Source organism: Rhinolophus sinicus, linkage group LG07 (assembly GCF_036562045.2).
Source record: "Rhinolophus sinicus isolate RSC01 linkage group LG07, ASM3656204v1, whole genome shotgun sequence".
NCBI lineage: Eukaryota > Metazoa > Chordata > Mammalia > Chiroptera > Rhinolophidae > Rhinolophus > Rhinolophus sinicus.
The window spans coordinates 90,739,977-90,850,243 of record NC_133757.1 but is presented as its reverse complement, the minus strand read 5'-3'; the positions used below and the strand labels follow the sequence as shown (position 1 = coordinate 90,850,243).

General features: G+C 37.4%; 1 protein-coding gene across 1 annotated transcript; it reads right to left on the bottom strand.

The window, feature by feature from the left end:
- Positions 1-13,886: 13,886 nt before the first annotated feature.
- Positions 13,887-107,286, bottom strand: CPE (carboxypeptidase E). Its single transcript, XM_019744660.2, has 9 exons — positions 106,145-107,286; positions 40,583-40,779; positions 38,698-38,865; positions 29,848-29,965; positions 27,893-28,075; positions 24,073-24,212; positions 19,024-19,123; positions 16,297-16,415; positions 13,887-14,696 (listed from the first exon to the last, which is right to left on the bottom strand). The coding sequence occupies exons 1-9, from the start codon at positions 106,449-106,451 to the stop codon at positions 14,598-14,600; spliced, it is 1,431 nt and encodes a 476-aa protein (XP_019600219.2). The 5' UTR covers positions 106,452-107,286; the 3' UTR covers positions 13,887-14,597.
- Between the last annotated feature and the right edge of the window lie 2,981 nt (positions 107,287-110,267).

Sequence of the window (110,267 nt, the reverse complement as noted above, 5' to 3'; positions counted from 1 at the left end):
CTGGACCGCCAAACATCCCTCCCTAAGATTTTTTTGTGGATCTCTACTGCTCTCAGTATAAAGTTCAAGTTCCTTAGCCTGGCCATGAAGAATCAGTCATATGATCCCAGGTACTTACCTGGAAGAAAATCCACCACCTCTGAGATGCTCCCTCCTTTTATCGTTTAGCCCACAGTGCCTGTTGCCTATTCTTCTCTCAGGTTTCATTTAACAATTAATGCTATAAAGTTTATAGTTGATGACCATTTTCTGTGTGTTGACAGGCACGGAGCTAGGCTCTCTACCCAAGGTGTTTTTCATTTTCTGTTTTTCTTTGCATCCACTCCGGTTATACTAATTAAGAGAGCGATTTGGTAGAAAGAGCATCGGCTTTGCCAGTAAAGAGCCCAGAATATGATTCTTGTCCCTGCCAGTTACTAGGTTTGTGATATCAGACAAGTTTCCTCATTGAATGACAGGTAGATTGATACTTATCTTACAGAGCAGGAACCTTTTAGTGAGCTAATCATGAAGCTTCCTTTTGGGGGCAAATTACATCCTTTGCTCCCTTATCAGTCTCAAACTGTCAGTACCACCAAGTGTGCTGACTATACAGTCACCAGTAATGCCAAGAATAAAAAGCAGGACCGATAATAAAAAATTTTAAAAAAGCAGTATCTGATAATAAAACATGAGGAAAATGCATCCATGCTAGATGTCATTTTGTTTAGGGATCCTACACATATGAATTATCATGTGGTTGATTCGGACAGGAATATATATACACACACACACACACACACACATACACACACACATATATATACATATATACATATATGTATATATATATATATATATATATACACATACATACATATATATGTGTGTGTGTGTTTATTTTTTATTTTTACTCATTTTAGGTGCACAAAGCAAAGTAATAGACGTTTATCATTTATATCCCTCACACTGTGTCAACCCCCCTTCCCCATCCACTATCCCTCTGACATAGCACACAACCAATACATTTCCACTGTCTCTATTCCTAATGCTGTACTCCGCTTCTTGTAAGTATATACATATATATACATATACATATACATATACATATACATATACATATACATATACATATATATATACACACACACACACACACACACACACATACAGAAACTTGTAGTTGACATTCATTATTGTTCAGCTTCAGTGTCAGCTGTACAATGCAGTGATCAGGCATCTACATCATCCCTGAAGTGGTCTCCCTAATGAGACAAGTGTCCATCGGATACCCTACAAAATCTTTACAACATTATTGATTACATTCCCCAAATTAACTTTCGTAACCCCGTGGCCATCTTGTGGTTACTGACTGCTTTCTAATCCCCTCACCTTCTCCCTCATCCCCACCCCCCTCCCATCTAGCAACCCTCAGTTTTTCCTCTATGTCTCTGAAACTGTTTCTGATTAGTTCATTCACTTATTCTTTTCTTTAGATTCCACATATAAGTGAGATCATACGGTATTTGTCTTTCTCTGTCTGACTTATTTCACTTAACATAATGTTCTCTAGGTCCATCCCTGTTGCAATTGTAAGATTTCTTTCTTCTTTATGGCTGTGTAATACTCCATTGTATAAATGTACCACAGTTTCTTAATCCAATCGTCTACCGATGGGTATTTCAATTGTTTCCATGTCTTGGCTATTGTGTATAGGACTGCAATAAAGATAGAGGTGCATAAATTTTTTTGAATTAGACGTTTAGATTTCTCCAGATAGATACCTAGGAGTGGAACTGCTGGATCATAAGGTAGTTCCATTTTCAGTTTTTTGAAATACCGCCATACTGTTTTCCATAGTGGTTCCACCAATCTGCAATCCCACCAACAGTGCACAAGGGTTCCCTTTTCTCCACATCCGCTCCAGCACTTGTTGTTTGTTGATTTATTGATGATAGCCATTTTGACTGGGGTGAGGTGGTATCTCATTGTGGTTTTTATTTGCATTTCTCTGATGGTTAGTGAGGTTGAGCATTTTTTCATATGTCTGTTTGCCATCTATATGTCCTTTTTAGAAAAATGTCTCTTCGTGTCCTCTGCCAATTTTTTAATAGGGTTGTTTGTTTTTTGGAGTTGAGTAAGTTTTTTATAAATTTGTGATATTAACCCCTTATCGGATATATTGTTGGCAAATATCTTTTCCCATTCAGTAGGATCCCTTTTTATTTTATTGATGGTTTCCTTTGCTGTGAAAAAACTTTTTAGTTTGATGTAATCCCACATGTTTATTTTTTCTCTTACTTCCCTCGCGCGAGGGGATACACCAGTAAAAATTTTACTCCGGGTAATGTCTGTACAGTTTCTTCCTATATTTTCTTCTAGGAATTTTATGGTTTCAGATCTTACATTTAAGTCTTTAAGCCATTTAGAATTTATTTTTGTATATGGTGTAAGGAGGTGGTCCGGCTTCATTTTTTTGCATGTGTCTGTTCAGGTTTCCCAGCACCATTTATTGAATAGACTGTCTTTACCCCACCGTAAATTCTTGCTTCCATTGTCATAAATGGCCATATAGACATGGATTTATTTCTGGGCTCTCTTTTCTGTTCCATTGATCTATGTGTCTGTTTTCATGCCAGTACCATGCTGTTTTGATTACTGTAGCCTTGTAGTATAATTTGATATCAGGTATCGTTATACCTCCCACTTTGTTCTTATTTCTCAAGATTACTGAGGCTATCCAGGGTCTTTTATGGTTCCATATAAATTTTAGGATTATATGTTCTATTTCTCTGAAAAACGTCATTGGTAGTTTGATAGGAATTGCGTTAAATATGTATATTGCCTTAGGCAGTATGGACTTTTTAACTATGTTAATTCTTCCTATCCATGAACATGGTATGTGTTTCCATCTATTTGTATCTTCTTTCATTTCTTTCTTCAGTGTCTTATAATTTTCTGAGTACAGATCTTTTACTTCTTTGGTTAAATTTATTCCCAGGTATTTTATAGTCTTTGAAGCAATTGTAAATGGGATTGTTTTTTAATTTCTCCTTCTGATGTTTTATTATTGGTATATACAAATGCAACTGATTTCTGAATATTAATTTTGTATCCTGCTACTTTACTAAATTCATCTATCAGCTCTAATAGTTTCTTGGTGGAGTCTTTAGGGTTCTCTATATATAGTATCATGTCATCTGCATATAATGACAATTTTACTTCCTCCTTACCAATTTGGATGCCTTTTATTTCTTTTTCTTGTCTGATTGCTGTGGCTAGAACTTCCAGCACTATGTTGAATAGAAGTGGAGAAAGTGGGCAACCTTGCCTTGTTCCTGATCTTAAGGGGAATGGTTTTAGCTTTTCCCCATTGAGTATGATGTTAGATGTGGATTTATCATATATGGCCTTTATTATGTTGAGATATGATCCCTCTATTCCCAATTTCTTAAGGGTTTTTGTCATAAATGGCTGCTGGATTTTTGTCAAATACTTCTATTGATATGATCATGTGATTTTTATTTTTCATTTTGTTAATGTGGTGTATCACATTAACTGATTTGCGGATGTTGAACCACCCTTGCATACCAGGGATGAATCCCACTTGATATGGTGTATGATCTTTTTAATGTATTGCTGAATTCTGTTCACTAATATTTTGTTGTGGATTTTTGCATCTATATTCATTAGAGATGATGGCCTGTAGTTTTCTTTTTTTGTGGTGTCTTTGTCTGATTTTGGGATCAGGGTGATAGTGGCCTTGTAAAAAGTGTTTCGGAGTTGGAGGAAAAATGGCGGTGTGAGGTGAGCCTCTGTAAAGCTCCCCTGGAATTTACAATGAATCGAACAACAAAAACTCCACAAAGGACTCCCTGCACAGCAGACAGGCAAGACGAAGAGGCCCACTACCAAAATCACCTACAGGTGGGAGATTTGCACGAGCATGGGAGGAGGAAAGGGAGAAGTGAGGAGATGGAGCCGCGCAGGCGCAGAACGCAACCTAGCTCAGTGCTCCGAGCTCCGAGCTTGCTGCTTCCCGAAACTACCGCAGCTGCGGGAGAGGGAAGAACTCGGACTGCTAGAGCTCCGCTTCCCACAGGGTTGAGGGGGCAGCATACAACACGGTTGAACCCAACGCTCACGGCAGACACCTCAGAGAAAAGACTGAGGGAAGAAGGCTGAAAATGGTGGTTTAAGCCCTCACTGCCGAGCAGAGAACGGAAGCCTTAGGCACTGAGACTAGCCGCCCCCTCCCTACCCTCCCAGAGCTCGCCCCGCCCCCACCTGCCCAGTGCTAGAAACGGAACAGTAGCAGTGTCAGATCAAAAGAACAGAATATTTGCTGTTCTGAGAACTGTGGACCACAGACACAAATTCGCAGCCCAACTAGTTCCGGCAAAGGGGAGGGAGCTGTGGAAGCAGGACCGGCTGTGGTGGTGGTCGCCGCCATTGCTCTGGGCCACCTCTCACAACTCACCCCGCCCCTGGCCCCACCTATCTGGGCGGATCCCTGCAGGAGTAAACAGAACTGCTGAAACATACGGGCTCTGAATCTGGAGCTGGAAGAGCTTTGGAACATCAAAAGCTCTCCGCATACCCACTGGGACACTGCGCCCTGTGACCTAGATGAACTATTAACAGAGGAGAAGCCCATCTCCCAGGGAATCCCCCCATTGTGTGAGAAGCTGGAATAGTGCAGAGAAAACATAGCACTACCGTGTGGGAGAAGAAAAATAAGCTGCAGTTGGAGAAAAAAATAAAACATTCTACCAACAAGTACTGGAAAACAAAAGACAGACTGCTTCCTATCAACCTGTTGCAGAAGCCACTCCTGTAGATGTCTAGGAAGAGAAATAGTAAACCAGTAATCGCCATGAATAACCAAGGCAACAAGATAGCTCAGAAAGAAAGTGAAAAATCTCCAGAGAAGGCACTTAAAGATACAGAAATATGTGACTTAAATGACAGAGAATTCAAGATTGCAGTTCTGAAAAAACTCAACGAGATGCAAGAAAACACAGATAGGCAGTTAAATGAACTCAGAAACACAATCAAAGAACAGCATGAGCATTTTACGAAAGACATTGAAATTTTAAAAAAGAACCAAATAGAATTTCTGGAGATTAAGAACTCAATAGAAGAAATTAAGAATGAAATAACCAGCTTAGGTAGTAGAGTTGACCAGATGGAGGAAAGAATCAGTGACATCAAAGATAGAAACCTGGAAATGACACAGATGGAAGAAGAAAGAGACTTGAGATTTAAAAGAAATGAAAGAATTCTACAAGAACTTTCTGACTCCATCAGAAAGAGCAATATAAGAATAATGGTCATACCAGAAGGAGAAGAAAGAGAGAAGGGAACAGAGAATATATTCAAACAAATTGTCGATGAGAACTTCCCAAATTTGTGGACAGAACTGGACCCTCAAATCCAAGAAGCAAATAGAACACCTAGTTACCTCAATCCCAACAGGCCTTCTCCAAGGCACATTGTATTGAAGCTGTCTAAAATCAACGACAAAGAAAGAATCCTCAAGGCAGCCAGGGAAAAGAAGACGGTAACTTACAAAGGAAAGCCCATTAGATTATCATCAGATTTTTCAGCAGAAACTCTACAAGCCAGGAGGGAGTGGAACCAAATATTCAAACTATTGAAAGAGAGAAATCATGAGCCAAGAATAATATATCCAGCAAAGATATCCTTTAGATATGAAGGAGGAATAAAGACCTTTCCAGACATACAGAAGCTGTGGGAATTTTCTAATACACGACCTGCACTACAAGAAATACTAAAGGAGGCTATTCGACCACCATCAACAGGGACAATTTGTGGCAACCAAAACTCAAAAAGGGGAGAGTAAAGGCCTGAACCGAATATGGGAATGGAGAAAGTAAGCGTGCTGAAGAAAATGGAATACTCTAAATATCAAACTTTCTTTTACATAAACTTAAGGGTAACCACTCAAAAAAATCCAGAACTGAAATATATACTGAAATAAAAGAAGAAACAGAGGGAAACATCATAGAATACCACCACACAGAAATAATAGACAACAACAAAAGGCAAAGAAACAATGGAGACACAGCCTTACCAGAAAACTAAAGATAGAATGACAGGAAATCCTCACATATCAATAATCACCCTAAATGTAAATGGACTGAACTCACCAATAAAAAGGCACAGAGTAGCAGATTGGATCAAAAAACTAAACCCAACCATATGCTGTCTCCAAGAGACACATCTCAGCTACAAGGACAAGCATAGACTCAAAGTGAAAGGGTGGAAATTGACACTCCAAGCAAATGGTACCCAGAGAAAATCAGGTGTAGCCATAATGATATCAGATGAAACAGACTTCAAGGTGAAAAAGATAACAAGAGACAAAGATGGACATTTCATAATGGTGAAGGGGACTGTACAACAAGAAGACATAACAATCATCAATATTTATGCCCCCAATCAGGGAGCACCGAAATATACCAAGCAACTACTAACAGAACTAAAGGGAGAAATTGACCAAAACACAATTATACTAGGGGACTTAAATACATCATTGACAGCTATGGATAGATCATCCAAACAGAAAATAAATAATGAAATAGCAGCCCTAAATGACACATTAGATGAAATGGACATAATTGACATTTATAGAGCCCTTCATCCTAAAACATCAGACTTCTCTAGTGTACATGGAACATTCTCAAGGATAGACCATATATTGGGACATAAAATCAGTCTCAGCAAATTTAAGAAGATTGAAATCATACCATGCATATTCTCTGATCACAAGGCTTTGAAATTGGATATCAACTGTAAAAAGAAAGCGGGAAAAAACACAAATACATGGAGATTAAACAACATACTTTTAAAGAAGGACTGGGTCAAAGAAGAAATTAGAGGAGAGATCAAAAGATACATAGAAACAAATGACAATGAAAATACATCCTACCAAAATTTTTGGGATGCAGCGAAAGCAGTTTTAAGAGGGAAATTTATCTCATTACAGGCCTATCTCAAGAAACAAGAAAACTCCCAAATAAATAACCTCATGTTACACCTTAAAGAACTAGAAAAAGAAGAACAAGTAAAACCCAAGGTCAGCAGAAGAAAGGAAATAACAAAAATTAGAGCAGAACTAAATGAAATAGAGAACAAAAAGACAATAGAAAAAATTAATGTGACAAAGAGCTGGTTCTTTGAAAAGATTAACAAAATTGACAAACCCTTGGCTAGACTTACTAAGATAAAAAGAGAGAAGACACTAATTAACAAAATCAGAAACGAAAAAGGAGAAGTTATCACGGACACCACAGAAATACAAAGGATCATCCAAGAATACTATGAAGGACTATATGCCACTAAATTCAACAACCTAGAAGAAATGGACAAGTTCTTAGAAACATATAGCCTTCCAAGGCTGAACCATGAAGAACTGGAAAATCTAAACAGACCGATCACCAGTAACGAAATTGAATCAGTCACCCAAAACCTTCCCAAAAGCAAAAGTCCGGGACCAGATGGCTTCACTAGTGAATTCTACCAAACCTTCAAAGAGGATCTAATACCAATCCTGCTCAAACTCTTCCAAAAAATTGAAGAAGAGACAGTACTCCCTAACTCATTTTATGAGGCCAACATTACCCTGATACCAAAACCTGGTAAGGACAGCACAAAAAAAGAAAACTACAGACCAATATCTCTAATGAATACCGATGCAAAAATCCTAAATAAAATTCTAGCAAATCGAATACAACAATGCATTAAAAAGATTATTCATCACGACCAAGTGGGGTTCATCCCCGGGGCACAAGGATGGTTCAACATATGCAAATCCATCAATGTGATACATCACATAAACAAAATAAAGGACAAAAATCATATGATTATATCAATTGATGCAGAAAAAGCATTTGACAAGATACAACATCCATTTATGATTAAAACACTTAATAAAATGGGTATAGAAGGAAAATACCTTAACATAATAAAGGCCATATATGACAAACCCTCTGCTAATCTCATAATTAATGGTGAAAAACTGAAGCCCTTTGCTCTACGTTCAGGAACACGACAGGGCTGTCCCCTATCACCTCTGCTTTTCAACATAGTGTTGGAAGTCCTTGCCAGAGCAATCAGGCAAGAGAAAGAAATAAAAGGCATCCAAATTGGGAATGAAGAAGTTAAATTATCACTCTTTGCAGATGACATGATGCTATATATAGAAAACCCTAAAGACTCCACCAAAAAGCTATTAGAAACAATCAACGAATACAGTAAAGTTGCTGGCTACAAAATCAATGTACAAAAGTCCATTGCCTTCCTATATACTAACAATGAAATCTCAGAAAAAGAAATACAAAAAACAATTCCTTTTGCAATTGCAGCAAAAAGAATAAAATACCTAGGAATAAACTTAACCAAGAATGTGAAAGACCTATATGCTGAAAACTATAAGACATTTTTGAAAGAAATTGAAATTACAAATAGAATTACCATATGACCCAGCAATCCCTCTCCTGGGTATCTACCCAAAAAATCTGAAAACATTTATCCATAAAGACACGTGTGCTCCAATGTTCATTGCAGCTTTGTTTATGGTGGCCAAGACATGGAAACAACCAAAATGTCCTTCGATAGATGAATGGATAAAGAAGTTGTGGTATATATACACAATGGAATACTATTCGGCGGTAAGAAAAGATGATATAGGAACATTTGTGATAACATGGATGGATCTTGAGAGTGTAATGCTGAGCAAAATAAGTCAGACAGAAAAAGCAGAGAACCATGTGATTTCACTGATATGTGGTATATAAACTAAAAACAACAAAAGAACAAGACAAACAAATGAGAAACAGAAACTCATAGACACAGACAATAGTTTAGTGGTTACCAGAGGTTAATGGGGCTGGGGGGTGGGAAATGAGGGTAAGGGGGATCAAATATATGGTGATGGAAGCAGAACTGACTCTAGGTGGTGAACTCACAATGGGATTTATAGATGATGTAATACAGAATTGTACACCTGAAATCTATGTAATTTTACTAACAATTGTCATCCCAATAAATTTAAAAAATAAATTTAAAAAAATTATCTTCAAAGGGCCTTCTTTCAGAATAGGTAATAAATACTGCCCAGAACCCAAAGTATAGCAATCAGCATATGTGAAGTAGTCAAAAATATATAAGACAAATATATGAATTGAAAGAATACAAGGCTTTCCAGAGCATGCTAAAGAAGTGAGGTAAAGTGGAAACAGGATGGACCTGAGGTCAGGAAGAGAGGAGTTTTCATCTTGGTCTGCCACTTACTAGCTGTGTGAAGCAAGGAATTGTAATTCTGAGTCTGTTTCTTCATCTGTCAAGTAAGAATGCTGCAACACTTCCTATCTTACCATGTTATAAGTGGATTTCAAATGACTCATTTCAGGTGCCTGGCATGGGGTGTACACAAGATATATGCTCAATAGTGGTGACGATGATGGTGCTAGTAGTGGTGGTGATTACAACAATGCTGGCCATGGCCAGAGACCACGGTGAGGGTAGAGACCACAGAGCGAGCAGTTAGTAATTGCTAAATGAATCTCCAAAAGAAGAGAATGAAGAAAAGGAAGGGGATGGAATACTACAAGAAGCTAAGATAGGTTAAAAACTAGATGCGGTAGAAGAAAGTACCACAACCTACAAAACCAGCCTGTGGCCTGTGGCATCATGGAACTTTCCAGTAAGTTCCATCAAGGTGATTTTCCGTTTTGGAGGCATTGCAGACCACATCCAGTATCAGCTTAGGTTGCGCTGATGACCCTTACTTAACCAAGCTAAACCAAATCTTTGCCCTGGTTTTTTTTAAAACACTGACTCTCGGTGAATTTTGCACTGATTTTTAATTAATCACATAGAACTCAACTATGTACTACACTAGAAACCCATGTTCTAATTGAGTTGACTCACAGGATGTCTAGTAGAGAAAAATAAAGAGTAAAAGAAACAGTATATTTGTAAGTACCTAAAATAATGTTTACTTAAGAAAGGCAAAACTAGGATGTAGTGTATTTACAAGGTTAGACCTAAAAGAACGGACATCTTGACATTTCCGAGGCAGAAACTCCAAATGCCAGCCAGTCCTAACCACAGAAGACAATCCTTATGAGAATTGTGAGACGAGAACTTGCGTCATATGTTGAAACAAATGATGGGTTTTAAGCCTCCCACAACGTAAAATGATGGAGAGATTGTATAAATAAAATATGAATATCAAGGTTTGTATTTCCCTTTATGGAAGTAATGTTTATCTTCGTTTATGTGAAGAATTGAAAATCAAAATGTGAGTTGAGAATAGCTATTCCTTCCATAGTAATATGTCTAATTTTCATTGACAATGGGTGAGGCAGGGAGCAAAGTGCAAAATAATGTGCATTATTTCATTAAAATCAACTGCCCACAAGCCCTTTCACCATCCCAGCACACAGCCTCAAGGCCTACCTCAGCGCCCACGGGAGATTTTGAAGCTGCTTCTGCCTGGGGCAAGGAAGGTTGGGGAAGAGGACGCTTACAGTCCTTTTATAGAGTTGCTCCGCCCAATTAGCTCACCTGTCATCACCTACAACTTAGCTTACCTGCCATCACCTGACTTCGCTGTAGGAAGGAGTCAGTCAGGGGTGGGACTAGAAGCCAAGAGTCTTATTCCAGTGGAAGTCCTTCGACCCAGATCCATTGACCAAATGAGAGGAGTTTCCTTCTCAATAGTACTCAATTCTACACCCTTCATTAAATAAAATCAGAGCATACTGAGAGCATGACCAGGATAGTGGGAACGTTTGAAACCTGCATCATAATCACAAATGGTCGCGAGGACAAGACTACATGGAACTAACACCCTCCTTCCAACCACTGACTGGGTACTTGACTTGGTCTTAGACATACATTCTACTTGCCCCTGCCTATATTTGCTGCACCCTGTTCAGTTAGGCGAGACCAGGTGATTAGTCCTAGCCACTGAATTATGAGCAGAGCTGATATGTCTCACCTGCAGGCTAAAGAAATGAAAAGTCTGTTCTTGGTTCTTCGGTCTCACTTTTCCTCTTCTGCAGTGACTGCAGAGGTTTCACGTTCCAGATGGGGCAGCTATGCCAGGTGGAGCCTCTGGTAACCTACGTCCCGAGTGAACGAGAGACAAGGAGTTCATAAGGGCAAGGCCATGACCATGGAGAATGATGAGAGAAGGAAGCGCTTTCCAGAGTATAGAATCAATTCTGAAACCAGGAACATTCTCCATCCCCAGTAGAGGAGGCCTATAAAGTATCTGCCTGGCAAGATTTCAGGATTGCTGCAGACCAGTGAGTGCTGTGCACCTCCCGTTCGTCACCGTTCCAAACGCAGTGTTTACTGCCATTGTCTTGACCTTATTCTACCATTATATGTTGGGTGTGCGGAATGCATACAACCTGCCTTTTTAGTTCATAGGTTTCTGGAGCAAGAGTGGCCATAGGCAGACCTGATATAGAGGCTACTGTGGGATCACGCAAAATCCCAAACTTCATTTGGTATCAAAGCCTTTAGTTGGGATGACTTTAAGTTGCTTCCCCTGTGCAGAAATTAAGTGAAACCTATGTTTGAAAAAAAGGGGGGAGCAAAGTTATGTTGGAGACCAAAAGGGAAGACTATGGTGGTGACAGTGTTGCTCACCAAAAATTGTGGTTAAACAAAGCTGTGTGCCTAGCTCTGGCCAATGAGCTGTGGACGGAAGTGACTTCAGGTAGTCTTCCTGCGACCAAGACAAGAGACGGAGGAAACCTTGTGTGGAGACAGCAAAGCCACAAGGCTGAAACATTCTGTGCTATTGAGTCACTACATGTTAAGACAAGTTTCCTGGAGAGTTACATGGACCAACAGACTTTTCATGAAACATAAATTACTGTTAAGTTAAACCACCAAGATTTAGGGTTGCTTCTTACAACCCTTATATAAGATAGGATAGTCTGGCTTATCCTACCTTATATAAACTTCAAGGAGCAAATTCTGAAGTTCCTTAGAGCTTACTCCTGATATTTTTCTTCTAACTCTGTGGGTTCCTCCTACGGGATTTTATATATTCCCACAACTTTAAATACCATCTACATGTAGGTAACCCTACTCCAAGCATGCCCCAGATAGTTCTGGATTATACCTAGTGTGCTGGCAAAATTAGTCGTTCCCCTTTCATTCTCCAAACTGTTACAGTTTGGATAATTAAATAATATAGTCTCCTTATTTATATGTCAATTATATGCGAATTTCTATTTCCAGCCCCAGGCTTCCTTTAGAGCGTCACACATAGCATAACCAACCATAACACTCAACACCTCCATTTGTATGTCTCACACGCATAGGCATCTCAAGCTTAACATCTCCTAGACTGAAAATGTTTGCTTCTCACCTTTTCCAATGTGCTGCTTCTCCAATATGCTACATGTATGTACCCATTTGCTTGAGTTAGAAACGATGTCATCTTTGACACCGGCCTCTCCCTCATCACCCACGTGTAATCTCTCACCAATTCCTGTCAAACCTACCTCTGAAATGTATCACAAACCTACCCACCTCTTCTCATTTCGCCTGCCAGCACCTGATCCAAGTCATTGCTCTTCTGGACCCCTGCTTCATAGTTTCTACTCCTGCTTCTACTCTTTACACAGCAGCCAGAAGGACCTTTAAAACATAAATTAGATCATGTCCTTTCCTAGTTTAAGAACATTCAGTGATTCTAAAAATAAAATCTTAAATTTTCTATTCTGGTCCATAATGTCCTACATGATGTTGTCCCTGTTTATTTTCCTGGCCTTTACTCCCCACCTCCCACATCTCTGTCTCAGTCATTCTGTTCTGCTTTTAGTCCTCCAGCAACAAGCCGTGTTTTCTCCTCCCCTGATGCCTTTGCACCTGCTGTCCTTTCTATCTGGCAGAGACTGTTAGATGCTCACCAAAGACCACATTCCCCTCACCCACCTAGGTGTACTGCTAGACTCCATTTCCCAGACTCCATTGCAGTTATTGTAGCCAGGGAGTACAATTCCAGGTAATGTGATGTGAGCAGAATATATTACACTTCCAGGCCTGGTCCCTAAGGACATCCCACACATACTCCTCTATGAACTTTCCTCTTTCCCATTGTCTGCAGTGGAGATGACCACCATACAACTTTGGTGGCCACATGTAGAAGATGGCACATCTTCTGTCAGAATGGGTCCCAGAATGACTGTGTGGGGAAAATCCATCTCCTCTTTTTGTCTTCTGTCCAGTACAGGTACCTGAGTAAGACATATACTTCTACTGTGCTTAAGCTATTATATATTTGGGAGTCTATTATTACAACAGTTAACACTATTTAAAAAAACAAACAAAGAACAAAACCCTGTACCTGGAACATTGATCAACATACCAACACACACACACACACACACACACACACACAGAACACCCCTACACTCAGTCACTCTGCATTGCTCACACCTATTCATATCTTAGGTCTGGGCTTATACCGTGTTTCCCCGAAAATAAGACCTAACCAGATCATCGGCTCTAATGCATCTTTTGGAGCAAAAATTAATATAAGACCCAGTCTTATTTTACTATAATATAAGACCAGGTCATAATATAATATAATATAGTATAATATAATATAATACCAGGTCTATAATATAATATAATATAATATAATATAATATAATATAATATAAGACTTTTGTCCACCACAATAATATACATAGAAATTCCACTGTGCTTGGCATACAGCAGTCAGTTAATTTAAAAATATAGAGGATGAACAAATAAGAGACCACTATCAAGGGAATACATTTTTATCATGAGACCACAATTCTAGACTAAAAATCAGAGAATTAAAATACATACCATGGGGATGTATATGTGTTTGTTTGTTTTTTACCTTTATTCATTTAGAATGCAATTCTGAGCAAATTTACAACCAAGAGAAAACCCTAAACTTTGAAGTAGTGCTAACAGGCTGAATGATATGGCAGTATAGCCCCTCTATGTACAAGCAAGAAGTCAATTTCCATTCCCTTCATAAAACTTCTTGCTAAACATTTACATTTTCTTCCCATCAAAAATGCATTAACAAAATCATGCTTATATAGCTAGTCAGCACAAGAGACAAATGACAGTTTATACTGAACTATTTAAGTCTTTCAGTATCGTGTTCACAACTCCAAGCTATAGCTGTTGATCTTTTCAATGGCATTCATTATGTCACATTGTCACCAATTACATTAAAAGGACTTCGTTAATTTTTAAAAGCTAGAATTACTCAGAAAGTTCTGTGTTGTAAATAATGTGAATATTGCATTTAAGTCTAAGATGGCAAGATCATTTAAATCTTTTCTACAATCCTTTGTGAAATATATGTAGGAAAATGAATGTTATATAAGAGAAGAAAGAGCCCAAGTGATTACATTTTTACCTAAGAGTCTAATTATTTAAGTAATTTCTATTAATATTTAAATGGTTAAAAATAAGTCAGTGTTAAATATTAACTGCACAAAATCTAAAAGAAAATGGCCACATTACATCATACTACATTATAGAGATAAAATAAAAGCAGCTAATTAGAAGCCTTTTTAAAAATTTAAAGTTTCTGACATCATTTTCCACCATTCCATCAATTCTTCCTTTTCCTCTTCTTTCCTTTCAGAAAATGATTCCAGTTCAAAATCAACCTAAAAGTGAAAATCAGGAATATATTGTTACCAAAGTGCATATGTACTTTTAAAAGCTGAAATTAAAAAAATAATAATAATAATAAAAGCAGTTTTAGAGCTTATAGGATAAGCTCAATCTAGCTACCCGAATTAAAGTATATCCTAAAATATCTCTCGTGATAAAAGATACTTTCAGTGGAAAAACAAAAAAATCAAAAGATATTATGTTTGAAATGTGCTTTGATCTAATAGGTTTATTTAAAGGTAGATTATTTAAAGACAGATTACTTAAAGGCAGTCTTTTTTCCCAGTAAAAAGATATAATTTATAATTAATGTTCTGCCTTTAAATATTCAGCGAGCTTCTCCTGTCAACCTTGAATTTTCTAACAGCTAAAGGAACGTGGAAGAATGCAGTTCGGTGTCCTGCCATCCCAAACCACAAGGTTCCACCCTCCAGAATTTCGAATCTGCTAAAGAAACTGATGGCAGCACACATCTCCAAACCACCACAGACGCAGAGGCTCAAGAACTCAACTCCCCTTGGGAACTGGGTGGCCTCATCAGATCCATGAAGAATCCATACACTTCTGCATAAAGGAAATTCAAAACATGCAGCCCCCATCCCCGATATTTCTCCAGCCCTCTGGATATCTATGCCCCCATTACAGACGGAACTAAGAGTCCCTTGATTTAGACACTTAAACTGCTCGTTGTTTAGGAACATGCTGACCTTCACCACCTCCTTGAAGTAACACATGCTAAAAAGGTTAAGGATAAAAAAAGGTTGAAACTTTCACAACCTGTTTCTGAGCTACTTTTTTCCAGGATTCATTTGCTCAGATTCACCATCCAATTTTAATACATTTACAGCCAAATGTGCACATATACACAATCAAAACCAAAGCACCAGTTAAAAACTCAAGATGTTTTATTTGCAAAACCCAAGCATTGATACTCCAAACTTTGGATGCATAAACAAAAGTACAATAAATTCTTTTTAAGTAAGCCGTTTGATTGTAAATCCTGTAAGTCATTACATGGTTCCAGTAATGTAATAAAAGATAGTAGTAAAATCCTGTTCTAAGAGAAGTTTTGGTCTCATGCCTATTACCTTCCTAGCAAAATAAATGGTATCTACTTAAATGTAATATGGTGTTAGTTAGTGCTCATAGTATGTGCTTAATAAATGTTTAGTTAATGCCTGAAACTATCTTTCAGGCATAATTTATTTTTCCAAATATTCATTGAGTATAAAGTATTGTACTAGGTGTTAGAGATAAAAAGATGAATGCCACAGAATCTCATATAGATTGAAATCAATGTCGCAAAATAAAAAAAAAAGTTTTATTTTTCAGGTTCTATTTAAACTTCTTGTGGATCTCTTTGAAAAATGAGAGAGAATAACAGAGTTTCACAATGAGTGGTATTAAATCAACCAATGAGCCCTTGATCAAATCACTTAACTTTCCTAAGATTCAGTTTTCTCCTATGTTAAATGGGGATAATCATGGTACCTACCTCATATGGTTATTATGAAGATTGAATATAAGTTACTTAATTATGCCCGGCACATGTTAAGTACTTAATAAATCGTAGCTGTTGTTATGATTACTTACTCCAACAGCAGGGCTATAAGGAACAGCCACTTTCTTTGTTATCGCCAGATAGCCTGGAGCTGAGGCTGTAAGTTTATAGTTTCCTGGTACAAGCAGCCTCCAGTAATCACCATCCTTTGCTGTAGGGAAACAAAATGTCAAGTCATTAGGCAGATATGTGAAATGCATAATTACGCCAGTGAAGAAATACCCTCTATACCTCAGTTCGGCTTCTTTTATTCCCTATTTTTAAAGTAGATGTTAATGGAATTTCATGAAATTTTGTTGAAAAAGAGTGTGAAACTCTCTAAAGGCATCATTTCCTATGGCAATTTTACAGAGATTAATGTTAAATTGTCTAATAAATTTTTTAAAATAATGAATCCTCACAATCACATCAGAAGTATCACAGGTAAAAAGATATCTACAGTTCCCAAGCAGTGGGGTCAGCATCTGACATCATGTTTTCTTGCCAAGAGAAGACCTGATGGTCGGAGAGTCTTGATCAGTGTTTCACAAAGTATGGCCCAAAGATATTCTCACCGTAATCCCTGATGCACTTGTCAGAAATTCAGATTTCCAAAGATTCAAAACACGTTGGTCCACAGTGCCTTCTAGGAACTGCATTTCCACAAGTTCTCTGGAGAATCTTAGGCAGTTACGTTTCACACTCTCTCACTCTCACACATCCATAGTTCCCTCCTAACCTAGAGCAGGTAGGTTCCAGGGCCCATAGCTATAACCACTCTCACACATATACTTTCAACTCAGTTACTTTTCCCTCTTGGTTATTCACGCCTGGCAAACCACCAACCCTGGATAATTTCCAACTCTATGCCTGCCCCTGTGCGGCTGCAAGGAGCTGGAGAAAGCACACACCCATGCTGATCTGTCTCTGATTCATCAACAGCAACCTTACACAGGTCATGATGCTATCCTGCCTTCCTCCTAGTCCCTCCATCACTAATCTTTCACTCTCCCATTTTCCTAGACCAGTGTATTATCACTGGGAAACTGGGTAAGATGCAAATTCTAATTCACTAGCTCTGGGGTGAGGCCTGAGATTCTGTATTTCTAACCAGCTCCAAGGTGACTGAACTCAGCTGCTGGTTGGGGCCCGTATTTTGAGGACCAAGGTCTCAGTGAACAATTCACTTTCTCCTTTTTCCTAACACTTCTAACACGTCTTCTTCATCCTCTCTCTCTGTTGGTGCTTTACACCATATTTCACTGTGAAAACAGAAACAATCAGAAAAAAAAACAAGTCCCCATCACCATCTCCTCCAATCCACCTTTAAACTCCACACCTCCTTTCAATTAGTGCCTCATTTACCTTCTTCTTTTTACAGCAACATGCCTGGAAAGATTCGTCAATACTCTGTATCTCTAATGTCTCTCCTCCTTTTCTCTCTCCCAGATCAGGCTCCCACCACGCCATCAAAACAGATTTTGTCAAGATTCTCCACACTGGTTCGTTCACAAGGTTCATCTTACTTGACACTTTTTAGCACTCCCTCCATCTTGAAACACATCCAGGTTTCCAGGACATTGCACTCAGTTTTCCCTCGACCTCACACTTCACTGCTAGGTCTTCCTCATCGCCCAGCCCTTGAAAAGCTGGAGTGCCCCAAAGCCCATCCTCAATTTGCATTCCTTTCTACCTATATCTACTCCCTACATTACATTTTACTAAAATTTTCACATAATGGAATGCAAAGAAAATAATATTTGTATAATACACTAGGGTTAACAGATAGGAGAGGTTTCCTGTGGCCAGAGGGGATCGACGCCTGGGTGCCATGTTCAAAAGCCAATCTCCTGAAGGGCTAGGGGAGTATATCTTAGCACAGATTCTGGTATATGGCTGGGAAGATGTGCTAGCACTTAGTGGATTGTTGATAAATATTTGTTGAATAAATGAATAAATGGAGTTTTAGAGGACAAATGTTAAAGTTTTTTTTTAATACATGTTATACATGCAGAGGTTAAGAAAGAGGTAATGGTATAGAGTGGTTTGGAAAATAAGTTAAAGGTTAATTATAAGGTCTAGAAATATGTAAAGAGTTCATAGCTAAAAATAAATATTATTTTTGTTGAAAATATCCCAACAAATAACAGTTAAACTGAAATAAGTACATAGATGTTTATTAACAGGAATAGGTAGGTTTGCCAGGAAACCGTATCATTTGGTCCAACCTGGGAAAATTGAAATGTGGTTTAAACCAAGAAATAACTAACATCGATGTCAATCCTGTAACATCCTGTTTAACCTTGAATAAGTCTGGATTTATTATCTGATTTAAATGAAGTAATGTATAGGAAATCCTAGACATACAGTATGCCGGCAGTTATCCTCCTTCCTACTCTTTTCACTCCCACAAATTAACAGCTCCTTAGCACCTCTTCTTAAGAGAGATCAGAGCAACGCTGGTATTTTAATTCTAGTGAGTTCATTTTCCTTTGCCTCCAGAACTACAAAGAATCTCCAATGGACAGCACCACCTCACAGCTCTGGAGTGAGATACCTGAGGAAAGGGCGCCCTCTGCTGCACCTCAGTTTCTAAATGAGTCACTGCTGAATTGCTCCCACAAAGGAAGTTTAACTAGATAGAAGCTGGGGGAAAGAGAAGGCAAAGAGATATGAGGCATTTAATTGTTTTGCTTAGCACAGCATAAGAATTATGATATAAGCAATCACGCTCCTAGATAGACTGCGAGAGCCTCCAGATCATGGCAATGAGCACCCACCGGATGTAATGTCGTGGTCTATTCCTTCCACTGATATGGTTGCATTGGCAATGGGGTTACCTTGAAGGTCTCGAACAAATCCTTTAACTCCTCGGTGTATCTGTGAAAGTCAAGAACAGCCAAAAAATTCATATCAGAAATGATCTAAAACTCCATTTCATGTCAATCATCTCCTTATTTTCTAGAAAAACACTGTGGATCCCTGTTGCTTAAGAATCAAAATATGCTCAAAAGGCCACTGAATGGTTTGTGCACTCTTTACTCTGCTATTTCCCAAGTGGACAAGTAACCTCCCGAAAATTTTTATCTTGTTCTGAGTCAAAGACCATTGAAGACCCTCTGAACCACCAAAACAATAACAAACAAACAAAAAATAGAAAGTCTGTCATGTACGTAAAACAGTTCTAGTCTTAGCATGCTCTTTCATTACTTGCTATTTTAAATTTGGTCAGCTATGATTATCTTATATAGCCTCTGTCAGTTAACAAGAATGTTACATTACAGCCCTGTAATACTTGTTCATTCTTGATAAAAAGATATACACTGCTACTACTTTGGCATTAATTCATTAACAATATTATTTGGGTTGAAAATAAGTGTCATGAAAGATCAGTGACCTTCATAACTAAAAATTGGATTTAGAAAGAAAACAGAAGAGTTGTTATTGAGAATAATCCCCGAATTACATTGCAGTCGTCAACTAACTATTGCAATGCACACTATAAAAACAGCGTTGTTTCTTTATTTTTAAATGAAAATTCAATTCAGTCAGGATGTGTTTGAAGTGACAGAGAGTCACTTCAGGTCTTTAAGGAAGTACCGCATCTGGAATATCGAATGGTAATTCATTAAGCTTTATTATTACTTAACAAAATATGCCCCGATCTCCCAAATGCTCAGGCTGCTCCTCAACCTGGCCCCAGAAAATGAATTTTCTTTTGCTACTTTCCCTACAGAAGATAGAATGAGTTTCATGTATCCCTTCATCACTGGAGAATAAATCTGTCAGTGGTACAATGTTTTATCGAAGAGATGCCCCTAATTATCAGCAAATTTTTTTTGCATTTGGTGTGTTTTTAGAAAGAAGCAGAACCTCTAAAACACTATACACTGACAAAAAGCTAAGCATGCTGTCAGTAATAATAAATGATAATTTTATTGGCAACCAGGATAATGAAAAGGGAGCAAATACATTTTAAAAACAAAAAGACTGGGGTGGCCAGTTAGCTCAGTTGGTTGGAGTGTGGTGTTCGATCCCCGCATGGGCCACTGTGAGCTGCGTCCTCCTTAAAACAATGAATGAATGAATTAAAAACAAAAAGACATTTTTAGGGCCTAGTGAATCTTTGACTTTTCCCCAAAATTGATTTATGAATTAGCCAATCATAATTAAGAGATTGAAATTTAGCCACTGGAAACATGAAGAACAAGCTTTCAGAGTGAAATTTACATGGTGAAAGACTCAGGAGATTACAAAAATTGTAGAGATGATTTTATTCAACTTGAGGCACCATAATCCTGCTATAATCAATATTATAAACCTTAGGGAGATGAAAGTTTTAAATTTCCTCACCACTGGAACATAAGTCAAACAATCACTTCAAAAAACATATAATTCACCTGTATTAGGCCAAAATATACCCAGTTAATATTCGTGACTTTACTTCTTTCTGCTTCTGAAATCCAAGACATATTATAGTATGTGGTTTAACAAATAAATAAGTAAATGTCTATCTCTGATATGCCAATTGTGGGGCACAACTTTTCAGTTTGAGAAATCCCATGGCAGTAATAAATCTCAATCAAAGTGTCATGAGCTGTCATCACAGCTCCACATGAATGCAGATTGGAAAACCTTGGCACTTTATGGTTTTTGCAAAGGAAATCAAGGAAGTGCAAATTTCACTCATGACTGGAGGAGCTATTTACTACACTTGTCCCTCTTGTAATAATTTCTCCTGAGATTTCAGGACATTTCAATCAACCAAGGCTTTAAAAAAAATCCAGAAGATTCTCCATTGTTGCTAGGACTGTAAGTAGTCCTTAAACCCTTTTGTATTTACATGTCACCCAGAGGGCTTGCTGAAATGAAGATTCTAGAGTCCTGCCTTGCAGGAAGTGTGATTTAATAGTGGGACAGGAAACTCATTTTCAACAAGAACCTAAACGATTTTGAAGCAGGTGCTTAACTATTCTTTGAGAAATTCTCGGGGAATTTTGAGAACTCAACTGTTCCAAATCTATTGCGTATGAAGCTCTTCTTAGCAAACCATTTACCCGAATTAACTTTACAATTCCAGTTTCTGCAAACATCCCTTTAAAACTCTGCAAGAGACTTCCTCTCAACCCATTCATTACACAATTAGATCTCCTAATCACCTATTTTCCATGAGTTGTAAACTAGTGCACACTTAGATTTTAGGCCCAGGTGTTCATTTCCTAATCACCATATTCTGTTTCATTATCAAGAAAGCAATTGCAACACAGAACTTCTGGCCGTCCTCACTGATCTCTCATCAGTCTTTGAGTCCCTAACGTGGCGTGTTCTACAAGGCGTTCTGCATGAGCTCACAGTTGATGCCATTCTTACTGCTTCTGCACAGCCTGCATCATAACACTGATGCCCTATGAAGGCGGAGCACGAGGATCTGTGGACAGACCAAATTTTCATTCCAAGCGGCATAAAACAGGATTATACAGTCCTGTGCAGTATGGCCCTGGTCCCTCTTCTTCCCAGCTTATTTCTATATAAATTGATACACCAGCTTTTAGACGGACTGATGCATGCCCACTTGTTAACATAAGTACGACCAACATTCTCCTCTTTCCTGATGGCGTACGTTGGTGCTTAATTTTGTTTTGTATTTTTCTCAGGAACTAAGAGAGGACTAATAATCAGAGTAATAATCTTATTGGCATCAACTATAGTAAATCTTATAGTCTAGCTCCCAGACGCCTTTTCTGAGCCCCCAGGACAGGGTTAGGGACCCTTCTACGCACTGCCATTGCTTTTTGTAGTTAACCTTTATTTTAGCATTTATCTTCTTCTCTTGTAATCAGGTACTCATGTTTCTGAACCCCACAAATATGAAGCCTTCCTGAGAATGGTCACTAGCCCCAGTGTCTCACAGGGTGCCGAGGACATGAAAGTAGCACAATTAATTTCTATTGGAAAAAAAATGTAAATAAAATGAAAAGCATTGTACTAAGAAAGCATTCTTTAATATCTAAATGGAGAACACACCAAATACCCTTGTCTTACTTCCTCTACCTCCAAAGATACATTTTTCAGTTACCTTTGCTCTTAGAACATCTATCCAAATACAACTCTCTTCAAAGGAGACATTTTACAGGGATCCACACCTATAAAGGTCACCATGGTTTTTATCCTCAGTTTTGTTGTTGAAAATACCTTTTTATGGTAACATAGAGTAGGATCCCATTGATTGAAAAAATCCTGTTTAATGGGTGTGTTTTTAACATCACTAGCTGTCTTTGGTGGATCTATTCCATGATAGCCCCTTTTGGTCAGATCCCTTATATGAATATTTGACATGTGTAAAATAATTTTTAAATTGATTTTACACTTTTTAAAAAACATTGAGTCCATATATATGTTTTATGTATATATGTGTGTGGACACAAAATGTGTCCCAAAAATTGTGTATACATTTTAAGAAAGGAAAAAACTGTATTAATTGTAATACTCAATATATACTAATAACAAAAGATGAATACAAGTCACGTTTGACTTCTGCAATTACAAGAGGAGCTCAAAGTGGTTACCATCAGCATCCAGACACTTCTGATTATGGCGAACTACTGCTTGAGCAATGTTGACTAAAGTGTCCACTTGTGTACATTTTTTTGGCACCCTCAGGGTATGTGTGTGTGTATGTGTGTGTGTGTGTGTGTGTGTGTGTGCATATATGCAAAAAGCTATATAGTTCTTTAACAGCACTTATTTATATCAACTTAGTTTAAAAACTAATCTGGACTATCTGCTGGCATGTGAAACTAACGTCATGCTACTTGACTTTGGGTATAAATGGTCATATACAGAATGCAATTTGAAAACCGTCAAGGCACAACAAGCAAGGATCAGAGTCTTTAGATCTTTTCTTCCACCATTGCCCCTGATGCCAATGTCTACATAGTATACAGGGGTGGGGTTGGCAGGGGACTGGCCTGGGTTAAGTCTGAGTAGGTAAGGTATTTTATTCTAACAAATAGTGAGACGCTCCAAAATTCTGTATACACCCCATTGGAATGGCTACATAAGTGACTCAGGTAAAGATCTAGGCTGATATCATGAGAAGCGATAAGATACAGTGATTCTGGAATTACACAGACTGGATTCTGGCTCAGTGACTTCAAGCAATTGTTTAAAATCTCTGTGCCTCTGATTCTTCATTTTTAATTCAGGGATGATTATGACAATATTATTCTCCTCATAGAGTTGTTGTGAGGACCGAATATATTAATTGCTACATGTAAGGCATTTAGAAGAATACCTGGGAAACAGTAAATGCCCAATAAATTAAGCTATCATTATTATTATTATTACTACCTCAGATTCAGCTGAATTTAGTGTGAGACATATGGGCACAAAATTTAAGGATGCACTTACTTCTAGATGCTGACCCCATACTTGTATGGCCCTGAGAGTGAATGCCTCCTTAAATCCTCGATGCCTCACTTACCTCATGCTAACACTGGTCCTGCCTGGGATGTCTGACAAGCCCCAGGTGATCAAAGTGGAGAAGGGTCCTAGGATTGCCCTTGCTTAGAGCAATATAAATGAAAAGAGAGTTTTATTTCACTTCTCCACAACCCTCCAGTTTAATCATTTCTCAGTGAATATTTGTAAACCACAAAATCCATGAAAAATGAAAGCTTATTTGAACCATTACTGACACATTTTCCAAATGTAGCATCCTCATTCTGGGTCAGATGGATTCCCCTAGACTGGGCTCCCCTCAGGAGACTATTGTAAAGCAGGTTTAAATGCTCATAAATCTCCCATTTTACACTGAAAACTGAGTTTACCTGCTCAAGATAGCTAACGAGGGAGTTTTTGTTATCTTCCCAGTAGCTCTTCAAAGTCTCTTCAGGTGGGAACTTTTCACAGCTAAGCTCCACAGTGATCTCGAAGCAATTGCTGCTGAGGTAATTGAAGTCTTGCATTCCTGCCAAGACACCAAAGGGAAAGGGAAAGTCAAAGACTAAAACCCTACACAGGCTGTTCTGCTAAAATGAGAGCCAAGTATAAAAGATACGCCAACTTTGGGGAGCTTGTGGGAAACCACGAGGAAAATCACATGCCGTAGGGCCAGAACAACATACTTGAGAGCTTGTTACTACCTTAAAAGCACAAGCCCTCTCAGCTTCTTAAGTAATAATTCAGCTTAATGCATTGCTGCTGTAGGGAGCAAGCATTGGCCACAGTCCAGATTGCTGGATTCAGCTTCAAAGAAGACAACAGGGGAATGATATCACCAAAATGGCAAAATTGGAGTGTTCTACTGTTCCCTCCCCACAGAACACTGATTTTGACAATCACCCATGAATAACGAGCCTTTTTGAAAGGCCAGGATTCCAATGGAAAATTTCTAGTACACCATTAGAGCCAAAAAAAAAAAAAAAAAAAAAAAAATCCAAGATTGAACGCATTGAAGAGAGTAGGAGGAACAGTTTCACTTTACCTTCTCTAAGGTGGCACAGCTCAGTGCCAAAGCAGACCTAATTTGTAACATGAAAACATTCAAAAATATAAAACATACTAGTAAAGGTTATTAAATAGTCAGATTCAGAATACTTTAATACTATAATATGGTGGTGTGTTAATCACTGAACTTTAGTACAAAGGCTAAAGGAAAAAATATTAAAAATAATAGTGATTTGTTAATGGATACACAATGTAAAATGTGTAACCTGTGATATCAAAACATAAAATGTGGGTGGAGGGAGGTAAAAGTTCAAGCTTTTGTTAGGATATTACCAGTTTAAAATTGACTGTCATGCTATAAAATGTTTTATGTAAGTCTCATAGTAACTATAATGCAAAAATCTACAGTAGATTCAAAAAAGTTAAAGATAAAGATATCAAAGTGTTTCACTACAGAAAATCCTCAATTCACACTGGAACAGAACAAGAAAGGAAGTGAGGGACAAGGGAACTACAAAACAGACAGGAAACAATAAGATGGCATTAGTAAGTCCTTACCTATGCAAGTTACTTTAAATGTAAATAGATTAAATTTTCCAATCAAAAGGCATAGAGTGGCTGAATGGATAAAAGCATAAGACCCAACTATATGAGGGTGTCTACGAGAAACTCACAACAGCTTTAAGGACACAAATAGGCTCAAACTGAAGGGACTAGAAAAAGAGATTCCATTAAAATGTAAACAAGAAGAGAACAAGAGTAGCTATACTCATATCAGGAAAAACATAGTTTAAGTCAAAAACTGTAATAAGAGACAAAGAAGGCCATTATATTAAGATAAGACAGTCAATACATCAAAGTTTATAAATATCAAAAAGTATATGCACTCAACACTGGAGCACCTAACTATATATATTAAGCAAACACTAACATATCTGATGGAAGAAATAGGCAACAACACAATAATAGTAGGGGACTGTAATACCCCACTTTCAACAATAGATAGGTCATCCAGACAGAAAATCAATAAGGCAACACTGGTCTTGAACTATACTTTAGACCATATAAACCTAACAGACTTATACAGAATATACCATTCAACAGCAGCAGAATACACATTATTCTCAAGCACACATGGAACAATCTCCAGAATAGATCATATGATAAGTCACAAAACAAGTCTTAGCAAACGTAAAAAGATTGAAATCATACCAAATATCTTTTATAACCACAATGGTATGAAACTAGAAATGATTACAGGAGGGAAACTGGAAAATTCACAAATACATAGAAAAGTAAACAATACACTCCTGAACAACCAATGGGTCAAAGAGGAAATGAGAAACTGAGTATCTTCAACAAATGAAAATAGAAACACAACATACAAAAGTTATGGGCTGCAGCAAAAGCAGTCCTAATGGAGAAGTTTATTGTGATAAATAAGATCTCACAACAAATGACCGATTAATTTGGAGTCACCAAATGCTGGTTCCCTGGCCTCAAGGGAGGACAACCCTGCCTGTAATTTACGTATGCTTGAGGCCCTCCTTCCAATGGCTTAGGTAAGACGTGGCCAGACTGTACCTGGGACCACATCCTTGCTCAGCTCTGTCTCCTTCCTTATTTTCCTCAATAAATTATGAGCACCTAAATCACTGTCTCAGGCTCTGCTTCTAGAAAACCTGACCTAATACACTAATTTTATTCACTTCATAGAGAATAAAGAAAGTCAAAGCTGTCTTTTACTGCTTGATTACTGTGGAACATAATCATTAACTATAATTAAAATTATTGGTACTATTATTATCATTCTTTTATTGATACAGATTACTTGATATTCTGTTTACAGAGGGTGCCAAAAAAAGTATACACATTTTAAGAAAGGAAAAAACTATACTAAAATTGTAATATAATGAATGACGCTTGCATTCATTTGATTAACGCCATCTTTTGAGCAAACGTCATACTACACATTGCTACCATAATTCAATACAACTTCTAAAAGTAATACACAGATAACACCTATTAAAATGTGTACAATTTTTTGGCACCACCAGTGTAATGCACTACTTGTCCCAAAAAAAGGTAATTCCAAAGGAATTACTAAAGTTTTTTATAAAAATTGAAGTACAAAATTACTTCCCATCTGATGAATTTGACACAGTCTAAATCCTAAAACCTGACATAGATCTTATTTCTCAAGCTATTCAGGGAGGGGAGTACTAAATTTGATCTGGCCTGATGTAAAATATTAATTAAAACAGAATAAAAATATATCAGAAAGAAAAAAATCAGGAAGAATATTTTTCTCAGGGCATAATTCAATTTTAGTATATGTGCTGCCGAAGCGAGCACCTCAGGGCATAATTCAACAAAAGAAACATATTCAACCAAAACCCTACAATTAGTTAGTGCTGCTACTGCCCTAATTATCTTTTTCTTTTACAGGTGGGCTTAGAAAATTGTTCTTAGTCCAAGAGAGGGGGAATAAAAACTGTATCAGTGTCTCGATTTCACTCTTCGTTCTTGGTAGAGGCAAGTCTTACACAACTGGGATTGGTCTAGGGAGCCATAAAAAAAGAGCTCTGCATGGTTCATGTTGGGGCAAGGGAACCACGAGAACTGCCTTGGATTTCTAGAAGATGCATCCTCCAGCAGCTGTGCTGTAGTGGGCTTTTCCCTTTTCAGACCCCACAAACAGTGAAGAGCTTCCTGATCTAATAGTACGTATGACAGTAATGAATATAAAATAAATATTTCACATCAAATCATCTGTCATTCCATCATTAAAATAAAAACAAAAAAGTTATGTGGGCCAAGACAGGCTAAAGGCCAAAGCCTGCCCTCTGAAATACACATTTACCTACAGTCAAAGCATGACTAAAATAATCAGGATGCTATCTTATTCCCTAAGGCTAGAATTTGAAAAGTAAGGGTAGTTAACCATATTCAATTTATATTTTCCTACTGGACGTCTTCAATGCATTTCCCTTACCTCTTCAATTCACATCTTGATTTTTAAAAACCAATAAAAATAAAACTATACATAATAATCATTCACACAGAAAACTAATTTTAATGGATGAACTATAGATTCAATCAATTTCCTAGTAACTGAAGATGACTAAAGATTCTCTATATCCAATTGGTAACTATAAATAAGCCAATATCACATAGTCAAAGAGCAAAATGGAAACTTACCGCCAGGTACACTGTACCAAGCAGCTCCATTGGTTGTTCCATCTACAAAGCTGCTATCATCATCATTCTTGCGACATGGTGGCCGATTGGGGTCCGCCATGGGTGGGTTAAAAGAGGAGTATGCACGAGCCAAGCTTTGGAAAATGGCATCATCCGGGCAGGAGCTATATTCATGTGCACTGCCTAGAAAATAAATCCACAGGGTTAAAAAAATGGACACAGACCAAGGAGCACTACATGTTTTCTGAAGGGTGATTCAGTGTTGATCTCTTGCTGATAGCTTTCTTCAGCTGCTTCACTATGGGAAAGGTGTGAAAGTTTAAGTACTCAACAATTACACGTATCTTCCAGGTAACATAACTTCCACTGCTAATACCGCAAAGTAAAAATTAAATAGAATGTACATGTTACTTAGGATTTTAAAGCTTCACAAGAAAAGGCGGTAAGCTCACAATAAATTGGGCCTGGGAGGACAGTAAAGAGACATCCATTGTTAAAACTTTTTTTTTTTAAAGATTTTATTGGGGAAAGGGGAATAGGACTTTATTGGGGAACAGTGTGTACTTCCAGGACTTTTTTCCAAGTCAAGTTGTTATCCTTTCAGTCTTAGTTGTGGAGGGCGCAGCTCAGCTCCAGGTCCAGTTGCCATTGCTAGTTGCAGGGGGCGCAGCCCACCACCCCTTGCGGGATTAGAGGAATTGAACTGGCAACCTTGTGGTTAAGAGCCCACTGGCCCATGTGGGAATCGAACTGGCAGCCTTTGGAGTTAGGAGCACGGAGCTCTAACCGCCTGAGCCACTGGGCCGGCCCCCATTATTAAAATTTTTAATTTAAAAAATGTATTTGTAAAATTGGCAGTTATAAAATAGATGTAAAGTACAGCCTAGGGAATATAGTCAATAATATTGTGATAACTATGTATAAGTCTAGGTGGGTACTAGGCTTACCGGGGTGATCACTTTGTAAGGTACATAAATATCTAATCACTATGTTGTACATCTGAAATTAATGTAATACTGCATGTCAACTGTAATTGAATTTTTTTAATTTAAAAATGTACTTGTACCAACCTCACAGCCACTATAAACCAGTGTCACACATATTTTTTTAGTATCTGAATTTAGAATTTTAAAAAATCTATGTGTATTATGGAAATAAATAATATGTTTTTGATATACTGTATTCTGATTCATGTATTATAAAATATGCTAAGCTTTTAAATTTCCCAGCTGTTGACAAACCACAAAATCTGTAAATTTTAATACTGTTTCACCAAAGACTTTCTACAAAACTCAAAGTTTCCAATCCCTAAAATTATCATCCTGTGTTTAAAAGAACTAACTCTTTAAAGTCCCCTGAGGATCAAGCCAAAGCAGGAAACTTCCCGGAGCAACAAAAATGAAGCTGAAAATATCTGTCTGGCTAAAGCTTGCTATGCCTGGACTTAACTAAAACCTGTTAGAGAAAATCAAAGCACCACTTTCTTCCCTGACACACTATAAACAGTTCCAGATGCAAAAGGATGAGAGAACGATAAGACAAACGTGGAGATCCACCTGAGCCCCAATGAAGCACCAAGAGGCTGCCTCCATCTTTAAGCCATCTTGTACACAGAACTATATAACATCCATAATCTCCCCATTTTACCAGGGGCTAAAAGTGCCCCAAGTTCATGACTTCTGTTGTCTCTCTTACTCTTGTTTGCGTATTCTGTCAAGATTACATTTCTCTTCAGCTAAATATATATTTTTAAAGTTACAGTCCTCTTCTGCCAAATATATATGCCAACGCTACACAAAACAGTTAGGGGATGTTCCTGTTAAACATATGTATTTCTACAGGCAAAATCACTTTATGACCAGTTCTCTAAAAGAATATTCTAGAAATCATCCTTCAGAGCCTTGTAAAGTAATTGTAACCCTTAAACCAATCAGAGAAGCAGAAAGAATACCTACCACTCCGGGTCTCATCATACGGGTAATTGGCCACAAGGTCTCCTCCGTGGAGATTGGCAGAGAGCACAAAAGGAATATCCATAATCCAGTGAATGACAGCCTTGGTCTCAGGTGCAAGCTGTATTAAAGATTAGAGATTAAAGATTATAAATTTGGTCACCATTGGTGAGATCACTTGACAAAAAAGACATAGAAAGGGTTTAAAAATACTGAAAGCTGGTCAACTACTTTGTGGTTGTTTTCATAGAAAAAAAAGATTCCTGTATGAGCAGCATTCCCCATCTCTATCTTCCTCAGACTTACAATAAAAAAAACAAATTTAACAGTGTTTAAATTCCCTTACAAGTTCTACTTTTAAGGCCTGCCAGCTTTTCTCTCTTTGAAAACCAGCATGCAAATCACTTACAAATTTTGGAATATCTCCATCTGATATTTCAGTGTTAATAATAAGTAAGGATAAGACACAGAGAAAAGAAAATAGTTGAACCACTGTTAAAGAGAAAACCACAGGCCCAAAATGGCATCACTTGTGCTAAAGCCTATGCTATCAAACCTATATTTTACACCTGAGCTATTGCTATTTCAACCTCTCCCAGACTTAACCAACCAGTCCATGGTCAAGCACTAGTAAAGTAATCTACCAGGTGGGCCCTCTCCTTCATGCAAAGAAAGAAGAGGCGATATGTATGGAAAAACCCTTGCTGTTCCCTTCCTCCCAAAAGAAGATATCCTGGTCTAAAAATCAATCCTTTCTTTTGGTTTGTTAATAGTTCCCTTGCCCCTTCTTCCTAGAAAAATTTCACATTTTGTGCAACTCCTTGGAGCACCCTTCTAGTTGCTAGATGGAAGCTATCAGATTCATGAATCACTTCATAAAGTCAATTAGATCTTCAAATTTACTCGATTAAGTTTTGTTTTTTAACACTGCAGAACAGGGTCCTTTCTCTATGGTGGTTCAATTCTAGAAACACATGGTAGATTTTATTTTCAATTTCTGCTTACTATTTTTCCAATTCCCTTCAACTACTTTAAACACTGTCCCTATAAAAAATATTAGGCTGGGTCTCTTTCAGAGCTCACTGTAAAACACCGGTTTACTTTGGGACGATCCTCTTAAATGATAAAACAAAGGCAAAAGTTTCAGGAATTCATGTTGTCTTTTGAATGATTCAGAACATTTCATATCTTGGAAGCAAAACAAAGGAGGAAAGAAATTTACAGCAAAAATTAATCTGGAGCCAAAAGCTTCATATTTTAAGTGATGAGTTTTTAATAGCAACTAGGAAGACTCTCAAATTCCCAAGTACTTCTCTGATTATATATAAAAGCTTTACTGGAGATCCTTTCTGTTCTTTGGGACAGAAAATCTAACAGCGTCAGTAGGGTTTGATGGTTATAATAATATCTTGTAGTTGTACATCTCTGTTCAATTTATGAGTATCTCTCACATGCACTAATTTATTGAGCTTCACAACATCCCCATTGGGTAGACAAAGGTATTCATCCCCATCTCACAGGGAGGAATCTGAAGGTTGGCTATGTTAATAACATGTGCAAGTTCATACAGCTAAGAATCAATCCAGTCTATGAAACCATAAAGCCTGTGCTATTTTTAGTATATGAGCTTTAATGTATCAAAACTATTCTATTTTTCACATAAGCTACTCATAACTGTGGAACAGTGTCATTTAGAATAGGGTATTATTTTCATTATTATTTGTTTGGTTTATTTTGTTCTCACCACACACAAACACACACAAATGTTCATTGTACAAAATGTATAGGAGACAAACACAAAGAAGAAAGTTAAAATTACCAATAGTTTTACTACCTAAAGATACCCACTGCTAACATTTTCATGTATCTCTTTCTCAGTCTTTTTCCAAAGCACTTATATAATTTTTTAAATGTTATAATTTATATATCATTTTGTACCCTGCCTTTTTTGCTTGATAACACCTATCGAACACCTTTTCGTGTCTCTGAATACCCTTCTAAACTATGATTTTAAAGGCTGAGTAGTCTCCAATGCATGTTCATTCTTAAACTTAAACAAAATAATAGCTAATACTTATGAAACACTTTCTGTGACACACGGAATTCTCACATCCACCCTATGAGATTGGGGCTACAGGTATCCCCATTTTACCGATAAATAAACCGAGGCATAGAAATGTTAGGGAACAGCATGAGGCGACTCAGTTTAGAGGTGAAAGAGCCTGGACTCAAGCCCAGCCAGTCTGGCTCCAGAGCCATTGCAATGGCACTAGCAATCTCCAATTGATAGGAGGGGTTGCAAGGAAATGGGCAATGTAGGGTACAAACTTTCAGTCATATGATGAATAAGCTCTGGGGATCAAATGTGCATCATGGTGACTTAATACTGTATTGTATACCTGAAATTTGCCAAGAGAGTAGATCACAAGTGTTCTCACCACACACACACACACACACACACACACACACACACACACACATACAAAAGAAACTATGTGAGGAGATGGACACATTAATTAATTTGGTTGTGGTAATCATTTCATAATGTGTATCAATTCATCATGCTGTACACCTAAAATATATACAATTTTTGTCAATTATACCTCAGTAAAGTTGGGAAAAACATCTCCAAAGATTGGGTACTGGGTTGTTTATATATATAAAAAAAAATTACTGCGAACTTCTTTGCAGCTACTCTTTGTGCAGATCTATACTTGCCATAGAGAAATCTCTAGAAATGAAATGACTTCACCAAAAGCTAAGCACATTTTAAAATTTTATAAAATGTATCCCAAACTGCTTCTGTGTAAGATACAACAATATACCCAGCAACAGTATGTTAAACTTTCCATTTCTAATCATTCCTATCAATATTGTATATGTTTTTTAAGTTTGTCGCTTTGATACATGACAAGTAGAATTTTTAAAATTTGCATTCTTTGATTAACTAATAAAAACAGAAGTTTTTTTTTATGTTTAATGACCACTTATATTTTTTCTTTGGTAATATATTTATACATGGTTTAGCTGATTTTTCTATAGAAATGTATATCTTTTCTTATTAATTTGCAAGAGTTGTTTATTTAGTAAAAACATTAATCTTGTATCTTACCACAGATTATAAATATTTTCCAAGTTTGCCATTTGCCTTCTAAACTTAATAATCATTAAAATACAGAACATTAAGATATTTATGTTGTCAAACCTAAGGATCTTTTCTTTATGGTCTCTTCCTTTCCTTTTATATTTCATTCATTTATTCATTCAATAACTATTAAGTGGCCCTCATGTGCCAGTTTCTACAGAAGCGATTTAAAAAGTTCAATCCCTCTCCAAAAATTATATATTTACCAAAGTTTTATTTAACTAGGTTCATACTTTTTAAATCGTAATATCTCTAGATTTTATTTTGATCTATGCTGACATTTGTGAGATGTATTTGTCTCAATTCCATTTATTGAATAATACATTCTTTCCATAATAATAGACATAATTAAATTTGTTTCTAGAGTTCAAGATAATTTCAATTAAGTCCAGCTTAAATTTTGATTTAAATCAACCTAAAAATAACTCCTATAAGAGATTTTTAAAATCTATAATGTGCATGCTTTCTTTGTATTGAATGTATGGTTTATTAGGCCCAATTGCTCAAAATGGCATTAATATTATATGATAGGAGTTTAAAACACATCCTTCTACAATATTCTATTCAAAAGTTTTTCTTTTACAACTGAATTTATTTTCAGTCCTCTTCCTGTACACCCCCCTCCTTTTCTCTATTTATTATACTCAAACCCAATGATAGGTACTGACAAATATTTCAACGCGTTCGGAAGGGACAGAAATCTCTGTGGTTTGGAGAATCACTGAGGACTTCAGGAAGGAGGTGGCACTTCGCTATGTCTCAGGGGAAAAAAATAAGGATTTGGATAAGAGGAGAAGGGAGACAAGAGTAGTAAAAATAAGGAAGGAGGGCAGTACACAAGTCAGCAAATATTCCCTGGGCGAAGGATTGGCTTGCCTCAGGAGGCAAAGCCATTCTGCAGCAGGCTGTACTCTGTATTTATTATTCACCTGAAATGGTTCAAAAGGGTGTGTATGGCATACTTCCATTTATTTATAGCTTGATACATGCATAAAAAATAATTTTGGAGGATGCATAGCAAAACGTGAATGGTGGTCATCTAAGACTATAGGCCAATAGGTTATTTTTCTCCTTATTTACGTTTGCTTTAGCTTTGCGTTTGTAATAAAATACTAATTTTGTAATTAAATATTTTTTTAAAGAAACTGTGTTTTGAAACAATTTTAAAGATATAGCCCTGGATACACAAAGTCGTGTGGGACTAGTAGGCCTGGACTACTTTTAGTTCTGACAGGCATACTGCTGCTAACACACGTTACCAGTATGCTCAAAAATAATCAAGCAAATTCCACAATGTGATAAATTAAACTAAGTTTCTCTTTGAGTATAAATAGAGTCTTTTAAGTGAACTTAATGCTGAGACCCCCTAGGTGATGTAATTATATATTTAAGTGATCCATAGAGAAGCTTGTAGAGCACCCTATGGTCAAGCCCTTAACAGAATCTAGGGCCTATCTTTAAAACTTCCATTTAAAGACTGTAAATATAGCTCAAATGTTATGCTCTACAATTAGCTGGCTTTGGCTTTTAAAATATATTAAAGCTATATTTATTCTGTTTTCTTCACAACTCTAACCATTAAAGACAAGTATAAATTTAATAAAATTATTTGCTTTATTTTAATCCACTCTGTTTCCAGGCCAAGGCTCGTGTTCCAAGCCCAGATGACAATGGAAGTCACCCAACTGAAGAGCTCAAGAAACAACTTAGCAGGAAGAAATGCAGGAGAGCAAGAGAGTTTATATTCAGAGAGGTTCAGGAAAGCAAGAAGAGCACCCGGAGAGCTTGGTAAAAATATCGATTCCTTTCCATCACCCACCCTTGCAGCATACACACCGCACACGTCCTCAGTGGGAACCCACAGAAATCTGCATTTTTAACCTCTGCTTCCTAGCACATGGATCAGAAACCTTGAAATTTAAAAAACACTCTAAGGGATATAGATATTAGGCTGAGAAGGGGAAGGGGGAGAGGGAGAATGTGTAGTACAATTAATGAAACGCCGACCATGTCTGGTACCAGGCTGGGTCTAAACACTGTCTCAGTCTTAATGACAAAGATGGAAAAAGGAGAAGATGAGCCAGATGTGGGTGATATCATCCCGTGATGATTTAGCAGGTTTACTGAAGATTTAGTGTAATGCAAACAAAGCTTGCTTCTGTTCCAGACAAGACACTAAACTTCAATTTTTATATATTTCTCTTTAATTTACCTTTACCCAGAAAAAGTATTGGCATTGAGATTTTTTAACAAATCTTTTTTATATAAAAGCTATATATATATATATATATGCTCTTTTAACATTTTGAAAGTACCATGAACGTGCCTCTTAAATAAGCATGGCTTCAATTAGAAATGTGAAGACATATAATATAGAGATCATACAAGTATGATACAGGTTCAGTTGGGAAAGAGGAAGGTAGTGCTGGCTGAATAATAACGGCACTTGCACAAAGGCTGCCAATCAAATATCCTGTCAACATGAGTTTATTTCTCGATTCTTCTATGATAGGTGACAGGAATTATTTTTCTCATTTCTTAGATTTAACAAAGACAGCATTGGCAGGTGAATGCAAGCCCTGGGAAAAGTATGTGTGCTAACATCGGTACTGGGCTTCCATAACAGTTTTTCATGGCTGTCTAACCCTCATAGTTTATCACACAGCACTGCCCTCTTTTCACCTCTTGTTACCCCAGCCCACCCCCAGCCCTCTGCCTTTCCAGCTTCCCCACCCAAAGAAATGGCTGGGGCGCTGAGGAACTGCAAATGCAGCTGTGACTCAGAAGCAGGAATGTTTCAGTCACTCACTTAGCAGGTCTTGCCAGAATCCTCAGCCCCTGGCAGCCCTTCTCTCATACCGGGCCCCACTTATAAGCTCAGCCCAGGTTTCTGGAATGAATCCTAAGTACAGGCAGGAGGTTTTAAGAACTTCAGACCAGCAATCTGGGACTCCCCAGCTCCTGACTCCTCTACCCCGTGTCCCAAGCACATGATGCATGCTCTCTGGAACTCCAGCTGTTGATATTCAATGGCTACATTTTTCAGATATTGTGATTTGCTCACCAGATTGGAATGCATTCATTCATAATAGGCCCTCAGCTTACTACCATGTTTCCCCGAAAATAAGACCTAGCTGGACCATCAGCTCTAATGCATCTTTTGGAGCAAAAATTAATATAAGACCCGGTATTATATTACTATATTATATTATATTATATTATATTATATTATACCTGGTCTTATATTATAGTAAAATAAGACCAGGTCTTATATTAATTTTTGCTCCAAAAGACGCATTAGAGCTGATTGTCTGGCTAGGTCTTATTTTCGGGGAAACATGGTATGTGTCAGACTCAAATATGAATTCTAATTCCTGTAATCAAGGGATTGAAATCTAGAATCGAAGGGAAACACAGCTATATAAACAAATAATTATAATATAACATATATAATAAGTTCCATGTAACCATAAGCACCCTACTGGAAGCATGTAGTATATACAAAGACCATAAAGGGAGGCTTAACAGCATCTGTGTGGAATAGCAGAGGCAGGCTTCACAGAAAAGGTGACATGGAAAGAAAGGAAGAGCATTCTAGACAGTTGGGACAATGACACATACGAAGACATAAAATTCTTAGAAAATGGTACGGTTAGGTAGCACAAAGGAGTTGGTGGATGACGGTATATGGAATATCAGAGCCAGATTAAGTACTAGGCCCGTCAGCAGGTACCAGGGGCCAAGGGAAAATTGAAAGATCCTGGAACTACAATAAAATGGAAAAAATTGTACTTTCCAAGTTCTCACTTAGAAAAGGTACTAGAAGCAGTTGATAACCAGAGTAGAACTGCCTGGGATAATAGAAGAGGAACTGAAAGCTGCCAATAGCAGTTCTTCTCACCTTTCCTCCATGAAGGGCTCTCTCTCTCCTCCAAGTAACTGAAAACAATGTTCAAACAATATTGGTTTGTAGGAGCACCAAATGTTTAGTGGATATGTCACCGTGTCCATCTAACCCTGAGGTTCATAACAGAAAGTACTGAGAAATTATTCTGAAATGATAATGATAGTTCTGGGTCCTGACCTTAAGTACTTTATATGTATTAACTCATTCAATCATTATAACCACCCCATGAGATAGATACTATCATCATCTCCACATTTCAGATGAAGATGTGGAGGCACAAAGTGGTTAAATAACTTTCTGAAACTCACACAGAAAAGTATGGAGCCAGGATTTGAACCAAGATGGCTCACTCCAGAGTCTCCATGCTAAATTGTCACACAATTCTGCTATATTGAGTTTTTTTGGGTTTTTTGTTTTGTTTTTGTTTTAGGGGAACAGGACTTTATTGGGGAACAGGTGTGTACTTCCAGGACTTTTTTTCCAAGTCAAGTTGTTGTCCTTTCAATCTTAGTTGTGGAGGGCGCAGCCCAGCTCCAGGTCCAGTTGCCCTTTTCTAGTTGCAGGGGGCGCAGCCCACTATCCCTTGCGGGAGTTAAACCGGCAACCTTGTGATTGAGAGGACGCACTCCAACCAACTGAGCCATCCGGGAGGCAGCTCAGCTCAAGGTGCAGTGTTCAATCTTAGTTGCAGGGGGCGGAGCCCACCATCACTTGTGGGACTCAAGGAGTTGAACCGGCAACCTTGTGGTTGAGAGCCCACTGGGCCATGTGGGATTCTAACTGGCAGCCTTCGGAGTTAGGAGCATGGACCTCCAAACGCCTGAGCCACCGGGCCAGCCCCTATATTGAGCCGTGAGAGTTGACAAGGTTTTTTAAGCAACAGAGCAATAATTTCTGTGCAAAGATCACTCTGGAGGAATTCGAGAAAACTGAATGGAGTAGGAGAAGCTGAACCCAAAGCAAGAGTAAGGGGCTACTGCTCTCATCAGAGCAGGAGATGATGGGGACCTGACCTAAAGCAATGGAGTGAGTTTACAGAGGAAGGGAAGACTGGATAGGGGTCAGGGAGGTTAAATCACTGATTTGCTAACTAATTGCTGGTGACAGCAATGAAAAACATCAAGACCGTGATGATCGGGTAAATGAGAAAACAGTGTTTTCTTAGGGAAAATATTTTATTTTGGTCATGCTGAGCTTGTGGCTCTGGGTGCCACGAGATAAAGAGACTCCAAAGGAAGTAAAATAGAGAAATAGAGCTCCATGGGTGAGCTGGAGTTAGAGATTTGGATCTGGGAGACATTAAAGGTACAGGAAAGAACGGGAACCTAGGGAAAGACATAAGGGCAGCACACAGGACCCTGAAAGCCAACATTTAAGCCAAGGTAGAAGAAACAGGAAAAGAAACCAAACAGTAATTGGAAAGGCAGTAGAAGAGGCAGGAAAGTGGAATTGTGCAAAGGTAGGGAGGAGAAAGTTCTGGAAAAGAAGAAAAAGATCAACAGTGTGAAATGCAATGGAGAAGCCGATCTGATGTTCTGATAAAGGGCCTTAGAAAGGGGTATGATGCCTTTCTAAGACTCTCACAACTGGCTTCCACTCTGCTATCCCCACCCCAACTCATACCCCAAATACCCTGCCCATTTCTAGGGGGCAGAACTAGTATCAAGGCTCAGCCTTTGCAGCCTTGACTTTCACAGCCGTAGTTCAATATCCAATACATGTTTTATTATGAGGAAGATACTAGAACACATTTCCTTAGGCTAGAGGACAGAACCCCAGAAAATCTTTACATTTTCTTTACCTTTGTATTTTGATCCACAATTTTCTTCAGATTTTTCAACAGATGATTATTGGGACCACCTTCTTTCTCATTAATGTAAACTATCCTATCCAGGTCGGGGAAGTTCCGGTTCAGATCTATTCCCTGGGCATTGCTTCGACCCACAAACCAGTCCTTGAGCTCACCAGGCTAAAAACATTAGAAAAAAAAAAGTTATCAGTTAATTATTATTATTGTTGCTATGTGTTTAAGGTCTCCACTAATGATTTTAAAAATAATTTATTAAGATTAAATATTTATTATCCTCCCATAATGGCATTTTCACTACTTTAGTGATATAAACATGAAGGAGTCAGACTTAAAATAATTTTTATGGATATTTTGAAAATATTTTCAATAAATAATATTTTAAATGTTAATAATAAAAACATTTAAAAGATATTTATCATCGAATTGCAAAAAAGTCAGTATATATTAGCTGGTTAATAGATGACATGTTTCAAAGCACACCACTCTACACTAAGGTTTCAATAAAATATTCATTGCCTCTGCAAACACAGCAATCTGGTTTTCAATATTCAAGAAAATAAACTGCTAAATAAGACCAGAAGCTTAAAATGAGTTTAACATGAATTATTTATATATTAATAATAATATACCTCCCTCTTATGGTCCTCGTAAAAAAATATGAGCTCTAGATCAAAAGTTCTAGAGTTTTGTAAGTTGAGAAATTTCTGTTCAACTTTAAACCCTTCATTTCACTAATGGTATAACTGGAAATATAATGAATTTCCAATATATTCGATTATATTCCATAATGCAGATTTTTAATTTTACTATTAAGTTATATCAAATCTATGATATAGAGATAATTTCCATATTCCTGAGATCGTGTAAGCTCAGATACCTGAGACTGTGAGGAATAAAAATATATAAGATAGAAAACAGCAAGGATAATCTTTTGTCCATCTGTCTTACGGTTCTGAATATCACCTTAAAATACTAAATAATTTAATTCTCTATGTTACTAGATTTTTCTCTCACAACTTTAGAAATTTTATCAGTGTTATACTTATTTATAGAAATTCACTGTCTGGCTTTCTTACAATGTCAGGTTATTTAAACTATCAGGTTACTGGATCTTTTATTTTTAAGTACAAATTGACTTCTTAACCATAGATAAACATACCAAATTATACTTTAATATGCTCCTGTAAAGTGAGGAAATTATTTCAAACAGTTGAAAAAGCCAATATAATGTCTGTTGTCTACTCCTGTCCAAACAAAAAGGGAACACATACTATATACCTTCTCTTAAAACATCATTACTTTCCAGCTTCTCTAACAATGAAAATGTACTAAATTAATTTTAGTTTAGAGATGGGAGGGTTTTTGTTGTGAGTTTGCTTTTTTTTGTTGTTTTGTTTTTTACTTTACTCATCGTACATAGACAGGATTAAATATAAACATCAGTGAAATATTGATTGGGCCCAAATCTTTGTTCCTTGGTTTCAGTAGAGGGCGCTATGACATCAGCTCATTTCGATACAGCAGTGGTATTACTCTTCAATACGTAGCAGTCAGTACACGTAGATTTTTAGGTGGAAATTTACCAAGTCACAAACATGGATGAGTGAATATGATTTAACAACACAAGAAAAACATTAATAAATGTTGACTTACTAACAACATTTTTCATGTGCAATCTCTGCTGAAGAAACTCTCACCCATCATCCCTTACCTTTTTAATTTTCTTCTTACCAGCAAGTTGGATGACATGACTTATATCCTCCACATCACCATCTGTAAGCTTTGTAATGTGAGTGCATTACTTAAAGATAAGCCCGTAGGTACAAATATACAAAATGAAGAAAGCATGCCCTGTTCTGAGCTGGCTCACACTCACCTGAGATGCTGCCTTCTCAAAGCCGTCAGGGTTCAGGGAAGGCATGATGTGGACCCGCGTGTTGTGGATCAGCTTGACGATCGTCTCGTTGCCCTTTTGGTATTCATTGCACAGGTACTGGGCCAGGAAAATGAGCAGTTCCCGTCCAACAGCCTCATTACCATGCATATTCCCAATGTATTTAAATTCAGGCTCACCTGAAAGACCAAAAACAGATAGTATTAGACACACGTTCTACAGCACCAAATAGAAGGCAAATGACATACAGTGCCAAAAATGCTGTATAGCTACTAATGCATCACACACACATAGCTGACAACTTCTTTGGCCTCTAGAATTGGTGCCTAAGAAATCTTCCTTAAATAGCAAAACACTCCAAATGCCCCTTCTATTCTTCTATTTCTCTCTCCCCAGTTACACACTTGTTATGGACTGAATTGTGTCTCCCAAATTCATATGTTGAAGCCTTAACCTCCAGCATGACTGTATTTGGAGATAGAACCTTTAAGGAGGCAGTTAGGGTTCTGTAGGATCATAAGGGTGGAGCCCTAATCCAACAGGACTGGTGTCCTTATAAGAAGAGGAAGAGACACTGGAGATCTCTCTCCTCTCTCTCTCCCCATGTGCATGGAGAAAAGGCCATGTGAGGACACAGCAAGAAGGAGGCCGCCTGTAAGCCAGGAAGAGTGGTCTTATTAGAAACCAACCCTCTGACATCTTGATCTTGGACTTGCAGCTTCCAGAACTGTAAGAAAATAAATTAAGCCACCCAGTCTGTGGTATTTTGCTATGGCAGCCTGAGCAGGCAAACACACCACCTCGCCCCAATAACTAATAATATTAGATTGATGCAACAGTAAGTTTAAAAGGTTAAAAATAATTGCAAAAACCACAATTACTTTTGCACCAACATAATACATAGTGTGTGTCCTATTGGTTAATCACTGAACTTCGTATGTTTTCTCATTTAGTCTTCACCAAACACCTAAAATTAGGTTCTATTATCCATCTCTATTTTAAGATGAGCAAACCGAATTTCAGACTGCTTAAGAGGCCTGACCACAGTTACACAGCCATGAAGCCAGGATTCAAATGCTTATCTTCTCATTCAGTTAAAAGGCAACACTTTTTGTGTTTTTTTAACCATAGTGATTAAAAGCATTAACTTCTGCAGCCAGACTATGTGGGCTCAAATCCTAGCACCCATTCTTATTGGCTGGTCTTGAGCAAGTTCTTCAGCTATGTGGTTTTGTTCCCCCATCTATAAATGAGGTAGATTCTACCTCATAAGGTTACTGTAAGAACTAAGTGAAATAATGAGTGTAAATGCTTAGAACAGTGCCTGGTAAAGAACAAGTGCTATGTGTTTGCTATAATTATTTTATTATTATTATTATTATTATTATTATTATTACATGAAATTATCTTGTCATTGTGAGGTGATTTAGCACACATACTCTAGTTTTCTCTTCACAACAGTCCACTAAAATGTGGAAGACAGATATTTATATCATCCTCATGGTACAAATGCAGCCCAAAGAGGACCAGTTTTGCTGAAAGGCTCAGAATTCAAACATAAATCACTGTTGCCCGTTTCTGCCGCTCTCCATTGCATTTTAGCAGGAGTGAAAAAAAATTGCAGAGCAGAACAGCAAAGTAATTTTAGTTAATCCTGTTCTTCTGCTCCTTTCTGCTTCACCCATCCATCCCACAGGCCCCATTTCTGCATTGCAAAGGATTCTCCCCTTTACAGAATCACTAGGACTGCTCACTCCTGGTAAAAGAAAAGAAGTTGGAATTATTTTTCTCCTGGAAATATGTTATCTAAGTATTCCTTGCATGAGGTTCCTGAGTGTGTGATTTCAGTGATTGTGAACCACAGAAAAGCACGTCCTGTGTGACCGACCTCTCCGCCTGAGCTTAAATTAATCTTAATCTAAGGATAAGATGGGAGCAGGATCAGTGCTATTTATATGCTCCTCATTTTTTACTTTCAGGGAAAGTCTCTAATAAAACTACCTCCTAGAGACTTGCCCAGAAGGTATGTGAAAAGAGATGATTTCATGGCTTCTGATTTCAGAAGTCATTAAGAACCTTCTTCCTTTCCGTCATATCCCCGTGCTTTATACCTCCCCCTTACAGGATGCATTCGTTTGATTGAGACACAGGAGAAACTGGAGCCGTCCATTAAGAAAATAGAGACACGATAGCCCGAGGAATAGCAGAAGCCTGCTTCGCAAAGTTATTTGAGAAGATTGCAGTGTGGAGGCATTCCGCTCCTGCTCCTCACTTAACCCAACACAGCTTTGAAGCTTCAGTCACTCAAAAGAGCTTGGTCCACAACCAATAAGAGAAGATGAGCACCCTGAGATTTTTCTATTACTTCTCTAGATTTTTAAAAGAGAAACAGCAAATTCATAGTCACTGAGCGCCCTGCCCTCCCCCACTCCACCACCACCTCCACCACCACCGCCAATGCTTTGCTTGGCGGTCACAGTATATTTTGTATTTGAATTTGAACACTTTGGGATTGATCATGCTCTCCCAGTTCTGCCACAGGTAGCATCACTCCCTATTCTGCTTTACTTACTCATGTTTGCAACTCCTAATTTTCAAATTCAGAAAATTTCCAGTATGGTTTTGCCTCTTCACCTCTGTAGGAAATTGCTCTCAGGAACAAATGTCCCCCAATATGTCTATTGTATTTGTGAGGGACCGTAATAACAATGACAATAGCAATGCTGTCGGTATACATGAAGATAGGACTGTAAACGTCATTTTATAGAAGATAGTAATGCATGGAAATAAAATACAAAGCACATGTGGCTTAGCAAAGGAAACGGCAAGTGTATTTTTATCTTCCTCTGACTTCAGGAGTAAATTAGATTGCTAGATAGTGCTATGGTCAGAATACAGAAGGGCTGTATTCTGTTAAGCCTACTATTATATCCTGTGAGATGGAGAAGAGCTACAGTTTAAATATGAGGTGTGATAAAAAAATACAGTGAATGCTGCTGCTCATAACACTAAGGTGATGTTAATTGTATTTTCTGACCTTGATGGAATTGTGTGAGCTGAGTTTGTACCCAGGAACACTACGGTGAACTCTGAATATTATAAGGGCTTATTAGAGCATTTAAGAAACTATGTGCATAGAAAATGGCCTGAGAACTGGGCAAACGGTTTCATCCCCCATCATGACAACGCTCCGTGTCACACATCACTCCTGGTATGGCAATTTCTGTTAAGTAAAAACATTGTGGTGTGTCCTCATCCACCTTATTCACTGGATCTGGCACTGTGCAACTTCTGGCTCTTCCCCAAACTCAAAATGACCATGAAAGGAAAATGTTTTGAATCGATTCAGGACATCGAGGCAGCCACAACAGCAACTAAAGACACTAACGAAAGAGGACTTCCAGAACTGCTTTGGAAAGTGGTTAGAACAATGGGACAAGTGTGTTCAAAGCAAGGGGGAGTATTTTGAGGGGGATTAATGGCAATGTGCCTTTTACTGTAATACATTTTTTATTTAAACATTCATCATATTTCTTCATCACATTTCGTATGTATGCAAATCCCAGTGTCAGACACTGTAAGGGACCCAAAAGCAAATAAAGCAGCATTCCTAAACTCAAAAAATGTGGGGTCTGCAGGAGAACACAGACGTGCACAGGGCAGCGTTCGGGAGTGAGGCAACGATGAAGGAATGTTGGATTTGTAAACACCCAGCTTCAAGGTTCGAAACTGGAATAGTCCTACCGTCTCTATGGCCCCTCTCTAGCCCTTTGCCCTCCAAAAGCCAGTTATCTTTTCAAAACACAACCCCCATCAGGTCCCCTCTACCTAAAAATCCATTAGCTAACTTCCATGTGCATTCACCATAAATCCCAAAATTTCTCTACAAGATTTTTAACTCCCGCATGGTCTGGCCGGATCCAGCTCTCTGCCTCCTGGGGCACCATCTTAGTCTTTCAGCCATGCTTCCTTCATCCACAGGGCTCTTGCCTATGGTGCTCTCTACTTCTCACACACACATCTTGCCCCCATATCCTTCTGATCATGGATTAGTATGGTTTTCTCAGAGTATGTCTGGTCTAAGTCCAGTTCCTTTGTTATTTTTAACACCTCAGTTTGAAAATATACATTAATCAGTGTGATGCCTTGTTTAATTCTCCTCCCCCAGACTGTATGGTCTATTAGTACTGGAATGGTATCTATTTTAGCTCACTAATGTAGCACTCATGCTTAATGTAGACTCAGAAACATTCTGAGTACAATAAGTAGCAATTAAATAAATTCATGAGTAAAGGAGTAAATGAATGGTCTTGCTTTTAAATCTCATCCTCCCAGCAACATGCCATTGGGCTGCAGGTGCAGTCATGGCTGTCTGAACACCTTTCAGGAACAGTGAAGGGAGTAAATGAATAACTGAAGGGGACTGGAGGTAGTTTCAGGGGGCCCACACTTCATGGGGAATATTTAAAGGTCTCAATGCTTGTTGTTGTATTGACATTCCCAGGCAGGAATGAAAATTCTTCTTTGGGAATGAAGGCAGCAAGCAGTGTCGTGAATAGCTGATTTCCCAGGACGATGATTAATCTCCACGGTCACAAGAGAACCACAAAAGCTCTTTAGGCAAACAGCTATTTTTATTGTAACGTCTAAACTAAGGGTTCTGAAGAGACTTTGCCTTCAGAATCCTTAATCCAGAAAAAGAGATAACACTGAAGACTTTGGACTTTGAAAAAACCTCTGTGTCAACTTAGGAGGGACCACTTTTCATCATCACTTAATTTTTTTGTCTGCGGCTACACAGAGTTTACAACAATTTGTTCAATGGATGACATATGTATTCCTGTTTACAGTGTCTTCCTAGAGCAAACCTCAGGTTTAGCAGGTGCGTCATTCCTTGTGGATACAATTGGTAACGCACACGTACCATGCTTATCTCTCTCCTAGCAACGAGAAGAAGAGGCAGCGAGAATTATTGTCAGTACACTTGAGGATGGTTATTTTTACATTCATCTTACTTTCCTCACTCACTATCTAATTCATTTTCCTTTTTCCACAGGAGTTACCCTGAGTTCCTGATCCTGCAACTGAGGGAACATCATATTTGCACAGGGTGCATTGCATAGGCTCAGGAAGTACACTTTCCCTGTTGCATCCATTTTTCCACAATGTCGTGTAACTATCTGTTTTCCAGTTACTTCACAGGGCACACAATTATCAGTCAAACCATGGCTAAACGATAATCACCTCACAAACCAAATCCAGCCTGGCTGCGCCGAGTTTCTATCTTTTTCATCTGTATCACAAAACATTTAATATACCTGACTGGATTTGTATTCTCATCAGAACAAGGTAAGAATAACGTATACGTTTTTAAAGATAAGATCCAAAGTATTACTGAAGTTGGAAATAAGTCAATAAATTCCAAACCAAAGCAGACAAGTGATTTTAATTTCCATATTTGTAGCTCTTACTTTGTCCCAATTGTGTATTATGGTGATTTCAAATAACTAAATCAGTAAAAGAAAAAAAAAACTTAAAGAAATTTCCATTCCTTATATATAAAATGTAAGTATTTTACACCCCGGAAACCCACACCCCTCAGGCTTAGCATGTGAGTAAAGTTTGAAATGGATGGCAGATTAGCAAAGCCCCCAAATAGTAGGAATTAATGACCTTAAAGTGACCAGAAAGTCCCTAAAGCAGAAGTCTACAGGCCCAATAGACTGAGCCTGAGAAAAATAATCAAATAAAGAGGCAAAAGTGAAAAATAATACTGTCTGCCTTTCCCACAAAAAGGGAACTACTTCACCCCTTGATTTATTTGCCCCAAGGGTCAGCCTGTCTGTCTGTCTAGTATTTTCTCCTCTTGTAAATAGCTGTGTAGGTATTGATCAGAAAACCTTTAAGGGCTCTTTCAAACCTTAGAATCAATTATTCAATAACCTCTATATGGGAAGAAAACAGCAGAGGGAAACTATCTAATGAAAAATGAGATAAATGTGAACGTGGGTTGTAAGTTGTGAAACTCTACATAAATGTAGCATCTTTATTTAGAACAAATAAGTAGGTTAAAGGTGTTTGACAAAAGAACTTTTTTAAAAAAATTATAGCAAAATTATTGAAATGCAATATTATATATTAGTTTCAGATGTACAACATAGTGATTTGACATTTACATACCTTACAAAGTGCTCACTGTGATAAGTCTGGTAACCATCTGTCATTAAACAAACTTATTACTCTATTATTGACTGTATTCCCTATGCTGTACATTACATCCTCATGATTTGGATGAAAAAGAAAGAACTTGATCATAATAATAGAACACTTCCACCTTTTATTCTATAAATAGAGATGAAACTCACATTGAGACGAATCTATTTTTTCTCTACCATCAAATTATTGCAAAAATATAAATCCCCTAACCCACTTGAAAAGTATATACTTAACTCACTGATTACACAAATCTCAGAGCTGGTGACAATTTCAAAATACATGTTCCTGGTACATGTAATGTACTAAACACATTGCTGTATTAACTCTAGTATCTAAAAAAAAAACCCGTTTCTCAAAGATATCATGGTAAAATATGCACATAACCAATGATTCTGAGAAACAGACAAATACCTAAAGAAGCAGCACAATCACTGAACTGATTTGATTCACAAATGACTATGCAAGCAAGTTGGAAACATCTTTGGAACAGATGGGCCTTTAAATCAATGATCTCCCTGCCTCAGTGGTAAACCTGCGGTTCAGACATTAGTGCTACTAATAGTTTCCACTTGTCGGACATTCTAACATATAGCCTGTAAATCATTCTTGCAGAATGAACCTTGCAAGTGTCCTAGAACTTGTCAATAAGGACATCTTAACTGGCTCATGTTTTAGCACATCTTAGCAGCCTAAAATGCTAAGCATATTCCAAAAAGAAATGTGGATCTCCAGGGACCAAATAAACAATGGAGGTTATAAAAATAGATTCCTCTTCTATCTAACAGACAGGAGAAAATAAAGAAGGGAGGGATGAAAGAAACAAAGGAAAGGCAGAAGAATAAAAACTGCTACAGGAGAAATTACAGAGTACAGAAGATTATATGATCTCCCCTGGCTTCCTCCTTCAGTCATATTTTAGAATAACTAAATTAACATGATATCTTGAAAGTGAAATCTTCCTTCATCTGATTTTTAATCGGCAAGCCAAAACTGAGTACATTCCAGAACTGTTCCACAGAGATACATTACAGAACTATTTTTGAAAATACTAATTATGTATTAGCCACTATATATAATTTTAAAGTTCTCTCACATTAAATGTAGACTGTTTCTAGTACAATCCTAATTGAAGAAAGAGGGGTAAACAAAAGAAGAGCAGATATTTATAGCTTTATAAGTCTGTACAACGTCCAAGTTTCATTATTAACAAATACCCTCCATTTTTTGAAATTAAAACATTTGTTTTCACACAAGTATGCTGGAAACATTTTACAAATATCCATATACAATGATGTGATGGTAAATGTTTAACAACCAGCTCTGATCTGTGGCACTTTCCAATTTCCATGGTGTAACCACTTCCACCATAGCCAATATGAAGCTATCTACGTAAGTTCAATTGGCTCACAAATTTTCTGAAAATTAAAAATAGGTCTCATAAGCCAGTACAAGCCTACTCCAGCGTACCACTACAGATGGAGAGCAGTTATTTGAGATACATAGCTTCCAGTTTCTTCATAGGTTCTCCAAAAGGGAAATCTGAGGTCTAAGAAATCTGAAGTTTTCAAACACATTATAAAAAATATAATCAAACCATCCTCTATCCTACTACCTTTCTTTATGTTTAATTTTATGCATGAAGAAAAAAAGAGGTTTACTTGTGTGTGTTTTTCTTGTATTGAGATGATTTTTTTTTTCTTGTCTTGAGATGGAGATGTTTTTCCAAAGCCCTGCACAATTATCCATTCAATTTAGAGGGAAGGAAAGGTAAGAAGAGGAGGGAACTTTTTCTGAGTGAGTTAATTACCCTAGCAGGATAATATCACCTCTTGCTCTAAAACTAGTTATAATAAATCAATTAATTTTTTTTTATTTCAACCTATTAAATAGTTCTTCTAAAATATTTATGAGCAGTTTCAGGTATTCAAAATTTGTTCTAGTCTTCCTACCATCTTGACGTGTAAGGCCATCTTCACAATGGAAAAGACAATGCAATACCTGCCCACACATAGAAATTCGTAATTTTTTAAAAAGTCACAGAAATTAGTTATTTAAAATTACTCATGTGAAACACTTCCTAATTACGACCTAAGGAAAAACTACCTACAGAAGCCTTTAGATTCACGGAAACTTGGACTTCTTTAAGAACATCATGATATAAACACAGAGAAGTTTTAATATAGGAGTCAGATAAGGCAGAGATTATTTTAGTGATGTAGTTTCGTGATTGGAAATTTTCCTGTACATATTAATCACCTGGAAAGACAGGATTATTTTTTAATTACTGTAATAGTTATGGACTACATCTAAGTATGCCTTTCTGCATTTAGTGAAGGTAGTGTTTGGACCTTAAAGCGTCTTTTAGAAGTATTAATTTCTAATTAGATAACTCTCTTAGAAGAGTCTTTTGTCCTTTATGAGTGTTCTTATCAAATAAAATAAAATGCAAAGATCAATTTATCTCAAAGGCCAAGAACAGAATAGAGTTAAATGAACTGACACTAGAAGAGGGGGAGAGAAAAACATAGACTCTGGGCTCTGACAATTGATTATGATTCAGGTCTTTGCTGATTCTCTCATTAACATATATGGTTGTGATCTGGGTGTTTATTTTGGAAAATAATGCCCATGAGGAGTTCATTTTGTAGCTTGAGAAGTTTAGGTGCAGCATCAAGTTTCTGAAGGTTGAGATTTCAGTTTCCGAAGGTTGTTATGTGGGCAAGGATTTGATTCATTCTGCAAAACTCCAGAGAACAAAACTGTAATCAGTAACTAGAAGGTACAAAGAGAGCATTTAGCGCAACTGAAGAACAAACTTTCTCTCAGCTAGAGTTAGTGAAAGACGAAATGGCTACTTTGAAGTCCTTCACTCCGCTACAAGGTACAAAGGTAACTCCAAGACGCACTGTAGAGGATAAACCGATGGATAATCTGTTAAACATCGTATCATTCCAGAGAAACAGGGCCTAATGTCTTTTCTTTGACAAACTATTGATAGCCAAGCTGCTAAATGAGTCCTATACAAACCAGTTCTCAATAAATGTTAGTTGACAATTTTCATTGCTCTCTGAAACAAAGACAAAATGGTAGATCATCACAGTGAACTAAGGCATGATTACAAAAAGCAATGGAAAAACACAAGTCCATCTCCCCCAATCACCTCTCTATATGCCCATGAATGAACAGCTCAGCCTATGTGAAAGGTGAATAGATGAGAGGATGAGCAACGATGATGTCATCAGAACCCATGTGGATGGAAAATGCCAAGCATTTCTAGCAGACATGGATGAATGAAGGAAAAACACTTCAGTTTGCTATGAAGCAGAAAAAGTGGTAGCAACACTAACTACCTAAAATAAAATCAGCAACGTAAAAGCTTAGTTGAACAATCTCTTCCCAGAAACTCCTTGGAACTGTCTTTTTAATTCTCTCGGGAGAAGGTAACTCAAAAGACAAATTGATTTGTCAAAACATTTTCAGGATGTTATTTTTTTCAACATCATAACTAAAGACTTGCAGCACTAAACATACACCAGTCTCAGAAGCAATAGGCGACACAATAGAATCTTTTTAAAGGACAGTAAATGGCCAAATAGAGCTCCTGAATCTTTCTGCATCCTTTAGCACTAGAAAGGCAGGACTAGCTGGTGAGGATTCCCCCTGGGAGGGCTGGGTCTACTCCAGATCTCCCTCCAGGGGATATTCCACACCAGGGTATACATGAACTATCCTCTTTTGTTCAAAGTTTTTAAAGAAAATTGTGCTGACTTAAAACTCTCCATGTTAGAATCATGTGTGCACTGCTTATTCGTAAGAGTTTTTTGAGCTCCTCTCCCAGAGATGACACTTCAAAAGGTGTGAGAGGGGGCAAGAGCATTTGTATTTTTTAAAGGATTGAGAGGAAATTCAGTTGCCCTTCCAAGACGGAGAAAGAAGGATTTTGGAGGTAAGTGCAGGGAAAGCCTAGTTATGGGGAGTTGTTCAATGACACCAGCAGACAGTTGGGAATTCTAACGGATGAGGGTCAATGGGATACAGACTGAGTAGGGTGAAGGTTCTTAATTTGTGGGTCATGGACTTTTTGAGAATTTTACTTAAACAAAACTATGAATCATTTTCCTTCACATTTGCCAAAAATTGGGCATGAGTGCTACATTAGTGAGCTAAAATAGATACCATTCCAGTACTAATAGACCATACAGTCTTGGGGAGGAGAATTAAACAAGGCATCACACTGATTAATGTATATTTTCAAACTGAGGTGTTAAAAATAACAAAGGAGCCTTATATTAAACATATATAAGTCAGAATCAGGAAAGAAGGAAATCGCAGCCACCATAAATATCAACATACTCGTATATCTCTTACACAGGCTTTTTTTCTGATCCCAGACAAATAGGAAACTATTGCATGTCTTTCCTTACTGCAAATAAAACACAGCAGCGTGGGTGCAACAAAGCACTGTTTTTCACAAAGTTGGCGGGTTGGGGAGCATGGACTTACGTGAAACAGACTTGGGTTTGAATTTCAAGTCTAACATGACATATCTAACCTTGAGCAAGTAACCCCTTTCCCTAGTCTTAGTATTCTTTTCTGTAAATTGGATTACTAAACTCTCTTTTGTTGAGCGGTTGAGAGGATTAAATGAGAAAATATATAGACAGGTAAGGCATTTTGCATCACACTCAACAGCTAGTAGGTAACCGATCAATAGATATAATATGCCCATGGCTCACACTATTACCATTATATCAACAATCTTCCCTAGTCAAGACATATAGAAGCTTCGAACAGGATTATGAAGTGCCCCTGTGATCTTTCTATGGAACCTAAGCGGTTTGGAAAATTAACCAGTCCTTCCAAGACTATAGATAGTAATATCAGCCTAATGTCTCCCTATCCCATATGGCAGGCTCCTCAAACTCGGATATGCACGTGAATCCCCTAAAGATCCTATTAAAATGCAGGTTGCAATTCAGCAGATCTGGAGCAGAGCCTGAGAGCCTGAAGCTCCAATAAGCTCCCAAGGGATACCATACTGCTGGCATGTGGACCACACTTTGAGTGTAGAAAGACTATTTAGAACCTCCAAAATCAAGAATGGAAGAAAGAGAGCGAGACAGACTGACTTTTAAATAATAAAAGAACTCTTTAGAAACTTGAGTGTTTTTTCTTATTGTTGGCTCACTCCAACCTACTTGAGCACCCAAAGGCACACAGCATAATTTTGGAGACCACTATGTGGCCTCAGGTTGAGATTCACTATAAATGCTAAACTGCATGCCCCAAATAATGTATATTGAACACAATGTTAAATGCAGGAAGATGGTAGAATATTATAGTCCTTACTGAAATAACCCTATAATGCTCCCAAACGATTCAGATTACAGGAAAGTATATTGCTCTTCTCAATTTTAAATTCGATATTTAAAATTTAAATATACATTAAATAGTTATGCATGGTTCTGCATTTTTAATGTAGTTCTGAATAAATTATGAGTAATCATGGATTCTTATAGGCTAGGTACTATCATATTTTGTTTATAGATCTCTCACTAAAGTACTTTCAAGATTTTTACTGATTGCAACTATTCTAATTTTCCCTCCCACTCCATCTCACCCATCTTCTGCTACTCTTTTATTTATTTCTTCAGCACTAAGCCCTTTAGAGAATTTCTTTTTCAATGACGGGGAGAGGGTAGCAAAATGAGGGAGAAAATCTCATATAAGGTTAAGCATATAATTAAATACACACTGCCCTCAACAAAGCCTAGAGATTTCTGATCTTATATTTATTAGTTTGTATTAGTATTTCATCTGCCCCTTCCCTTAGTGATTCTTTAATGTTAATTCAATAAATATTCTATATACATTCAAAAATGAAAAGAATATTGAAATGTTTTGCTAAATAAAATTTAAACCACCTGACTTCAATGAAGAAATAAAAATTTACTAAATATGAACTAATCGTCTTTAATTTCATGCAAGCCCCAAGTAAATAATATCTACAATCCCAAAATGTCAACGTAAAATTTTATGCTAAACTTTGTCATTGTTTTTGCTAACAAGTTCATGATTCTTTTAAAGCTATTCAAGATTACGTATTTGGATGATTTGAGATATCTTGTAAAAACATTGTTCTTATTAAAACATATGAATTCAATTTCCATTGACTCAACCCCTATCAGTAAAGCTGTATATCTTTCTTCACATAGGAGTTGCACTTTTCTTGTTAAACCTGTTCCTGGGTATAAAATTGTGAAAGTATTTTTCTACTATTATATCTAACTTGTTATTGCTACAATTTTTTAAGCTATTAATTTCTTGTCATTTTTTTTATCTTTTCAAATCCAAAGAAAATACATAAATCAGCCAAAAGAAGGTAGGAGTAAGGAATTTTAAAAACTATAAAAACAAAAATCAATATTTGAAAACACAAACAAACAACAACAAAACAGTAGAAAGGCTAAATAACATCAATACAAGAGAAAAAAAATCATTCTGATCTCAGACTTCCAGCATCCAGAACTTAAGAAATAAATCTTTGTTCTTTATAAGCTACCTAGTCTGTGGTGTTTTCTTATAGTATAGATAGATGGCTATTATGAAAAAATAGAAGACCAAAAAAGTGTTAATGAAAATGTGGACAAATTGGAACATCTGTACACTATTGGTGGGAATGTAAAGTGGTACAGCCACTGTGAAAAACAGTCTGGAGGTTCCTCAACAAATTAAAAATAGAACTACCATATGATCCACCAATCCCACTTCTGAGTATTTATCCAAAAGAATTGAAATCAGAATCTCGAAGAGCTGTTTGCAACCCCACGTTCATTGCAGCGCTACTCAAAATAGCCAGGATGTGGAAACAACCTAAGTGAACATTGACAGATGAATGGATGAATAAAACGTGGTACATACACACAATGGAATATTATTCAGCCCTATATTAAAAAGGAAGAATATCCCACATTATGTGACAACATGGATGAACCCTTATGTTAAGTGAAATAAGCCAGTCTCAGAAGGACAAATACTGCATGATTCCACTGAAATGGAGCATCTAAAATAGTCAAACAGAGAAGCAAACAATAGAATGATGATTGCCAGGGGCCGGGAGCAGAGGAATGTAGGGAGTTGCTAATAAATGTGTATAAAATTTCATCTCTGCAGGATGAATAAGTTCTAGAAATCTGCTGTACAACATTGTACCTATAGATCACAATACTGTACCATACACTTAAATTTCTGTTAAGAGGGTCAATTTCGTGTTAAGTGTTCTTACCACAATTTTAACTAAAAAGTGACTAGTGAATGTAGTTTTCAACAACAAGGATTTTGTTCTTCAGTTGCTACAGCCATCCCGTAATTCTGTCATGTGGCTAGTGCAACTGAACATTGCCACAGCCCAAGGTGAATTCCTCTGCTCACCAGCAGTTTCACTCCCCAGATAAAACTGGGGAAAATGCAATGAAGGTTGGAAGAGAGGATATGGCTGGTGCAGCAGGAACTCTGAGGGCATCAGAGTTGGCAAGTATAACAGAATAACGGAAGCCAGTGGCAACAATGCCTGGGCCCTGTCTCCTCCTCTTGGCCATTATCAGCCCCAATGCTCCAACTCAGTCAGCAGTTATTTCTTTTTCTAGTTTCAAACCCAAATGGGTTGCCAACTTGAGAAAATGCAGTACATCTCCTAGTGGTTAAAAATTCATGCTCGGAATCGGACAAGCTAGATTTCTGCCTCTGTTCCACCATTTACTAGCTGTGAGACTTTTGGGGCAAGTTATTTATACTCTGTGCCTCAGTTTCCTCAACTCTAATGTAGGAATAATAATACCTACGTCATAGGTTTACTGGAGGATTAGATAAAATAATCTACCAAAAGCACTTAGAAGAGTGGCTTGCATGTAGTAAATGCCCAGGAAGGTTAGCTATTTGATAATGATGGTGATAAAGGAAAGGGAGGAGAGAGAGGAGAGGAAGAAGGAAGAGAAGAAAAAAGGAGGAACCACTGAGGAAATGCCATTTGCTCTACTCCTTGTTCTGACTTCCACATAGAAGATATTTCTAATGACTTGTTCCTTCTCAGGATTCCTAAGGAACGCTCAGAAAAGTGATCCAAACCTCAAGAGATGCCCACATTTTTTGAGTTAGGGCCCTTTAGTTGGTCTTTGCTGAGCTCTTTCATTTATTCATTCACACAGGATTTATTAAGTGTTGACTATACGCCAGCCCCTGAGGTTACAATGGAAAACAAAGTAGACTTGGGCCTGACTTTCATGAAACTTAATGTTTCCTAGATCATAGGTTCTGATTTGGGGATAACTGTGCCACTTCTAGGATTCACTGCTCTTCTTCAAAGTAGTACAAGGGATTCTCCTACAGGTTGACTCCATTGCATTTTCACCAGAGAATAAAAGGAGTGTTTATACAAAGTCTGCCAATTCTTCCATAGTCTCGCTGTTCCAACGGAACTTCCTGCAGTGGGAGCAATTTCTTCTATCTGTGCTGTCCAGTGTAGTAACACTAGAGCACTTGAAAGGGGGCTAGTGCAACTGAGAACAGGATTTTTAACTCTATTTAATTTTAATTAATTTAAATTGAAATAGCTGTGTGTGGCTACCATCTTGAACAGCACAGTTCTAACTTCTGTTTGTTTTTGTGGCTACAAACTGGAAACTGAATTTGACCGTTTGGTGTGAATTCCCTGTATGTTTGTTAAGTTTATTTCCTTCCCTCTTAAGAAGACAAGTTTAGGGCATATCAGAAGGAAATCCAGAAGGAGTCCAGTGGACACACTAAAACAAGCTGCAGGTATATTTATGAATAAAAACTCATTGTTTTGCTATAGGAAGAAACTTCCCTTCCTGGGGGAAAATTTTAAGGTTCTGCCAAACCAGAAATGTTATTTAAATAATAAGAATTTATACAAAGAATACTTTATATTTCATACAAAATATGGAATGCATTCCTTCTTGTCCTTTTTTAGCAGAAGAGATGGTCAGTCGTGATTAGAAACATTTACCAAAGTCAGTTTGAATTCATCTGCATACACAACGCCATCGGCAGCAATAGAGAGAACAACAGTGGTCATTTCGGTTTGGTCGAAATGCCTGTAGGTCCTCAACCATAACCCACACCCTCCAGCTAGGGATGAAAGTCAAACCCAAATTTTTGAATGGACTCAGAGCCAAAAGAAAAATTTAAAAGATCTGTAAAGAAAGCCCAAATATGATGGAATAAATAATTGGGAGTAACCGAAACCAGGATCTCATGGAAAATGCCCATGCTGAAAGTTAAAATTATTGGTTCTCCACTCCACTGTGAATACAGAGCTGGCTTAAGAGTACCCTGAAAATTCAAGTATCACCGTGGTCTGCTCCAGAGACAGGTGTGGATAGGACATTCCAATGATGGCATCACTCTTTAGCAAATTGAGGCTGAGTCATTATCACGTCCTATGTCACAGGAAAGCTAAGGTCTACCGAGTGCTGCTAAGCAGTCCCCTTTAGGAGTTCAGGACATATATGAGCCACCTCTTTTCCAAGTTACTTCAATTCTGCAGACACACAAAATTCTAAGCTTCTTTATGCTATTCAAGCTATGAAAAACCATTTCACTATTCATCAGATAAACAAGCAAATCAGGACTCTTGGGAGTGCAAGGGGTCTCGATGATTAATGCCTCCAGGGAAACAGTTATAAACGGGGCCATCCTGAGCAAACCAGGATATGAGGTCACCCTAGCAACACTGGGTCACTGGTGCAAAGTGCCCAGGACTGCAGTCAGGAGACATTTCAGGACCCATGTACCTTCATTTTGTCTCCCTTCGGATGTGTACTGATGGATTTTCCATCCAGTGACATCCACAGTTCCTTTACGTACGAGCATTTTATATTCTTCTTTTATTGTTGAGATTACGTTGTCAAGCCTGAATTTGTAAGATTTATGTCACTGACATTGCAGATGCCATCCATGAGAGAGGCCCAAACTAGCCTCCCAGGGATCTTGCAAGCACTAATTAGGCAGTGCTCCTCAAGTACTCTCATGTCTGAGGAAAACCCCTCAAGGCATCTATTTCCCAACTGGAGAAACAGAGGCAGAGGTGATACCTTCTTGCTCACTCCTTGGAATTCTCCTAGCACTGATGCTATGTTTATTTAGGACTGTGGGTTGTCATGACACCATTACTTACTTAGGACGGTACAAGAAGGATAGCCTATAAAGTGGCTAAAACTTAAAGTACACAGCTTGTTATAGAAATGTACTCTCGTTTATTCTCTTGGTGCTTATATGAATCGTGGTATCAGTAACATTTCCCCAAATCCTATAAATCATACCACTGCTCCAGAATTCATCGTGTGGGAGGGGGTGTGGCAGTAGCTGGGGGAATCCTGAAACTTAGATTTGGTTCATTACTGCTGCAAATGAACACCTTGGTAATATTCCATTTGCCAACGTCTGTGTTCTAAGATGGGCTAAGCTCAAACTGGTCTGCCTTCCGGATAAGTAAAGACACAGAGCTATTTTCTATGATGATGAAGATTAACTTTAAAACCATCGGTCTTCCTGCCTCCCAGTAACTCAGCACTAACAAAAACACTAGGAGCCGTTCTGGTTAAAGAAGTTATGGCATGAGTGGCATGTTGAAAACTTGGGAGAGGATACATGGAGAGTAAAACCAGAAAAACAAATATGCATGCACACACAGTGTTTTTAGCAGGAAAAACTTAAAAAAAAAAAAAGGCAAGACAGGCTGACATGGAATTCTTAATGTGAAGCTATGTAACAGCACAATTGTATCGTGCAAATGACAGTCTTCGAGCTAAGGTATTGAAATCTAAAAAATTCTAGAAAGCAGACATGTAAACTGCACTTTGTTCATTCATCAGTTTAATGAGATGATCTGGGACATGGTCTCCAAACTCTATGAATTTCCCCAACACCTCAACATGCATTTATCTAGAATACTGACATCTTCTCAGGTGAAGAAATCTGCTCTGTTTTCTAATCAGATGGTTGCCCCAATTTCTTCATACATAGAAAGTTCTGGCAGCTGTAAATATATATATATTCTCCTCACTAGTAACAGTATCTTTTTATTGTTAGTCTCGCTGAATTTTTTACAAGAGTAAGAAATGCAGTATGAACCTCCTGTCATACAATGCAAGATAGAAGTTTGAAAATGAAGCAAATCTTCAAAGTGATATGAGTCACATAAAAAAAATCTGCTTCAGCAGACTTCTGCGGCAACACATTGTTCCTTCTTTGTGGATGAATTGGGAGTAGAGAACACAGATGGCTCTTCCACGAATAATTTACTTCTAACAATTTAACTAGCAAATGAATTCCTCTTGACTTATATAAATCAGAATGATAAACAACAAAGACATGGTCTATTAACGATAAGCAACAAAGACATGGTCTATTATCCTTCCCCTAGTTAATCGTATGTTTTTTCTTCTCTTCTTCTACCTATCCATTCCCATTTTCACGTTTTTTTTGTTGCCTTACCAAATTTTAAAGTTGCCAACGTTCGGCAATTACCAGACAACTGATGACATTGTTGTTATTTGGGGTTTTTTTGGATTGTTGTTAATATTGGGTGGGTTGTTTGGTTGTTTTTATTTTTTCATTTTATTGTATGTATGTATGTATGTATGTATGTATTTATTTATTTATTTATTTATTTATTTTTGAGGAGGGTGCAGCTCACAGTGGCCCATTTGGAGATCAAACTGGCAACCTTGGTGCTACTAGCACCACACTCCAACCGAGTTAACCGACCACCCCGGTTGTTGTTTCTTGCAAACACGAACATAGATTATTTATCTAAAAGCCTCTTTAATTAACTAGGCCAGTGAAGCATGTCTCATTATTCCCTTTCTTCTAAGTCAGAATTAGAAGAGCCAGATTCTCCAGCTTCTTCCTGGCTGCAAATCAAAGAACATTTGAAAACTACACTTACTCTTTTAAAACACCAGGGCGTGTGTTAGAGGTGCCTTGCCCCAAATCTGCCCAGTGTGACAGGGACCAGTCTTGGGACCAGAGGACAGACTTAGGAGCCTCCCTTCTGCTTTGGGTTGTTAGTGCTCATCTGAGCAAGTGCTGCTCGAAAATGACCAGCTCTACCATCCGTGTGTTCCAACAAGTCCCAAATCAGTTCCACGTACTGCCCCAGTCACAGCTAATGGCAAGAACCTCACAGTCCCTAATACGCATCAGCCTTGAAACCAGAACGGGCCCTTCCATTGCTTTAGAACTACTGTATCTTTTTAAAAACCATTTTTATTTTAGTGACTTTGTAACACTAATCGTATCTCAAATGACCTGTTCAAATTATCCATTTGTCTGCCTCACTAAACTGCAGGGTGCATGGGAGCAGGGATTAGGATTGTTTAGCTCATTATTAGGATCCCAACACGGTGACCATTATATAGAAGATGCTCAATGGATACATGTTGATGAAATGGTCAATAGAGGGGGAACCGTGATGCAGCGTAACTGTGCTTCAAATAAAGAATAGATGCCCAATTATTTCTCCAACCCCTTCCTCAGAAGCTTTTTCATACTTCCAAATATACCTGTCATTTTGTCTAGACCAAAATGACCTTCCTAACCTGAAGACTCATATTGGGAACAACCCTGAACCACAAAACAATCCCCCACACAGATCCAGTTACCAAACTTTGCCAGTGTTTCTCATATCCATTTCCTTCTGAACGCTCTTCCATTCACTACCCTCATTGTCTCTCACTGGGTCTAATAAAATAGCCTCCGAAGGTGTCTCCTACCTCCAGGTTGACCCTCCCCTCATCCATCCTCCACAGAGTCGCCAGGGTGATTCTTCTGAAATAGGCATTGAACTCTCCTTCCCCTGAGTCAGCTCCCTCAAAATCTCCTGAGCTCTTACAGGATAAAGTCGAACTTCTTTTGTAAACTGCATCTAAACTCTAGGTAGCGTATGTTGATTTCCAACATCTGTCCCTCATCCACCCCACCAGCCTCTCCCTGACTCATCCTTATCCTCAGGCCACGTTAAATCCGTGCGGCTCACCACTCTCTCCACGCTCTATCGCATCCTGTACGTGTGTGCACAGCGTGTTCCTTCTGCCCAGATACCTTGTTCCCCTTCTTCACCCAGAAACTCTTACTCATACTTCAACATTCAGCTCAGATGTTAGATCCTCCAGAAAACCCTGCCTGAATTCTCTCCCTTCCCCACTCCCTCCTCCCAGACTGACGAGCGCCTTTCCTCTCGTAATACCCAAAGCATGATGACGTCACAGTAAATATTACATTGTCTTGAATTTATGTTTCCATCTCTTCTATTAGACATAATGCCCTAAAAAGCCACAACAGTGTCTTCTCTATGAAATCTTCAGGATCGAATATACTGCCTGAATTATTGTTTAATGAGTATTGACCAAAAGGGCTTCAGTTTAACCCTCCTCCCATTGCCCATCCTCAGTCCCTTAGAAAACAATAGACTCAGGTGCAGGAAGTCTGGCTGATTCCTATACGATCCAGAACCTCAATAAAGATGCCTGAGAATATTACTCAAATTGTGCCTAAAGTGGGCATCTGATGCTTTTGCCAGTCCAGAATTAATATCCCCTTTGCTGACTAATAGCACCATGATTTCCTCCATTCTCATTCCACATGACCCAGGCCGAGCCAATCAGCCAACTCCATCTCTCTGAACACAACTGTCTCAGATAAGAGAATGTAACACAAATCAGACAAAGGAAACTCCATTAAAGATTTTTGTGGGAAATTATCCTCCTAAGAGAAGTGCCTGTCTGAGAAAGGAGACGCAGAGACCAGCAATCCCCATGACCAAGTCCTTGGGCGGGAGGGGGGGGGGTCACTTTTACTCTAATCCAGCCATGCCTGAAGCTAGTTCTGTTTTGGGATTGTTATTTCTGTGAAGCAAATACATTTTATTTTTCCCTAGAGTTAGGCTGTCACTTGTTACAAGAATCTCAATACAGTGTCCAACTGAAACAATCACCAGAGATATCAAAGCTTCAAAACCAGACCAATTGTAAATACAAAAAGTAGCAAATAATAGTAATTAGCAATTGTAATTCCTCTGTATGTCAAAAGGAAGGTTGTGGGGGGTTTTTTAATCCCTGAATTCCTCTATAATACTGCTGCAGTTGGGGTACAAAAAAAGACTACTACACAATTTATTCAACTCCATTTTACATTGGACTGTCTCTAAAATAGACTAAATAGGAAATTGGCTGGGCTTTGGAAAACTCTGTCCCAATAATACGTCATGTTCTTCTCTAAATGTGTTTTGATAGGAAACATACGCAATGTCTCAGGCTTTTTAAGCAGAGTAAAAGCATCACACAGCAACCTGAAGAAACACTGCTTGATGGCAGCGCTTCAGGTGAAGCTACATAGTGATACAAAACTCCTAAATACAAGGTGGAGTCTTTTGTGATGCCTGGAATTAGAGACACCTTTGGTAGTAGAATCTGTAGAGGCCACTGGCTCAAGGTTCTTCATCTCTGACCCCCACACACAGATGGGCGGGGGTCTGAACTGGGAGCAGAGAGGGGATCTTATGCTCAGCTAGGAAACCAAACTGCCCTAAGCGTCTCACCTACAGCCAGGTGAGCAAACCCTCGTTGGAAAACAGGCAAGAAAGAGCAAATCAGATCATGAGGGAGTGGGTATGAAAGGAGCCCCAGTGGAGGGTGAGCCCTTGGGCCATGTAAAAGTTCAAGTCAGCTTTATTCAGTGACCACATTATCCAGCTTGGCACATAGGACAGACCAGACAACAACATAGGGCACCTCCCAAAATGTAGTTCACACTGAACAAAGTAGTTGGTTTTACTCAGAATGCAAGTTGGTAATTATTAGTTAGAAAAATGGCAAATGGTAGAGAAATAGAGTAATTTTTGTACACCAAGCCTATAGCAGGCATAGATGTAGGGGAGCAAGTAGAAAAAAAAAATAACTTATTATATTCATACGGTACTCTACCATTTGTGGAGAGTTTTTACATAGTATTATCATTTTTGATCATCTTTTTACCTGACCACAAGCCTCCGAGATTGTCCAGACTGGGTATTCATAATCTTACTTAATAGGTGAGAAAACTGAATCCAAGTGAAGTAACCAGCTCAAGATCATTCTTTTTTTGCCAGCAAGTTGTAACACTACAATTCAGATTTGGATCTTCTATCCCCAAAGTAGGTGACCTCACAGCACCAGGCGGTTCTCTGAAAAATGCCAAATGTCCACACAACTGAAAAGTATTTATTCTGGCTCTACACAAAAGTATCCCTTTTATCCATGATATGCAGATACAAATTATTACCATTTAGATTGCTACATAACCAAGGTTACAAAACCAAAGAACACTATCACAACTTAGATTCAGAAAACGTATTTTAGATTGGAAAAAACAATGCTATAATCAAAGAACACAATTATTTTCCTGCAGGGCCAAAGCCAGGAGTCTGACTTAATACTCATAACAATGTGAGGAAATATTAAACAAAGGTCAAGAACTAGATCTTTTCTAGGTCCATGGAAAGAGGGTAAAAGGAAATGAGCTTCTGTAACTGTGGGGTATGTGAAGAAATAGAGGTAATCACAGGGGGCTGTTAAAATTGGAGTAGGTATTAGGAAAAAGGTTATGAACGTTCTTTTCTTAGTTCAAAGACTTATTTAAAAACCAATTCTCTGTGTCTAAGATGATTCAAGAATGATTCTGCCCCCAAATTTTTGAAATAATCTAGGTCAGGTTCAGCAAACTACAGTCCATGGTCTGGCTTCCTGTTTTTTTGTAAATAAAGTTTTATTGGAACACAGACAAGCTTACTCATTCATGTATTATCTATGGCTGCTTTTGCGCTACCACAAAGCCAAAAATAATTATTATCTGGTTCTCTCTAAGAAAAGGTACATAGGTACCTTAGAGGATGAGAGTGACCAAAGATGAATGTTAACTACTTCTGTTAGGACAGGCCAGTCCATCTCCATTCCTCCCAGGTTCTGTTTTGGACATAGTGAGTTTAAACTACCTATAAAAAATTCGAGTTAAGCTATATTATGCTAGGGTTCAGAGAAAAGTCCCTGCTGGAGTCCTGCAGACAGTCTTTGCACAGCTCCAATATGAACGAATGTCAGCTGTCACAGTTAGTTGAATAACACCAGTCCCCCAGCAACACAGTTCAAATTTCAGGTCTATTAAATGGGAGTATTTGCATAAAGTATAAACATCACTCTTAGCTCTTTGGTCTATCACTACCTAAAATAACAGATGTTTGTCACGACTAGTGTCACTTCTTTTGAAGTCTGTTGGTAAAGGGTCACACATCTGTCATTTGGTTCAAGCCAGGCAGCAAAGCATGTAACTGTGTTACCTTCATATCTCACAGTCATAAACACATATGACATTTTACAGAAAGGAGTAATTAAAAGAAGGAATTGGCCAAGAATAATGAAATTTCAGCAAAGACATCGAAAGTAACAATGCGGGAAGTGAATTCCAATTGAACTTAAATGGAGTTATAGAAGAAAGAGTTAATTGTGGGAATACTGACACTGCTACCACCTGAGACACTCTAGAAATGCAACCAGAGGAACTTACAGATAAAAAATGAAGAGAGTGGTTGTGAGGAAAGGGATAAAGATATCCCAGAGGAAGTAATGATGGCAAAAAAAAAAAAAAAAAAAAAAAAAAAAACAACAACAACAAAACTTCACATTAAAGGAACTTTCAGAGATATTTAACAACATTGAAAGTGCAAAAGATAAAATGTTGGAAGCTGATCCCCACTTAGGAAGGAGTAAGACAATTTGCTGCGGCATTGAAGGATGCTCATTCTGTACCATAAGTTATACAAGAAGAAGGAAGCACGCATTATTCAAATTACTCTAGATTTGCTTTTTTACAAAGAAATAAAACACCAATTCTCTATGATACTAAAGTTTTAAGTTACAGTGTACTAAATAATACTAGGCTTACTACCTTTTCATTTCCCTATATATTTACAAAATGAGAATTTTTCTATTTTTTTTATTAGTTTCAGGTGTACAAAACAATGTAATAGTTAGACGTTTACACTCCTCACAAAGTGATAACCGCCGTCCCCCAATCTACTACCCCTCTGACATTGTATACAGCTGTTACAATTCCATTGACTCTATTCCCTATGCTGTACTCCACATCCTGTGACTATATATATATATATATATATATATAACACTATAGCAATCTTCACCATCAATGGGTGAAGACCTAATACGACCATTTCAAAGTAAGAATTTTTAATGATTTAACAAAAAGTTTTAAAGATCCTAACTTTTCCCATTGATGATGAAGATTGCTATGGTTTCGGTTTGCAGAGTTACTTTTGTACACAACTCTACACTATCATGCAAAGTGAAAACTGCCTATATATGTATTTAGGCATCATCTGCATAAAAGTGATACTTAAAAGTCATGAAACTATATGAGACCACTTAGAAAAATGTTTTTTCAACTGCAAGTTGTGACTCATTATGTGGGTAGTGACACCAATTTAGTGGAAGTGAAAAGAATTTTTTAATGAAATAGAAAAGTGAAGAGAATATATACAAGTGTATTGTTTTGTGAAGACTGTGTGTGTGTGTGTGTATGCGCGCGCGCATGTATAGTCAGGAATGCTGTAAAATGTACTTTTCTACTGCAGAGAGATCAAAAGAACTTTGAATATCACTGACCTAAAAAATGTGTGCAAACAGAGAAGAGGTTCAAAGACAAAGCCCTAGAGTACTCTAAATATTTGAGTTTGGGAAGTTGAGGAGAAACTATCAAAGACAGCAGAGAAGAATCAGCCAATGAGGTAAGAGGAAAACAAAGAAACCAAACCCTGGAAGCCAGGTAAAACGTGTTTGTTCTAAGAAGGAAGGAATGGTCAACAAGGTCAACTGCTAATCCAATTACTATTGTATTTAGCAACGTGGCCACTGATGATCTTGACATTGATGGGAGGTGACAACCTTCAGTGAAGCTGTAGGAGCAAAAGTTAATTGGAGTGATTCAAAAAAGAAAGATGTAAAGACAAATATTTTGCAGTAAAATGGTACAGATTGATATTTAAAATGTATAAGGAACATGACATCAAAGTGAATAAATGTCAGTATACATGGTGTCATGTATACAGTATATAAAATATGTTCAAATTTATGTGTAATAACATTTTTTTTTGCCCTCCTATTCCTTTTATGAATCATAAAGCTAAAAGTGCATACAAGAGGTCATGGTCCTCATGTCCTGGCTAAGACTTATACTTCATTATCACGAGAAAAAAATTCCTATTTTATTTTCCAAAACTTTCAGGGATTATTAACATTTTAAATCATATTTATAAGTATTTCTTATCATTAAACAACTCATAACATGATACACTAATGAATTAATTACATATCTGCTTTTTGGAAACACAAACTCAAGCTTTTATCCTTTCTTCTTTTGCTTCTCTGAATTATTTTACAAGAGATGTTTTCCCCTATAACCTGAACAACATAAGCATTTCAATTCTCCCAAAAGCCATTATGTGCAAAACCAAGGTCCTTTTTCACCTCATTGAGCTTTTCCATCTTTTTCCTATAGTGTTGGCCAACCAGCTCCAAAGACCTTTTGTTATCTTGCACTCAGTTACCAGGAGTCACTGCAGGCTCTTCTTCTAGCTTACACCCTATTGGAAAGTTCCCTTTTTATTACTTCCAGGCCCGCATATCCATCAATAGTTTATTAAATACAATGTTCAATGCAACATAAGCCAGGTGGGCACTGTGACCTCATGCTATTGGTTCGTAAGTGTCACTGAGTTCTTCAGGTGCTGGAAATAAGGAGCTATAAGAAAGAAGGTATACAATATTTAGTATTAGGTTGAGGTATATGAAATTGCCTTTTTTGTAGGTCAAGAATAGGGAAATGAAGGCAGTTTCATATGGCTGGGCCTCAAAGTTTTTCTTGCAAAGTCAGTGTGCTTCCTCATGGCTGCTAGTCAAACCCTACAACTATCTCTATTCCACCTTGATTCTCTGACTTGATTCTCTGATTCTCTAGTATGGAATTTCACCTTACAAGTGGATTTTATAGACTTTGGTTTGTTTAACAAATGTTCGCTAAGTGCCCACTGTATTACACAAGGAACAAGATTAGAGGCTGAGAATTCATACTGGAAACGTCAGACATGTTCCCTGATCCTCAGACTTTACAGCCTAGCAAGGAACTAAATGTTAGCAAAACAATCACACAAGGATGTATTCAATTAAAATTGAGATAAAAGTTATGAAGAAAGTATGGAAACAGCAGAAGAACCTAAATGAGTCTTTTAGGAAGGATGGCGAAGGCTTCCCTGAGAAAGCGGCATTTAAGCTGAGAACAGAAGGTTGAGTGGGAGATAGGAAAGTGAAGTGTTCCGGGGAGAGGTAAACAGCTTTCAAGGATCTGAACAAAATAAGGCCAATAGGACTTACTGGAAATCATCACGGAGGAAGGGGCTCCAGAAAAGCAGAACAAAGGAGCAAGGCATTGCCAATTTTCTCCCCATGATCAGTGAGAAACACGTAAATAGCTTGAAGGAGGGGTCTAAGACAATTCAATTCACATTTAAGAAAGATCCTTAGCCCCAGCATAGAGCAGGGATTCTCAGGAAACTACGGCTAGAACACCAAACCCTGCTGCTGTCTGTTTTGTAAATAACGTTTTCCTGGAATACCACCACCATTTGCTTATGTAGTGCCAATGGCTGCTTTCCCTTTCAATGGAGGAATTGAGTAGTTGAGTAGTTGAGACAGAAACTGTAGGGCTGACCCAGCTGGACATATTTATTATCTGGCTCTTTACACAAAAGTTTGCCAACCTCTGGTGTGAAGAATGGACTGGGGACACCAAGAAGGTAATAGGAAAGAAGTCAGGAGATATTGTGCTGATCCATATAGGAGATGCTGTTCGCTTGGGCTAGGAGAGAGGTGGACAGAAGTGAGACAGAAGTGAGAAAGATTAAGAAGTACAACTGACGGGGCTTGTTGATGGCTGGAGGGAGACAGATAAGGCTTCCAGAGTAACTCTCAGGTTTCTGGTAGGAGCCGCTGGAAGATGGTGGGTGCCGTCACTTAGGCAAAAAACAAAAAACAAACGGGTTTCAGGGTGCAGATCAGGCTCTGAACTTAAGAAATAAATAAGAATAATCCACCTGGAAGGTATGAATCTATCAGCTGTGCCGAGCACAATGACTGTACATAGCTGTGCTCACAAAATATTGTATGAAAGAAAGCAGACGCAAACAAATCTTCCTATACCAATCAGTTCCTCATTTTTTCAGTATTTAAAAGGTTTTACAAGTGCCTTTGTCTTTCTAGACCTTATTTTTCCCTGGCATCTGATAGTCTTACATTATGTGTCTTACATTGATTATTTCAGGGTTGGGGGTTTTTTTTTTGGGGGGGTGGCGTGGCTGGGGGGGCTGGTGGAGTGATTTGGAAAGAAAAGGAATGTGTTTTGTTTTGTTTTTCGTTTTATTACATTCATCTCTCTTGCCTTTGTTACCTGTATTCTCTATTTGCCATTGCAATCGATAGACATGTCTACTTAATTCTGTAAAGCCTTCAATATACTTCATTCGCTTCAAAACTTTTTCTCATATATACGTATCCATTCTCATTACTCTCTGGATGATCTTTATTGCCCTTTATCATATTTTAATGTCTTCAAACAAAAATCTCATCAGCTTTCACATCTCTCTGCCCCAAATTCCAAGTTCTCAGTACTTCATATCAGTTACTGCCATTATGTCATACAGAAAAATATGGTATAATACATCTTTCCAGTTCAGATGTTTCAAACTTGCGAGGAAACAGCATGTTGTAGTGGAAAAAGCAGTCTTTGTCAGAAAAATTCCCCTTATTATTAACTATGTGTTTTTACTGAATGGGGATATTAACACCTGCTTCATAGAGCGCTATGGGAATTAAATGTGAGCTTGTATATGGAAAGTACCTGGTGCCCTCAACAGATTTTCTTGCCTCTCTCCCTCACACCTTCCCTCTCTTATACAGAAAGACAGTCAGCTCTGCTAGTGCTTGCCCCTGTTTTTGCAAGGATAGTTTTGTAGTGTTAACATGCCTACACCATAGCCAGACTGGTATGGAGCAGAAGCAAAAACAAATGCTGAAGCTAACCCAAGTGGCATAACGTAAGAGTGGACAGTGGAAAAAAAGAGATATCACATTGGGACAGGAAGTCCTACCAGAGCAGGAACTGATAGGTATGGAGAAAATACCACAGCTCCTGAAGCTTGGTAGAAATATGGCTCCTAGGTCAGTATAAGGAGACCTAAGGCAAAAGAAAAGCCAGGAGGTTCGGAAAAGGCAGGGGACACGTTGGAAACTCACTAAGAATGGGCCTGAGGATCCATTTCAGAGCGAGCAGGCTTGGCAAGGAGCTGGGGCCAGGTGCTAAAAGCCTGTCTTTGAAATGATCACAAAGTCTCCATTCAGGTGAGGCAAGTTTATTGGAAAAGGCCAGAGTGTAGGGGTGGTCATGAGCAGCTGTCAAGACCAGAGCTTCTTCTGGAAGGGCAAGGTGTTATACCAGTAATAACAAGATGGTAGCCCAGGCCTTCTCCATCATCCCATTCAGTTCTCAGTTCCCTCTGGACTGTATCAGCTTTCTTCAACCAGATATATGGAAAGTACCTGGTGCCCTCAACAGATTTTCTTGCCTCTCTTCCTCACACCTTCCCTCTCTTATACAGAAAGACAGTCATTCTTTCAGACTTTTCATTCTTCAAACCAGATCCAAATATTTCATTTAAATCATTTTCTGATTGTTCTTTTTGCTTTTTCTGAAATATAACTTCCTCCCCCCAAACGTTACTCTCTTTTACTAGGACTGAAAAGTACATATCCCTAAATAACTTTCTTTTTACATGTCTTTTGTCAGGCATATATTAACTATAAATAAAAAATCATTTTCATATAGATCCGTATTTTTTTCGAACTCCAACACAGAGTGAAAACCATGTATTTTACTATCACACAGGTTCAACCATTAATCATACTGTGAATTTCAGAAAGTCCTTACTTATCCTCTCCTTTTGGGATTTGTGCTAAAAATTATTAAGCTTAAATATTAATCGGCAACACTTTTAGTCTGTTACCTTCAAAATGTCACAGAAATGGGATCCTGTAGAATATATCCATAAACATCTTTCTGAAATCCCACACAAGCACTTTGGTTTGGAGTCAGGCCAAAAAAAATATTTTTTTTTGTCACATGTTGTTTTGCACTGCTTTTAAAAATTTTTGTGCAAACTTCCCAATGTGACATTTTCCTCAGAGAACAAGAAGGTCTTGTAGTAAGTATGACTAAGATTACTTCTTCCAAAAATTGAGTCAACACATGCAATCAATTTGGCCACATATGGTTACTCGCAAAGCAGTAATTTTTTTTTAATGAAAACTACCTCTAGGCTATGTGATTTCTGTAGCTATTAAAAACTAGTAGAAAAATAGAGACTAGACTCAATACATTTTAAAGAGCAAAGCAGCAAAAATAATAACATTATTTCTATTTTTCTTTGATATTTTCACTTAGCTTTGAAACAATCAGAAATTCTCCAAGTGCATAAAAATTACCTGCAAAATGACTGCCAACACAATCATGGCTGGCCTCATGCCAGTTGAGGTTATGGCTTCTCTAGGGACTAAATGTTTAGCATAAAATTTTTCTTACCTAAGTGTTAACCATATATAGAGAATGAAAAAAATAACCCAAAACACAGCATACACAAGGACTTGTAATTCCTTGTAATTGTCTTGGTTGCTTATTATTGCTCTTACATTTTACATATATAATAATACACACACACACACACACACACACACACACACATCTTTAACCTTTCTTATAAACTTGAACTATTGGTAACATGACAGAAGTTTAATACTTTTTTTAAGTGTGTGTGTATAAAAGAACAAGACTCTTCCCAATATACTTATTCTGGGAATACTTTTGTATAAACTTAAATTTCCAAAAGTATTAAAAATGGGAAAGGCAGAAAATTGTTAGAAATTAAATTGATGGCCTTCAAAGAATCACAATTCCCTGAGTTCACATGCTTGTGTAGTCCCCTCTGGCTGTTGGAAAACCACAGCCTGTATAGTTAGATATAAGTAAAGCCATCTGAAACGGCCAGTTTCTAAGTGAACTCAGGTAAGACCAGCAAAAGAACTGCCCTGCTGAGCCCAGCCCAAATTGTTGACCCAGATTTATGAAAAAATCAAATGATTGTTTTTAAGCCACTGAGTTTTGGGGGAGGTGGTTCACTATGCAGCAATAGATAACCAGAACAGGAGCAAAGAAAAAGAAGACTGGTTAAGAGACAGAGTAAAAATTGCTGTTGTTAAAAAATAAACTGAGTTTATTTGAACAAAAATTGATGTGAAATGGGCAGCATCTAATCTAGCAGATAAAAAGGAGCTCCAGGGCGGCCGGTTAGCTCAGTTGGTTAGAGTACAGTGCTCTGAACAACAAGGTTGCCGGTTCGAACACCACATGGGCCACTGTGAGCTGCGCCCTCCACAACTAGATTGAAACAACTACTTGACTTGGAGCTGATGGGTCCTGGAAAAACACACGTAAACAAAAGTTTAAAAAAATAAAACTTTAAAAAAAGGAGGTCCAAAGAGCTACACAAATGAAAGACTTATAGGCAGAAGGGAGCAAGAACAAGTCAAAAAAGTGGGTTGTTTATTGCCAAGTTGCTATCTTTTAGGAGATGGCAAGGGTCTGTCAGGCATAGTACCTAACTAGTGTTGACCAGGAGATTCCTGATTGACTTGTTTAAGATGCCATTTCTGGAAGAACCAAAACTGGAATTAAGTCTCAGTTTGGTGATGCGGAGCTTAGTAATAGCCAGTCCATTGTGAGTCTGTTATTTTGTTTGTACTGAGTGGTAGGCTGAAAAATGGTCTCTTTACAGATATCAGTGTCCAATCCCTGGAACCTGTGAATATTACGCTATACAGCAAAAACTGAAAAGGTCTCTACAGACGTGATTAAGAATCTTGAAATGGGAAGATTATGCTAGATGATCTGGGTGGGTCCTAAATGCAATCACATGTATCATTATAAGAGGGAGAGTTCACACAACAGCAGAGGAGAGGGCAATGCGACCAATAAGGCAGAGACTGGAGTGATGAGACCACACACCAGGGAATGCCAGCAGCCACAGGAAGCTGAAAGATGGGAGGAAGGGATTCTATCCTAGAGCCTCTGCAGGGAGCAGCATCCCTGCCAATATCTTCATGTCAGCGTGGTGATACTAATTTTGAAATTCTGAACCCCAAAATTGTAGAGAATAAATTTCTATTGTTGTAAACCACCAAGTTTCTGGTAATTTGTTACAGAACCCACAGGAAACTAATACAATGAGTAATCCATGGGGAACCAGACTGTCTCTATGTTGTGATGTCAAGAGATAAATTATCTTCGAACCAATAACATTGAAAGACCAAAGGGAAAAAAAAGCCACAAAATATGTACATGCATATCAAGTAAACTCAAAAATAAAAAAAAAAAACAAGAAAAGTAAAATACTTATACACCATTGACTTTAACTTTTTTAAAAAAGTAATCAGCAATATTTTGAAAAGTTACACTACCTACTGAGTACATAACTCTGAATAATGCATCAAGAAAAGTATATACAGCAAAAACCTTTGGATGCATGAGTTAAAAGTTAAGCAAATTAAAGAGACCAACTTGTCTTCACAATAGGTCAAGTAGACAAAAAGAAGAATAATGAAGATTTTTTTTATGAAAAGATAAAATTAATCAAAACACATTCAACTTGATAATTTAGAAATAGAGAATTTGTCTCCGAATGTACACATGAAACATACTGACTAATTACATAACTGGTCAAAGAAATTTTTGATAAACTTTACAAATACAAAAGAATATAGATCACATTCTCCGATAACCATACAATGAAACTGGAAAGTCATAAAATTTAGAAAAAAGACATACAACTGGAAATTGTAAAATGTTCTTTTAAAAAACATAAATTAAAGAAAAAAATTAAAAACAAAATATTTTATTTATAAAACAGTAATAATGAGGTTGCTAAATGTGAGAATCTTTAGGACCGGTGCACCCAGAGACATTATCATAGCTTTAATTTCTTTTCATTTTTAAATATTAAAATAAATTCACTAAACTATTTTTAAATTGTAAAAAGATGAAAAGTTTTCTATAAAAGTAAAAATAATTAAAACATAATAAAAAATAAGAAGAAAGAGAACAATGAATTGAATAAATAAGCTCCAGTGTTCCTTATTTCAAGTCATAATGACCATCAAAGAGACTAGCACTTCTCAAATTGGTGTTAAGAAAAAAAATCAATAACTGTGCCAAGAAAAAGTCTTCTTCTACACAAATAAGTTCTTTATTTTTAAGTTCTTTAAAACATTAAATAGACTTCACATGTTTTCCCTTTTACTTTAAAACTTCTCAGATCTTTTCTTATGTTAATATGTACTTTGACTTTTAGTTCTCAAGAGAGGCATTTGGTACAATTTCCCAAGCTCATTTACCATTTTTTTTAGTATTCTGAGAACAGCTTGCAAAATACCGAACTACACAAACTGCTAGCAAAACTATTAATGAAAAAAGAAGAAATATTAGGTTGGTGCAAAAGTAATTGTGGTTTAAAAGGTTAAAAAATAATTGCAAAAACCGCAATTACTTTTGCACCAACCTAATAACTAGGTTAGAAATAATGAAATGGAAATAATGTGTCAAAATAAAATGTTATGCACAATAGCATATTAATTAAAATAAGAGAACATAATTTTAGAAAGCACTTGCAGTCCATATCTACCTTCTTGTTTATACAACCTGTGTTTTAAATCAGAATGGGGTATTAATGAGAATTATAAGTTGGATGAAAATGTGAGCACAAAATATTTAGCCTAAATCAAACCTTAAATGGGTGTTCTTTAATGACAACTCAAATACCCTTATCCTAGGGGGAAAGTTATATTATATGAAGGGAGACAAAGAAACTTGAAGGGTCCCTAAGGTATGTAAAAGCAGGAAGGATAGGGTGTTTGTTAGGCAGATGTGAGGGGTTCTTTGGGCAAACTTGGAGAAGAATAAGAAATTCACCAGTCTGGGAATGAGCCTGTCTCTGACAGTAAGACACAGAGGACAGGAGCTGTAAACTGCCAAGTCCAGGAAGTAGAACACAGACAAAGGTTATGGGCGGCCAATCACACAAGGGACAACAAAATTGAGATTCAATCCCTTCTCTGCCCACTGAAGGAGAGGGACCTATAACCAGGCATGTAGGTCCTAAAAGTACACCTCTGAATAGAGCAATGAAAAGTCTCTAAATCCTAGAACAGGGGGAGTAGAATAAAGCAGAGTGGGATTGTAAAATATTTTCGACTTTACTACTGCATACCCAATATGTTTCTACCGTAAGATCATGCTTAATTTGACCAGTCACAGGCAATTAAGGGGAAATAACTGATAATTAGGCAGACTGTGAAGAACTGTAATTTTCCTGTATGATGCAGAATTAAATCGGGGCATTTCCCATTATATTAATAAATATGTAGACATCGATAAAATCGTTTTCTGAAAAAAATTTATATTATTTGTATAGAAATGACTATAATGAGACGTATGCTACCAATATGAACAAAACTGCTAGAATTTTCTGAGAAACAAAAACTATAAAATGTTTTCATTTTTCCCAGATTCATACTTTGATGCATTTTCAAGCAACATAAAAGAGGACATGTCTGTTACATAATAAAATGATTCTAAAGACCTAGAAGACACAAATGATGGGAATAACAATACAAAGAGTATTGTTAAAGAGATGAGATCTGAGAATGAGACTAGCACTAATCCTTTGAAATATTAAGAGGTACAAAATCATACAAAGCCATAAATATGAAAAAATATAAAAGCACAAGGAGAGAGAACTGTGTGTGTGTGTGTGTCCCAGAAATAACCTTATATATTTCTTAATACCTAGGAAAAGACATTCTAAACTGTGGTTGAAAAATATTATTCAGTGAAGGAGGTTGGATTCATTGACTAGCAAGTGGCAAAAAATAATGTTTAGATCTTTACCTACTACGATACAATAAACAGACAGGTGGGTGGGTTGCTTGGTTGGTTTTTGAAACTTTGGACACAGCAGTCCCCAAGTAAAGGTTAGACACAGAGCCTCCTCTGAAACTTTTCAATACCGATATGCCTGGGCACCACCCCTCAACAGGTGCGAAGGACAAGTAATCTAATGGACAATGGGATAAAGTAATCTAATGTGCAAAACCCCTTGCCCTACTAAGAAGCACTGGCATACTGAAAAGGGTAGGGAGACATACAGAGCTGAGTTCAAAGCTTGACTCTCTTACTTACTAGGTGTGTGACTTTAAGACACTGACTTGGTTTGTATGATCCTCTGTTTCCCCAATTATAAAATGAGGATGATAATAACTGTGCTAAAATGCTATTTTGAGGATTAAATAAAACAACTTACGTCAAGTGTCTAGATTTCATGGTTCTAGTTCATTTAAGAATATACAGAGACATAAGCATGCTTATCTGTCTGGAAAATTGTTTTTGAACATAAAACAAATTTTCATGATATATTTAATATTTTGCCTTCAATTCTCAAAGAAAAGGGCAGAAGCATCACCACACAATCCACCTCCCAAACTTGGACTTTATTCATTTAAACTTAAAATAAAATACTTTCTCTTAAGCAAATATGGTTAAAAATCCAAGAGCAAAACAACTAAAATAGATAAGAATTCAATATATTAAATTATTAACTACTTCTAAAGGAGAGTGAAGCATCTAATATTTCCGATGCATGGAACCAAAGACCCAAGCAAGCACAACAGCAGAAATGCTTCAGTGGTCTAGAAGAGGGTTGTAAAAACCCAGGCTTATTTGATTGCTTAAGTTGGACACTCCCGTAGAAAATGGAATAAGTAGTTCTGAATTAAAATTTAAGCACAGAAAATTAGGTTCTTGATTTAAAAACTTTCCCAGTTGTAAGCTTTTGGCCACATCTATCTTAAAACATTTACAATGAATTTTTTTTTTTTTCAAATTCCCCTAATACCGTTCCAAAGGGTTGGTTTTCTCTGGTATAATATTTTTCACAACTTTCAAATTAAAATTATTTACCTTAAACCTTGACATTGTTATTTCCTATTTTACATATCCCATTCCAAAGACCTTTCTTTAGAAAAAGAAAGAGAAAGAAAGAATGTTTTGGACATTCTTTCAGGTAGAAAATTATTATTGCTACCTTAGCAACATATGAACATTCTTAGGATAATTATTTCTGATATCAAAAATGTGAAAGGCACAGATTTAATAAAAATCCAACTCCATTTATGCAAAACAAAACACTTTTTATCATTTTGGTCACAATCTCTAAGTAAATAAAACTTCTAATGAAATAACGCATCTCACATTTCTAGTATCCTGACACAAATATACACTTACTTAATATTCTGTTTCTATACCATCACCCTTTCTTGTAATATTAGCAAAGAGTTTTAATTATTCCCCAAAACCTCAAACTACAGATGGATAATTTTATTGTATTTGTGATTTTAGCACAATCACCCCTCACTGAATACTTCCTGTCACCATCTGCCTCATTTAAGGCCAAATAAGACTTTTGTGGGCTTGTTTATTTTCCTCCACAGTCTGCTGTCTGGCATTTTTCTCACCACCTTCTGGCCTTCTGTATTTTTGGATAGCTGCTCCAAGCTGATTGACTCTTGGCTCTTCTCACTCTTGTGTTTCCTGATTTTTCCAATGGATCTTGAATGTCAATCAGTGGGCTCAGTTCTCATTCATGCAAAATGTGTTTGCATCACTGCTGGTTGATGATATTTGTGTTTTAAACCAAAACATTTATTAAATTCCTGCATCTATTATTCAAAATGACTACCTGCATTAGTGTCATCTTTCTTAAAGACTTAGAGAACAGGAAACTCTCAGCTCCCCTCAGAATTCAATTCCAACAGTGAATATAAGAGTGGTGCATGAATCTGACTCTTGAAGTCTTTCATAATTTACACTCAGTGAAATGCCCCTTACATAGAACCAAGAAAAAAAAGTCAGACTTTCTTAATACTGGACAGAAAATGATTTATAATTCTAATTTCTTTCATCCACTGTAAATTATTAACTAAGGGTCCACCATGTTCCAGGCACTATTCCAGGGGCTAGAGATTCAATGTTGTTGTTTTTTTTTAAAAAAAAAAAGACAAACAAGATATTAAAGTTATAATAAGAGGAAATGAATTTGAAGCCCTACACACTTTTGAATGAATAAAACGGTGATATTTCATTTACACTTACACATAGCTTTCTCTGGATTAAAATCGTGGTTCTAAGTAAAATGTCATTGTTACCATCGAAAAAGACAAAAACAATGATGAAAAATACTTAATGCCAATAAATATTTGTTTATGGATGAATGAATAAATACCCCCCAGTTCTCCTGTTTGGTAGTTTTGCAATCCTAAAGTTAATTAGGTAATCTGAGTTTGCTTCCTTGCCAGCAAAATGGAAGTACAATTCCTACTTCATTAGATTGTTGTATTAAAGAAGATAATCCATATGAAGACCTGGCCCACAGATATTGCTCAAGAGAACAGCTTTGTCTCTAAATCAAATGTCATCCAACAATATTATGGAAATCATATTTAACTCAGTCCAAATATTTTTATATGCCTATATCTGACATTTAGTAAAATCACTCATAAAAAAAAGGTCCAAATTAAGTAGAACTGGACAGTTTCCAACTTCCATAACCATCAACAACTACACCTCCCCATGTACCTAGTCTCTCCATCACCAACCATGGAAGATAGAGCTCAGTTTTATTAAGGAGGCCAGAGAGTTTCCTTACATCTTCCTTAATTTAAGGCACTGATTTGGTCTCATTTAAAGTTGTGTGTGAGCTGAGAGGGGAGTACAGATGGGAACATCCCTCACCTAGTCCGGAGCTAAGTTTCAAAGAAAACATTAATGTTATGCTAGAACTGGACAACCAAAGCCAAGTTCGAATTCTCTATTTTACATTTAGTGTTTACCTCTGATCGGTCTAGATTCTAAACAAAACTAAACAACCAACCAAAAAGACCTGTCTCCTTTGAGGACTGTATATAGCGGCATAATGATGTTTAGTTCAGTTCACCCATCTTGCTTACAAAGCAGATGAAGGACTATATCTGACAAAGATAACGTGCATGTCACACTATCTAAATGCATTTGTATTCATTTCAATTTCTACACAATTGAAAGTACACACTCTCAAGTTATGAAATAATTAGGTGATGATAGGGAACAAGAGAGAGACATGGAACATAAACTTTCACCAATAAGCTGGCACTGGTGGTGTGAATTTACGTATTCATGTTAATTGTCCCAAAACATACTTTCAGAGAAAATAATACTGAAAAAAAATATTAAAGACTGTGGTGACAGTTACCCTGAATAATGCTGCTTTCAGTTTTCTGTCTTTAATCCAAATGATAACAGACTTTATTCAAATTACCCTCCAGGTAGCAGTAGCTTTAAGAGATATTTCAAGTTAGTTCTTACACAATAGCTCGCTAGAGAAGGAAAATAGATCCTACAACGTGACATAAGAAGAAGCACACCCCTGTCTGCCGCCATCATATTGGGGGAAGACGTAGATTAGCTCACTGCCATGGAAACCTGTAAAAACCTTTCTGCAAAGATTATTCCACTAATCTGAAGGTCAATGATCCAGAGATAGTTTCAGGTCTAGCACAATTAACATTTTCACTAATTTTACCTGTTTATGATGTGTAAGCAAGGGAAAGGATGAATTAAAGATTCTAGACCAATGTCTCAGTGAAGCATATTCATTCGAAATTAATTTATAATAATGAGATAATTACAGGAAAACTCATCTTCTAGCGTTACTTAATTTTTTTAAATGGCTTCCTGCTCCCCTAATCTGGCACTTTGCAAAGTCACCATACTTCATTCACTTCAAAATGCAAAGATTATCCTAAGCAAATAACCAACAGTCCCTGCAGTCACTTGAGGTGGTACTTTTCAAGTTCAATTTTATTTCTAGGTGCGTCTTATGAATTTCCTTACTTCATATATATATGTCATCTAGGTTGTTTTTGTTCAACATTTCTTTGGACAAATTGTGTACAACAGTTGCTTTTTATCAAACTATCATAATGGTGGAAACAGGTAACTTGCAAGAGAATGCTGTTCAGATTGTTAACACACAGTCATAATTTATGTAAGAAAATGTTCTTAGCTCCATGATTGCATCACCAGTTTTATTTTTCTTACATAAAACTATTTTTAGAAGCATAACAAATTTTTGTTTTCAAATAAAAACATCTGGCTTTAAGTTGTGTACAAATATACTCAGATTATTTAAATTCACCTTTCTTTAAAGTAGGTCATCCTCTTCCTTTTAAGATTCTTAAAAATTTATAGCTCAGTTTTTCTTGTCATAAGAAAGCTTTCTTTGGAATAAAATAGATTTTATCCAAAGACACAGAACTAGTTTCAAGATACATTCATCTGATCAATTTGATAAACGAAGACTCTCTTTAAACAGTCATCATTGAAGTTATTTTAGGAAAACTAATGAAACAGTAAAAGCTTAAAATGTGAATTACATAGCTTTAAACATTCCAAATCCATCATGGAGTTTATTTTGCTATTATACTGACAGAAAATATATACATTTTTTTGAGAAAATAACAAAGTTAAAACATTTTCCCCGGTATGCTAGCAAGCTCAGGATGTCTTAAACTGAACATTTCTTGTTCATATTAAAAATAGCATATTTCTCCAAATGTCATTAATAATTTAACTTAGCATAGAATCATAAATATATTCATGAATGGAAGATCACCTGCTTTATGCTCATGCTTAGAAAGATCCTGAACTACACTTTTCAGAAAGAAGACTTGCTGACCAATTTTCCGGTATCTCCAGGCACATCTACGCCAGCTCTACGGAAGAAGAAAAGGCCTCGGTGACGTCTGCCCTGATCCCTGGGGTTGCGCTGGTCGCCCTCCTGTCTTCCCACAGCACTCTGTCAGTGCCTGTACCATAACACATACCGCAGCATGTGCCTTAATTGTCCATTTACAAGTCAGTTGCCCACACAAAAGTTCCAAGCCATTTTAGTGATCCCTGTCTTTTATTTGAGAAAACAAGCCTAGAAAGGTTAAGTAACTGGCTTCAAGTCTCAAAAGTAGTAAGTGATAAAGCTGGAATTCAATTCAGAGCTATCTGACTCCAGAAGCCCTCAAACTCTCCGTTATACAACATTTCTGCCCAACATCTAGCATCATACCTGCCGAAGCAGGTGCTCAAAAGGAAACGTATGAATGCTTCACATTCTGTGATACCATGTTGGGTGCTGGAGAAAACTGCGTGCACGAGAGCCCCATCCCTTATCCCTCCATCCTCCCCCTTGGCCACATCCTGGTTTCCAGTCCAGGGAAGAAAGTGGGGAACATGCAATTTGCAATACATTGTGAAGAGGTGGCCTCTAAGTGGAGATTGAAAAAGGAATAGCATTTAACCACTTTAAAAAGGGGGATAAAGTAAGGAGGGAAATGGAAGCAAAGATGTTTGAGGCAGAGGAAACAGCATATGGAACCTGAAATCGACAAGAAAGAGAATGTCTTGTTAAAAGGAGCAAAGTACAGTAGGACTGTAGCTCTGAGTAGGAGAAAGAAGCCCCAAGTGATACAGCTGGAGAGGTAGGCAGCACGCATCAAAATTATAGTCAACAATATTGTACTATAAACTTCACATTTCCTAAGAGACTAGATCTTAATTGTTCTCACCACAAAAAAAAAAAAGGTAATTATGTGGCATGATAGAGGTGTTAGCTAAAGCTATGGTGGTGATCATATTGCAATGGATAAATGTATCAAATCAATACGCTGTACCTCTTAAACCTATAGAATATTATATGTCAATTATACCTCAATTTAAAAAAGAGAGAGAGAGAACATGCTGAGAAGTTTGGGTTTGGCCCTAAGAGTCCTAGTGAATTAATTGTTGGTGGGTTTGAAGCTGAGGAGAAATACAGATTTTGGGGTTTGAAAAAAAATCACTCTGCAATAACGGGAGAAAGGAAATGGAGGGGTGTGGCTAATAGGAGACAGGCATTAATGAGGAGACAGACATTAATGAAGGCAAGAGATGAAGAAGACTCTAGAACTTCTTCCAGACATACAACTTTAAATAAGTCACTTTTAATTCTTTTCATATTTTTTAAATGTGAAGAAAGATATCTGCCCTGCTTTTTAAGATAAAGTGCATAGCGCCAGTGCTGACTGAATGAGATGGAGCAGTGTGGTGGTAAAGAGCAGAGGCTCTGGCATGAAAGAGTTTGGGATTTAATCCTGACTCCTCTACTTCGTAACTATGAAACTTTGGGCAAGTCATGTCACTGCTCTGTGTATCAGTTTCCTAATATGTGAAACAGAAATAATACTGGAAATGATTCAAGAGGTATGTTGAGAAGAGTGAATGGAATAACGTCTGTATTATTTATTGTCTTATCTCCAGCATCTAAACTTTTGCCTAGTACGCAGTAAGTTCCTACCAATGTTAATATTGCTTTGAAAATTATAAATGATTATGTACCGTGTTTTCCCGAAAATAAGACCTAGCCAGACAATCAACTCTAATGCATCTTTTGGAGCAAAAATTAATACAAGACCCGGTATTATATATATTATATTATATTATATTATATTATATTATATCCGGTCTTATAGTAAAATAAGACCGGATCTTATATTAATTTTTGCTCCAAAAGATGCATTAGAGCTGATTGTCCGGCTAGGTCTTATTTTCGGGGAAACACGGTAATTGTAAGGTATCACTATAACTATAAAATATATTTAATGTCTAAAATTTTCCTCACCACCAAACTGTATATATATTTTTAAATCCAGTCTCTATGTTAACCACACATCTGTTTTTTGAACATAAAACTAAATTGACATCCTTCTCTTCTGTTTCTTTCTTAACTTTTCCATAAAGTGTTTTTATCCTTTCAAACAAAACCTCTTCTGTTGAATGCATTTGTAAAGCCTCACTTTCAAGCTGGCTGGGGTCCAAATGCCCTCTAAAATCACCTAAACCTGTTCTGCATGTAGACAGACGCTGTTCCCCTAGAAAAGGTGTCTCTTACATGTGAGTTCAACACCTTTAAAGACATGTTAGCTCAGCCAATGGGAGCTGCTTAGCAGCCATTTGCTGTACCAGAAGTGATGAATGATTCCAAAAAAAAGATAGTTCCTTTTTGGACATAAAGTGCTTTCATATTGAAAGAAATGGTTTTATTCTCAGGTAGGAATTTAGAGACACATTGGGGCTCCACTCTCTTCCTCACACTGTTCTTCTCCCTACACCTTCTGGTAAAGAAAGGTTTTCTCCTCAACTTGTCAGCAACAGGTGTAGTGTTTCCTCTAGCAGCACCAGAATCCACTGAACAATTTACCATATACTATAAGTAAGAGCACACTCATCACTTTGCATTGCATTATCATTTGATCAGATACACAGAATGTGTTTGCCATGCACCTACACCCTCCCAGATATCTAGATACCCATGAGAAAACTGCTTCAAGCACATCAAGAGGTTTTCCTTGTGTACTATAAAGCAGGGGTGTCAAAACTGCAGCCCACAATCCATTGTTAATTGGCCCACAGCAAATTCCAAAAATATATTTAGTTTACGGAAATAAACCAGGTGAGGAAATATGTACTTCACCTCGAGTGAGTGGCCTGGCTGTTTGTGTATTTTACTGCATATGGCCCTTGGTAAAAAACGTTGAAAAAAGTTTGGACACCCCTGCTATAAAGGATTAGAATTCAAGTGGCCATAACCCCCAAAGAGGAGAAAGCTGGTTTCCATCTTCATTCAATGAAGAACGAGGAGGGGAGGTATATTCATTGATCAAGGCTGTTTTTGACCAATGATTGAACAATTTACATGGCACTGATTTACCAACTGTGTAGAATGTCAATATACTCTTCCAGGTGGTGGACTTTGAGCTCCACAGAATGTGATAAACTAAATAAAACAAGGGATCGAGGGAAGATGGAAAGGAAAGCAGTGGAAAGGAGGTAAGAGCCGGGAGGAGAGGGGAAGGAGGGACAAGGGAAAATGGGAAGAAGGAAAGGATAAAGGAAAAAAGTGGACAAAGAATGTCCATTTTTTAAATAAACAAGTACAGATAGCACTTGTCTTATGCTACTGAAACAAACTCCTTTTCAGTAATGCCTTTTTGTTTTAATAATTTCTTTCCACAGAGGAGGAAAAAGAGGGAAATATTCCCTACAGAGTCAAGAAATGAGGCCAACTCTCAGAAACAATGAGCTAGATTCTTATCTTAAGGAATACTGTGGTTAAGATCCCCTAAGGTAAATGGGGTCAAATATATGATGAGGGAAGGAGAACTGACTCTGGGTGGTGAACACACAATGTGATATATACCAGGGATGCCAAAAAATGTATACACATGACTTGTATTCAACTTTTGTTATTGGTGTATATTATTACAATTTTAATACAGTTTTTTCCTTTCTTAAAATGTGTATATATTTTTCTGGCACCCTCTGTAGACGATGTATTACAGAATTGTACACTTGAAGCCAATGTAATTTTACTAACCATTGTCACCCCAATAAATTTTAATTTAAAAAAAAGATCCCCTAAGGTAATATTGAAATAATCACTTCCCTCTTTCCTTCAAGATTGGAAAGACTATGTAACGTACTCCATTCACCACTCTCTGGACCTGGATTCATGTACCACTGCAGCCAGGAAATTACCTTTGATATCCCCCAAAACCAGGATTGTTGTCCTTTAGCCTCAGATCCTGTGGCATTCACAGAGAGGGGACCCCAACACATGAATATATACAGGGTGGCATGCACACAAGCCATGGGAGCACCATAAATGAAAAGAAAATTAATTTTGAGCAAGATTTTCCCATTCTCTAAACCAATCCCAGGTTCTCAGCTAGGACTTCAAAATATCTTCTGATAAATTATTCTATTTCCATTTGGGGAAAGGAACATTATCTTGTCAGTTTTTTAATAGCTGCAAACTTATAAAACCTCTGCCTCCTAAATCAAATATTACTGAGATTCTATTTTAGCACCTCCTGGGATGACAAGATTCCATATGTGTAATCAAAATAAATCTCCATTAATAGCTGGGTCTTTGGTGGCTGAGAGTTACTGATCTCTTTCATTTACTCACCCAGCACCGGTGCGGCGTCTCCTTTGGAGACAGCTGTGAGTACGACCATTAATAATCAGCTGCACCAAAAACAGATTGGTTCAGAGCTCTGGGCTTCAGTGATTACTTTTTTGACCCTTTATAAATTGAAGCTGTTCCTCTGAGTGCACTCTTCATACAGTTCTAGACTGTCCCATCCATGGTTGCTGCAGGATGACATCACCACAGTATTTCCTAGCTTCTTAGAAAAGCAGTGATATATTGATATTGTCGAGATTTTCTTTATCGAGATTTCATTTGTACACTGAAAGACTCAGAGCCAGAAAGAATTTTCAGATTAAGTCCACTATTTACTTTTAGTCTCTCAAACAAATGGCATCAATTCACTGAACCTGGTGCCTAGAAGACTCTAACCAGCCTCACTCACATTTCTTGCCTGTATTCAGTTTTAAAAACTGGCTGCTTTTGCTGCACTTCTCACATTAACCACTCCAGAACCAGCTCTCCGTCCACGACGAGCTTGGTTGTGCACTCAAGAGCTGAGCTGCTCTAGGCATATTTGTGACAAAACAAATGTAAAAAGGGACAGTTGCTGTTCTGTGATTTCACCAGTTGGAGGTGAAGGCTTGAGATTATCCACAAACAAATCCATCCCCATGTGTCCTACAGAAACATTTTCCAACGCTCCTTCTCTATGCACTCTTAGCCCTTTGTAACTGTTAGTGACTTTATATTATTTTCTCTTGACTCTTCTTTCACCCCAACTAAAAGATCCTTGAGTATCAAGGACTACACATCGGGGAATCATCACAGTGTATTAAAAGGGTTCCCAAAGTGTGGTCCCCGACCAGCAGCATCAGCATCCCTGGAAGCGTGTTAGAAATGCAAATTTCAGGCCCCACATCAGACCTATCAAGTCAGAAACGCTAGGGGTGAGGCCCAGCAACCTTATGTTTCACCAAGTCCTCCAGGTGATTCTGACACAGGTTCAAGTTTGAGAACCTCTGGTATATTTGAACAGTATGAGTTTTAGAAACAAATAATCTAAGTTTGTTTGTTTGTTTTTAACTCCTACTGTACCACTGGTGACATTCAGCAAGTCACTTGACATCTCTGAGTTGCCTCTTCTCACCTATAAAATGGAGAGAATATTAAACAATGCCTGATATATATGTAAGTCCTCAATGAATACTGTTTTGTATCTTCAATCCCTAGTATCAGTTTGCTCTCCATACTTATTTACTTAAATGAACCAAATGAACCGAATGAAATGGGAAGGGTTGACACAAGCATTGGAAACCAAACCTTAATGTGCCTGCAAACAATACCACTGATCCATAACGGTAATGGGTAAGGAGGAAAATCAGATAAAACACCGATGGACAAATATACTTTGTGAGAGAAAAACAACCCATTAGTCTCCTAATTTCTGCCATACTCACAGAGAATGATTTATGTTACCAATGTAAACTTTATACTATAGCAGTTGTTTGCCAAATATTAATAACTCTCTTCAGTTGGAAATAGGTAACTTTCTTTTTATATTGCAGTCTGGAATGTAAAAAAGTTTGGGCTCACAGAGTTATAGCAATCCTTGGTACCTGGGAAAACCAATAAAACTCATTTGTGACAGGTAAAAATATTATGAGATAGTGTAATTTTTTAGAAGAATAGTCTTTTCAGTAAATGGTGTTGGGACAACTAGATACCCACATGCTAAAGAAGAGAGTTGGACTCTTATACAGAAATTACCTCAAAATGGATCAAAGAACTAAATATGAGTTAAAACTATGAAACTCTTAAAAGAAAACATAGGTATAAATCTTTGTGACCTTGGATTAAGCAATGACTTCTTAGATATGATACCAAGACTACAAGGAACAAAAGCAAATGGATAAACTGGATTACATCAAAATTAAAAATGTTTGTGCTTCAAAGAATACCATCAAGAAAATGAAAAAACAATCCACAGAATACGAGAAAATTTTTCCAAATCATATGTCTGATAAGGAGCTTGATTTCAGAATATGTAAGAAAACTCTTACAACTCAACAATAAAATGGCAAATAGCCCAAACAAAACTGGGCAAAGATTTGAAAATACATTTCCCCAAAGAAGATATACATATGGGCAATAAGTATATGTAAAGATGCTCAAGATCATTAGCCATTAGAGAAATGCAAATCAAAACCATGAGATCCTACTTCATACCCAGTAGGATGGTCATCATCAAAATGACAGAAAATAATAGGTTTGGAAGGATGTGGAAAAACTGGAACCTTTGTACATTGGTGGTGTGCAGATCTAGACACAAAACATGCTGTCATTAGTCTCTGAACATTACCTTGGAACCCACTCTTAGAGAGGTTGGTGTTATAACTAATGAATGCTACCACTTCTTCTAGAATCCTGTCTGTATCCACACTGGCTAAGATCTAGGTCATTCAGGCACCACTTCTTCCAAAGACAACTCTTGGCATCCTTATTGACTAGCTCGCCTCCATTCTTTAACCTCAAACTTCACTTTGTATTTCCCTTAAGGTACTTGCCATATTATGTCTCGATTATCATACACAAGCATCTTATTCCTCTCTATTACAGTGGAAGTGCCTTCAAAATAAGGTATGTCTTTTAATAAACACAAAACAGATATTTATTATTTAGAATGGATAGTTACCATTTGTATAATACATGCATTTGACATATTTTAACTTCTTACTTGAAAATCTATTATATTTATCACCCTCAAATGCAAAAGAAAAACAGCTATTCGTGTTCTAATATATGAAACATCCTCAGTAATCATTGTTCCAAAAATCATCCCTATGTGGTTTATGGACATATAATGTAAGAACAGTTTATGAAGTGGGTCCATTTTTTAGGCACATCAAGATTAATATGATCGGGGTGGCCAGTTAGCTCAGTTGGTCAGAGCGTGCTGCTAATAGCACCAAGGTTGCCAGTTCGATCCCCACATGGGCCACTGTGAGATGCGCCCTCCTTAAAAAATAATAAGAATAAATAAAAAGAAGAAACATTAGTGTAAAAAAAAGATTAGTTCCTAGTGTCAAAGCCAAGAATTATGAATTAATTGGCTATATTAGGCAGTGATTTGAAGTGGAACTTCTTAATCAGTGATTAGTTAAAACAACCAATGCCTGGAAAACTTATTTTTAACACCTCAGGGTATGTCACCTGGTACTCTTTCTCTAACAGATCTGTATCTTTAAATATAGCTAATGCCAGATGGTCTCCTCAATAAAAAAGAGCAGGAGGCAACATATTAATAGTACTCAACAAGCAAGTCTGCAGCCACTCAACCAATGAAATCAGTCTTCAGTTGCTAAGCCATACTGTCACCATAGCAACACCTACTTCAGAAAAAATACTGGATTTTCAAGTGAAATGAGCCATCCATTCTAAAACTCCAGTGTCCTCCAAGTTATGATGATCAGATACTTTAGCTAAAGTAACTGCCTGGATATTTTACTCACCTCAAATCAGCTCTACCTATGAAAAGCCATTTTCTCCTCCATATTAAGTTACTTCTTTACACTCAGTTCCTAACTTTCTTGATTTCCTAGATAAGCATACTCCATTTAAAGGTGTGTATATATGTATATGTGCGTGCGCTTGCAGGTTAATAGTCCTAAATATAATGATAAGTGTTAACATCTTAGAAAAATTTTACTGGTACATACTCTTGTCAGTCTGTTATTAATATTACATCTGACTAAAGAAATTAAGCCAGGAAATAAATAATGTGGAAAAGATCAAAATTATATTCTTATCGTTACCAGCCTCTAAGTTATCTAATACGAATGTTCAAAATAACAATTAAATCTCATTTTTGATACAGCTCCATTTTTAAGTTGAACTAATTTGCCCCAAGGGAAAGGATCTTGTTTTACCTGATGAAAATGTAGAGAATCTGAGATAATGTTTGGAAATATATTGGAGAATCAAGATATGATGGTAGGGTAGAAAAGAGGCTTACTTTGGAAGCAAGGAGAGAGGATGGCAGCAGCTCCCACTCAAATTACGTGGTAAGAAGGAGAATTTCTTGGGAAAAGAAAGGAAAAGAGCAAGAAGAGAGGAGCTAATCTCAGAAGAAAAAGGATGAAGCAAATAGATGTCTAATGTACTGATTTTTTGTATTTATTGAACAATGTGGCTACATATACAAATATATTCTAATTTTGGTTTTGCCACTCACAAGCCTGTCATGTTAAACAAATCACTTATCTCTCTGTGCCTCAGTTTCCTATTTTGTTGAATGAAGATAATAATAGTACCAACCCTATAGGGGTTGAGGATTAGATGAGTTAAGCCTTTAAACAATGTGTGGCAGATACTAAGCATTATATAAATACGAGCAAAAAGAAAAAGTAAATTCCTATTCTTTTCACTGCATTTCAATATTTTTGCTTAGCCTTTTTATATCATCTTTAAACTTCATGTTCTACTTTATTTATACTTTTTAAATGTTTTTTGTTTTCAACTTTGTTTCATTTTCTTCTTTTAAATATTATGTTTCAGTTTCTGTCGATCTTTTTAACCATCTTTATTATCTTAACTGCTTACTTGATATTTCCAACATTTGATGGTTCACTTTCTAAGAGCTCCCTCAAAGCAGGCTGTAGAAGTTACAACGGAGAGACCTCAGGCCACAAACCACGGTGAGTCTGACATAGCAGTTCCTCCATAACTTCATAGGTGGCTCATGCCAGTTGAAGATGACTAAAGAAACTGATTCAGGGAACCAAACACTTCACTGTGTAAAGGACATATTTGATTATCTGAAAAGAATATTTTCATGAAAACTCTGCTATGTTTGAAATTTTAACACATACACTTTTTTTTTTCTTTGAAAGGAGGGGAAAAAGAGGGAAAAGTAAATGGAACATCCTCCTTTTTTTTGTGAAGAGGAAAAAAAAATATTTTGTGAGAAGGAAAAAAGTAGCAATAGTCTTAGAATAACTGACTGGATAAAAGTCAATCCAGTTTTTTATTCACTTAAAACAAGGAAGGATTCTTCTTCATATTAGAATTAGCCCAGTGCTCTGTCCTCTACATGCGAGATTGGATTGTCACAAACCTTTCACTATAAAGTTTTTTTTAGTTCTACTTCTGAAGTGCTTTGGGCATCTATAGGCCTTGCATGTGCCCAGTTGGCATTCCCGGAGGTTTAAAAAAAATTTTCCAAGAGTCCTGTACAATTTTCTATATGTGAAATAACATGTAATACCTTTAAACTACCGTGTTTCCCCGAAAATAAGACCTAGCCGGACCATCAGCTCTAATGCATCTTTTGGAGCAAAAATTAATATGAGACTGGTATTATATATTATGATGTTATGTTATGTTATGTTATGTTATGTTATGTTATGTTATGTTATGTTATGTTATGCTATGTTATGTTATGTTATATTATAGACCCGGCCTTATATTATATTATATAAGACCCAGTCTTATATTATAGTAAAATAAGACCGGGTCTTATATTACTTTTTGCTCCAAAAGACACATTAGAGCTGATGGTCCGGCTAGGTCTTATTTTCAGGAAAACACGGTATATAGAGTACACAGCATTTACGATTTCAAGTTTTATCCTGAGCTGCCTATTTAGCTTCTAAGTTAACTAAACAGAAAGCAAGAAACAAGAGGAAACTTGGTCCACACTCTTCTTTCTATTCTAATCCAAGTAAGAGAACTTGGAAAACAACCCTAAAAAGTCACTTTTTATTAGTCTGGCAAAGAAATGGCTGCTAATAAAACTGCCCAATCAAATCATTACCAGTATTACTCACTGACCCTTAACACACATAGAACTCTCTACTCCGTCCCTTCCTTCTGATTTTGCACTTATTTGGGCTCTGGACACCTACTCTCATTAACACCCAAATATTATGACTATGCACAGATCAAATGGAGAATTAAAGCAATTGTCTGAATAATTCAGACCAAATATCATGATACTCAAAGGAAAGTTATTTTACCCAGAATTAACTATAAAATTATCTCAAGTTTTCATTGTATTTTTTTTCCATTGTATTATTAGCCCATCTCCTGCTCATAAGAATACACACTCTCACTCAAACACCAACCTGAAGATTTTGGCTTTTTTTTTTTTTTTTGCTTGCCCATATCCTGACTATAAATTACCAACAGAATTTATCATCTAATCGCCTTGGTAGAGTTTCTCAAATGGCAAAAAAAAAAAAAAAAAAATTGCACCCACATATATTTTGTATGTATTCTTAAATTCTTACAATGATACATACCATTGTTTTCTACACAATAATTTAAGGGGGTGCTTTATTCTAGGTACATTCCTATACATATTTATTCTTTTTAACATAGGGTGTTTATCAGATATGCAATATAACATTAATAATTTCTATACCACTGTAATATGTTGTATAAAACATTCACAAATATGGAGATAAAGTTCTTTTAAGAAACTATGTACTGATTGTTAGTTTGGAAAAGTTCTCAACAAATACGTAATCCTCTTTTGCACAATTTTTTTTCACATTAAAATTTAATGTAAACACATGAAGAGGTCAACACAAGTACTTTTTTTAAAAAAACAAATCTTACCCAATTTCAGTTATTTATATTCTGTACTCCTAGCCTCCAACAACACATGATTCATTCTGCATGGTTCACACAATTGTCAAGTGTGAACAAACCACAACACCCTCCCAAAGGCCTTCTTCCAGTGTTTATGTTCTCCTAGGGCCAGGATTTGAATTTGGACTACACAACTCGAGGATCTAAGACTTTACTGTAAATGGTCAGCGAAGTGGGAGACGTCTGGCTTCCATTTCCAAAACATTGCCCTTATGTATTCTAGAAAGTACTGTGGTGTAGTGCACATCTGATCTTTGTTAACAAGTTCTCATAACTGTGTTATAACTTACATGTAACTGTCCTTCCTTGGACAGCCTCTGATTTTGCCAGTGCTTATTTTGAAGCAAGAGGAAGCACTTCATCCTACCTCCCAAAGTAATCTACTCCACAAAGCATCACAGAGCATAGCAGATTCTGCCGACACCCAACACGTCTGTCATCCCCAAAGTTTCTCTTAAGCCACCAGCCATTAAGTCTTTCTCTTCTTCTCTGACTTTCCACACAGTCTCTGAAAATGTTCCCCTCCTTCTTATTCAATTTAGGCCATTCCTCAGGCTAGGTCTCAAAGGAGTTCATCAGAGCAGTCTTCCAACAAAAGGTTGTTTCTTCCTAGAGAGTGGTTTCTACTGCCAAGAAAAATAACATTTTCTGTATATACTTATAGTATGCTAAAGTGATTTATTTTAATCCTTTCCTGACTTTTTGCCACTCAACACACTCTCCCGCTACCCCAGGCCCTATCCATCCACCTCCGGCAAACCCAGCCCCATTTATAACAACATATGGTCTGGAAACTGCTCTAAGGAATTGAGAACACAATGTAAGTTACATTCCTGTAAACTCCCTCACAGGCTTCAGGCCATGTAAATGGGTCATGACCCTCAATAGCCACATAAGAAACAGTTGTGTGTATGCCCCCATCTGTATACATTGCTATGGGAAATAGACTAAAAAGATTGCCTAACTATATATCAGGAAATGGGCCTCCTTGGTTACACAACCTTCGACAGGGTGTTTAATATCTCTCTGCAGCTCAATTTAATCATCTCATTTTTAAAGGACAGTGTTCCTTCCAACTAGGAAAACAAATCTATAATTCTAATGCTTTACATTCTATGTAACACTAATGAAGGTTGGGTTTAACATTAGGAGTAATTCAAGCTAAATTTCCCCTAATCAAAAACCTATATTGGAAAAATTAGTTAAATACTAAATATTTCCGCTTTTGGGTGAATTTCTCTCCCAAAAGCATCTGAAAAACTACATGATCATTATTCAAGTGTTAGACAAACGCAGCTGGAGGAATGTTCTGAAATGGCTGCCAATGCATGGAGAAAAGCTACGGGCTGAATTCTCCTTCAATAACTCAAACTACATTGTTTTGTTGTTGTTGTTCTGATTTTTGTTGTTATTGTGTTATTAAACATAGTTTTTGAAATGCGTCCTCAAAACAGAACACTAATTGAGCTCTATTTAACTGCTGAAAATTGGCCTAACAAAATCAAAACGACTTAATTTCTTTTTAGTCCATGACTTCGCTGGAGTGTTGAAAAATAGCTAACTGGGAGGCAGGGGGAAGTATTGGTAATCAATTGTTATCAATTGTTGCTTATTACAATATAATACATATTACATGCATAATATAATTACAGTTATACAATATATAACATAACCATATGATTTACGTATGTTTAATATAATTTTACTTATAATTATTTGATATATAATAGAATCATGTTCTACCATATGCTTAGTTTGTATATAAATGTTAGCATAATCTCCATCCCAAATAGTTTTACCTTCCTGATAAGGGAAGTCAACTCCAAGGAACAACACTCTAAAAACTATTTTCTCTCTAACAAAGTGAATATTTCACATGTTAATGGAGTGTAACTATCTGTCACAACACTTATTGAATATTTATATGTTTCCACTATTGGGGACAGTGAAGAAAGTACGAATGATCTCCTAGTGGCATAGAATTGTTCTCTCTTCTAACTTCCAGACATGATTCAACCTGGAAGTCCTGTTCCAACCCCCTCCTCCTTCTGAAAGCCCCCCCTTGATGGTCTCGCTCTCAACTCCCTGTAGAACTTGAGTCAACACCTTCATACCAAGTACTTGGGGAAAATACTGTTGTTTGTTGCTCTTTCTTAAGTATCTCTTCAATTTGCAGAATGTCACTCATATAGCAGGCACTGGTTATTATTCTAAATAAGTACATTCGAGCTACAAATAAAATAATACATAATGTAATGAAAGATACTTCATGTACTGCCCTCTACTACTCAGAATTTGATTTCCAAACGTGAACTGGTTTAAAATCATTTCTATCTGGTATTTCCAAATGCCTAGTGAATGAAATATCTTTAGTTTTCTTGGTAATTTGTTCAATTAGAGTGATTTATTCCTGCAAGTTGTTAGCAGGGCCTTTTTGATAATACAATGTTCTTATTACCTTGGCCTGGGAACTGAGAACATCATGGAAAATGTGGTATGGTCTACAAATGAGATCCTTCTTGGCCTCGGAGTCCACGAACACATGACCTTTATTCTATGAATTGTGGAAAAAATACCAGCCAGTCTCACCCATCTGTACATTCATTTAAGAAACACATCCTCATTCATTCCCTCTCCCTGTACACACAGGTCACAGAATTACAGCAACCAACGGTTCAGCTTCAATGTTAAAATAGTGACAGCAACAACAATACGAGTTTTAAAACTATTCAAGAAAAATATTTGATGTTCCTCACAGTTACACGTAATTTTTAAGATACAGTTTGCACAAATTACAATGGAGTCAAAAAAGAAGGGGAAATGTCTATTAGAACGGTTATAAGAAGCCCCCAACTCCCACCTACCCAGCAATCTGAATCAACTAGAAAAAGAGTACACAGAAATCTAGAAATAATGGAAAAGAGGTCTCAAAAATATTGAAAATAATTATCACGTAGTTCATGGTTTTTACTGCTAGTGCAAGGCTGGGTTGTCCTCAACATACAGCCTACCAATTTTGTCACATGAGTCAAATTAATATACTCTTTTAATAAAGTTTCTCCAGTTCAGTCCACAGAGACCACTGGGGAGCAAATTAGGAACTGAAATGGGTTTGAGAGGTACAGTAAAATTGCGTGTAACTCACACATATGAAAACATGAAACTTTATTAATCCCAGATGCTACATTGGACAGTGGATCACTGGAACCAACCAAAGACCCAGGTAAGTATTTTGGTGAGACTCTTCCAAGCAACACTCAGCCCAGTATTGTTCTAATTTGAAGGTTAATTTAAGGAAAGCTTATAGACTCCTTCCCATTCATTAACACATAGGAGGCATTTTTATCAGGTATTTTGCACATGGTCAACACCTCCAAAATCTCCTGTGGCTCATGCATTTGGAAGCAAAAATTCTTTCAGAGGAGGCACGCTCCCTACTTTCAAGACTGAGCTCTGAGCCATTGCATGTAGAAACTAATGTCCAATGCAAGCTTTTTGATGCCCTGGAAGGTGACTTATGTGACTAGAAAAGATTGGAAATTAATTTGGTTTTTAAAAATCAATATTCAATTTATTAGAGTTACGAATTATAAATTCAAAATCCTAGTTGTTCTATAAGCATTTTAGTTCAGTTTACAAATCATATATATTGATCTGTTTACAAATCTAGCAGATTTTATAATCACCTTAAAGGGAGATTTGGTTGCTTAATTAAGATATCTTTAAAATTTCAAACTGTAAATATAAATTTAATATATTCAATTCCCTTTTTAAGTACCTTGTTTGATTGACTGATAAACACTCCCAACTTCTTAAAGAATATGATAAATCTAAGAAACACATTAAATGTACATGATTCTTAAATTCTTTTAAATGCTCTAATACCATTTGCAGACTTGTTAAAATTTCAACTTAAAAATCATAATCGAAATAATTACTCAGTGGCACATTTTTCTACTGGAGTTACAAAGTTAATCTGTAGACACTGGAGTCTACCAAATTCAATTAAACATTTTAAGTTTTGTAAATACATAAAATCCCAACTGAATAGATATTGTTTCTAAATCTTTTTGGGATTCAAGATTCTCACCCAAAAAAGGAAACAGTTATGTCAAGCGACACAGTTTTGGGGTTACCTTCTCAAAAGAGTGGTGGGGTGAAGAGGTTACCACCCCAACTAACTGATGGACATTCTAGACAAATGTAACATCTGAAGCTGCAGAGAGCCAAGCCAATTTTTCTCACCCCCTCGACTGCTGCGTTGAGCTTTTTTATATAATTTCTATTTCATGGACTCTAAAACTTAAAGAGGAGAGTGGTGATGACTTAGCACATGTCCCTAGGTGTATGTCCTATTATTAGTATCTAATTTCCAAAACAAATCAGAGTCAGTAATTCCCTCCCTGGTGAATATACCACTAATTTGAGGTTGCACTTCCTTGGCTCTTAAAATAATTATTTTCCATCCTGTTCCAAAGATTTTTTTCCTTCTTTTCATTACCCAGTTTGATAGGGTAATTCTTACATATATGGAAATGGCAGTATTCAATTGAATGCTCAATGTCACTCCTGCCTTTGCCTGATCCTTGAGTCACAACTTCCAGGGTCATTCTCCTGATAACTAAAGGCCCTTTTCTATTAGTACTTTGGTTCTGATACAAGAAAGCAGCCTACATGATGTGGCTCGGCGTATAACAAGGGCCTGCACCTAACTAAGAAGCAGATCGAGAGGAAATGCAAAGCCTGGCCTCTATGTAGGAAGGACCAGGATATAGGGCAGAATGTTAACATCAGATCCAGTTTGTGATCAAATACACATGCCAGGCACTGCGGCGATGCCCTAATGAAACTGGTGGAGATGGCTCCCTCTCGTCAAGCTCACAGAGAAGGCAGAATTGTACACGGACATAACTATTGGCCCTGCAGTGGAGTGTGGGTGTACTTACATGCCCACAGTAAATGGTTTAGCAAAGTGTGTATAACTATGTTTAATATGTATGCTATTCATTCTGAAGTGTTCATTCATTCATCACTTTGAGCAATGCATTGAGAACCTACTATGGACCCAACATACACCAAAGAGTCCACACTGAAATATGCAGTCGCTGTCCTGGTTCCAGGAGATGACAGAGAAGTTAGGAAATCTCCCTTTACAAAATGGGAGGACACATCACTTTAAAATGTGGCCACTGTGAAAATTAAGCACTGACATTTTAAAAATGTGTCCTAAATTTAACGGAAATTATGATTGTCATTAGATGTTTGGAATTGTTCACTTGTTATTTTAGTCACATCTTAATAACATTTACGTTCAAATAACTTTCTAAAATGTAATATGTATATGGTTATAAGTCACCATGGTTTTCTAACTGTTTAAGTATGTTTGACAAATAAATTAAGAAATTAGCAAGATGGGTGGTCCTCTAGAGAGAAGGAAAACTTCAGCACAAGGAATGCTTTAAACTATTAACTTGTAACTGAATTTAAAATTATATTTTGAAGCCTCATTTTACAACTCTGATTTTAGTCAGAAATGAAATGGAGAGTGCTAAAGACATCAAAGCCAGGAAGTTAGGCTCTTTTATGTAGCTGGTAAGAGGCTGTCTACATTTGATAAGCAAAGGCAGTACAGACTTAACCAAAATATGCCTGTTTTAAGACTCAGCTTGTTCTTCCCACACCTCCATAAAACCTCTTTAAAACTACCAACTATATTTTAATAAGAAAAAAAAATGTTTTAAACGTCTTTAAAATAACCCTCTTATAAATAAACTCCTCAAGTTACCAGTCTTTTTTTTAGTATAACTATTCTTAATATATTCATTAAGATTTTCCTAATGCATAAATAAGAGCAATTTATGTGCATTTTATAGGGAATTAAGATCATTGTGATAAAATCTTTAAAAATAAAAAAACAAGAAAATTTACATTTCTAAGTTTTCTTTTGAACACTTCTTTTCAACAATAGGCAGACTCTTCCTGCATCATAAGTGCTCATAATGATCAATAGATCCAATTCCTGCCTGTGCTAGGTATGGAAAAGCCGTTAATTTAGGACCAAAGTGGAGATTGTTCATAAAGAAATGGAGAACTATGGAATAAATGGTTGACAGTAAATGAACCTATACACATCCCTGTGAGTTTATGACCCAGCATTATCAGGCAAAAGTCTTCCAATTGATGTTCACATAACCACTCTTTCTTATTTTAACATCCACAGAAGAGAAGAAATGCCAAAGAGGGATGAGGACGAGAAAATACGGGGCCACATTAATCCATTAGGTCCTCCAAACCTAGCTCAGAGCATATACTTTAGGATCTTTACATGAAAGTAAAGGTAAATTTGGCCAAATATTTAAAACCCTGGTAGAATACCTGAATAAAGAGGGTAATAATAGCCCAAGAAAACTTCCTGAAAGAAAAAACTTTTTGAGAAATGATTTTTTTAAAAGAATAAGCCACTTAGACAAAAGAGAAAACTCTTCAATTCCTGATAATAACTATGGATAGAAGTGAAAAACAAAAGAATTGAAGGCTATATTATATAGATGCAAGTGAAATCTATAAATATTTACACCAACTTGAAATTTAAAATAATTTAAAATGACTGCTCCACTCATGATTATCTTGCCATCACCAAGGCTTAGACAAAACCTATATGTCTATATAGTATTTTAGTCTATTTATCTATATAGTATATTCACTACATATCTACATAATATTCACATAAGCATTATGTGTCTACATTTTGTATCGCTTTAGCATTTTCCAAAAACTAAATTTGCCTCTTGAGAAATACATTTAACAAGCATATTTCTCACAGTGTAAGCATTATAAAGGTCCTTTTGATTTTGTAGAGTTAGTACAGTTTCCAAAAGTGCTTTAACTTAATTCCCATAATGCTGATTATGTGGAGAATCTGGCTTCACATTTACTGAGTTCCCACAATGAATAAGACCAGTTTCCTCCAATAAACTTAAAAATCTGTGCGGAACACTGCCACGACTTGAAACAAATGAAACTATTTCAATAGGACTGTTGTGCTTTAAAATCAGATGTCCAACACCACACCTAAAACACAAAAAAAGACAACAATCACATTTTATTGTGCAAATGTCTAACATTCCCAGTAGTTTCCCCTACAGATATTGTCTTTATGTTTGCTACATCAAAAATAGTATAAGGGCCCCTTCAACCCTTGCATCTACACATACATGCAGCACACATTTTGCAGAATCAAGTGATGTACCCACTGGTTATATAGTATGCAAATTAAGCTCAACATGGGTGAAAGAGTGAATCCAAGGCAAGAAATAAAATAACACATTTCAAGATATGCAAAGGCTCTGCCTAAAGGGGCGAGTGGCAGACAAAGTAAAATAGATACACATAGTGGAAATTCATTAAATATACTGTAAATTAAATTGAAAGGTTTAGCTATACTGACAAAAGCCTACATTTTCTTTTCATATTGGAAAGTTGATTTTAGTTTGGAATGTCACACAGCAATTTTTTGTAATGGTCATGAGAAAAAGTTGCAAAAATTGCCTGTTGGCTATAAAAAGGAAAAGAAAAAGATATCCAGGCCATTGGTCAGGGAGGTGACAGTCCAACCTTTATATTGAAGTTTTACTATCCTGAACTCATGAGCACAGCTTATGATTTGTGCAAGTTGTTGAACCAAGATCTAGAAAAAATATATTTCTTGTGGAAAAAAAACATTACGCAATGGCAGTGAATAGCCCGCTGCAGAGTAAGGAAAGATTTTCTGGTTTGAAATACTTTAGCGTATGTGGGAAGAGTAATTGGGTAGGTCCAGTCAGACAGCCTTACTTTGGAATCTGAACATATGAGTAACTGGATGCCTCGATGTGCAAATAGATGAGATAATTGTTTTTCCCAATTACTTTAACACGCATACCCACAGGATAACCAGGGATTTTTTCAGCAGCCTGGTAAAGACTATATTTAGTTTAAGTCTAAAAATAAATGGTCTGCATCCATTTTTTAAATAACCAGTTTTTGTTTTTGTTGTTTAAGACATTTGTGAAACCAAATGTCTTTAAAAAATAAGGGGTATTATTATTATTATAACAACAGAACCAGCTCAAACTGGTCCTATCCTGTTTAAGAAAATACTGAGGCGCTGGTCAGAGACAACAGACCAACACCGTAAATCATGCAGGGGAAGCCTGGGCAGAAGAGCAACTTCCAGCTGCACTAGGAACCAAAGTCTCACCCCTACACAAACACACACACACAGGGAACCAAAGGACAGGGACACGACCGGAACCTGAACACAGGAACCCTTTCAGAAGCGAACAGTCCATTGTCTAGAAGATCCAGTGCTGATGCCCTTACCTTAAATGGCCAAGTTCCAAGGTCGTCCAATTCAAACTTGCCCCAACAGCGCTTCGGCATACCTGTTCCCCCTAACCACTTAAAAATCCTTAATCTAGTCCAGAAATCAAGATGAATTTGAGGCACTGCTAAATCTCCCACCTTCTTGGTTGGTGCCTTCTAGGTCAATAACGTTTTCCTTACTCCAAACTCTGACGTTTTGAGTTTTGGCCTTTCAAAGCATCAGGCATATGAACCAGAGTTTGGTAACATTATTATTATAGAACTATCATTCTCAGAAGTGATTTTATAGCAAACAGATTTCTAAAAAAAAACAAAATGTTTACTGGCAGTAGAAATTTGTTCCAGGATTTATTATCATAATTAGCTCATTTCTTTTTAAGACTCAACCCTGTAATATTTACAGAAGCCACCTTATTCTTCAAAGATTATGCACTGGGGACAGTTGAAGATGTAGGTAAATCATTTAAAAATAATAAAAGTTACTGGTAACACAAATAGGCTCTTCTCTGAGGCTGCATTTTATTAGAAAGAGCTGGCTGCTGGAGTGCTTACAAAACACCATATCCTGAATTTTAAAAGAGAAACATTCACAGAGCAAAAGGCTGGCAGCAATTCCAGTAATTAATGAAATGGGAAGGAAAGAGCAATCTTAAAACATGCTTCAAATTTGAGCTCGCTTTGACCCATCAACTACCTTTCAGATAAACCTCCTCTTATAATGGCACTTTCAAGTGCTTGACTTGAATACTGTTTCACAAGGGAAGGGAAAATTAAAACCTGGAGATGCAAGACCTCAATGTTCAAAACAGCACACAGCCCTTAGTATGCAACACTAAGGGCTCATGCCGGTTTTTAACAGGTCAAAAATGTTGCTAAGTAAATTTTTACTGATTACCTTTAGAACTTTTATTTCACACTTAGAAAGCAGTTTAACTTTCTAAAATGTCTCAAGAGGAAAGAGGCAAGGTGAAACAAGCCTCATACTAGTGCAATTCTAATAGTCCGCAAACACAGCAAGTTCATCACAGAATCTCGAAAAGACGTGTGGTCAGTGGGTCTCTCCATTATGCAATATGGATGCATCACATTAATATAAGTACATACAAAAAAAGGCACCCTTTCTACCCATTCTTGTTGTCAGGCTTCTAGCATGCATAAAGTCAACGGTGGCCTTCAAAGTGGCTTTGTTTTATGATTCACACTTTTGCCAGTTTGAGAAGTTTCATTTATTCCACAAATATTCACTGAGTGGCCACTATGTCCTAAGCACAGCACTATAGACATTTGGAATAAAGAAATGAACACAATACAGTCGCTGACCACAAGAAACTCACTATCTACAGTGGGAACACTTAGACCAACAATAGAAAATGCCATAATAGAGGTCAGAATAGTTGTTGACACATGTTGAATTAAGAACTTTATATTTACTACCTCGTTTAATCGCCACATTATTGTCACCACATATTTACTACCTCATTTAATCACCACATTGTATTCCTAAATGATGAATTTGGGATTTAGAAGTTAAGTGACTTGCCCAACAGCACATAGCTAAAAATAGGAAGATACAGGATTTGAACTCAGGTCCCCTGACATCAAAGCATATACTGTAAACTGTTATGTCCAAAGACCTATGGAAACACAAAGAAAGTATCCCAGTGTGGGTAAGAAAATTAGGAAGGATGACAAAGGAGGTTTCAAAGATCTTTCATTCACATTGAGCCAATAAAAGAATAAATTAGCCAGTATCTGAGCAGTTTCATGATCCATTGTTTAGGAAAATAAGTTAGTTTGCCAAAGTAAATGTTGGAATTGCCCTAGATTTATTTAGTAACCTGAAGAAAAAACCAAAGACATTCTCAAATAATGATGAACATTTTCAATGTTCCCATTGAATAAAGCAAAATAAGATGTCAAACAGAAGGAAACCAGGGGTGGCCCACATTTTAAAAATCAATAGAGGGTAAACCTTTGTGAACAAAGAAACAGTGATGAGAGGGGAAAAGTCCTTCAGGGCTGGGGGGGGGGGGGCTTGTGCAAAACCATCTGAGGTACATTTACACAATGGAGTATTCCTAGGCCATAAAAAAGAATGAAATCTTATCATTTGCAACGACATGGACGGACCTAGAGAATATTATGTAAGTGAAATAAGTCAGACGGAGAAAGACAAATACCATATGATCTCACTTATATGTGGAATCTAAAGAACAGAATAAATAAGCAAACTAAACAGAAATAGACTCAGAAATATAGAGAAAAAACTGATGGTTACTAGATGGGAGGGGGGTGGGGATGGGGGAGAAGGTGAGTGGATTAGAAAGCACAAATTAGTAGTCACAATATTGCCACGGGGATATGAAAGACAGTTTGGGGAATATAATCAGTAATGTTGTAAAGATTTTGTAGGGTGTCAGATGGGCACTTGTTTTATTAGGGAGACCACCTCAGGGATGATGTAGATGCCTGACCACTGCAGTGTACACCTGAAGCTGAAGCTGAATAATATGAAATGTCAACTATAATTAAATTTATATATATATAGTGTCACAGGGGTAGTAGAATGTTGGGGGGGGTTATCACTTTGTGAGGGGTGTAGATGTCTAACTATCACATTGTTTTGTACACCTAAAACTAAAAAAAAAATCATAACAGGTAAGCCCTCGGCAGGTCTCATGTGATGACGCAGCCTATTCCAAATGAACATAGGCCAATGGAGCACATTTTCCAGACTGACTAAAAGTGGAGAAAATTTAATAAATTAGCCCATCTTCATAACTACGTGCAAGCAACTTCATTAAATTCTTTTATATAAACTATATTACTTTGGCCTCACAGCCACCCTTTGAGGTACAAGTTTTTAAAGTATTCCTATTTTATAAACAAGAAAAAGAGGTACCGTGTTTCCCCCAAAATAAGACCTAGCCGGACCACCCTCTAAGGCGTCTTTTGGAACAAAAATTAATATAAGGCCCGGTCTTATTTTACTATAATATAAGACTGGATCTATAATTAATATAATATAATATAATATAATATAATATAATATAATATAATATAATATAATATAATATAATATAATATAATATCGGGTCTTATATTAATTTTTGCCCCAAAAGACTCATTAGAGCTGATGGTCTGGCTAGGTCTTATTTTTGGAGAAATACGGTAAACAGAAGTTAAGAACATGAAACTGCTTAATAATAAAAGAATTGGATTGCATTTGTTACTTTAATCTCTCCAATCAAAATTATCTGACCTATGCCTGTTGCCTCAGAATCATGTTCTCAATTCAGTAAGCATATCTTACGAGCCTCCTCTACATAAATCACTAGGCTAGCAGTTTACGGGCAAAAATGGAAAACACATGCGTGCCACCCCTGAGGAACTCCCTGTATGAGTCTCTCTGCTAAAGAATTACCAAGTTAATCCTTCGTAATATGATAATGAAAGATAATGGTCTAATGCTGTGTTTCTCAAACTAGTGTAACAGTAGTTCCAAGATAAGCTTCTTGAAAAAAAAGTTTCCATGATGAAAGAAGGTAGGAAAATACCATATAGTACACATCTAACTTGGAGACCTGAAACATATATTGGCATCTAAGTCTTGCAGTACAAACCTGTTTATCTTTGTTTATCTAACTTATCTAACCAAGCTGAACTCATGTTCCATTGACTACACTCAGGAAAAAGCTGGGTTATGTGTCACCCTTTACAGGGACTATTTTTGCATTTGTCAAAAATACCTTTCCCAAAAGAAGTGACTATAAAGGTGGCGATTTGACCCCTATGCTGTGCCAAAATGAAAGATGCTACCAGATGATTCCTTTGCCCTTCTTTCAAATCCCTTCCATAGAAAGATGCCTATTTTGTTTTAGCATAGGATATAATGTTAGGGCCGAGCCCAATTTCCTCTCTTCCATTAGCCAGTCATCTGTCAATCAAGTACATTATTGCTGGCAAGAGCTGCACTGACTCATTCGGGTCTAAAAATACTCTTAAAAAAATAAATAAATAAAAATAATTCTTGAGCATATATGGTACATCTAGATCCTTCTCCAGAATCTAACATCTATAACCACCTGTTATAAGGTGTTACTCAGTTATAATCATTTCCCACTAATACATACTAATCTGGTATGAAAAGAGGCCATACAAAATAAGCAAAATTCCCATTCCTTTTTTTGTTTGTTATATAGAAATTTTGCCAGCATTAAATGTTCCATCACAATATTTGGCAAATACATACTGGCATTCATACACTTTAAATTTTAACAGATTTTGGGAGGAATAGGTCCAAAATAACATTCCAGTCTTTGAGAGAGAAAACTCTATGCTCTAAAGAATGTTTCAAAGATAGCATTTTAGTTATAAATCAGATTTACTCCCCAAACGCAATCTTGAACTACATGTAAAAGAATTAGTGTTTTAAACAAACTAATCTTAACTCATGTCTAACTCTAGGAAGAGTGGTCTGGGGATACGGATTCCATTGCTTTGACATAAATGAAAAAAGGTGGGGTTTTTTTTATTTTGTTTTTTTAATGAGTACTGCAATGATGGGGATGTATGACTAGGAGAGCATATGTTTGGATTTAAGCACATGAGTCCCTATGTGTAGAAATATTTTTTAAATATAAAATATAAGCAAACAAAGAAAAATGGGGAACATGATCAGGCCTGGCAAGTTTCATATCTACTAATGGGAACCCCCTGGGCACCTAAAATCAGCCAAGCACAGACTCAATGTCAGTCCAGTCTTTATCCAAGCCCCACATCCAGGCTCCAGATTCATTATATGGGAAGAGATGAGATGGGTGTCATGACTCTCACAGTTCTGAAAATGGCTGATATCCCCAACCCTCCTCCAAAAGATTTTTGCAGGCCTCCGAAGTGATACAAAATTATAACTGAGACCCAACATTCAGCTGGTCAAGAATCAAGCTGATTCCCATGGTGTCATGACTGAATGAGTATGGATACGCCTCGCTGATCAATTTAAAAATGAGATTTTCTTCCTCTTTTGATGAATTCAAATGTAGAATATCTGAGAGAATGAACGTTTTCAGGAGAAAAGTTCAAGTTCAGCCCACAGCCTGGTACCAAACACGTATGATGATTACTTCTTTCTGCTCAGGAAGAGAGCTGGCGGTATCAGCAAAAACCTTCTGTCCGTAATTTTCTGCTCTAACCAAGTAAACCTCTCACTCTCTTGTTCTACCACAGGGAAAGGCTTTGTGTGTATACTCGTATGTGGGGGGGGCGGGGGGTTTGCTTGTTTGGGGACTTTATCTATAATGGTAACTAAATCCTTACACATTAGCTATATTTTTTTTTATCAGAAAAAGAATTTAGATAAAGTAAACTAACAAACTTGATACCTCTATCTTGCTAGAAGATAAAATGAATATGGACAACATCATCAAGGTTTTAGTCAAGCAAAGGAATTTTGTTACGACAAATATCATTTCCTACTAGCTTAATCAGAAATGTTATTTCAAAGAAAAAACAGGACTTAAAATGTGAAAATAGTTAAGACAGCCGCCCTCTTTCAAAAGCAGGGGCTCTGTTAAAACATACATGTTATATGAGCTACATTGGAAGTTGTAAATTTCAATATTCGGTAGTCTGTAAATATATTCCCTGCCTTCTTGTCATCCATTTTTCAATAACCAAATGCTCCCTGATCTAATGTCTCTGGTCTCCTTTCTCCAATCCTTTCACACCATTCTTGCAGCCCTAAGTACTTTTTACTTTATCCTTCAAACTCCCGATACCCATCTCCCCAAAGAAGGACTACCTTGCGTATCACTGCACAGCCTATAGAACCTGACCCACCTAGAGTGTGCAGGTACGCAAAAACACTGAAAGCATCTATTTCTACTTCAGAATAACTACGGATATTCCTTTTTCATTTCTTAAAACATTTCCATCTAAAAGGAATTTGAAAGTCATTTAAGAATGGTGAACTCTTTCCTTTACCCAAAACTTCCTTAAAAAGTTAATTCATACAAGTACTACCAAATTTATATACTGGTCAGACCTCTCCACTTACTACTGTTAAAAACAGTAAACAGGCCCAAAATGAAATCACTTTTGCTAAGCCGCACATCACTAACCCAAGACTTCATTAGGGTTTTGGCTCTTCCAGAAATGGAATCTTAAACCAGTCAATCAGGAATCGCCTGACCAGCACTAGTTCGGTAATATGCCTGTTAGTCCCTTGGTATCCTGTAAGGAAAGCAGCCTTGCAATAACCAGCCCTCTTTTTTGCCTAACCTAATTTCCTTGTTCCTGTTCCCTTCTGCCTATAAAAGTCTCTCATTTTGTACAGCTCCTCAGAGCTCCTTTCTGTCTACCTGATTGGATGCTGCCTGATTCATGAATCAGTGAACAAAGCCAATAAGATCTTTGAAATTAACTCAAGATGAATTTTGTTCTTTAACACTAGTTCCCTGAAGATTTCTAACTTACTTACCTCCTCTTAAAAGATGGTAGAGGGAGAAATCACCCTTGTGGTTATTTCGTGTTCATAATACTTTATTTCTACATTGAAAAACACAATGGATAGACATTTTGTATTCTATTATTAAGTAATACCATTAACTTAAAGTTCACTTCATTTAACAAGAAATTATAAAGCACTTTTGAGTTTGCCTTCATAAAATAAATTACATATGTGTTTTTTGTGTTTATGAGAAATAGAACATTCTATTTTAAAACATTGTGTTATTCAGCAAATGACTAACTTATTTTCTCTTTTCATAATGTGTCCTGAACGCCTGCTGTATACAGAATCCAGACTAGGTGCTAGAGACAGCCTCTACCTCGTGGAGCTTACAAACTGAAAGACAGATTGGGAAATCTTGACAGACTATACATTCCAGATTTTCAAGCAAAAGGATTATTGTTTTCATTTTCAAAAGCATATCACATTCTCACAATGATACCACTTGAGAATTTTACTTCTAAACTTGAGACAAGACAACGAAAGTTAACATTAGCTTTCATATAATCTCCTTGAAAACTTAGCCGCGATTACCTTAACAGTACTTTTACTATCAGAAGACCAGGTCTGAAGAGTTATAGCATTTCCAAAGAGCAGAAACATAATGAAAAAAAGCCCCAAACACAGTTTTTTTAAAATACCTCTTTAAAATGAATCACATTTAACATAAATGAAAATGTGCCTTAACATACTCAGGAGAAAGATGCATAAGATGGCCCAGTGCTTGAAATAAAAACCTAGTCACAAACCACTCATCTCAAGTGGCCAAAGCAGAACCTTAGAAAGGTTCTGTCCAGTTTCAACATCCCAGTGCCTCTCAGGTGCCACTTGCCCACCCTTGGAAGAGGACCCATATGCCTGCACACACCACCACCCAATACTGTCATTATCCTTAAAGCTCCCTGAGCTCCCACCCTGCTCGTGTACCCAGTAGTACACATGCACAGGTAGAGACAGTTATGCAGAGCCCGCAGGATCCAATAAGCTGGTCCTCTGGAAATTAGGAAACAAATCATAAATGACTCTTCCTCTTTCCTCTAAGTCCTTGCCTTCTGCATCTTAGCTTTCAACTCTCCTCTGCAAGGAAGATCAACCTTCTTCCTGAGGATTCCGTTATTTCCTCTGGTCTTTGATACAGCAGAGAGTGACCGCTGGGGTGGCAGTCCGCAGATTTGCTTGCTGCGTGCCCCTACCTCCACCCCTCCAGCCGCTCTGGCCTAAGCTCACCAAAAGGTGGCCTGAGGGATGGGGGAGGGCAGGAGGAGGACAGCAGAGATGGGGACCCGGCAAACCACAACGCTCTAGGTCAGGTTCATCCCCATCTCCATTCTTCCCTGCACTTCCCATCTTCCACCCGAGATGCCCTTTTCTCCATGGCACCCCTGGGCCCACCTTTCCCCCTTTCTCCACCAGTCCAACCCTTGGCGGCTCTCTGGGACGTCCCCAGGGATGGCAGCACCCTTACCAGGCTCATGGACACCGGGGTTGTCCGACAGCTCGATGACCAGGAGCTCCCGGCCCTCGAAGCTGCGCCCCACCGTGTAGATCCTGCTGATGGCGGTACACTGCAGCCACACGGACACCAGCGCCTCGCGCAGCTCCGGGTAGCGGTGGTACTCGAAGGAGATGCCGTCCTCTTGCTGCAGCCGCCGGCGCCGCCTCATGCCCGCCGCGGACGCCCCGGGATCCTGGGCTTCGGCGCCCAGCAGCCACCCGCAGGCGGCCAGCGCCCCGCACAGCGCCAGCAGCGTCCAGCCTCCCCGCCCGGCCATCACACTGCTGCTGTCGCCGCCCGTGCCTTTCTGCGCTGGCGGCCTCTTTTGTCTGCCCGGCTCGGGGGACTGAGCAGGACCGCGCTGCGGAAGAGCTGCAAGTTCCGCACCAGCCTCCTCACGCCTCCCCTTCCCGGGTGGAATGAGTGTCAGCCCGCGCGCTGGGGCCACCCAGAGGAGAGGGGCGAAGCCTGCTGGGCGGGCGGCACTACCGGCCGCCGAGCCCAGGGGAACTGCAGGAGAAACCACTGCGGGGAGGGGCCTCAGCGCCGAGAGCCGTGTCCATGGTAATCTGCGAGGGCTGCTGGCGTTATCTGTTGGCTCAGAACCACGTCAAAAGCCAAATGCCGCTGGGGATGACACAGGTGAAACGACCGCAGAGGTGTGGGTGTGGGGACGTTGTTGTCATTGAGAGGCTCATGACACTGCCTATGGAAAAAATACTCTTGGGCTGTGAGTGAATCTATTCCAGGCCTACCCAGGTTTCCATCCTGATTCACGACCTATTAGAGAATGTTCCAGAAAAAAGAAACAAAAAGGAAATATTGTCAGCCACTTGCCTTCTCCCCATGACGTATCTTTAATGACTGTAATGATAGTCCAAACGCAAACCCAAAGGATGGGTTTTCATTTATTGTAAGGTCTAGCTGGAAAACAGAACACTTCAATTTAGAAAGTTAAGAGAACAAAAAATGCATTCTATAAATTTGCAGATACTGTCTTTAATTCTATGTATACACATTCCTGGATTCTTCCAGAAAAAAATAAAAAGATAAGACAGTGTCATTGGGCAATGCCTGTGCCAATACCTCTCTGTAACATCCTTGGAGAAAACAAAGTGCAACTCTGGGGGGCGCACCAGACAAAGGATTTAGTTGAGTGTTAAGATTAAATCTTTCTGGAGCAGTTTACCTGGGTTGGAGGAGGGTCTCTTACCAGGTTGTAACCAAGATGTTGGCCAGGACTGCAGTCCTCTGAAGGCTTGACTGGAGCTGGAGAACTTTCTTCTGAGAAAAAAATAAAAGGATTAAATCCTGTTACAGTAAAAACTCGGATCATGAGGGATATCTCCATTTCCCTCTCAAAGTTACTATAAAAATAGAAAATCATTTACAGTTTGAAATATCCAGCCTTTAGATGGGGTTGATATTCCTGAAGCAACTCTGCCGCAGATGTTATTCTGAAGAGGTTGCCATTTGAATTCAAGAACAGCACAAATCTAAATAAATAAATAAATAAATAATCCACTGGGTACTCCCACCAAGCAGAAAAACTGAACACCGTGCACAGGGTAATTTTTCACATTTTTTTTTTCTGAATTTGCTCTTTCTCCACCTAACAATGCATTGCACTGAATAAAAAAAATCTTCTCCTGGAAAAGGACCCAGAAAGTTAAATGACTTTATTGGATGAAGAGAAAAAAAAACAATGCTGCTGGAGGAGCTGGTTCTCAACCCCTCCAACTGTCTACATTTCCCACAGCCACACAGATCTCCTTTTGGGGGTATTTTGGGGAAAGCTGCCAGTATAAAGACATGCCACTCATGAATCCCGCCATGTTCCTTGTCAATGTAGGCAGAGCTAAGAACTATATTTTCCACTATGACCACCCTCTGTTTGATTACATGGTCCAGAAGTTTGAAACCAGAGTTGTAATTATGATTCTAAAATCAAGCCCAAAAGAGCAACTTGGAAATCTAGAAAAAGAAAACAGAGTAGCTAAAAACCAATAACGTCAGAAGTGGAAGGTTAAGATTTTCATGTTAGCAGTTCAAGGTAACCACACTCATTTGTGGCTAGGTGGGGCATATCAACTAGTAACTACACAAGTAAACAACATATTATTCATTGAAGTCCTGTGTTGCCCTTTAGCTGTCTCTTTAAATAGAGTGTTTTCTATTTTCTCTCAAGTCTCAATTTTATGGGTTGTTTTTTACTTTTTCTTTTCAATGAGTGGGATCCTACCAGCTATATGGTCTCATTGGAAGGGGATCTCTTTGCATCTTAGAAGTTTGCTTCTCTTATCTATAAAATGAAAGGTTGGGATTGGATCATTCATTGAAGTATGGCAGAATCATCTAGAGAGTTGTACAATGGGCAAATTTCCAAGCCCCCAGCAATGCAGTAAGTCTGAGATGGGTTCCAGGTATTGAAAGGTTCCAGGTGTTAACAAGAATATCAGGTGTTTCTGACTTTGATGTTTGACTGACAAAAATACTTCGGGAAATACCTACTGTCCTATATGTTTTCTAAAGTCTCTTTCAGATGTAAAATTCTATGAATTCTGGAAGTTTTCTCTTTGGAAAAAAAAAAAACATACTGTTCACTTGGTAGACAACAAAGCTCCTCACTTATTATTGGGCATATCACATACACCAAAGAATCAGTTCAAAGGAATGAAAACTTGGTCTTTGAATTTCTGGGCTATTTTAAGTATAGGTCAGCTTCGCTGGAGCGTATATTACTTCTTTGTGACTTCATAGGCAATTATATAAAAGGTTATATGCCGATCATGATTGCTAGATAGGAAATCTTACATGTCAAGTCTCTAATGCACTTAACTTTGTGTACTCATAGTTAAATCTAGTAGGCAACCCACATTTTCAACTGTGTATGTGCAAGACAGAGAGAGACCATTTTGTCATATCACTTCTGGACATCTGTATGGGCTTATTAAGCTCCCCAAACCTTTACTTCCTTCATTACCTTTACTATTTTCAAATCCAGAAACAAACTCTTCCTATATCTCAAACCTGTTGTTCCCTCCTTCCAAAGCCCTGTCTAAAACTCATTCTACTCCACAAAAGCTCTGTAAACACATAGCTCTATATCTATCCATTAGTGTGCTGGCAAAGGTTTAACACTCAGCTCTCTGGGGAGGAGCTTTGGCATGTGAGAGGGGCTGAGTGTGCTGATTTCCGTGGTGTGAATACCCTTACCATGGCTGGTTTTAAATTAACAATGTGACATCACTGAACATGGCATTGGGAAGAGAGATGCAGTAGCATACTTTAGATGATGTGGTGGTATGTACAAATTCTGTATACTCCTCCCTTTCAAGAAGGGTGCTTAGTTCCCTTCCACTTGAGTATAGGCAAGACTTAGCAACTCACTTCTAATGAACATAATACAGCAGAAGTGAGAGGATGTATCTACAGAAATTAGGTTATTAAAAGGCTACAGCTTTCCTCTCTCTCTCTCTCTCTCTCTCTCTCTCTCTCTCTCTCTCTCTCCCTCCCTCCCTTCCTCCCTCCCTCCCTTCTTTCCTCTCCCTCTCTTATCACTTGTCCTGGGGAGGAAGTTGGCTGCCTCATTGTAGAGAAGCTCATATAGCAGGACCTGAGGGAGACCTCTATCGAACAGCCTGAAAGGACTGACATCCTCAGTCAACAACTTGTGAATTTGTCAACAAGCATGTGAGCAGGCTCAGAAGCAAATCGTTCACCTCAGCCAAAGCCTGAGATGGCTGCATCTCTGACAGCTTGACTACAACTTCATTAGAGACCCTGAGCCAGAACCACGCAGCTAAGCAGCAACCATATTCCCAACCTACAGAAACTTTTCTGACAATAAGTATTTGTTGTCTTAAGCTACTGTGGTTGGAGTAATTTGTTATGCAGCGCTAGATAACTAATACATATAGCACCTCCCCCACACAGATACAACAGACACAAATCACCTTAGGAACACAGAGGATAATAAAATGTGGCAACATAATTAAGAAGTGATGAATTGTATTTTATTGACTGTTTTCTTCATATGATGTATTTAATTGCAAGTTTATATAATTTGTTTTTTGTAAATAATGGCTGTTTA

Bases quoted from the DNA above. Each gene is read 5' to 3' on its own strand.
- CPE (XM_019744660.2), bottom strand. From the start codon at position 106,451: ATGGCCGGGCGGGGAGGCTGGACGCTGCTGGCGCTGTGCGGGGCGCTG. The intron at 28,076-29,847 runs GTAGGTATTCTT...TTTATTTTCTAG, and splicing joins GTATGATGAGACCCGGAGTG to GCAGTGCACATGAATATAGC. The intron at 14,697-16,296 runs GTAAGTAATCAT...TTTCACTTTTAG, and splicing joins CTTATAGCCCTGCTGTTGGA to GTTGATTTTGAACTGGAATC.